General features: G+C 41.0%; 2 protein-coding genes and 1 pseudogene across 2 annotated transcripts; 2 read left to right on the forward strand and 1 right to left on the reverse strand.

Annotated features, from left to right (window-relative positions):
- The first annotated feature begins 54012 nt into the window (after window positions 1–54012).
- LIPA (lipase A, lysosomal acid type) lies at window positions 54013–94528 on the forward strand. The gene is made up of 10 exons (XM_064269597.1): window positions 54013–54202; window positions 58235–58346; window positions 64723–64840; window positions 75531–75729; window positions 77140–77249; window positions 78937–79073; window positions 82744–82890; window positions 84015–84086; window positions 91731–91802; window positions 92642–94528. The coding sequence occupies exons 2-10, from the start codon at window positions 58236–58238 to the stop codon at window positions 92873–92875; spliced, it is 1200 nt and encodes a 399-aa protein (XP_064125667.1). The 5' UTR covers window positions 54013–54202; window position 58235; the 3' UTR covers window positions 92876–94528.
- A 7477-nt stretch (window positions 94529–102005) lies between these two features.
- CH25H (cholesterol 25-hydroxylase) lies at window positions 102006–104313 on the forward strand. The gene has a single exon (XM_064269598.1). It carries the CDS (start codon window positions 102794–102796, stop codon window positions 103604–103606), a length of 813 nt encoding a protein of 270 aa, XP_064125668.1. The 5' UTR covers window positions 102006–102793; the 3' UTR covers window positions 103607–104313.
- Window positions 104314–126414: 22101 nt separating this feature from the next.
- On the reverse strand, window positions 126415–128967 carry LOC104845829 (ciliogenesis and planar polarity effector 1-like; annotated as a pseudogene).
- Between the last annotated feature and the right edge of the window lie 15212 nt (window positions 128968–144179).

Genomic DNA, 144179 nt, shown 5'->3' on the forward strand with positions numbered 1-144179 from the left:
AAACTGCCAACCTTTTGGTTAGCAGCCAAGCTCTTAACCACTCCACCACTGGGACTCCATTTTGGATATAGCGTTCCATATTTTTTATGTTTAGAGCAGCCTTATTTTTTTTTAAATAACTGAATGCTATTCCATACATGAAATATTAAAATTGCTTTAATGAGCCCCCTAAGAATGGACATTTGAGTTTTTTCAGTCTTTTGTTATTGTGAGGCAACCCTGGTGGCGTAGTGGTTAAGAGCTACAGCTGCTAGCCAAAAGATTGGCAGTTCGAATCCACCAGGCACTCCTTGGAAACCACATGCAGCAGTTCTACTCTGTCCTATAGGGTCGCTATGAGTCAGAATCTACTCGGGTTTGGGCTTCAAGGATATCATTATATGTGTCTTTGCATATATGTACAAATATAGGATAAATTATTAGGAGTGGAATTGCTGGGGGCAAAGATTTATGTACATTTAATGACCATCATACAATTTATAATCTGATTTACAATGCATGGTAGAGCCTGTTTACCCACATACTTATTAGCATGCTTTTAGGAAAGGTATTTTCTTTACTGACCTGAAATGGTCTCTCCTGTAGCATTGGCTTGCATTGCTGTTCACATGAGTGAGGTTGACTGTCATTTCGTAAGTTTAAATTAAATTTAAACCTTACATTTCCTATCTGTTCCAGACCCTTGTCCATTTTTCAATTGGGTTGATTTTTCCTTATTTACAGTAACTATTTCAGCATTAAAAATTAATCATTTTCCTAGTAATGTGTTGAAATATTGTCATTATTTTATTGTGATCTAGGTGAAAGTTTACGTTAACAAATTCATTTCTCATTAAATGTCAATACATAAATTATTTTGTGACATTGGTTGCCAACCCCACAATGTGTCAACACTCTCTTCTTCTCCACCCCAGTTTCCCTGTTTCCATTCCTACCTGTCTCTTTCTGCCTTCTCTTCTTTGCTTTTGGGCTGGTGTGCCTATTAGTCTCGTAGACATGATTGAAGTATGAAGTACGTCCATTATGTGTGTTAGACCTGTCTAATCTTTGGCTGAGGGGCGAATCTCAGGAATGACTTCGGTACTGCGTTAAAAGGGTGTCCAGGGGCCATATTCTCAGGGATTCTCCAGTCTCTGTAAGACCAGAAAGTCTTGTCTTTTTTTTTTTTTTTTGTGGATTTGAATTTTGTTCTACATTTTTCTCCCATTCTGTCTGGGGCCCTCTGTTGTGATCCCTAGCAGCACAGTTCGTGGTGGTAACCAGGCACCAACTAGTTGTTCTTGGCTTAGTCTAATGGAGGTTTCGGTAGTTGTAGCCCATCAGTCCTTTGGACTAATCTTTTCCTTGTGTCTTTGTTCCTCTTCATTCTCCTTTGCTCCAGCTGGGATGGGACCAGGAGATGTATCTTAGATGCCACTTGCAGGCTTTTAAGACTCCAGTCGCTACTTACCACAGTCAGATGTAGAACACTTTCTTTAGAGACTATGTTATGCCAATTGAGCTAAATGTCCCCTGAGACCAGACCTCAGCTCTCAGCCCAGTAGCTCAGTCTCTCAGGGAGTCTTCTATGACTTCCCCAGTACTGTGTACTGTCTTACCCTTTACCAAAGTTGCCATCGTTCTACCATCTAGTTAGTGTTTTTGCCTCTCCACCCATTCCCTCCCTCATAACCATCAAAGATTGTTTCTTTTTGTGTGGAAACATTTTCACGTGTTTTTATAATAGTGGTCTCAGACAACATTTGCCCTTTTATGATTGACTTCTTTTACTCAGCATAACGCCCTCTAGATTTGCCCATGTTATTAGACACTTGACAGATTCATCATTGTTCTTTATCCTTAAGTAGTATTCCATAGTGTGTATGTACCATAGTTTGTTTATCCATTCAGCTGTTGATGGGCACTTAGGTTGTTTCCATCTTTTTTCTAATGGGAATTATGCTGTAATGAATATGGGCGTGCATATGTCTATTTGTGTGACGGCTCTTATTTCTCTAAGATAAATTCCTAAAAGTGGGATTGCTGGATCGTATGTTATCTCTATTTCTAGCTTTTTAAGAAAGTGCCATATTGTTTTCCAAAATGGTTATACCATTTTGCATTCCCACTGGCAGTGCATGAGTTCTAATCTCCCTGCAACCTCTCCAACGTTTATTTTCCTTTTTTTTTGATTCGTGCCAGTAATGTTGGGGCGAGATGGTATCTTATCGTAGTTTTTATTTTCATTTCTGTAATGGTCAGTGATCGCGAGCATTTCCTCATGCGTCTTTTAGCCACTTGAACGTCTTCTTTGGTGAGGTGTCTGCTCATATCCTTTGCCCATTTTTAAATTGGATTATTTGTCTTTTTATTGTAGAGGTGTTGGATTTTCCTATAGATTTTAGAGATTAGACCTTTTTTGGCTATGTCATAGCCAAAAAATTTTTCCCAGTCTGTAGGTTCTCTCTTTATTCTTTTGGTGAAGCCTTTTGATGAGTATGTGTTTAATTTTGAAATATTATTTTCCAGTTCGTTATTTATCTTTTGACTTTGTTTAAGGAACCTCTTCCGTGCAATACATTTTTTTTTTTTTTATTGTGATTTAGGTTAAAGTTTACAGAGCAGATTAGTTTCTCATTCAAAAATTTATACACAAATTATTTCATGGCATTGGCTACAATCCCACTTTGTGTCAGCACTCTCCCCCTTTCCCTTTCCACCCCAGGTTTACCATGTCGATTTGTCCAGTTTTCCTGTCCCCTCCTGCATTCTCATCTTTGTTCCTGAGCAGGTGTTGCCCATTTGATCTCATATACTTGGTTGATCTAAAAAGCACTTTCCTCGCGCGGATTATTTTTTGTCTTATAGGCCAACCTAATCTTTGGCTGAAAGGTGAACTTCGGAAGTGGCTTTAATTCTGAGTTAGAAGGGTGTCTGGGGCCATAGTCTAAGGGATTCCTCTTGTCTCTTTCAGACCAGTGAGTCTCGTCTTTTTTGTAAATTTGATCATTTATTCTACATTTTTCTGTCACTCTGTCCAGGACCCTCTGTTGTAATCCTAGTCAGAGCAGTCAGTAGGGGTGCTGCACACCATCTAGTTCTTCTGGTCTCAGGGTCATGTAGAGCGTGGTTCATTAGTCCTTTGTACTATTGCTCCCTTTGCCTTCAAGCCTGGGAACTTCATCCCATGAGGTGTTTAGTTATGTCTTAAAGGTTTCCCCGACTGTGCCACTTGTGTGCTCTATTGTCTGTATTAGTATATGAGGAGCATCTACAGTCACGTATTTGGAAATATCCACCTCTGAACCTGTATTTGCCAGTGAGCATGTTCCTTTATCTCCTCCCTCACCTCCTAGCATATCTATCTGTCTATCAATTCATAGGTTATAGTTTGCTGATTCTATTATTGCAGGATTGTCTATGGTATCATAGTTGCTTAAGTAGAGAAAATACATTTTGTCTAGTGTTTTAACATTAGAGGGAATATATTTTTAGTTTGTTTTAATATATCTGTATAAAAAAAAATATGTATAAGCTGTGATTAATCGCTAGTCTTTGAAAAGTGGCGCAGGTTCTGTTCAAGATATGGCTGAGCAGCCTGTTCCACTCTTAACATAACAAGCATGACTGAGCTTTGTTTTGCAAATGGCCTTTAGCTTGCAAGATAGCAGCTAGGAAGGCTGCCTGGTGTTTTTGATCTGCAACTTTCTTTCTTGCTCTTTATCTCAGCCAGAGTGGACTTGGCAGAGCAGTTCCACTAGCCAAGAGATTCTTATAAGTTTTTTTCAGCCTGTTGCAAACATACAGATTAGAGTCCAGAGGTCTGTACATGCGTATCTTTAGTTTAATGAAGAGTTTCTTGTAGTTGTTTTGTGATGTATAAGACCATCTGTGGACTAAGTGCTTAAAAACATTAGGTAACCCTGACCTTCCTCCTATAAAACCATCCCGTTAGCTCTTTAGAGTTAGACCGAATTGGGGAGAAAGTTAACCCCCTCTGTCTCTTGAACACCGGTGTTCAATAAAGCCCTCTTGCTTCTTACCTCCTCCTGTCTCCGTATTGGCTTTGTGGCAGGTGGCTCAAATCCGCTATTTGTGGTAACATTATGTCTTTTATTCTTGTGTTCCTCTCAGTGTCCTCTCTTGCCTTGATCATATTGTGCTGACTTCTCCCATATTGTATATTGCCTTTCCCTTCACAAATAATAACTCGTGCCTACTATCTCTTTGGTAATTTTCCCTCATTTCACCCTCCCATCCCTGGTAACCATCAAAGAGTCTTTAACTTTTTTTTTCTTTCCTGTGTGTAAACCTTCTGTTGTTACTTTATAAAAGCAGTCTCATATGATACTTGTCTTTTTGTGACTGACTTATTTCACTCAGCATAATGCCCTTCAGATGTATCAATGTTGTGAGATGTTTTGCAGATTTGTCATTGTTCTTTATCATTGCATAGTATTCTACTGTGTGTAGGTACCACAGTTTGTTAATCCATTCAGCTCTTGATGGGCACTTAGGTTGCTTCTACCTTTTTGCTCTTGTGAATAATGCTGCAATGAACATGGATATGCACATGTCACATTCTACTCACAGCTCTTATTTCTTTAGGGTATATACCTAGGAATGGGATTGCTGGATCATATGGTATTTCTATTTCTAGCTTTTTGAGGAAACACCATACCATTTTCCATTTGTACCATTTTCTATTTCCACAAGCAGTGTATAAGAGTTCTAATCTCCCCACATCCTTACCAACATTTGTTATTTTCTGTTTTTTGATTAGTGCTAGTAATGTCGGGGTGAGATGGTATCTCATTGCTGTTTTGATTTGCATCTCTAATTGCTAATGATTGTGAGCATTTCTTCGTATGTTTGTTGGCAGCCTGAATGTCTTCTTTGGTGAAGTGTCTGTTCATTTCCTTTGCCTATTTTTTAAATCGGATTATTTGTCTTTTTTGTTGTTGTTGTCGAGGTGTTGAAGTTTTCTATAAATTTTAGAGATTAGATCTTTGTCAGATATGTCGTAGCCAAAATTTTTTTCCCCAATCCATAGGTTCTCTTTTTACTCTTTTGGAGAAGTCTTTTGTTGGGCATAGCGATATATGTTTTTAATGTAGTTGAATTTATTAATATTTTATGTCTTCTTTGTTTTGTTTCATACTTAGAACTTCCAGACCCCCAAGACTAAAAGAAAATTCTCTCAAGAGTTCCTGTAGTCATCTTAAGATTTTCTTTTGTTTTTTGAACATTTAAATTCCTGATTTATATGGAATTTATTTTGGAGTTTAAAGAGCAAGGAGATAGAATCAGCCGGTGGTGAAGTTCCATTCACTTACTCACTCAGCAAATGTCGCGTGTCTGCTGTGTGCCAAGCAATGGGCAAGATATTGGGCGGGAGCTTCAGAGGAAACTGAATGATGTAGGCTGAGAATAAACCAGAATCATAGAGTCCCAAAGGAAGTGATTTCCCTCAAAGGAGCTTTTGCCTAAGATGTCTATATGACAGAAGACAAGAGATTCTGAATTTCTAGATTTAGTTGGATAATTTTCAGGCTCTTTTTTTTTTTTTTTAAAGCAAAAGATAGCAAAGGGAAAAGCCTGGCTACTTGGCCCAGCTCCTTTGAGTTGGGGCTTCTCTGCCTCCCTGTTTCTTTTCCTCTCACAATCACCAAACCAAGCCTCATATCCCTCTTTCTTACTCTCCCCCTTCTCCATCTGAAGCTAAGAGGTCTGGTTGGGACCTTTTCTAGGGCCTTCTTTTCTTCTGCGTGGTAGGCTCCACCTACACCCTCTCTCTTTACCCTACGGCCCTTCTCATCCAGAGATGCAGATCTGCCAGGGTCTGAGGCTGCGTTGGCCAATAGGCATCGCTGTCCTCTCTCAGAGCTGACAGCTGTTGGGTGTCCTTTTCTATTCAGTTCACAAATGAATCTGGAGAGTTGTCAACCCACAACATCTGAGGCATTTTCAGGGAGTCATTTATTGGCAATTCTTCTTCATAGGTTCATGATCAGCTTTTTCTTCTCAGTCAACATCCCATTTATGTTCAAGCCCTTCAGGTAATGGTGGACAGCCGCATCATCGCACAGCCTCTGGTACTGCTGAAAGTTGTCGTACTGCAAGTGGAGCACTTGTCTCTCTGCTGGCATGAGGTCCTTACTGAATTCTTTCTGCAAGTAATACTCTGCCTCATCATACCTGTGATGGCATAGAGGCAGCAAGGTCTGAGCAGGTACTAAGAAGATTAATATTCAACTCAACAACTTTATTAAAATGATTCACATCATTTCCTGTAGTTTTTCTTCATCCTTATTACCAGTGCGCTTTCTTTACCTCTGAGTTTGTCTGATTTTTGCTCTGTAGGAGTATACAATCTGGACATGTTGGTAGATGTTGTTTGGCACCAATTTTAAAGCCTTGTAAAGTAATTCTTAGCAGTATCCAGAGTACTTTTATTTCAGTATTATTGCAGAGTACATCTGTTGGGCATGGTGTTTTCTTCAAGGCTTTTTCAACTAGTTTGGTCATTCTGCTTCTTTATCTTTTGAAGAGTCAGAGTCAGGAGAACATTAATGTACTGGCTCTCAGGATTCAGCTCAATGGCCTGCCTCAGAAGGCAAAGGATGCTCTCTGTTGGTGCTTTGTCACCCAGAAGACAGAGTGCGATTGCCAATCCAAGTAAGAATTCTGGGTTAGTGGGTTTCTCTTCCACATAAAAACCAAACCCGTTGCCGTCGAGTCGATTCCAACTCATAGCAACCCCACAGGACAGAGTAGAACCGCCTCATAGGGCTTCCAAGGAGTGGCTGGCGGACTTGAGCTGCCAACCTCCTGGTTAGCAGCCAAGCGCTTAACTACTGTGTTACCAGGACCTTCTCAAAACACTTCTTAGCCCATTTATAGTACTTTTCTTCCCATTTTAAAAACACCTATCCTTCTTCACAGTTAATCTCAGGGCATTTGATTCTATAGGAGCCTGCAAACTTCTTGCAAAGATTCCCCACCTTGTCAATCTAAGCCTGTGAGAGTGGAAGTCTGCACAAGTGATAATAGACACAGGCATAATTTCCCCAGGTGACCAGACTTCTGATTTTGCCTTGGTGGTCCCGCCCCTGCAGGATAAACTGCTCTGCTTACCTAGGTATTCCTGAGCCACCTCATTCTGGCCCCTGAAGTGTTTGACATAGGCAAACAAGTTGTACGTGATTGCTTTGAATTCTATGTTTAAAAACTCAACCTGTTTGCGCACTTCTCTCTTCTAAATCATCTAAGGTGCTTTCTTCATCATATAAATTCCAGTTACAATGTCATTTCAATTGTGGTAAGAGGTTTTCCAAGGAATGTTGGTGATTTGGTAGGGGGAGAAAAGTGAATATTTTGGAATGTGAGTGAACAGATGCACAAAGCAACAGGTTTGGGGCTTGGCCACTTGATCACTTCTGAGACGGCATTAAGCAAAATTTCCAGGCCTTTAGCCATCTTCAAATTCTAGTGAACCTCATGGCTTCTTTCACATGCTGTTTCAAGCTGCCTCAGAGAAGGAGGTGTGAATATGTTAACTCTTGGACTGATCATGGGGGAAGGAGAAATTCTTGCCACACTAACATGGGAAGCCAGCACTCATCCTGAAGAACACTGGCTAGAGATTAGCTCAGCAGTCCTGGCCAGGCCAACACATATGCAGGGAATCATTTCTTTTCTCCCAGGTTAGATTCATTTCTAGATTTGATTGAACAGACAGTTCTTCCTGCCAACCTATCTAAATGCATACATATCAGTCAGGGGGCAAAGGAGGGAGACAGAGTGAGAGAGAGGAGGACAAACGCGCATCCACACAGAGTCAGAAACGGGAGGAAAAGAGATAGAAAGAGAAATATTTCTTTTGGCAAGTAGCCACACCAAGGGAGATAAGTACATTTATCAGCAAAGAGGAATAAGCTCACAAATTCACCCTACACCTGAATTAATGATTCTGATTTTTTAAAGTTATATTGATGTTGTGTCAGAATGATTTTGAATTCTTTCACTTCCTAAAGGTACACAGCATGCTCCCTCCTCACCAGTAATGGGTGTGCAGTTCGAGGATGTTCATTAAACACATAGAAAGAAGCAAGTTAATTGGTGTGAGGAGATGATCACGTTCTATAACTTAGATAAAGCAGGCTGTCATGTGTTCTATCATATTTAAAATACAATAGAACTTTGGGAAAGAAGATAGATAATGATAATAAAAACAAGGACTAGCATCTAATGAACACTAATTTCATGCCAGGCACTGTTCTAGAGGCTTTACATGTATTAATTCACGAAACCTTCACAGCAACCCTATGGGGTAGGGGCTATCCCAATTTGCAGATGAGGATACTAGAGCATAGGAGGTGATACGTAACTTGCTGAAGGTCACATAGTTTACTAAGTGGCTGAGGTAGAATTTGAACCCAGATAGTACAGCTTTGAAGCCTACACTCTCAACCACTAATGTAAAGCTATAGATAACACCTATGCAAATATTTTTCACTTGTTCAGCAAATATTTGGAATTATAAGGAGCCCCGGTAGTGCAGTGGTTAATCTGTCAGCAGATAACTGAGAGGTTGGAGGTTCAAAACCACCAGCAGCTCCATGGGAGAAAAAACCTGGCTATCTACTTCCGTAAAGATTACAGCCAGCCTGGGAAACCTTATGGGGCCTGTTCTACTCTGTCATATAGGGTTGCTATGAGTCAGAATTGACTTGATGGCACACCACCACAACACACAAACATATATATTTTGTTGTTGAGATGTTTTATTTCTGATTTGTGATGTAATGGATATGAATTTTTTTCCCTTATAATTGCTGGTATTTTCCCAAAATTTCTTTAATGTGCTTATATTATTTTTATCCTCACAAAAGCCTCTCATGATTCCTAGTTATTTTACAAAGAAAGATCACTCAGGATTAAAGACAGAACAGAATGGGGAGAAAGTGGTAGCAGGACCAATCAAGTCCAACTTCTCTGAAGGCTGTGGGGAAGCTCAGAAATGTGGATCTAGTTTAGTGCCTGATGGTGGTTCCTTAGACAGGAATTAGCTAAATCTAGACCATCTTTTACTAGGCATTCTGGTTGTACTTCTTCCAAGACAGATTGGTTCATTCATCTGGCAGCCCATGGTATATTCAATATTCTTCATCAACACCATAATTCAAAGGCATCAATTCTTCTGTGGTCTTACTTATTCATTGATTATAACAAATTATGAAAAACATTGCAAAGAATGGGAATTCCAGGATACTTAATTGTGCTCATGTGGAAACGGTATATAGACCAAGAAGCAGTTGTTCGAACAGAACAAGGGGATATTGCATGATTTAAAATCAAGAAAGGTGAACATCAGGGTTATATCTTTCACTATACTTATTCAATCTGTGTGCTGAGTAAATAACTTGAGAAGGTGGACTATATGAAGAAGAACGGGGCATCAGAATTGGAGGAAGTCTCACTAATAACCTGCGCTATGCAGATGACACAACCTTGCTTGCTGAAAGTGAAGGGGACTTGAAACACTTATTGATGAAGATCAAAGACCACAGCCTTCAGTATGGATTACATCTCAACATAAAAACCGAAACCAAACCAAACCCATTGCCATCAAGTCGATTCTGACTCATAACACCCTGTAGGACAGAATAGAACTTCCCCATAGAGTTTCCAACGAGTAGCTGGTGGATTCGAGCTGCCAACCTTTTGGTTAGCAGCCAAATGCTTAACCACTGTGCCACCAGGGCTCCTATTAACATAAAGAAAACAAAAATCCTCACAACTGGACCAATAAGCAACATCATGATAAATGGAGAAAATATTGAAGTTGTCAAAGATTTGATTTTACTTGGATCCACAATCAACACCCTTGGAAGCAGCAGTCAAGAAATCAAATGACATATTGTACTGGGTGAATCTGCTGCAAAAGACCTCTTAAAAGTGTTAAAAAGCAAAGATGTCACTATGAGGACTAAGGTGCACCTGACCCAAGCCATGGTATTTTCAATTACCTCATATGCGTGCTAAATGAATTATTTCTTTTATAGGGATCAGCACAAAGCTAATTTCTATGAGGCAGAGGTTAAAGAGTTCCAAATGTCCAGCTTTTACAAACTGCTGTACCACTCCATCGTCTCTAATATCAACTACTCCCCCTCCCCTCAACACTCTCCCTCCTGTCTTTGGGTTTAATAATTCTCTACAATGTCTCACAGAACTCAAGAACTTACTTGCAGTTAAATGGTTTATTAGGGAAGTAAGGCTACAACTCGGAGTTGGCATCAACTTGGAAATAACAGGAACAGCTCAGGACACAGTTCTTCTATCAGGCCAGCTTCTTCTTGCCCTTTGTCACCAGGCTCCACTGGAGCTTTGCTGCCCCTGGTGCATTGGGTTTTTGCTGCCACTGGTCCCTGCCTGGTGTAAAAGTGTTACAATTCTTAACTCCTTGGATTGCCAAGCCCCACCGCAGTCATCTTGCACCAGTCTCCTCATTCCTGCCGTCTAGCTCTGCTATTGCACTTGCTATGCTACTGCTGAGCTGACGTCTTTCACTGTCTTCCATGTTATGTCTCCCTTTAAGCCAGCGGAATGGCAAAACTGACCAATCCCCTTATTAGGTTTCTGTCTTGGTTATCTAGCGCTGCTGTAACAGAAATACTGCAAGTGGATGGCTTTAACAAATAGAAGTTTATTTTCTCACAGTCTAGTAGGCTAGAAGTCAAAATTCAGGTTGCCAGCTCCAGGCAAAGGCTTTCTCTCGCTGTTGGCTCTGTGGGAAGGTCCTTATCATCAATCTTCCCCTGGTCTAGGAGCTTCCATGCCCAGGAACCCCAGGTCCAAAGGACACACTCTGCTCCTGGTGATACTTTCTTGGTATTTTGAGGTCCCCATGTCTCTCTGCTTGCTTCTCTCTTTTATTTTTCAAGAGAGATTGACTTAAGACACAATCTAATCTTGTAGATGTCATCAACATAACTGCTGCTAATCTATCTCATTAGCATCACAGTGAGAGGATTTATAACACGTAGGAAAAATAGTGGACAATCATATAATACTGGGAATCATAGCCCAGCCAAATTGATACACATATTTTTTGGGGACACGATTCAATCCATAACAGTTTCCATATACTTTATTTGTATGGTCCCACTCCCCATAAGGGTGCCATGCACCTCATTTACATTCTTAGAAGACTTTCCAATCCTTTTGGTAGGCCACGAGCATCTCATCTGCAGAGTCCCACCCAGTCATTTGGTGGGTGTCTTAGGCTGGGTTCTCTAGAGAAGCAAAACCAGTAAAGTGTGTAAATATATATATAGAGAGAGATTTATATCAAGGAAATGGCTCATGCAATTGTAGAGGCTGAAATATCCCAAGTCTGTGTATCAGGATAGAGGCTTCTCTCAATTCACATAGCTGCAGGTGCTGGCGAACTCAAGATTGGCAGGTAGGAGAGTGGGGCTCCGGCTCTCAGGCTGCGAAGATCGGGAATTCCAAGATCTGCAGATAAGTTGATAGCTCAAGTCCCAAGAGCCAGTTGTCAGACAAACAGGAGGCAGCGCAGGATTCAGAATGAGCAAAGAAGCTGGAGCATCTGCTTATATATGGATACAGGCCACATGCCCAAGGGAACCCACCCCCAAGGAACTCCCTTTCAACTGATTGGCTACTCACAGCAGATTCAATCATGGGAGTGAGCACTTATAAACACTAAGAATCATGGCCCAGCCAAGCTGACACACGATCTTAACCATCACAGTGGGAGTTACAAAGACTAGAAGGGCCATATTAAGTAATTCACTGCAGTGGCTTTTCTAGCCCTTGACTCTTTCATACTTGTAGGATTACCTTCCTCCTCCCAATCATTTTACCAGTCCAAAATAGTTGTTAACAATTTGTCCTTCAGTAGGGCAAGGAATTCTCAGGGTGAGGTTACTCAGGTACCAGACATTCAGATCTGCTGCAGGTATCCATCTGATCTGGCCTGGTTCTCCAAAAGTCATCTTATCTTCACTCTTTCTGGCCTCCGATAAAATTTAACTGAGAGATTATTCCCTTGCTCTGAGTTTCTCTCGAGGTGTCAGCATAATGCTAGATCCCCCCCACTGCAAAACCCATTTATTCATTCCTTTACCTTTAGCTGAAGCCCTGGTGGTTAAGAGCTTGGCTGCTAACCAAAATCTCAGCAGTTTGAATTCACCAGCCACTCCTTGGAAACCCTATGGGGCAGTTCTACCCTGTCCTATAGGGTTGTTCTGAGTCAGAATCGACTCAATGGCAATGGGTTTTACCTTCAGCTATTATTTCTCTTTCCTTCCTTTTGTCATTTATTTTTACCCAAACTTTTCCACCTTGGGAAGGAACATCAGGATCAGATGCTGTGCCAGTCTAGATTGCTGGTAGCAAGACTAGTCTAGCAAGTGCTTTCCCCTCAGTCCATTCCCATTCATCTTAGGTAAGAGTATATAAGTACAACACTAGTGGGCTATCTCAACCACTAGGCAATATGGCAGTATTCACTGTCAACCTCGATTTTGCCACCTGGGGGGAAGGTACAATCCATCCCATCATGCCCTTGGAAATGCTGGCATACAGGCTCAGGGGTACATTTACAGTCTCTTGCTTAGGGATCACCCCTGCTTCTACTACCTGCAACTGCATCTAGCAGGAAAAGAGCAATATTAGGTGATGTGGGGAAGAAATGTACAGTGGCACCAATGTGCTCCCCCACCCTCTCTTCCCCAGATCCCCCAGAGAAGCATAGGAATCTGTCCAGTGATGACCCTCCCTTTCCTCCCCCTCATGTCAAGTATGAGCACACACTCATGCAGGCATGTGAGCCAGCCCTTCATGCCTTTATCTCTCTCTGTTTTAGGTAACAAATATTTCAGTTGTCCATTCCAATTCTCCATCAAACCATTACTGTGAGGATGTAATAGGGCATGTCCATTTAGTATGATATTCCATGGCTGCACCCTGTGGGCTGTAAAGTATGTTCCTTGGTCTGATGAAGTAAAACTCAGTGACCCAAACTGGTCTTTTGTTCCAGTCCCTTAATGGTGTTTTTGGCATTTGCATCTGTCATGGGATATGAAAAGCCCAGTCCAGAGTAAGTATTTATTCTTTGTGGACCTATTTTAGCCACCTGGTACCACCAGTGTCATTGGTCCAATATAATCGACTTGCCAGCTATGTGTAGGACCTTCCCTCTGGGGAATCTACAACCTCTGTCTTTCTTGCTGGCAGACAGAGCAGTCCTTACTGGCATTTTGTGTCTCAAAGAGTACAAGAGGGATGTGTCTAGATTCACCCCATCTCTGCATTGCTGAAACACCCACCCCCATGTCAGCTTATTTCATGGTCCCAATTAGCCACTTCAAGTGAATGTGCCAACAGGTCCACTTGCTAATTACAATCGCCTTCTGATCCAGGAAGGGCATTCTTCTGATGAGCATTGACATGTCTTACTCTAATGTGCCCTCTAATTTCCCAGAGTGCTTTCCATAGGTCCATGCCCCACACAGCTGTCATTTTAATAGTTTAATTTTCCATCACCCATTTGCCTGACCTTATAGCCAGGCCATTGGTCACTGCCCATGAATTGGTAAAAATCTAAACATATGGGCTCTCACCATTGCCCAATTCTTCCATCACGGCTAGGAAGACAGCATGAAGTTCAGCCCATTGAGCTGACCTGTTATTACCTTCTTCAGTCAGGGTCTTTCCATCTGCTGGTCTTAATGCAGCAGTTTTCCACATCAGATGTTGTCCATGTACCCTGGAACTGTCATCTGCGAAGCAAGCAGCCTTCTGCTGGTCAGCAAAAAGTTGTTCATAGCGCACTGTCCATGTAGCAGTGGGATATAGCAGCTTCTCAGGTGATTCCAGGGTAGGACCTTTGGATAAAGAGGCTACCTGCTCATGGATATGGTGGGTGCCTCCCTGCATTCCCCAGCAGCTTGCTCTTGTATGAACCATTTCCATTTTATTATGGAACTATTTTGGGCACCGCCTTTCTTGTTAGAGTGTTGCTCTGACATCACCCAAGACATTATGGGTATTTCAGGTCTCACCATGATATTATGTCCTTCTGTCATCGAGGCAGTCTCAATCAATGTCCAGTAGCAGCAAGTAATTGCCTTTCAAATGGTGTATCTTGCTGCAGCATCTGGAAGCTTTTCACTCCAGAATCCCAATGGTCGCTGTAGAGTGGCATTCTCAGGTTTTTGCCATAAACTCCAGTTTGCATAATTACGTCTGGCAGACACCTCCAAAATTGTGTCTGAATGTGGATCATAAGGGTCTAAAGACAGGAAGAGTGAGACCACTTTCTGTAATTTAGACATAGCCTGTTGTTGCTTTGGCCCCCAATTAAACACAGTTTTCTTCCAAGTGGTTTTATGGATGGGAGTCAGCAATATTCCCAGATATGGAATATGTATTCTCCAAAATCCAAATAGACCAACCAAACATTGAACCTCCAGCATAGTCTTGAGGGTAGGTATTCTTGGTTGCCTGTGGAATATCATGGGTGGCTCCGTCCAAGTTATTCCCAAGAATTTCACCATTTAGGCAGGGCCCTATATTTTTTAACCAGTGTCTGTTGGTCGTGTGGGCCATCACTGTATTCAAATCAGCCCTAGGCTGTTTTTCAGGGTTTGATATTTACATAATATCATCAACATAATGTATCATTACACTTGAGATCTGCACCAAACCTAAGTCTTTTCTAACCAAACTCTGACAGTAATCCAGTGTATTCAAGTAACCCAATGGCAATACAATGAAAGTAAACTAGAGTCCTTCCCACATGAAAGCAAATTGTAATTGGTTCTTTTCTGAGAATAGGATCAAGAAAAAGGCATTTGCCAGATAAATCACTGAGTACCAGTCTCTTTTAGCCTGCCGTATTTTATGCACCATTGATACCATGTCTGGAATAGCTGAAGCCAAAGGTGGCACCGCTTTATTTAGGCTTCAGTAGACTACTGTCAGCCTCCATGGGCCATCTGCCTTTTTCACAGGCCATACAGAGCTGTTACACAGAGAATTTGTTGGCACCAACATGCCAGCCTTTAGAATGTCTTTAATCAAAGCAGTAATCTTCTTTTGTCCAAGAGGTATTCTATGCTGTTTCAAATTAACAACCTGAGTGGGTTTGGGCGATTCTAATGGTTCCCATTTAGCATGTCCTATCAATACTGGCCTAAGGGCAGACTTACATACCTTTAGTTTTACAATATCAGATAACAAGAGTGTTCCCCAATTAGAAATAATATCTATGCCAATAATACATTCAGGTGAGGGAGATGCCAAGGCTTCATACAAGATCTGTTTAAATCTTCCAGTTCTCATCCAAACTTTCGCCTTAGTCCCATCAACTCTTGCATCCTTATACCTCCCCAGTCTAATCTTAGGCCCCTTCAATATTTTATGGACAGGTTTTATGATTATAATACGGTGGGCTCCTGTGTCCAGGAACCACACAAATTTGTCTTCCCTACCCCCAGACCATTTCAGCCACACAAGTACTTATGGCCTTGGGTCCCCTGCTGGGGCTGGACCAGAAGACACTGGCCCCCTTGTCAATTATCTTGTTTAACTGACCTGGAGTTTGGCCCCAAGCCACTCCAGATGTGGCTCTTTTCTCCTCAGCAGCAGCATAACATCTCTTACTTTCCTTTTAGCCATTACAGGTAAAAACAACCAAAGTAACCACCCAAGAATTAAAAGCTTCACGTTTGCCTGCCCTTCATTCTTTCTCTTACAAAGTTCCATACTTCCATGAGTCTGGAGCCATTGCAGTACATCCCATTCCTGATGTTAACTAGAAAAATGGCATGGGGGCGGCATTGTCTGACCTCCTCGAACTTCACAAGGGGGAAGGAGGATTGAGATCGGTAGCCCAAGACTGATTCCTATTCCTATGAGGCAGAGGTCAGACATACCTCCTCTCTCCAGCCTTTTTACCGGTTTTGACACCAATAGACTCCCTACTCCTCTGCTGGGCTCAATAATTCACTGCAATGTCTCACAGAACTCACAAACTGTACTTACAGTTAAATGGTTTATTAGGGAAGTAACAGGGTACAACTCAGGGTCAGGATCAAATTGGAAATAACAGGAACAACTCAGAACACAGTTCTGCAATAGGACAACTTCTTCTCACCCTCTGTCACCGGGCCCTGCCAGGGCTTTGCTGCTGCCAGGGTCTGGTGGTGTTTTACTGTTGCCAGGCCCTGCTGGGGGCCTTCTGCCGCCAGACCCTGCTGGAAGTTTTCAGGTAAGTGTTACAACTCTTAGCTCTGTGAGTTGGCAAACCCCACCACAGTTGTCTTGGGCTGGTCTCCTGGTTCCTGATGTCTCACACTACTATTGCTCTTGCTACTGTTGCGCAGTCGTCTCTTGCAATCTTACCTGTTACAGGCCCTCTCTTTCTCTCTCCATGTATCCCTTTAAGCCTGGTGGGATAGCGAAACTGACCAATCTCCTCATTAGGGTTCCATACACCTTATTTGCATGGTCCTACTCTCACAAGGGTGCCATGCATATTACTTACATTATTAGCAAGCTATCCAATCCTCTTGGTGGGCCACGAGCACCTAATTTGCATAGTCTTACCCAGTCATTTGGAGGGAATTACAAAGACTATGGAGCCCTGATGGTGTAGTGGTTAAGAGCTTGGCTGCTAACCAAAAGGTTGGCAGTTCGAATTCCTCATCCACCCTTGAAAACCCTATAGGGCAGTTCTACTCTGTCCTATAGGGCCACTATGAGTTAGAACTGTTCAACGGCACCTAACAACAACAATATGGCTAGAAGGGCCATATTAAGTAATTCAGCGCACTGCGCATGTGAAAGCTGGTTAACTGTCTTCTCTGCCCGTGCCCTTTGCTGAAGAGTTAATTCGACTCATAGTGAACTGCCTTAAATTTTTCCTCTCCTGCTCCAGACTCTGGTACTTCCTGATTAGAATTTCTAAAAGCTTCCATTAGGGAAAGCCTGTGTGAGTCTAGAAGTGCTACGGAATTTTAAATGCCTGAATTAAAAACAACTACACCCTTTCCATACTTATCAACATGGTTAGGGTCCAAAGACCAGATCATTATGCAAAATTGGTGTTACCTGAAAATGGAGGACGACCACATCAGATCACAAAAGGGAAGATGACAACATCATTACATAGCTGTCAAATTACATCATTATATAACTGCCAAGTTACAACATTATGTAACAGCAAAACCACTGAGAACCATGGCCCAGCTTTACTCTTGCCTTACACCTCAGCATTTATTACTGCCAGACGTACTTTGTTAATGCACGAAATAGCCAGATAGTAGACTTTTTGCTATTGTCATAAATGTGAAATGTCAGATGAGATAATCAATAAGTGAGGAGAAGGTGTATTATCTAGATTAAGATAGGTTAAATATTTAAGCAGACACCAATATCTAACACTTAAGAAAATCTACCTTGAGATTTTTTAATAGGCACAATTTCAAGGGATCAACGCAAGAAAAAATCTTTTACCTCATGGTTGCAGGCCCAGTGCTGCTCAGCTGCCCTGCAGTGTTCTGGTGAAGACTGTTTTGCTGTTAAGAACTCTGCCTGAGCTGACTGCAGATTCCTGAGGTCTTTTAAAAGAAGCACAGTTCTTTTGATGAAAGGTACCTCTATGTGTAATTACAAATATGAAATGGAAATTTATCCCTGCAAGGATGATTATCTTTCAACTACGCTGGTTTCCTACTGAAGGAAAGGGGGACTTTAGCAGAGGGAGCTTTCAACTTTCTGTTTGGAAACTCAATTTGGATGGAATGTTTCAGAAGAAGTGTGTTTAAGGAAGTTCAAAATAGAGGTAAATTTACTAGAGTGGGAAAAAAAGAAGTGTAGCAGTAAGAGAACTAGAAATCTGAAGAGATGTACTGGTATGACAACCTGACTTGAGTGGTTTCAGGAAAGCTGGCCTTACCTCTAATACCACTAGCTACTATTGAGAACCTAGGCTCAGGGCTTTATAGGACTCATCCAGTTTACTCCTTTGACACTCATATGTGATATGGGCATTTACCAGATAAATAAGATTCATAGAGCTTAAGCAACATGGCCCATGTGAAAGAGCACTCTAAAACTGAGGCACTTGACATAACTAAAATGGCCAACACAGGTCTGAATCAGACTCCATTTTGTCCTAGGCCCCTGCTTCTGCTTTTTAGTGTATGTGACCCATGACCACACTCTTGACCAAGATAACTTGTTCTACAACATTCTGAGATGGCCCATCTAGATTGTTGCAGGAACCAATTCCAGAACACAGGAAGCTGAGGCTAAGGCTGAGTATTCCAGCCAATAGAAATTCTTGGTAAATGAGATCATGTTAAATGTCAACCCATCAAATGTACACCATATTCTTTCTGAACTCTGTACAGAGTTATGCAAAATTGAGTGAAAAGGATGTGTGCTTATGCTCCCTCTTTAGAATGCCATTTTGAACTTTCATTTTGGCACTTCTTGATTTGCAAATCTTTGAACCTGAATAAAACTTTTATTTTACAGAAACTCTGTTTCGTTTTTAACATCCGAAATGTAAGTCTAGGTCTGTCTGATTCTAGAATCTCACTTGTTTAATGTGATGCTTAAGAGCAAAATTCTCTAGAGCTAAACTATACGGGTTCCAATTTCAGTTCTGCCATTCGCTAACATATGAACTTGGGTCAGTTCTTCATCTGTAAGAAAAGAAGAGAAAAATACTAGCGCCTATTCCACGGAATTGTTGCGATGCTCTTAGAATAGTGCCTGGCACATAGAAGATGCCTGCTGTTATTATTCTATGTTCAGAGTGAGTTTTAGCATCAGTTCTAGTACCCAGCCCTGTTACCAACTGTCTGTGATATTAGGCAAATCACAAAACGGGCCTCAGTTTTATCCTCAGAGAAATAAAAGTATTGGCCTGAATGATTCCCCAAGGACCTTTTTTGGCATAAAATTCTATGAATCTAAAATGTCTTGAATCCATGTCCTGGAATCTAGTCCCACATGAGAGCAACCTGAATCTGAGGTTCTGGGAAAGTCACTTAATAGTTGTGTCTTGGTTCCTGTCTCCGTGGAAAGGGAAGAGTGAAGTCTGGTAGCCCTTGTTTCATTAACACCTACAATACAGAGACTGCATGTGAAAGTTGTTGAATGGAAAAAAGACATCTTACTTTGATTTTAAGGTTTTTCTTTTGCATGAAACCAAATATTAACCATAAAAAGCCTGACCCAAACTGCAGGAGCCTGTCAGAAACTGCTCTACAGCAATGTGAATTTGTCTTTTATTGCTAGAAAAGGATAGTTGTCAAGACATTACCTCCTAATTTAAATCTCAAAAAGTCTTATGGCTGTAGGTAGATGGAGGGCCAAATTATCAGGAGCCAGGCCCAAAGTAACCTGATATCAGTTGATCTCTGTAAAAGTTTGTGATGGTTAAGGTTGTGTGTCAACTTGCCTGGACCGTGATTCTCAGTGGTTTGGCAGTTACGTAGTGATGTAGTTTGGCAGTTATATAATGATGTAGTTATCCTCCATTTTGTGATATAATGTAATTACTTCCATGATGTGACCAGCCAATCAGTTGTAAGGGACGTTTCCTCTGGGGTGTGGTCTGCACCCAACATATATGGGCATTCTGGTAAAGCCTACTGGCTTTTACTCACTCTGGATCCTGTATATGGCTCATTATCATCTGACCTCTGGTTTTTGGGACTTGAGCCAGCGTTGTGCCATACTGCCTGCCAATCTTGAGTTTTGTTGGCCTCCGCAGCCTGTGAACAAGAAGCCTGCTGTCTTACCACTGATCTTGGATTTGTCAACCTCTTCAGCCTGTGAGTTATCGGCCTGCCGTCTGACCTGCCAATCTGGGTTCATTAGCCCCTGCAGCTACGTGAGTCAGAAGAAGCCTTCAGCCTTCAGCCTGACATATGGACTTGGGGCTTGCCAGCCTCTACAGCTGCGTGAGACATTTCCTTGAGATCTCTCTTTATCTCTGTATGTACACACTCCTATACACACACACACATATTTCACTGATTTTGTTTCTCTATGGAACCCAGCCTAAGACATTTGGTACCAAGAGTTGTTCTAGAGAAACAGAATTGTAAGAATGAGTTTTCTAAATTGATTCTCAAGTCTGGTTAGTCTTAAAGATGTTGATGACTCTGATTCCAGTAGTAAAGAGGGCACTGTTAATCCATGGCATGAGGTGGCAATAAAAATGCGCAAAATTTGTTTTGCTTCTATAGAGAACCCAGCCTAAGACAAGGGGGGAAGGCAGAGTTTAATCGATGACATTAAGATTAGCCAATGGTTAATCTTCTGTATTTCTCCCTCCTTTTTATAAGTCCCATTGTACCTAGCTTTTTTGAGCTGCTTTGCTTTTTCTGGAATCAAAACGGTCTCCCTAAATGCATATTCATTTTACTTAGATACACAATCGGCACTCATGGAAGCAGTGGTCAAGAAGTCAAACAATGTGTTGCATTGGGCAAATCTGCTACAAAATAGCTCCTTGAAGTGTTAAAAAGCAAAGATATCACTTTGAGCACTAAGGTGTGCCTGACCCAAACCATGGTATTTTCAGTTTCCTCATATGCATGTGAAAGCTGGCCAAGACCAAGGAAAAATTGATGCCTTGAATTATGGTGTTGGTGAAGAATATTGAATATACCATGGGCTGCCAGAAGAATGAACAAATCTATCCTGGAAGAAGCACAGTCAGAAGGCTCCTTAGAAGTGAGGATGACGAGATTTTGTCTCATGTACTTTGGACATGGTGTCAGGAGGGACCGGTCCCTGGAGAAGGACATCATACTTGGTAAAGTAGAGGATCAGTGAAAAAGAGAAAGACCCTTAATGAGATGGATTGACAGAGTGGCTGCAACAATGTGATCAAGCATAACAGTTGTGAGGATGGCACAGGACTGGCCAGTGTTTCGTTCTGTTGTACATAGGGTTGCTATGAGTTGGAACAGACAGGAAGGCACCTAACAACAACAACATAGGTATATAGAATAACTGCTCAGAATAAACCTTATGTTCAAATTTCAGTGATTTTTGAATATTTTAACAAAGTAAGTGTATCTCTAAAGAGAAAAATCTAATGGTACCCTAAGAGTTTATTCTGATAGAAGACCAAGGGCCAATGTTGAGTACTGATCAGCCACAAACATTAAGTACCCACAATATCTACAGTCCTCAGTAACTTTGTTATTTGTGTTGGGGAAAAAGTACTAAAAATAAAATCTACTCCCAACCCAGAAAACCTCTCCACAAAAATAGAAGAGAAAGAAATGGTTCATCATTGAATAAGCATTAAACCAGTATGGAATGCATCAGAGGCAATCTGCTAGAGAGATTACAAAAGCAGAGAGGAATCTGACCCTTTATATGGCTGAGTGAATATAACCTATTATATTCATGTTTACAAGGTGCAATTGACAGTTTTCTGATTTCTTTATGGCAGGATTCCTGAAGTTATGTTAATCTCCTTCTGGGAAACTGGGAGGGAGGGGTGTGTTCTTCCTTGATGGTTAGATTTCAAAAAAGATGGTTTTCAGTCATTGAAGAAACATTCTTGATTTACATTCTTTTCAAAGAGACGGAGAAAGACCTCACCATTAAAGTTATCTAAAGGGAATTCTGAAAGAACAGGGGAGGAGGGGAGCCACTTCCCTTTTTTTCAACAGGGAGAATTAAAACCTCTTATTTTCAATTTGTATTTGTCCTTGTATTTGTGCCCAGTGATTGTTCTTCATGTCCCAGTGTTGTGGCTTATCTCCACATACCATCATCCTGCCTGTCTTATTCATCTAGTGCTGCTGTAACAGAAATAGCACAAGTGGATGGCTTTAACAAAGAAAAATTCATTATCTCACAGTCCAGTAGGCTAAAAGCCCAAATTCAGGGTGCTGGCTCCAGAGAAAGGCTTTCTCTCTCTCTGTCGGCTCTGGAGGAATGTCCTTGTCGTCAGTCTTCCCTCTGTCTGAGAGTATCTCAGCATAGGAACCTCAGATTCAAAGGAGGTACCCTGTTCCAGGCACTGTTTTCTTGGTGGTCTGAGGTCCCCACTTCTCTGCTTGCTTCCCTTTCCTTTTGTATCTTGTAAGATAAAAGGTGGTACAGGCCACACCACAGGGAAACTCCCTTTACACTGGATCAGGGATGTGGCCTGAGCAAGGGTGTTACATCCCACCCTAATCCTCTTTAACCACAGGCAGAGATTATGATTTATAACACGGAGGAAAATCACAAAATGGAGGACAACCACATAATACTGGGAATCATGGCCTAACCAAGTTGACACATATTTTGGGAGGCACAGTTTACTCCATGACACTCCCTGAATCTCAGGCCTCTTCTAACACATTTATGGCCTAAACCAGCTCCAAACTGAGATGTCTTCACAAGCTGTTGAGTTGAAAGAGGCAGCCAAAGTGAAGTGGTAAAATGTCTGGGTTCGGGAATCAAGCTGCCTTAGTTCAAATTTAAGCCTCATTTTCCAAATTCGTAGAATGTCGGCATTAATACCAACATTATAGGCTATAATGAGTACTTAAAAAAAAAAAAAAACGCTGCCATTGAGTTGATTCTGACTCAGAGCGACCATATAGGACAGAATACAACTGCCCCATAGAGTTTCCAAGGAATGGCTGATGAATTCGAACTGCCAGCCTTTTTGTTAGCAGCCAAGCTCTTAACCACTATGCCACCAGGGCTCCATAATCAGTACTTAGCAGTTACACGTTTAGCTTTTTATCATTAATCACCTCCCTTAAAAAAAAAAAAAAAAAAAGAAGTAATTTATGATTTCCTCTTTAGCAAGATAATAAAAATTTTTTTTTTTTTTAATTAGCAAGATAATAGTTTGAAATATATTAATGTGGTTTTCCTTTTTGTATTTCTTTGTTCAAGACCTTGGGGTCCAAAAAGTTAGATCTCAGAGCTAAAAAGTAGGAGAGCTAGGATTCTAAACTATGTTCACACGGCTCATAAAAAAGGACATTTTTTATTGCACAGTTTAGCTTCCTAAACTGGTAACAATCAAAGCAGATGGAGATCATTGTTTGCTTTCAAATGATCTGTTGTTCAGAATTAAAACACTGTGAAAAAAATAGTAATTGATTTCTTTACCCTCCACCCTACTCCCACTCCTACCCCCTTACATGTTTCCATGGAATTCCCATTGTGAGCTACTGAAATACATTCTGAAGTGTTTAACCTGGTGAGGCCTGTCAAGTAGGGTCTTACTCAGTGTCCACAAAGGAGATCTCACCTGCCTACTGAGGGCAGCCATTGCCTTCATTATCTGGTGATTAGACAGACCCTCAGGAAGATAACCGCCAAGTGAGGAGAGATTCAGTCAGGCCAGAGATGTTAATAGGGAGAGTTTGAATCAATTCTCAATCCCTCACTAGGAAGTTCAGACTGTGCTTAGCCTACGAAGGGCTCTGCAACGTCCCACAGCTCAAATTAATTTAGTCCCACTCATCTTTTCCCAAACTTGTTTGATCGTTAAGGAGCCCTGGTGGTGCGAACACTGTAAGGTAGGAGGCTTGAGCCCACCAGCCACTGCTCAGGAGATAGATGTGGCCATCTTCTTCTGTAAAGATTAAAAAAAACAGCCTTGAAAATCCTCTGAGGCAGTTCTACTTTGTCCTATAGGGTCACTGTATGTGGGAATCACTCGACAGCAACAGGTTTGGTTTTGGTTTTATTTGACCATGGAAATTCCTTTTGAGAGACACCTGTCTTAGTTATCTAGTGCTCCTATAACAGAAATACCACAAGCGTTGGCTTTAACAAACAGAGGTTTATTTTCTCACCGTTTAGGAGGCTAGAAGTCCAAAATTAGGATACGGCTCTAGGGGAAGGCTGTCTGTATCAGCTCTGGGGGAAGGTCCTGTCTCATTTTCCGTTCCTTGACTTCTTGGTGACCTTTATGAGACATGGCATATATTGCCTCCCGTTTCCACTTCTTTGTCCATTGCTCAATATGCTGTTTTTATATCTCAAAAGAGATTAATACTGCCTCATTAACATAACAAAGAAAACCCATTCCCAAATGGAATTATAACCACAGGTATAGGGATTAAATCTTTACTCGGAGGCCTGGTGACATAGTGGTTGGGAGCTCAGCTGGTAACCAAAAGGTCAGAAGTTTGAATCCACTAGCCTTTCCTTGAAAACTCTATGGGGCAGTTCTACTCTGTCCTATATGGTCTCTATGAGTCAGAATTGAGTCAAAAGCAATGGATTATCGTTTACTCAGACCTAAATAATTCTAGCTGGTTACTGCACATCTTCACCTGCTATTGTAATAAGTAAGAAGTTGACAAATTATAGCCTGCAGGCCAGGTCCACTCTCTGCCTGTTTTTGTATGGTCCTCAAGCTAAGAATGTTTTTTATATTTTTAAAGAATTGTAAATACACAGAGAGAGAGAGAAAAAACAAACATGTGATAGAGGCCTTATGTGCCCTGCAAAACCTAAAATATTTACCTTTTACAGAAAAGGTTTACTGTCCCTTATCATAAGTGAATTAAAGAAGTCTAAAATGGAACTTACCTTTCCCCACAAAACTCTTCTTTTTCTTCTAGCTCTATATTTATGAAAGGTCCCACAATCTACCCAGTCATCTAAGCCACCTCATAAATTAGTAAAATTTGGAAGAACATTTTATGTTTACTACCCGCCATGACCAGATTTGCTTAGGGAAAAGTTGCCCCTGTTAGAATATGTTTTCTCCATAGGATGCCCTGTTCCCACTTCTCCATGCTGCTTCTAAATGAACCCTGGTCTGCGGCAGATAGCATTGTCTTCATAGTTTATCTGACAGGGCTGAAAGCTGCAGTACTGCTGATGTTGCCATTGTTTCCCTCAAGGAGTTTAATCCTTTCTGAATTCCCCCTGAAAGTAATGTCCTGCTGCTTCATATTCGTCATACACTGCTGTCTGTGTGCGCACATGGGCCAGGTGTGAGCAGGCAGCAGAAATGTTCTCATTGGACTCAAAAACAACCAAAAGAACCAAACCCGTTGCCATTGAGTCACTTCAGACTCATAGCAACCCTATAGGACAGAGTGGAACTGCCCCATAAGGTTTCCAAGGAGCTCCTGGTGGATTTGAACTGCTGACCTTTTGGTTAGCAGCTGTAGCTCTTAACCACTACACCACCAGGGTTTCCCATTGGACTCAATAGCTGCCTTTAAAGAATTTATAGCAGACTTCTTTAGGATCTGCATTCCCATTTGCTTCATGCACTTTTGTATTTTCAATTTGTTCAGCTTTTTCCTCAGAGTAGCCTTAGATCTGGTGAAGCAGGTAGGTAGGTGAGAGTTCATAAACTTTATGAGTAATTTAGAGCTTTTCCCAGATTTCTTGTTCTGTATTAATATTTGCTGGCACTACAGCGTATGTCTCTTGGTTGTGGGTTTCAGTTTAAGGACTCTACTAATCACCTCTCCACTTGTGTTTCTTCATGCTTCTTCTGAAGTTTCAAGGTCAAAAGAAAATTTAAAGTATTGGTTGTCAGGATTCAGTTTAAAGACTTTTCTCTGTTAGCTGTTCTTTGTCACCCATTTTGGCTTGGTTGGAAGTCCTGGTCTCCAGCCGAGGGTCGAGGGTCTCCAACCTTGGCTCCTAACAGTGCATCTGGAAATCTGAAATCCTTCCAAAAGATGGGAGCCTTCTCCATTCCCTCACTGCCCTCTTTTTCACTTCCTGCCACTAAAGTAGAGAGCTAAGCCCTGATTATTTCTCTAAATCTCTTCCCCCACCCCAAGGCTGCACTGGGCCTCCCTCAGTCTCTTTATCCATCTGCTGATTAATTCTCCCTCCTTTTCTAGAGAATAGTCCCATTTAACTAAACTGATGGGGGATTAAACTCTCAATAAGCTAACAGAGAGGAAAGAAGTTGGGTGTACCGTAAAAATGGACAGAAAGAGTCAGGTTTCGGTTCATCCTTACAGCATTGTGGCCTCAAATAAACACATTAAAAAAAAAAAGAACACATCATACGAAATAGCAACTCATAACCAGTACAGCTTCTATCACTTTTTAACCTCCCCCTCTTTTTTCGGGGGGGGGGCGGTCTATTTTACTTCTGTTAATGCCATCTCTTGTGCCTCACATTTTTATAGCATTCTGTACTTTCAAGTTACCTTTTGTGAGACTAGATGGCTTAAAGTAAAACAATGGTAGCAGCGACCATTTTATCCCCAGCTGCTCTCACATGGAGAGAGGGGATGGGATGGTTATTTGTGCAAAAATAACCATAGAGTAAAGCTACTTGGGAAGTTGAAACTGCAAGTTGTGCTTTGCTTACTTGGAAGAATGAATGAATGAATGAAGGCACCCTGCTTCTCCAAATGAGTCATGTCCCTAAACTGAATTATGACCAGCAGAGGGTTTTTAAAAAATAATAATATTTTATTGTGTTTTTGGTGAAGGCTTACACAGTCGTTCAGGTTCTAATTCAACAATTTCTACACAAAGTTTTCAGTGACATTGGGTACATTCTTCACAATGTATGAACATTCTCATTGTTTCTACTCTGGTTGTTGCATTTCCATTAATCTAGTTTCTCTGCCCCTTGCCTTCTCATCTTTGCTTTAAAGTAATTGTTAACCATTTGGTCTCATATACATGATTTTTTAAAGAAACACAACACTCACAGGTGATAGTCTTCATTTTGTGAGCCAACCTGTTATTTAGCTAAGAGAAGACCATGGGGGCTAGTTTCAGTTCAAGGTTTAAAGAGTATCTACCTCAGGACAATAGGCTCAGAGAGTCCTCAGTCTCAACCAGTCCAGTGAGTCTGGATATTTTAAGAATTTGAGGCTCTGTTCCACATTTTCTCCCATTCTATCAGGATCAGTCTGGTGTGGGCCTGATTCAGCAGAGGTTATTTTTAAATAGTTTTTTCCATTTAAAAAGAAATGTCAATAATTTGAATAATTGTAGCCTCTGCTTTTTCTGTATTTTTCTGAACAGCTGAAGAGAAATTTAGGGAAGCTGTACTTAGAGTATTTATTTTTTCCTCCCATCTATCCATCTCTATGCATTTATTACTTCACTCAGTTAATATTTATTTAATTTTAATCACGTGGCAGACACTGGCCTATGCCTCTAAGTTTCTGAGAATAGAACAAATAAAAATAAAAATAGCTAACATTTATTGACCCCTAACTATGTACCAGGAACTGTTTTAGGTATTCTACATATACTGTCATGTTTAATCTCTGAAATGGTTTATGATACGTACTGTGATTATCCCTCTTTTAGAGATGAGGAAACAGACACAAAGGGGTTAAATAACTTGGATGGAGTTGCATTGGCAAGTGTTGGATCTTTGCTTCAACCCAAGGTAGTCTGGCTTCAGAACTAGGGCCAGCACTGGCGTGAGATGAGTGAGTGCAAAATGTAAACAGTTACTCACTCCCAGGATGCTGTAAGCTCTTACCTCGCACTTCCATGACCCTGAGAGTGCTTGTCCCCTTGAATTTTATGTTCTAGGTACCTCACTGGAAACCCTCGTGGCATAGTAGTTAAAAGCTACAGCTGCTAACCAACGGGTCAGCAGTTCAAATTCACCAGCTGCTCCTCGGAAACCCTATGGGGCAGTTCTACTCGGTCCTTTAGGGTCACTGTGAGCTGGAAGTACACTCAACGGCAATGGGTTTGGTTTTTTTTGGTTTAGGTTCCTCACTTGCCTTACCCTACCTACTCTCAGTCCTGTCCAGAACCTGTGTTCTTAACCACTGCTCTTTACAGCTTTTTCTACAAAATTATACAATTGAGTAAAAAAGTCATTTTCTGACCTGAGCTGGCATTACTGTCACACAAGCTATGTACTTGAAGGTCAAAAATAATGTAAAAAGAGATGATGCCATACATAATCTCAATACATTGCACTTAGAGAGCTATTTATGAAGTATCTGGCATACCCACACAAGGAGTCATTAAGTCACTTGAGAGCTCTAGAGCTGGAATGGGATGTAAAAGGATCATGTGGTAAAATTCCCGTATTTTAAAGAAACTGAGATCTAGAAAGATAAAGTAATTTTCATAAAGCCACATAACCAGAATTGGAAGTAATAAAACTAGACGACTAATCTTCTAATTCCTGGTTTCACTGAGTATCTCTAATTCTGAATTAGTCACTGTCCAGGGAGAGAAGCAGAACCTCCAGAAGGTATGTGTGTGTGTGTATGTATAGGTACATGTATATACAATAAATAATGGTGTGTGTGTATGTGTATCTATATCTATATATATAGATAGCTATAGATACACATACATATATATTTCTTATAAGAATTTGACCTTATACAACTGTGGGAGCTGGTTAAGCAGTGTCTGCCAGGCTCTCGTCTTTGCATCTGATGATGGAGTTTTAAGTCTGTAGGTGGAAAATTCGGAAGGGAAGATGGATGTGAAGTGAGGGAGAGCAAGGTCAAGCTGGAACACACAAGCACAAGCTGCAGCCCCACAGGTGACTGAAACCCAAGTCACCTCTCACTACCTCCAACCTTGATGGTGTGAGTATCCTGCAGGAGATGCTAGTGCCCTTTGCGAGGGAGCTAAACACACATCTTGCCTGAGATTCAGAGAGCCCACCCAACGAGAAGCTGAAGGGGAGGTAAAACAGTTGCAGGCCAGGCATACCAAGGTGTTTAATCAGGGGATAGGGAACAATGTGCCTGTCTTAGGCTGAGTTCTCTAGAGAAGCAATACCAGTGAAGCATAGATAGATAGATGGATGGGTGGATGGATGGATGGATAGATACACAGATACATAGGTAGATACATAGAGAGATTGATAGAGAGAGCGAGAGAGAGATTTATCTCAAGGAAATGACTCAAGCTGTTGTGGAAACTGGAAAATTTCCAAAGTCCATGGGTCAGGCATCAGCTGGAATGGGATGTAAAAGGATCACATGGTAAAATTCCTGTACTTTAAAGAAACCGAGACCTAAAAAGATAAAGTGGTTTTCACAAAGTGACGTAACAGAACTGGCAGTAATAAAACTATATTACTAATCTTCTAATTTCTAGTTTCACTAATTATCTGTAATTCTGAACTAGTTCCAGTTCAACAACAGAAGCAGAATCTCCAGACAGGGTGTATGTGTGTGTGTGTATACGTACCGTCTGGAGGTTTTGACTCACATGGCTGCAGAGGCTGATGAGCCCAGAACAGGCAGGTCAGACTGCAGGTTGCTGGCTCACAGGGCTTTGGAGCTGGCGAATCCCGAAGCTGGCAGGTCAGGCAACAAGCTGCTGGCTCAAGTCCCAAAAACTGGAGTTTAGATGATGACAAGCTGAAAACAGAATCGAGAGCAAGCACACAAACTTCACCAAATGTCCCTAGATATATATTGGGTGCAGGCCACACGCTGGGGAAGGGCATAGCTTGAGAAAGGGTGAGACTTGAATCACGCCGTCCTGCAAAGCTCTGACTCAAGATACATGCCATACCAGTCCTGCCTCACTAACATGTAGAGGTTGGGATTTACAACACATGAAATGGAGGACAACTATACAATACTGAGAATCATGGCCTAGCCAAGTTGACACATAACCTCAACCAACACAGGTTCTGTATAGCTTATTTACATAGTTCCACTCAAGCATTGTGTGTGAGTCACAAAGACCATGGCTAGAAGGGCCATATTAAGTAATTCATTGCACTGCACGTACCTGACTGGAAACATTCAGAGAAGGAATTCTGGGAAACACAGTTCAGCTTATCCAGGTTGACACATTACAAAGCTTCCGGCTTCTGCTCTGCCTCATTTTTGCTGATGTCACTTGCTATTATATAATAATTGGGTTGTGCCTTCCAAGATTGAATGCGTTTTCATCTTAAAAAAAAAAAAAGTTGAAGAATAAAATGCATTCTTGATTTCTGAGATGATAGCAGAAGAGGTCATAGCACTAGTAGCCTCCAATAACAGCAGCAGCACCAACAAATTGAGTCATCCTGCATCTTTTGTGTTCTGGAAGGAAGAAAACTCCAGGAAAGCCTACCCCTACTAAGATCGCCTTCTTCCCATCAGACATGGAGATTCCAGTTACTGCTGGGAGCCCTGGTCCCTGTCTTTATCCTCAGTCCTCCTGTCACAGTCCAGGGAATAGGGAAAATGCCTTTCTCCCTGGCGAGTTTTCCTGCCAATAACAACAAATAGAATTGTTTCATGAGTCGGTGACTTAGGAAACTGAAACATTTCAAATAATGGAAAAAAGGCCCCAGCAGGCTTCTGCATGTTTGTCCAGGGGTCCCTGGCACACCATCTCCAGCAGTTCCTACAATCTGGTGAGTTTCAAACATCCTAGGAATGTGAATCCTCATCATGATAATGTTCTATAGTAGGAGGTACAAACTTTTTCTGTTAACGGCCAGATAGTAAGTATTTTTGGCTTCGTGGACAACGTGGTCTGTGTCACAACCACTCAACTCCGCTGTTGTACCACAAAAGCAGCCACAGCAGGCTAAAAAAGCAGGGACATAGTAATACAAGTTCCCATACAACTTTACTTATAAAAGCAGGTGGCACACCGTATTTGGCCACTAGTCATGGTTGGTTAACCCTTGCTCTATGGGTTAATAAATTCTTCATACCCACAGAATACCTTGAGGAAATGAGCCCCTAGTGCTATTCACTCTACCTCCCTTTATTTCAAACACACATTACTACTATAAATGAATATCTCACTAAATATCCCAGACAATCCGTATCTTATTGAATACCCCAAATAATATCTCATTGAATACCCCAATCTCATTGACTACCTCTCTGTCTATACATTGACTAAGTCCTTTAACTAGATTATTAATAAAGTCCTGCAACTCTGGTTTCTTCTCTCCTTAGAAGGCTCCTCAAATCTCCCCCTTTATAATATTTTTCCTAGCAAACTTCTTTCCTGGATAACAAAATGTTATTAATCATCAGCTCTGCTTTCTTAGGGTCTTTATTCATACTTTAAAGAAGCACAGGTAAATAGAGGTAGACATGGTTTCTAAAACAGGACATAAAAAACACTAACCATATAAGAATAAAATATAAATTGAGCTTAATTAGAATTAAGAATTTCTCTTTATCAAAAGACATCATTAAAAGGGTAAATAGGCAAACCACATACTGGGAGAAGACATTTGCAATACATTTATCCAATGAAGGACTCATATCCAGAATATATCCAGAATTCCCGTGCACCAATAAGGAAAATACAAATAATCAAATAAAAAATGAGTGAAAGACTTACCAGATATTTCATGAAAGAGGATAACAGAATGGCCAATAAGCATTAAAAAGGCTTATCACATTTCTGATTAGAGAACTTCAAATTAAAACACAGTAAGATAGACACTCCTATAAAGGCTGACAACATCAAGTGTTGGAGAGCATATGGAGCAACTGGAATTTACATACATTGCTGATAGGAGTATAAATCTGTCAATATCTACTAAAACAATATCTGTTTGACCATATCTACTAAAGCTAAGCATTTGCGTACCCTGTGTCCCAGCAGTTCTACCAAATGGCATGGACTTTATTGAAATAACAAAAAAAACTGGAAAAATTTTTTAGGAGCATGAATAAACTGTTACATATTCATTCAAAGAAATACTAAATAGCTAGCTAGATAGCTGCCCTTGAGTCGACTCCAGCTGATGGTGACGTTATGTACAACAGAACCTAACGTTGCCCAGTGCTGTGTTATCCTTACTCCCTGGCATACTGAAGTCCATAGTTGTGGCTATTGTGCCAATCTATCTCACCTGTCTCCCTTACCCTCCTTGGCCTTCTGGAAGGGCAAATGAATGAACTGCATTAACAGGTTCCTACATCATCAGGAGGGATCAATCACTAGAGAAGGACATCACGTTTGGTGGAGTAGAGGACCAACGAGGGCCACAGCTTTGTAAATCAACTCTCCTTGAATTACCCTGTTTGGTGTGTGTCATATGTTTCTGTTAGGATCCTGACTGATTCAGATTGGGATTCCTGTTTTCATAAAACTGACATTGAACATTTGGGATATACCCCACATGAACAGGAGGATCGAAGATAATATAAACTCTGGACGAGGAAGATTGCTGGCTGTCAACTAAGAAATCTTAAGTTTCATACTCATACTTACCAACACCTTAATTCCTTTCCTTTTCTTTCCTAAATGAACTAGATAAGCTATAGGGATGTTTGTAAAGCAGCCTGCGCGGTTATCAGAATGCTTTCTGAACTTTTGCAGTCTCACTACCTAAAGTAATTATAAAGCAATTATGTAGAAGTTATTCTGACTGCAGTTTTTGGAGTGATTTATAGAGCTTCTGGCGTTGAGTCACAGAGCATTTTATAGACAGGTCTGGAACAGGTTTATAAGGTCACTTGGTAGAACCTCTTTATTTAATAGAAACAAGATAGACAGTCAAAATTTTTCACAGAATTTACTACTCAAGATAAGTAAAGTAATAATAGATTAGCATCTACCCTGGTTTCTCAGCCTTCTAATATGGAGATCTCTCTTGTTAACTGTCTAAGCAGAACAGAGATTTGAGAATTTGTATCTTAGGAGAAGCCAACAAAATGCTTTGTCTACAGTCAAGCAATATGTACAAAATCTGGTCACTGCTCCACTCCCTCCAGGTGTCTGCCTCCTTCTTTTGTATCCAACACGATTAATGTGATGATACCCAAAAGTAATCTTTTTTTTTTTTCATTTGGCACAGGGAGAGATGGCCTCCCCTGTGTCAGAGTAGACTCTATGGCGCACAACAACAACAATCTCTAGCAGGGATATTACAAAATAGCATGGTGTCATGGACTGAACTGTGTCCCCAAAAAATATCTGTCAATTTGGCTAGGCCGTGATTCCCAGTATCCTGTGATTGTCCACCATTTTGTCGTCTGATGTGATTTTCCTGTGTGCTGTAAATCCTACTTCTATGATGCTAATAAGGCAGGATTATAGGCAGTTGTATTAATAAGGCAGAACTCAACCCACAAGATTAGGTTGTGTCTTAAAACAATCTCTTTTGATACATGAAAGAGAGAATTGAGCAGAGAGACATGGGGAGCTCATATCACCAAGAAACAAGAGCCAGGAGAATAGCTCTTCCTTTGGACCTGGGGTCCCTGCACTGAGAAGCCCTTCCACTAGGGAAGATTGATGACAAGGACCTTCCCCCCGAGCCAACAGAGAGAGAAAGCCTTCACCCAGAGCTGGCACCCTGAATTCGGACTTCTAGTCTCCGAGACTATTACAGAATAAATTCCTCTTTGTTAAGGCTATCCACTTGTGGTATTTCTGTTACAGCAGCACAAGATAACGAAGACACGTGGGTACAAAAATTATTATGGAATAATGCAGAACCAGGGACAATCTTTTTCTCTGTTCTATAGGCTTATTATTTATTTGAATTATCATATAAATGGATACACCTGCAGATGAAAGAAGCATGATAACATTCTAAATGGCCAAGAAAGTATCTAATTGTCTCCCATAGGATTGTCCGGGCACTCCTAACACATGGCATCTAGCAGCCAGAGGTGGATTAACCATTAAGCAAGGTATACATGGGCTTACATGTGTTTACTTACCAATCTGTAGTGGACAATTTCACGTGGGTTGTGGTGAAACCCATGTGAAATTGTGCACTACAGATTAGTAAGTAAGAACAAGTAAGCCTGTGCATACCTTGCTTATGGGGTAAACTGTCCCTGCTAGCAGCGTCATGGCAAGAAATGCCTGAGATTTGTATGATGTTGAAAGTGAGGCACCCTGGCCCTGCTTGTTTTTCACACTCATTAAGAGCATCTTGGAGGAACAAGCTCCTCAAGTTTATTCTCCCTCAATCCAATGTTAATATTGAAATGTCATTCAACAACTCATTCCTACCACTTTTTGTTGCACATTGACTAAATTCTTTCACTCATTCATAATATAGCCCCACCAATTTCATCTCCATCATCTCTTAACTGGGTCTTTTCTTTGTAGTATATTCCTACTGGACTTCTTTTCCAGTAATTAGCACTGTTACCCACTATCCTGTTGTACTAGTTCTGTATTGTTCCGTGTTTCCTTCTAGTCTTTTTCCTGGTTTCCAAAGACAGGTATAATCATGATGTTGTTGAGGAATGCTATGGGTCAGGCTTAGGATGCTGGGACTTGCTGAACTGTCTGCCACTGTAAGGTGTAACAATTCATGGAATGGGGGTGGGGAATATGTTTTAAGGGGAGTTAGTCTGAGAAACCACTGCACCACCCGGGTGAAAACATCAGCAGTTCGATTCCACCAGCCGCTCCTTGGAAACCCTATGGGGCAGTTCTATTCTGTCCTGTAGGATCGCTATGAGTCAGAATAGACTCCATAGCAATGGCTTGTTTGCTTGGTTTTTTTTTTTGGAGGGGGAGCTGGATAGTCTGAGTAAGAGGAGCCCGGGTGGTGCAGTGGCTACGGTGCTAGACTACTAACTGTAAGGTCGGCGGTTTGAACCCATCAGCTGCTCCATGGAAGAAAGATGTGGCATTCTGCTTCCGTGAAGATTTACAGCCTGGGAGATTCTACGGGGGAGTTTTACTCAGTCTGATAGGGTCGCTATGGGTTTTGTTTGTTTGTTTGTTTTGGTTTTTTGGTTTAGTCCTGAGTAAAACCAAAAAGGAAAAAAACAAAAAACGAACCATTGGGTGGAGTCTATTCTGACCTATAGCGACCCTACAGGACAGAGTAGAACTACCCCATAGGGTTTCCAAGGAGCAGCTGATGGATTTGAACTGCTGATCTTTTAGTTAGCAGCTTTATCACTTAACCACTGCGCCACCAGGGCTCCAGTCTGAGTTAAAAAAAAAAAAAAAACCACTGCCTTTGAGTCATTTCCGACTCATAGCAACCTTATAGGACAGAAAAGAACTGCCCCGTAGAGTTTCCAAGGAGCAGTTGGTGGATTTGAACTGCTGACCTTTTGGTTAGCAGCCGTAGCATTTAACCACTACACCACCAGGGTTTCCAGTAAAGGAAGATAGAATTGAGAGATGCAGAAAGCTAGTAGATATTTAGGACAAATGCAGCAGAAGTGGCATATAAGAATACAGGTCAGTAGGAACTATCTGGAGTAAAGGATGAAGACACCAAAAAAAGGGGGGTGGGTGGGAGGGGGTGTACAGAAAAAAAAAAAAGCATGAATTTGCGGATTATAATGAGATGGGAAATAGAAGGCAATATAGACAAATTATTTCAAGGTATAACTAAAATTTCATTCTGTTTTTGAAAATTGTATATGGTAGAACAACAACAAACTCCTCAATAATAACCAATATTAAAATAAAATAACACCAACATTTTCGAATAAGTAAAACCAAAGTCCTCACAAAGGTTTGTGAGGCCATATGGGGCCATCTCCCTCCATCCCCACCTCCTCACATTGGCCTCTTGGTTGCTGCTCAACAGGCCAAGTGCAATCAGGGCTTCTGCACTTATGCCTCTGCCTTGAATGCTTCCGTACCAATACCTACAGGACTAGCTCCCTCATGGGTCCCTGGGTAGTGCAAACAGGTAAGCACTCAGCTTCTAACAGAAAGGCTGGCAATTTGAACCCACCCAGAGGTGCCTTGAAAGAAAATCCTGGCAGTTGGCTTCAGAAAGGTCACAACCATGAAAACCCTATGGAGCAGTTCTTGGGATTGCCAAGAGCCAGAATCAACTTGACAGCAACTGGTTAGCTCCCTTAATTCCTTCAGGGCTTAACAACAAAAATGTCCTCTTCTCTGTGATAAAGTAAAAAATGGCCTGTCAGCTAAATTATTGAGAAGGAACTGAAGCAGAAAACACAACTGTAAAATGTGCCCTGACTCAGAAAACCAATAAAATGTGCAGACCACACCCTGGCGTGCGTCATTTTTACTTTAAGTGAAACTTTACACATCAAGTCAGTTTCTCATACAAAAATTTACATACACTTTGCTGTTGTTGTTGTTAGGTGCCGTTGAGTCAGTTCCGACTCATAACGACCCTACGCACAACAGAAGGAAACACTGCCCGGTCCTGAGCCACCCTTACGATTGTTGTTATGCTTGAGCTCATTGTTGCAGCCACTGTGTCAATCCACCTTGTTGAGGTCTTCCTCTTTTCTGCTGACCCCGTACTCTGCCAAGCATGATGTCCTTCTCCAGGGACTGATCCCTCCTGACATGTCCAAAGTATGTAAGACGCACTCTCGCCATCCTTGCTTCTAAGGAGCATTCTGGTTACACTTCTTCTAAGGTAGATTTGTTTGTTCTTTTGGCAGTCCATGGTATATTCAATATTCTTTGCCAACACCACAATTCAAAGCCATCAATTCTTCTTCGGTCTTCCTTATTCATTGTCCAGCTTTCACATGCATATGATGCAATTGAAAATACCATGGCTTGGGTCAGGTGCACCTTAGTTTTCAAGGTGACATCTTTGCTCTTCAACACTTTAAGGAAGTCCTTTCCAGCAGATTTACCCAATGCAATGCATCCTTTGGTTCCTTAACTGCTGCTTCCATGGGTGTTGATTGTGGATCCAAGTCAAATGAAATCCTTGACAACTTCAATCTTTTCTCCATTTATCACGATGTTGCTCATTGGTCCAGTTGTGAGGATTTTTGTTTTCTTTATGTTGAGGTGCAATCCCTACTGAAGGCTGTGGTCTTTGATCCTCATTAGTAAGTGCTTCAATTCCTCTTCACTTTTAGCAAGCAAGGTTGTGTCATCTGCATAATGCGGGTTGTTAATGAGTCTTCCTCCAATCCTGATATCCTGTTCTTCTTCATATAGTCCAGCTTCTTGGATTATTTCCTCAACATACAGATTGAATAGGTATGGTGAAAGAATACAACCCTGACACACACCTTTCCTGACTTTAAACCAGTCAGTATCCCCTTGTTCTGTCCAAACAACTGCCTCTTGATCTATGTAAAGGTTCCTCATGAGCACAGTTAAGTGTCCCGGAATTCCCATTCTTTGCAATGTTATCCATAATTTGTTATGATCCACACACTTGAATGCCTTTGTCAATAAAACACAGGTAAACATCCTTCTGGTATTCTCTGTTTTCAGCCAGGATCCATTTGACATCAGCAATGATATCGTTGCTTCCATGTCCTCTTCTGAATTTCTGGCAGTTCCCTGCCAATAAACTGCTGCAGCTGTTTTTGAATGATCTTCAGCAAAATTTTGCTTTCTTGTGATATTAATGATATTGTTCTATAATTTCCACATTCGGTTGGATCACCTTTCTTGGGAATAGGCATAAATATGGATCTCTTCCAGTCAGTTGGCCAGGAAGCTGTCTTCCATATTTCTTGGCATAGACGAGCGAGCACCTCCAGTGCTACCTCTGTTTGTTGAAACATCTCAATTGATATTCCATCAATTCCTGGAGCCTTGTTTATCGCCAATTCCTTCAGAGCAGCTATGACTTCTTCCTTCAGTACCATTGGTTCCTGATCATATGCCACCTCTTGAAATGACTGAACATCGACTACTTCTTTTTGGTATAATAACTCTGTGTATTCCTTCCATCTTCTTTTGAAGCTTCCTGCGTCGTTTAATATTTTCCCCATAGAATCCTTCACTATTGCGACTCGAGGCTTGAATTTTTTCTTCAATGCTTTCAGCTTGAGAAACGCTGTGCATGTTCTTCCTTTTTGGTTTTCCATCTCCAGCTCTTTGCACATATCATTATAATACTTTACTTTGTCTTCTCGAGATGCCCTTTGAAATCTTCTGTTCAGTTCTTTTACTTCATCAATTCCTCCTTTTGCTTTAGCTGCTCGATGTTTGAAAGCAAGTTTCAGAGTCTCCTCTGACATCCATCTTGGTCTTTTCTTTCTTTCCTGTCATTTCAATGACCTCTTGCTTTCTTCATGGATGATGTCCTTGATGTCATTCCACAACTCGTCTGGTCTTCGGTCACTAGTGTCCAATGGGTCAAATCTATTCTTGAGATGGTCTCGAAATTCAGGTGAGATATACTCAAGGTCATATTTTGGCTCTTGTGGACTTGCTCTGATTTTGTTCAGTTTCAGCTTGAACTTGCATATGAGCAACTGATGGTCTGTCCCACGGTCGGCCCCTGGCCTTGTTCTGACAGATGATATTGAGCTTTTCCATCGTCTCTTTCCACAGATGTAGTCAATTTGATTTCTGTGGGTTCCATATGGCGAGGTCCATGTGTATAGTCGTCATTTATGTTGGTGAAAGAAGGTATTTGCAATGAAGAAGTCATTGGTCTTGCAAAATCCTATCATTCGATCTCTGGCAATGTTTCTATCACCAAGGCCATATTTTCCAACTACTGATCCCTCTTCTTTGTTTCCAACTTTCACATTCCAATTGCCAGTAATTATCAATGCATCTTGATTGCATGTTTGATGAGTTTCAGACTGCAGCAACTGATAAAAATCTTCTGTTTCTTAATTTTTGGACCTAGTGGTTGGTGTGTAAATTTGAATAATAGTCATATTAACTGTTCTTCCTAGTAGGTGTATGGATATTATCCTATCACTGACAGTGTTGTACTTCAGGACAGATCTTGAAACATTCTTTTTGATGAAGAATGCAACACCATTCCTCTTCAAGTTGTCATTCCCAGCATAGTAGACTGTATGATTGTCCCATTCAAAACGGCCAATACCAGTCCACCTCAGCTCACAACTGCCTAGGATATCAATTTTTTTGTGTTCCATTTCATTTTTGACAATTTCCAGTTTTCCTAGATTCATACTTCGTACATTCCAGGTTCCAATTATTAACAGATGTTTGCAGCTGTTTCTTGTCATTTTGAGTTGTGGCACATCAGCGAATGAAGGTCCTGAAAGCTTTACTCCATCCACGTCATTAAGGTTGACTCTACTCTGAGGAGGCAGCTCTCCCCCAGTCATCTTTTGAGTGCCTTCCAACCTGGGGGGCTCATCTTTCAGCACTATATCAGACAATGTTCCACTGCTATTCATAAGGTTTTCACTGGCTAATACTTTTCAGAAGTAGGCTGCCGGGTCCTTCTTCCTAGTCTGTCTTAGTCTGGAAGCTCAGCTGAAACCTGTCCATGGGTGACCCTGCTGGTATCTGAATACCGGTGGCGTAGCTTCCAGCATCACAGCAACACGCAAGCCCCCACAGTACGACAAACTGACAGACACGTGGGGGATACACTTTGCTATATACTCCTAATTGCTCTCCCCCTAATAAGACAGCACACTCATTCCTTCCACTCTCTTTTTTAGTGTCCATTCAACTAGCTTCTGACCCCCTCTGGCCTCTCATCTCCCCTCCAGACAGGAGATGCCAACATAGTCTCATGTGTCTACTTGATCCAAGAAGCTCATTCTTCACCAGCATCTTTTTCTATCCCATTGTCCAGTCCAATCCCTGTCTGAAAAGTTGGCTTTGGGAATGGTTCATGTCTTGGGCTAACAGAAGGTCTGGGGACCATGACCAACGTGGTGATTCTAGTCTCAGTCAGACTGTTAAGTCTGGTCTTTTTACAAGAATTTGGGGCCTGCATCCCACTGCTCTTTTGCTCCCTCAGGGGCTCTCTGTTGTGTTCCTTGTCAGGGCAGTCATCTGTTGTAGCTGGGCACCATCTACTTCTTCTGCTCTCAGGCTGATGTAGTCTCTGGTTTATGTGGCCCTTTCTGTCTTTTGGGCTCATAATTACCTTGTGTCTTTGGTGTTCTTCATTCTCTTTGTTCCAGGTGGGTTGAGACCAAATGATGCATCTTACATGGCTGCTTGCTAGCATTTAAGACCCCAGACACCACTCTCCAAAGTGGGATGCAGAATGTTTTCTTAATAGATTTTATTATGCCAATTGACTTAGATGTCCCCTGAAACCCTGGTCCCCAAACCCCTGTCCCTGCTACGCTGGGCTTCAAAGCGTTCAGTTTATTCAGGAAACTTCTTTGCTTTTAGTTTAGTCCAGTTGTGCTGACCTCTTCTGTACTGTGTGTTGTCTTTCCCTTCACCTGAAATAGTTCTTATCTACATCTAATTAGTGAACACCCCTCTCCCATCCACTCTCCCTTCCCCCTCTCGTAACCATCAAAGAATATTTTCTTCTCTGTTTGCTTCTTAAGTTCTTATAATAGTGGTCTTGTACAATATTTGTCCTTTTGCAACTAATTTCGCTCAGCATAATGCCTTCCAGATTCCTCCTTGTTACCAAATGTTTCACTGATTCATCACTGTTCTTTATCAATGCATAGTATTCCATTGTGTGAATATACCGTAATTTATTTACCCATTCATCCACTGATGGGCACCTTGGTTCCTTCCATCTTTTTGCTATTGTAAACAGTGCTGCGATGAACATGGATGTGCATATATCTGTTCGTATAAAGGCTCTTATTTCTCTAGGACCTATTCCAAGGAGTGGGATTGCTGGATCGTATGGGAGTTCTAGCTTTTTAAGGAAGCACCAAATCGATTTCCAAAGTGGTTGTACCGTTTGACATTCCCACCAGCAGTGTAGAAGTGTTAGTCTCGCCACAACCTCTCCAACATTTTTTATTTTGTGTTTTTTAGATTAATGCCGGCCTTTTTGGAGTGAGCTGGAATCTCATTGTAGTTTTGATTTGCATTTCCCTAATGGCTAATGATCGTGAGCATTTCCTTATGTATCTGTTAGCTACCTGAAGATCTTCTTTAGTGAAGTGTCTGTTCATATCTTTTGCCCATTTTTTAATGGGGTTATTTGTCTTTTTGTGGTTGAGCTTTTGCAGTATCATGTAGATTTTAGAGATCAGGCGCTGATTGGAAATGTCATAGCTAAAAACTTGATCCCAGACTGTAGGTAATCTTTTTACTTTTTGGTTTGGATGAGCATAGGTGTTTGATTTTTAGGAGCTCACAGTTACCTGGTTTCTCTTCTTCATTAGTTCTGTTTTCTATACTGTTTATGCCATGTATTAGGGCTCCTAGCATTGTCCCTATTTTTTCTTCCATGATCTTTATCATTTTAGATTTTATATTTAGGTCTTTGATCCATTTTGAATTCTTTTTTGTGCATGGTTTGAGGAATGGGTCTTGTTTTACTTTTTTTGCAGATGAATATCTAGTTATGCCAGCGCCATTTGTTAAAAAGACTGTCTTTTCCGCATTTAACTGACTTTGTAACTTTGTCAAATATCAAGTGCTCATATGTGGATGGATTTATGTCTGGATTCTCTATTCTGTTCCATTGGTCTATGTATCTGTTGTTGTACCAGTACCAGCCTGTTTTGACTACTGTGGCAGTATAATAGGTGCTAAAATCAGGTAGAGTGAGGCCTCCCACTTTTTTCTTCTTGTTCAGTAATGCTTTACTTTTCCGGGGCTTCTTTCCCTTCCATATGAAGTTGGTGATTTGATTCTCCATCTCATTAAAAAATGCTGTGGGAGTTTGGATCATAAATGCATTGTATCTATAGATTGCTTTTGGTAAAATAGACATTTTTGCAATGTTAAGTCTTCCCATCCATGAGCAACACATACTTTTCCACTTACGTAACTTTTGGTTTCTTGCAGTAGTGTTTTGTAATTTTCATTGTATAAGTCTTTTACGTCTCTGGTAAAATTTATTCCTACGTGTTTTATCTTTTTGGGGGCTACTCTAAATGGTATTGATTTGGTGATTTCCTCTTCGATGTTCTTTTTGTTGGTGTAGAGGAATCCAACCGATTTTTGTATGTTTATCTGGTATCCTAAAACTCTGCTGAACTCTTCTATTAGTTTCAGTAGTTTTCCTGAGGATTCTTTAGTGTTTTCTGTGTATAACATGATGTCATGTGCAAATAGAGATACTTTTACTTCTTCCTTGCCAATCTGGATGCCCTTTTTTCTTTATCTTGCCTAATTGCTCTGGCTAGGACCTCCAGCACAATGTTGAATAAGAGTGGTGATAAAGGGTATCCTTGTCTGGTTCTCAATCTCAGGGGGAATGCTTTCAGACTCTCCCCATTTAGGATGATGTTGGCTATTGGCTTTGTATAAACACCCTTTATTATGTTGAGGAATTTTCCTTCTATTCCTATTTTGCTGAGCATTTTTATCATGAATGGGTGTCGAACTTTGTCAAATGCCTTTTCTTCATCAATTGATAAAATCATGTGATTCTTTCCTTTTGGTTTCTTTATATGATGGATTACATTAATTATTTTTCTAATGTTGAACCATCCCTGCATAACTAGTATGAATCCCACTTGGTCATTGTGAATTATTTTTTTTTATGTGTTGTTGAATTCTATTGGCTAGAATTTTGTTGAGGATTTTTGCATCTACGTTCATGAAGGATATAGGTCTATAATTTTCTTTTTTTGTGGTGTCTTTTTTTTTACCTGTCTTTACAGGGATATACTGGCTTTATAGAATGAGTTTGAGAGTATTCCGTCCTTTTCTATGCTCTGAAATACTCTTAGTAGTAGTGGTGTTACCTTTCTCTGGGTAGAACTTTGCAGTGAAGCTGTCTGGGCCAGGGCTTTTTTTTTGTTGGGAGTTTTTTGATTACCTTTTCAACCTCTTCTTTTGTTCTGGGTCTATTTAGTTGTTCTACCTCTGTTTGTGTTAGTTTAGGTAGGTAGTGTGTTTCTAGGAATTCATCCGTTTCTTCTAAGTTTTCAAGTTTGTTAGAGTACAATTTTTCATAGTAATCTGATGTGATTCTTTTAATTTTGGTTGAGTCTGTTGAAATATTGCCCATCTCATTTCTTATTCGGGTTATTTGCTTTCTCTGTTGTTTTTCTTTTGTCACTTTGGCCAGTGGTTTATCAATTTTGTTAATTTTTTCAAATAACCAGCTTTTGGTCTTGTTAATTCTTTCAATTGTTTTTCCATTTTCTATTTCGTTGAATTCTGCTGTAATTTTTATTATTTGCTTTCTTTTCATGCCTGAGGGTTTCTTTTGTTGCTCTCTTTCTATTTGTTCAAGTTGTAGGGATAATTCTTTGATTTTGGCCCTTTCTTCTTTTTGTATGTGTGCATTCATTGATATAAATTGACCTCTGAGTACCACTTTCTCTATGCCCCAAAGGTTTTGATAGGAAGTGTTTTCATTCTCATCGGATTCTATGAGTTTCTTTATTTCCCCCCTTAATGTCTCCTATAACCCAGTCTTTTTTGAGCAGGGTATTCTTGAGCTTCCAAGTGTTTGATTTTTTTTCATTGCTTTTTCTGTTATTGATTTCTACTTTTATGGCCTTATGGTCAGAGAAGATGCTTTGTAATATTTCAATGTTTTGGATTCTGCTAAGGCTTGCTTTGTGACCTAATTTGTGGTCTATTCTAGAGAATGTTCCATGTGCACTAGAAAAGAAAGCATACTTAGCTGCTGTTGGGTGGCATGTTCTGTATGTGTCTATAATGTGAGGGTGGTTTATTTTAGCATTCAGATCTTCCATGTCTTTATCGAGCTTCTTTCTGGATGTCCTGTCCTTCATCGAAAGTGGTGAGTTGAAGTCTCTTACTGTAATTGTGGAATTGTCTATCTCATTTTTCAATGCTGTTAGAGTTTATGTATCTTGCAGGCCTGTCATTTGGTGCATGAATATTTAATGTGGTTATATCCCCCTGGTGTATTGTCCTTTTAATCATTATATAGTGTCCTTCCTTATGCCTTCTGATGGATTTAACATTAAAGTCTATTTTGTTAGAAATTAATATTGCCACTCCTGCTCTTTTATGATTGTTGTTTGCTTGACATATTTTTTCCATCCTTTCAGTTTTAGTTTGTTTGTGTCTCTAAGTCTAAGGTGTGTCTCTTGTAGGCAGCATATAGATGGATCATGTTTTTTGATCCATTCTGCCACTCTCTGTCTCTTTATTGGTGCATTTAGTCCATTTACATTCAGGGTAATTATTTTATTTATTTATTTATTTATTTATGAATTTAGTGCTATCATTTTGATGTCTTTTTTTGTGTGTTGTTGACAGTTTCTTTTTCCCACTTAATTTTTTGTGCTGAGTAGTTTATCTTTATATATTGTCTTTTCCTCTTATTCGTTGTCATTGATTTCATTTCTGCTGAGTCTCTATTTTTTTCTTATACTTTATTTTGATGTGTAGGATAGCTTGTCTCCTTTGTGGTTACCTTAATATTTACCCCTATTTTTCTAAATGTAAACCTATCTTTTATTTCTTTGTTTCGCCTTGTCTTCCTCTCCGTATGAAAGATCTGTGACTACATTTCTTAGTCCTTCTCCATTTTTTTAGTGTTGTCTTCTTTTACGTAATAACATTGCTGTTTCCCTGTTTTGAGCGTTTTTTATCTTGATTTATTTTTGTGATTTCCCCATCTGGGGTGACATCTGGTTGCTCTGTCCAGTGTTCTAGGCTTGGGTTGATACCTGATATTATCGATTTTCTAACCAAAGAACTCTCTTTAGTATTTCTTGTAGTTTTGGTTTGGTTTTTACAAATTCCCTAAACTTTGGCTTATCTGGAAGTGTCCTAATTTCACCTTCATATTTGAGAGACAGTTTTGCTGGATATATGATTCTTGGCTGGCAATTTTTTTCCTTCAATTCTTTATATAAGTCATCCCATTGTCTTCTTACCTGCATAGGTTTTGCTGAGTAGCCCGAGCTTATTCTTATTGACTCTCTTTTGTAGGTGACTTTTTGTTTATCCCTAGCTGCTCTTAAAATTCTCTCTTTATCTTTGGTTTTGACAAGTTTGATTATAATATGTCTTGGTGACTTTCTTTTAAGATCTACCTTATGTGGAGTTCAATGAGCATCTTGGATAGATATCTTCTCCTTTTTCATTATATCAGGAAATCTTTCTGGCAACAAATCTTCAACAATTCTGTCTGTATTTTCTGTTATCCCTCCCTATTCTGGTACTCCAATCACTCGTAGGTTATTTCTCTTGAGAGAGTCTAACATGATTCTTAAGATTTCTTCATTTTTTAAAATTCTTTTGTCTGATTTTTCTTCAAATATATTGGTGCCAAGTGCTTTATCTTCACGTCCACAAGTTCTGCCTTCCACTTGCTCAAGTCTTCTCCTCTGACGTTCTATTGAATTGCCTAATTCTGTAATTTTATTGTTAATCTTCTAAATTTCTGATTGCTGTCTGTCTATGGATTTTTCCAGCTTATTAAATTTTTCATTATATTCTCAAATAACCTTTTTAATTTCTTCAACTTCTTTATCTGTGTCTTTCTTGGCTTATTCTGCGTATTGCCTCATTTCCTTCCTGATATCTTGAAGGGTTCTGTATATTAATCTTTTGTATTCTGCATCTGGTAATTACAGGAAGGCACTTTCATCTTGAAGATCCCTTGATTCTTTGTTTTGAGAGCTTGGTGAAGTTATCATGATCTGTTTCTTTATGTGATTTGATAGTGACTTTTGTCTCTGGACCATCTATAAGTTATTGTATTAGTTTATTTTATGTTTGCTAACTGTGTCCTAGGTTCTTGCTTTGTTTTGTTTTGCCATACCCAAATGGGTTGGTTGAGGGAGCTACCTTGATCATTTTCAACTTTGAAGCTCTGACGTCCTGTCTCCAGATGGTTAGAGCTGTTATCAGGTATATCAGTCTAGGAGTCCATTCTCTTTTCTTGTATGGATTCAGCTCAGATGTCCAGGTAGCTGGCCATCAAGTGTGTGGTACAGGCTCTGTCCTACAGTCTTAGCAGGGCAGGGTTGATTGGTGTAGGTACTGGTATCTGGTTGCAGCAGGGGGTCACGCTCTGAACAAGGTGTGGGCTGAGAATCGTCCCCCAAGTGTCTCTGAGGGAAGCACATCCCTTTTCTCTAGAGTGTACAGGTGGGTCAGTTCCGCAGACAGACCATGGGCACCCAAAGTTTTTAGTTGTAAATCTTGGGAGGTACCAGTTATACTTTGATCACTATAATGGGTGGCTGGGTGACCTGAGTGGAGCCACTAGTCCATAGGCCCCTGATGTGGGTAGGTAAGGACCTTGTTTAATAAGCAAAGTGGTGCCAAACATCAAACACCCACCTCTCCACCGCATAGCTGAAACAGTTGTAGTCTGCCACCAAAGGCCTATTCTCCTGAAATAGGCCCACACAGGTCCATGCAGGGGGGAAAGGTACTCAAAGTCCATGGACCATTTATGTGTGGACAGAAGCCGCTTCTTTCCTTAGAGCCACCAGTTAGTGGAGCTGGCAAATTATCTTTTCCCCCAGTTGCCAATTTATTCTTTCTCCAAGGCTGGGAGGATGGCTCTAGGTGGTCAACAGAGCCTCTCTCAGGCCCAGGGAAATCAGCCACTGAGCCAGCTTAGGAGCCGGGGGTGGGGGGGGTGCAGTAAAATATACTCAAGTACTTAGCTTTTGCCGAGAGTGCCATTCTTCTCTGGTCCCGGAGATGTGAGTAGGCTGTGTGGCTGGCTGCTTCTCCCTGTGGAAACCGTGGCCGAACGTGAATACCAGCCCGCTGCTGCTCCCAGAAATGGTGCCTGAGGGCTCCCCATGATTCAGGTCTGGTAACTCCTCTTCTCTTCTGAACCATCTCTTCCTCCCCCTGCTGCTCAGTTCATTTTCTAAGTTTGCCTTTGATGTTCAGGGCTCCTAGCTTGTCATAAATATACTCATTTCACTTGTTTTTTGGGGTCTTTGCTGTAAAAGGGCTCACTGGACACGTCTATTTTGCCATCTTTGCCCCACCTCCTGAAATTCTTTTAACACCAGTCTTTTCAGATATATATTTTTTAAACAGTTTTTTGAGATACAATGCACAAGCCATAAAATTCACCCTTTAAGTGTACAATTCAGAATTTTTTAAGATATTCACTAGTGTTGTGCAACTATCCCGCTATCTACTTTTATCTAATTTTAGAATATCTTCATTACTCCTAAAAGAAACTCCATACCCATCAACCATCACTTCCTACCCTCTACTCACTTCCTGCAGCCACTAAATTAAAATAAAGTAAAATAAAAATAAAACAAACATGTTGCCATCGAGTCATTCCAACTCATAGTGACCCTTATAGGACAGAGTATAACTGCCACATAGGGTTTCCAAGGAGCACCTGGTAGATTCAAACTGCTGACCTTTTGGTTAGCAGCCATACCTCTTAACCAGTGCACCACCAGCAACCAATAATTTCTTTTCTGTCACTATAGATTTGCCTATTCTGGACATTTCATATACATGGAATTATGCAATGGCCTTTGGTGACTGGCTTCTTTCACTTAGCATAATGTTTTCAAAGTTCACCCATAATATAGCATGTATCAATATTTCATTCCTTTTCGCTCCCAAATCATATTTTAAGGCTATACCACATTTTGTTTACCCATGCCTCAGTTGAAGGACATTGGGGTTGTTTCCACTTTTTGGTATTATGAATAATGCTGCTATAAACATTTGTGTACAATTTTTTATATGGACATACCATTTCATTTCTCTTGGATAGATACATAGGAGTAGAATTGTTGAGTCATATGGTAACTCTGCGATTAATTCACGAAGAACTACCAGACTGGTTTTCAATACAGCATTTCTTAAAAGTGAGATTATCTCATCTTAATGAGAATCAAACAGTACCATTTACTGAGTGTTTTCCATGAGTCCAATTGAACACTTTACATGGATATTCCTCTTGTAATCTTCCCAATAATGTTATGAGTGAGGAGGTACTAGTCACCGCCTCTTTTATAGGTGAGAAGTTGAGGGATAACAAAGTTATGTACTTTGCCTCAGGTTGCGTATTAGTCAGTATCACTTTGTGAGCTGGGAAACAAATACTTCCCACCTAAAACCAAACCAGTTGCTGTTGAGTCAGTTCTGACTCATAGTGACCTTATGAGACAGAGTAGAACTTCTCCATAGGGTTTCCAAGGAGCAACCAGTGGATTCGAACTGCTGAGCTTTTCGTTAGTAGCAGAACTGTTAACCACCGCAATCCCAGGGCTCCCACTTCGCACTTAACAACCACTAATGTCTCCAGATGATAAGTATCTGGTATTTTTCTTACATTCAGTATGTATTTCTAAAGGAAACTTTAGCATAAAAAACGCCACTAGCATCCATTTGTCCTGCAGAACACTTATTATCAATTGATAGAACTCCAGTATTTTCTGAAACGTAGTCTCGTAACTATTGTTTTAATATAACACCCTAAAAACTATCTTCCCAATTAATTATAAATGTTCAACATCAAACTAACTTAGAAAAGGACAAAGCTGCTTTAAATTTAAAAGGGATAAGAGTTTGAAAATGATATCAGAGTCCATACCTTAATCAATGGTTGTAAATTTCTATGTTCAGTAAACTTGCTTTTGGACAACATAAGCAAAGCTGAACATAAATTGTTTTTAAATCTCAGAAATATGTTCAAATAATCTGATGACCTAACTAGTCAAAATAAATTAGAAACATACACATAATCCTAAAAAAGAGGGTGCAAAACTTTATATATAAAATGCTTTAATTGTTGTAAAAATTAAATAATTATTTGTGTGCAAATGTGATACACAGCAAGTATTTCCAAAGGTTTTTTCTGGCTGATGAGAAATCATGGTAGGTTTTTGTTTGTTTTAGTTATTCTCATTTTCTATTTTTTCTTTAAAATACTTGGATTATTATGGGATAACAGAAATATTACTTATGTAATTTAAAAAAACAGATAACAACTGGGTATTTAGTATTTGCCAAGCATTGTTTAAACACTTTCCATGTATTAACTCACTTAATATTCTTTTTTTATTATTATTGTGCTTTAGGTGAAAGTTTACAGCTCAAGTTAATTTCTCGTACAAAAATTTATACACATATTGTTTTGTGACATCAGTTGCAATCCCCACAATGTGACAGCACACTTCCCCTTTCCACCCCGGGTTCCCTGTGTCCATTCAACCTGTTTGCGTCCCTTCCCACCTTCTCATCCTGCCTCTGGACAGGAGTCTGATAACATGTCCAAAATATGTGAGATGAAGTCTCGCCATTCTTGCTTCTAAGGAGCATTCTGTCTGTACTTCTTCCAAGACAGTATTACTAATACATAAAAAATCAATACTGGAAATATTGTTTTTGAACAGTACTTTGTTTTAACAATTTGTTTTTGATCAACTGATTCAGAATAAATATATCTGGGGTGAGGTAAGGGGCATGTGAAGTGGAGAAGTAGGTTTCAAGGACAAGGTATTTTTTGAGCCAAATCCTAGAAGATGAATAACTGTTCTGGCAGGTCGGGGGTGGGGCTTCGTGGCAGAGAATGGGGTGGTGAAGGCATTCCAAGTAGAATACATTACCCATAAAAAGAATGAGCTCTTGGGAATTGCAAGTTTTTACACGAGTGGAATTTAGGGTCTGAGGGAGTATGTGACCAAAAATGGGACAGGAGACATAGGCAGGAGCAGATCACAGAGGTCTGTTGTATGCCATGCTAAGTTCAGACATATGCTGTGCTAAGTTCAGGCATCGCAAACTGTTTTTCCCAAAACTATTTTACCTGGTGGTTTCAACTGCATGCCAATATACCTTTTGCCAGAGTTTCCAATGGAAACAAAACAAAGCAAGACACATTTAATTTACCTTCCTCTGGGAGGCGAGGCAGTCACTGGAATTTGCTGAGCACTGAGAGATGGAATAGCTAGAACTCCTAAACGATGAAATGGGGTGGGGTGGGGTGGGGTAGGGAAACAGGGTCAAAGGCAGATTGTGACACTGAGGCCTTAAGTATCAGTGCTAGTAGGGATGGACTTTCCTCTTAAGGCCCAAATGTAGAAACAGAGATATACTCTTCCTGGGGGGTTGCTGTCACCTACTGGCAATGAAGGGTGAGACAACAGTGTATGTTTTAATGGCTGAAAAATCTGTTCAGCCTAGATTTTTCCACACCTACACTAAAAAAAAAAAAATTTTTTTCATACTGCCTGGAGAACTCTGCCTTCCTGTTCTGAGGCTCAGGTTCCCTAACTCCCTTCCTCATGCCCTACACTCTGGAGGTAGGAGCCAGGTATTGTTTAGGTCTGAATTCCCAACAGCCAGCAGAGTGCCTAGCCCTCAAAAACAAAACAAAACAAACTAAAAATGAGTGGGAATGGAATATAATTCTCAGGTAGTAAGTAAGAGCTAGATCTATTTTTCTCCATCTTCGCTGCCATCATCACCCTGGTCCAAGGCATCATTAACTGTTCCTTGGTTTACTGCAGCAGCCTTCTAGTCTCCCTGCTTCCATACTTGACCCCAGCAGCCAGAATGATCCTCCTAAACTGCAAGCCAAATCAAGTTGTCATACTGAAAACCCTCCATTGGCTTCTCAGTGTGGTCAGAGGAAAAGGCAGAATCTTTACCATGAACTACACAAGGATTCTAAGGCACCCAAGTACCTTTAGGACTTCAACTTCTACCACTCCATCTTGTACATTCTGTTCCAGCCATGCTGGCCTAATTGCTCTTGCTAGAACACACTAGGAATATTCCTGCCTCAGGCCTTTGCATTTGCTATTGCCCACCCTAGAATGCCCTTTCCTCAGTATCCACATGGCTCTCAACCACTTCCTGTCTGTGCTCATGTGTCACTTCATCAGTGAGTCCTTCTCTCTTCACCATAAATTTAAATATAGCAACATTCTTCATTGATGCTGTTGCTTTGCTTTATTGTTCTTCACAGCACTTACCACCAACTTATATATAATTATTTGTTCATGGTGTCTCTTCTCATTAGAATGTATGCCCCAGGAATATGTGGACCTTTTTTGGTTGGCTCCTATACCCCCAGCGTCTTTGCTGAAGCCATCCAGTTGTGGTATTTCTGTTATAGCAGCACTAGATGACTAAGATAGGTGCTCAATAAAATTGAGCACATGGTAGGTGCTGTCATGGATTGAACTGTGTCCCCCCAAAATGTGTCAACTTGGTTAGACCATGATTCGCAGTATTGTGTGTTTGTCCTCCATTTTGTGATCTTCCTATGTATTAGAAATCATAAGCTCTGTCTGTGGCTAAAGAGGATTAGGGTGGGATGTAACACCTTTGCTCAGGTCACATCCCTGATCCAATGTAAAGGGAGTTTCCCTGGGGTGCAGCCTGGACCACCTTTTATCTTACAAGAGATAAAAGGAAGGGTAGGCATGCAAAGGGTTGGGGACCTCATACAACCAAGAAAGCAGTGCCGGGAGCAGAGTGCATCCTTTAGACGTGGGGTTCTTGTGTGGAGAAGCTCCTAGTCCAGGGAAAGACCGATGCCAAGGACTTTCCCCTAGAGCCAACAGAGAGAGAAAGCCTTCCCCTGGAGTTGAGGCCCTGAATTTAGACTTGGATCCTACTAGACTGTGAGAAAATAAATTTCTCTTTGCTGAAGCCATCCAGTTGTGGTATTTCTGTTATAGCAGCACTAGATGACTAAGATAGGTGCTCAATAAAATTTTTGTTGAATGAAATGATTAATAATCTTTTTATACTAATATTATATTTCTTCCTTTTTTTTTTTTTTTTTACCAAATCTTTGATAATAATGAAAATAGTATGTATTACAGGCTTACTTCATGCCAGGCATAATGCTAAGCACTTTACATGGAGTATAAAATTTATTTTCATTTATGTTGTTGTTGTTGTTAGGTGCTGTAGATTCAGTTCCGACTCAGCGGCCCTACGTACCACAGAACGAAACACTGCCCCGTCCTGTGCTGTGCTCACAATCATTGTTATGTTTGAGCCCATTGTTCTAACCATCGTGTCAGTCCATCTCATTGAAGGTTTTCCTCTTTTCTGCTGACCCTGTACTCTACCAAGCATGATGTCCTTCTCCAGGGACTGATCCCTCCTGACAACATGCCCAAAGTATGTAAAACACAGTCTTCCCATCCTTGCTTCTAAGGAGCATTCTGGTTGTACTTCTTCCAAGGCAGATTTGTTCATTCTTTTGGCAGCCCATGGTATATTCAATATTCTTCACCAACACCACAATTCAAAGGCGTTGATTCTTCTTTGGTCTTCCTTATTCATTGTCCAGCTTCCACATGCATATGATACGATTGAAAATACCATGGCTTGGGTCAGGTGCACTTTAGTCTTCAAGGTGACATCTTTGCTTTTCAACACTTTAAAGAGGTCCTTTGCAGCAGATTTGTTCAATGAATGGGTCTTTTGATTTCTTGACTGCTGCTTCCATGGCTGTTGTTTGTGGATCCAAGTAAAATGAAATCCTTGAGAAACTCAAACTTTTCTCCATTTTTCATAATGTTGCTTATTGGTCCAGTTGTGAGGATTTTTGTTTTCTTTATATTGAGGTGTAATCCATACTGAAGGCTGTGGTCTTTGATCTTTGTCAATAAATGCTTCAAGTCCTCTTCACTTTCGGCAAGCGAGGTTGTGTCATCTGCATAATGCAGGTTGTTAATGAGTCTTCCTCCAATTCTTATGCCCTGTTCTTCTTCATATAGTCCAGCTTCTTGGATTATTTGCTCAGCATACAGATTGAATAGGTATGGTGAAAGGACACAACCCTGTCACACACCTTTCCTGACTTTAAACCCCACAGGATCCCCTTGTTCTGTCCAAACAACTGCCTCTTGATCTACGAAGAGGTTCCTCGTGAGCACAATAAAGTGTTCTGGAATTCCCATTCTTCACAATGTTATCCATAATTTGTTAGGATCCACACGGTGAAATGCCTTTGTGTAGTCAATAAAACACAGGTAAACATCCTTCTGGCATTCTCTGCTTTCAGCCAGGATCCATCTGACGTCAGCAATGATATCCCTGGTTCCACATCCTCTTCTGAATCCGGCCTGAATTTCTGGCAGTTCCCTGTTGATATATTGCTACAGCTGCTTTTGAATGATCTTCAACAAAATTTTGCTTGCATGTGATATTAATGGTATTGTTCGATAATTTCCACATTTGGATGGATCACCTTTCTTGGGAATAGGCATAAATATGGATCCCTTCCAGTTGGTTGGCCAGGTAGCTGTCTTCCAAATTTCTTGGCCTAGACAAGTGAACACTTCTAGCGTTGCATCCATTTGTTGAAACATCTCAATTGATATTCCATCAATTCCTGGAGCGTTGTTTTTCACCAGTGCCGTCAGAGCAGCTTGGCCTTCTTCCTTCAGCACCATTGGTTCCTGATCATATGCTACCTTTGAAATGGTTGAATGTCTACCGTCTGTGCAAAGAGACAATGGAAAAGCTCAAAATCATCAGTAAGAACAAGGCAGGGGCCGACTGTGGAACAGACCATCAATCGCTCATATGCAAGTTCAAGTTAAAACTGAAGAAAAAGAGAACAAGTGGATGAGAGCCAAAGTAGGACCTTGAGTATATCCCACCTGAATTTAGAGGCCATCTCAAGAATAGATTTGATGTGTTGAATACTAATGGCTGAACACCAGATGAATTGTGGAGTGACATCAAGGACCTCATACATAAAGAAAGCAAGAGGTCATTAAAAAGAAAGAAAAGACCAAAATGGATGTCAGAGGAGATTCTGAAACTTGCTCTTGGACATAGAGTAGCTAAAGGAAAAGGAAGAAACAATGAAGTAAAAGAACTGAGCAGAAGATTTCAAAGGGCATCTCGAGAAGACAAAGTAAAGTATTATAATGACAGGCGCAAAGAGGTGGAGATAGAAAACCAAACGCATTTCTAAAGCTGAAAGAACTGAAGAAAAACTTCAAGTTGCAGTAGTGAAGGATTCTACCGGGAAAATATTAAACGATGCAGGAAGCATGAAAAGAAGATGGAAGGAATACACAGAGTCATTATTATTTTCACTCATAGAGCCCGCATACTCTGTGCCAAGCGCTCGGGCTGCCAGCCGCGCAGGAACTCCTCGGGCAGAGACATAGGCACATAGGCCGCCCCTAAGAGACTAGGCTAGCGCGGCCCTCCCGGGGAATGGTGCAGTTTCCCGTTCTTCCCAGCGGGGGCGCAGTGGACCCGGAGACCAGCCCGGCTGGGAGGCGGAGGCGAGGGCACCGCCTGGCTCAGACCCTCTTCGGCCGACTTAGGGCGCATGCTCCACCCTGGCCCCTTGACTCCTCGCCCCGGCGGCGCTCGGCGGGGGCGGAGTCTTCGTGGTACTTCCAGGTCGTTGGCAGCTGTGATGGGCGGCGCGGGTAGCCCAGGGACCCGCCTCCCGGGGGAGCCGCCTCTGGTCCCTACAAATCCACTCATAGCGCCCCGGCCACAGTGAGTGGACACAGGGACCCCGGACAGCTGCCACGTACAGCAGCTCCAGGTGAGTGCAGGTCCTGGCCGCGCCACCAGTTGCGGATGCGGCGTAGGAGCCCACGCCCGGCCTCTCTGCACGGACTCTGCGGGGAGGCCGCGCGCTGTCCCCAGATGCTCAGTCCCTGCGACCCTGAGCCTGTGCAGGGCCCTCTGCTCCTGGAGCCGGGTGGGTCTTGCATGGGGTAGCTATTGGTGCCTTTTCTGCGGCAGGTGGCCCAAGGCACCTCCCAAGGACCCAGGAAGACAGAGCTCTCAGGTTTCCTGGGTACTAGCAGTCGCCAGTCAGCGAAACTGCCCAGGTCCCCGAATTGCGGGGCCACCTGGGATTTCTGATTCCCAGCTCTCCTCCTTTTTGATCCTCTCCTCTCGTTAGCTACCGCAGCCAGCCTGTCTTGCCTGTCTTAACTCATTAGCCAAGGGCGTGCCTGAGAGCTTACTTTGGCAACAGTCCTGAATAAAATCCCGCAATACAGCTATTTAACCTGATGAGATTTTGCTTTGGGTACTTAACTTGGGTGAACCTCAGATTCCAAATAAGATTGGGTTTAACAGTACTGCTGGAGGAGGAATTTACATAGTAAATGAGAAGCGCTGCTTGCGGTGTCTGGCACAAAGCAAGAGCTTAAGTAGGAGCAGCCGCCACCGTTGTTGTTACTACAAAGCTAAATGGTAAGCTGCTTTGGTGTCTTTCTTCAGCCACGAACTGGTGGACCTCCCCTACCCTATTTTTCAAGGTCTGTAGGCTCTTAGCTAAGTCTTGGAGGTACAAAGTTGAATCAACACGGCCTCTGTCCTCCTGAGCTGGGATAAAATGAGAGCAGACAGGCACAACGTAGAAAGACCTGGGATGAAGGTGCTAAAACCCGAAACGGTGGAGTCAATTCTGACTCATAGTGACCCTATAGGACAGGGTAGAACTGCCCCATAGAGTTTCCAAGGAGCACCTGGTGGATTCAAACTGCCAACCTTTTGGTTAGCAGTGGTAGCACTTAACCACTACACCACCAGGGTTTCCAAAGGTACTTTTAAGAGAGCCCAGAAAAGGACACCAGGCCCAGCCTGGGGTAAGAGGACCAGAGAACATCCCTGGAGGGAGCTTTTTCTCCTTTGAATTTCTCACTTATCAGCGTTATAAGACCTGCTTGAGGAATATGTTGAGAAATGTGGCCAGTGTTGTGTTGGGAGGAGAATTAATTCAGTGACCCATTTGCCTTTGAGTAACATCAGCTGTTAACTCTCATGAAAATTCCTCTGGCCAGCTGGTCCAAGTTCTGTAGGCTAGGTGCTACGTCGAAAGCAGCTACTGCCAAATGTTATTCTAAATTGTCATAACCTTTAATTTTTCCATTTCAATCTACTCCTTATTCCCTAATAATAATGAAGTTTTGGGAGGTGGTATTTATGGTAACAGGTAACCTGGGGCTGTGCAACTCTTCCCAACTACCATAAAGAAATAAAAACTTGTGAGTAAAAGCTGTGGGCTTCCCTGCCAACACAGACTCAAGACCACATTCCTTCTGTCAAGAAGTTCGAGGGTCACAACTGCTCAGAGAAATAACTTTAGGAGAGAATCAATTCCCTTTTTTATAGATTTAATTTTTAGAGCAGCTTTAGGTTTATAGAAAAGTTGTACAGAAAGTACAGGGTTCCCAAATATCCCCTGACCCATTGGCCACTGTTTCTGTTACTGTTTTTGTTGTTGTTAATTGCCGTTGAGCCGATCCTGACTCACGGTGACCCTGTGTGTTATAGAGTGTAACTGCTCCATGGGGTTTTCTTGCATAGGATTTTATTGGCTATAATCTTAATGAAAGGCAGAGCATCAGGCCTTTTCTTCCAAGGTGCCACTGGGTGGGTTCAACCTTTGGCTAGCAGTTGAGTGCAAACAGTTTGTGCTAGGTGGAGTCCTTCTCCTATTATAACATCTTGCATCCATGTAGTACATTTGTTACAATTGATGAACCAATATTGACGTGTTATTATTAACTAAAGTCCGTAGTTTATATTAGGGTTCATGGTTTGTGTTATACAGTCCTATGGATTTTGACAAATGGGTAATATACAGAATAGTTTCACTGCCCTAGAAGTGCCCTGTGCTCCACCTATAGTCAATTCACTTTTAACATCTGAAAACCAATTTATTTACATGCAGACCTAATTAAAGACATGGAATATCAGTTTAAATACAAGTCACAGAGCCCTGGTGGCACAGCGGTTAAGAGTTTGGCTGCTGACCAAAAGGTTGGCAGTTCAGATCCACCAGCCGCTTTTTGGTAACCCAATGGGGCAGTTCTGCTGTGTCCTATAGGGTCTCTATGCTTTGGAATCCACTTGATGGATACGGTTTGGTTATTGAGGTATAATTAACATATAATTTAAAAACAAAAGTTGCCTTCTAGTTAACTCGGATTCATCGTGACCCCGTGTATGTCACAGTAGAACTGTGCTCCGTAGGATTTTCAGTGGCTGATTTTTTCGGGAGTAGATCACCAGGCCTTCCTTTCAAGTCTACCTCTGGGTGGACTCGAACCTCCAACCTTTCAGCTAGCAGCTGAGCACATTAACTGGGATCTTTGACATACAATAGCAAGTCATATTTTAAGTGTATAATTTTGTCAGTTTGGGCATACTTATACACCTACGGGTACATCAGCACAATCAAGATAATGAACATACCCATCACCCCCAAAAGGCTTGTAATCTTTTCCTCCCTTCTTCTCCTTTCCTCATTGATTTGCTTTCTGACAATATAGAATAAGTTGCATTTTATATAGTTTTATATAAATGGCATCATGCAGTATGCTTTTTTTGTTTGGTTCTTTCACTCAGCATAATTATTTTGAGATTTATCTATGTTGTTGTGTGGTCATTCCATTTTATTGCTGAGTAGTATTCCATTTTATGTATACACTAGGGTTTCTTTATCCATTTACCCATGTGGATTTCTCGATTTTTGGGTATTACACACAAAGCTGCCATGAACATTGTTGTACAAGTCTTTCTATGGGCATACATACATGCATCTTTCTAAGTGAGTAGATTTACTTAAAATAAGTAAGTAAAGTAAAGTAAGTAAGTAAGTATGAGGCCTGGGCTCTAGTGCCAGCTTTGCCTCTAACCATTTAGGTGTCTGTGGGAAAGTCAGCTCACTTCGCATTTAGCTGGAGGTTGTTGGGGTATTCACCCCCAAGGTCCTTTCTACACTGATAAATCTGGTGTTTCTGACCATCGCTGCCAGAAACTGTTTTTTGTTAATGGTTGGGAGGTTTCAGAAGAAAAAACGGACGTTCTTCTTCCCTCAGTTTATCTTGCAGGCTCCGTTTTATGTCTGTTTTTTTCCTTGGGTGACATATTTGAATCCTGATGTGTAATTTGGGGGCAAGAACAGAACGGAGTAGACAGTACAAGGCAAGAGCTAATATTGGCCAGACTTAATGATTACATTGAAGCCCGTGGGTGGTACAAATCTCCAGGCCCACGCAGAGTTGCTTTCGAAAGAAAGGCCTGGCAATTTACTCCTGAAAAATCAGCTATTGAAAACCCTGTGGGGCATAATTCTACTCTGACACACTCGGTGTCCCTGTAAGTTCAAATTGACTCAATGGCAATTTTTTATTTTTATTTTTTTTTTTAACGTTTAAATCACAAGTAGAGGGGAAGAAGTGGGAGCTTAACAGACTGGAATTTTGTGGATCTTCCCGTTTGCTCACTTGTGTCTTCTTCTGAGTCTTCCTGAAATTCTGTTACTTCTCTGGGAACTCGTTTTTTTTTTTAACCTTGTGGTGGGGAAGTGAGTGGGTGTGTTGTGTTGCAAAGGTCACATGTTAACCGAGGGGAGGGGAGGGCTGGTTCCTAGTAAAAAGGAATTATTCATTTTCTTGCTTCTAGATAATAGAGTCGTTTGTTGCATACTTGCCCTTCACCTAACTTTTACTTGGCCTAAACATGTTCAGAACTTTTCATGGGAGCATTAATCTGCCAACATATTTTTGAGTAGTGAAACTGGGGCAATTAACAATAGACCAACCGTTTTACACAGAATGAAAATGCGGCTCTTGGGGTTGGTGGTCTGTTTGGCCCTTGGGACTGTGCATTCGGACGGGCCCAGAGGGAAGTGGACACCTGTGGACCCTGAAGTCAACATGAATGTGGTAAGTTTCTCAGAGTCACTTGTTTTTAAAATGTACCTGGTTTATGGCAATATATGGAAACCCTGGTGTCATAGTGGTTAAGTGCTATGGCTGCTAACCCAAAGGTTGGCAGTTCAAATCCACCAGGCGCTCCTTGGGAACTATGAGGCAGTTATACTCTATCCTTTAGGGTCACTATGAGTCAGAATCGACTCGATGGCAATAGATTTGGTTTTTGGCTTTGTGACAATGTTAATTATTATTTTCTTAAATCCAGTTATATGTCCCAAAAGAAGTCACAAACTCTGGTGTCTTTCTATCCCATATACTTTTCACTTTCCCTGAATCTTAGATTGAGTTCGCTAGACTTTTCCTACCAGGTAATGTGTATTTTAGGAGTTCCCGGTTGGTGCAACTGGTTAACATTTTGACAGCTAACCAAAAGGTTGGAGGTTGGAGTCTACCATGTGGCACCTAGGAAGAAAGGCCTGGCGATTTGCTTGTGAAAAATCACCCATCAAAACCCTATAGAGCACAGTTCTACTCTGACACACATGTGGTCACCATGGGTTAGAACTGACTCGATGGCAACTGGTTTAAATGTGTATTTCACAAATCCTATTTTACTGTTAAAACTATATACTCCTTAATAAAATAAATAATAATTTTTATTAATTGGTTTCATTTTTAAGTCGCACTGAATTTGTTTTGAAGAGCAGTAAAGAAGTGTCAAAACATTGCATGAATGTACCGAGTCCTCGTTTTAGATCACATTAAACGTCGATAGTGACTATCAGGGAAACACAGGTCAAAACAAAATTCAAAGCATCTGAAAAAAATGTCTTTAGAACAAATAAGCAAAAATAACATCTTGATTAATTAAGACATTTCAAAATTAGTAATTTTAAGTAAACAATAAAAATTGGAAACGCCTTACGTTGGCATACATGGTGGGAAAATACAGATTATATTTTAAAAATAGCAGCTTTGAAGATGTCATGACCAATTGAAGAGTCGATATCAGGATCTTAAGGTTAAGTTATTTTTCTTGTCCCAAATCTTTTATCTTCCTCTTCCTCCCTTTTTTTTTTTTTTTTACTCCTTCCAGTAGGAATTTTTTAAAAAATTAAACCTTTCAAGTATTTGTGGCAGGGAGGACAGTGAGCACTTCTTTAAATTTCCTGAATACTTAAATTATCCATATCCCACTGAATTATTTATTAAGAATTGCCTGGAATCTTTCCTTATGGAGAAGTAAATTTGATCATAATTCACTATTTTTATCATCTTTTTCTTCAACTCCACCTTGACATTCTAGTGTAATTTTGTCAGTCCACTGATAAAAACCCATTAATGTTTTTTATGCTTTATTTACCAATACCAAAAAACCAATACCAAACCCATTGCTGTCAAGTCGATTTCAACTCATGGTGACCCCATGTGTTTCAGAGTAGAACTGTGCCTCAAGAGGGTTTTCAGTGGCTGTAATCTTTTGGAAACCAAAGGTGGTACAAATGGTTTATGCTCGACTATCAGCCTACAGACCCACCCAGTAGCACCACAGAAGAAGGTCCTGGAGATCTTCTGCCATAAAGTTTTACAGCCAAGAAAACCCTATGGAACAGTTCTACTCTGTAACACATGGGATCACCATGCATTGGAATCGACTCAGTAAGGGTTTGGTTTTAATCTTATGGAAGTAGATCATTAGGCCTTTCTTCTGCATCTCTGTTGGGAGGAATCAAATTGTCAGCCTTCTGGTTAGTAGCTGATTGTGTCACTGAGTGTGACGGTTAAGGTTGTGTATCAACTTGGCTGGGCTGTGATTCTCAGTGGTTTGGCAGTGGTATGATGTTGTGATCACTTCCATGATGAGATTTGATATAATGTGATCGCCTCCATGAAGGAATCTGCTGTGAGTAGCCAATCAGTTGAAAGGGATTTTCCTTGGGTTTTTTTTTTTTTTTTATGTGGCCTGCATCGAATATAAGTGGACATTCTGGCAAGGCTCCTGGGCTTTTGCTTATTCTGGATCCTGCAGCTGGCTCCTGTTCATCTGACCTCCTGTTTTGGGGACTGGACAATCTTTGCAGCTGTGAACAAGAGCCCTGCTCTTTGACTTGCTGATCTTGGGTTCATCAGCCCCTGTGGCTATGTGAATCTGGAGAAGCCTCTATGCTGACCCACTGACTTGGGGTGTTCCAGCCTCTACAACCACCTGAGCCATTTCCTTGATATAAATCTTTCTATATGTATGTACTTATATGCTTCACTGGTTTTGCTACTCTAGAGAACTCAGCCTAAGACATTTGGTATTGAGAGTGGTTCTAGACAAACAGAATTGTAAAGATGAGTTTTCTAAATTGATTCTCAAGTCTGGTTAGTCTTAAAGATGTTGATGACTTTGTCTCCAGTAGTAAAGAAAACCAAAAAAAAAAAAAAAAAACCTGTTGCCGTTGAATTGATTCTGACTCATGGTGACCGAGTGGGACAGAGTAGAGCTGCCCCTGTAGGATTTACAAGGAACGGCTGGTGGATTCAAAGTGCCAACCTTTTGGTTAGCAGCCAGGCTCTAAACCACTGTGCCACCAGGGCTCCCAGTAGTAAAGAGGCTACTCCTAATCCACAGTGTGAGGTGGCAATACAGATATGCACAATATCACCACCAATAGATCAGGTATTGGTGAAAGGTGAGGCTCTGGGTGATTGCATGTGTGATACCTTTCTACAATTTTGTCATAATAAGAAGTATAAGGAAGCTGGCTGTGTGGTCCTACTTTCGCTAGACAAAGTGGTGAAAGAAAAAGATGAGCTCAGGACTTCAGAGTCAAAGCTCAAGTGCCACAGAAATGACCTCAGAGTTTCCATTTGTGCCTTGAAAGAAATCCTTATTGTAGTAACAGAGCTGATATTGCCAAAAATCAAACCCAGAGTCTTATCATAAAAGTGGCTGAATTACAATGCCAACTCAACTGCCAACCTCGAGAGGTGTCTGAAGTTAAAGGAGGGCATTGACTGGGAAGAAATGGGATCTTGAAACTTGGGATGGGGACGTATGGGCAGATAATCAGCAAACTGGAGACACTGAGCCAGTAAATTCCATTGAAAGACTCCTGCCAACGGAACCAGCCCTCTCACTCCCATCTGAAGAGATTACTTCATTTTTGTCTGCTAAACCACGGTCCCCAGTAAAATCATTAGCCCCTTCAACCCCATCTAATGAGATTAACACAGCTGCATCTGAAGAGCCTTTTTCTGAGTCATTGCCTGGGACAGATGCTTTATGAAATGATGCTCATTGTTCTCAAAACATTTCCCCACAACTGATTTTGGCTTCTAGACCTATAACTAGACTTAAATCCCAGTGAGCCCCAAAAGGTGAAGTATAAAGTGTGACCCAGGAAGAGGTATGCTACACTCCGAAAGAACTGTTTGACTTTTCTAATATGTACAACCAGAAACCTGGGGAATATGTGTGGGAATGGCTATTAAGGGTGTGGGATAATGGTGCAAAGAACATAAAGATAGATCATTCTGAGTTTATTGATATGGGCCCACTAAGCACATATTCTTTATTCAACGTTTCAGCTCGAAGTTAGGAAAGGATCTAATAGTTTCTTTGGTTGGGTTGCTGAAGCATGGATTATGCAGTGGCCTACACGAAATCAAGTTGAAGTATACTGTAGAAAAAGTATCTAAAGGCTTAGGGAAATTAGCATGCTAGAGTGGATTTATCAGGTTAGACCCACAGACCCACACATGGAGTGCCCAGAAGACACACCTTTTACCACAATGGTGAGGAAAAATATGTGAAGGGAGTCCCAGCATCCGTGAAGACTGCTCTTTTATGTAAATGAGATTTGACAGTGGGAACTGCCCGAGCTGAATTAAGACACTTAACTACAATGGGACTGGTTAGACGCCATGGTGGTAGGGGCCAAGTGGCAGCACTCAACTGACAAAGACAAAATGGGCATGGTTACTGTAATGGACAGCACAGTCAAAGCAGTAATCAGAATAGTCTGACTCGTATGGATGTATGACGTTGGCTACTGAGTCATAAGAAATCTACAAAATATTTACTTGATTTGTGCAAGCAGATGAATTCTAGGTCAAATAAACAGCGGTCTAACTCAAATCGTCAGAATAGAGGGTCATGGCCCCTCAGTCAGTTCCCAGACTTGAGCGAGTTTAAAGACTCACAACCCCTTGAATGAAGGGGAGACTGGGTCCCCTTGAGGAAGGACACCAGTACACTGCCAAAAACTTATACTGTTAATCTTTCTCTCAGCCTTCCTCAAAGGGATCTATGAACTTTTAGAGAGTGACTGTTCACTGGGGAAAAGAAAATAATCAGACTTTTTGGGAATTACTGGATACTGGTTCTGAACTGACACTAATTGCAGGAGACCCAAAATGTCACTGTGGCCTACCAGTCAGAGTGGAGCGTATAGAAGTCAGGTTATTAATGGAGTTTTAGCTCATGTCTGTCTTATGGTATTTCCAGTGGGTCCCTGAACCCATCCTGTAGTGATTTCTCCAGTTCAGTAAAGCATAATTGGAATAGATATACTCAGCAATTGGCAGAACTCCCACATTGGATCTCTGACAAGTGGAGTAAGGGCTATTATGGTAGGAAAAGCCAAGTGGAAGCCATTAGAACTGCCCCGACTTAGGAAAATATTAAACCAAAAACAATACCATATTCCTGGAGAGATTGCACACATTATTGCCACCATCAAGGACTTGAAGGATACAGGGGTGGTGATTCCCACCACATCTGCATTCAACTCGCCTATGTGGCCTGTGCAAAAAACAGATGGATCTTGGAGAATTATAGTGGATTATTGAAAACTTAACCACATGGTGATTCCACTTCCAGCTGCTGTTCCAGATGTGCTTTCATTGCCTGAACAAATAATACATCTCCTGGCACCTGCTATGCAGCTATTGATCTAGCCTAATGTATTTTTCTCCATTGCTGCCTCAAAGGACCACCAGAAGCCCTTTGCCTTTCGCTGTCGAGGCTGGCAATACACCTTCAGTTGCCTACCTCAGTGGTAAATCAACTCTCCAGTCCTATGTCATAATTTAGTCTGCAGGGACCTTGATTACCTTTGCCTCTTAGGAAACGTCACACTGGTCCATTACTCTGATGCATTGATGACATTATGCTGGCTGGAACTAGTAAGGAAGAAGTGTCAGTGACTCTGGACTTACTGGTAAAACGTTTGCATGCTAGAGGCTGGGAAATTAATCTCACAAAAAGTCGGGCGCCTTCCACCTCAGTGAAATTTCTAGGGGTCCAGTGGTGTGGGGCTTGTCACAGTATTCCTTCTAAAATGAAGAATAAGTTATTGCATCCGGCCCCTCCCACAACTAAAAAGGAGGTACAACACCTAGTGGGCCTCTTTGGATTTTGGAGACAATGGGTCTCTTATTTGGGTGTGCTACTTTGGCCTATTTATCAAGTGACTCGAAAAGCTGCTGATTTTGGAGGCGCCCAGAACAAGAGAAGGCTCTGCAACAGGTTCAGGCTGCCGTGCAACCTGCTCTGCCCCTTGGGCAATATGATCTGGCTGATGTAATGGTGCTTGAAGTGTCAGTGGCAGACAGAAATGCTGTTTGGAGTCTTTGGCAGGCCTCTATTGGTGAACCACAGTGCAGACCCCTAGGATTTTGGAGCAAAGCTCTACCGTCCTTTGCAGATAACTACTCTCCTTTTGAGAAACAGCTTTGGCTTGTTACTGGGCCTTAGTAGAGACTGAACACTTAACCATGGGACACCAAGCCACTATGCAGCATGACCTGCCCATCATGAACTGGGTGTTGTTTGACCCACAGAGTTATAAAGTTGGATGTGCACAGCAGCACTCCATCATTTAAAAAAAAAAAAAAAAAAATGGAGGTAATATACAGGATCAGGCTTGAGCAGGACCTGAAGGCACAAGTAAGTTGCATGAGGACGTGGTCCAAATGCCCGTGGTCTCCACTTCTATCACTTTACCTTCCATCTCCCAGTCTGCACCAAAAGGTCAGCAGTTTGAATCCACTAGCCATTCTGTGGAAACCCTATGAGGCAGTTCTGCTGTGTTCTCTACGGTCTCTAGGAGTCAGAATCTACTTGACGGCAATGGGTTGGGTTGGGTTTAGGTTGGTATAACACATGCTAGAATGATAAAACACCAGTGGGTAACATCTGGGTAAAACAAGTAGAGGATTTACCTTTGTAATGGGTGTTGTCTACTAGATTTAGCAGACTAAAATTTCAGTAACACGATTGATTTCTTAAAGTTTGGAGAATGTCATTGACATTTTGTTTTCTCCTTTGCTCGTTAATGTGGGAGATCTTGTCAGATTCTGTTCACACAATTTCCACTGTTCTTTATTTCCACAGAGTGAAATTATCTCTCACTGGGGATTCCCTAGTGAGGAGCACCTAGTTGAGACTGAAGATGGCTACATTCTTTGCCTTCAGCGAATCCCTCACGGGAGGCAGAACCACTCTGATAAAGGTATGGTGTTTTCTGTGGGGAGCCAGGAAAGGTCTTAAAAATTACCGCATTCCTGGAATTCAGCTGGCTTTTATGGCCATTACCAAGTTCACATTTAACTTGAAGACATTGAAATGGGATTATTTATAGACCAAAGTACTATAAGTTTTGTTTTCATGCAAGGCATATAATAATACTTTTTCTTTAAAGAAGTAAGGACAAGAGTCATCTAATTTCATGTTTTGCTTAAAGATTCTAAGGTCAGATTGTTTGAAGTTATGCTAAAACCTCTGCTTTCTTTGTTACAAGGAAGCATCTTATTTAATGGAATGTTTTGAACATTTAGTTAGATAGCTTTTGCTATTTGAAAATATGTTCAGTTTTATAAATAGGTAATGTACTTGTTTAGTTTAGAAATCAAAGAGAATAAAAAGACACAGTAAAATACCTCTCTCCTGTCTCATTCTCAGTCTCCTCAATTTCTTATATTTCCTTCCAGCATCTCCTTATGTATGTAAAAGCAAATACAAACATAAATTCTTATTTTCCCGTCCCTCCCTGTTTATACAAAATGTGGCCTATAATGCACCCTGTTTTATTCCTTGATTTTTTTCCACGTTGTCTTGTAGATCCTTCCATATAATACATCGAGTGCTTTAACATTGATTTCTAGAGATACACAGTATTCCACTATATAGCTATATCTTGGTTTATTTAGAAAGTGCCCTATTAATGGACAGCCTTCTCGCAAATATAGTTCAGTACTTAACCTTAGATGTGTTCAAATTTATTTATAAGGTGTATTTCCAGCAATAGAATTTTTGGGACAGATCATTTGTGATTTTCATAGATATTGTTAAATTGCTTTCTATATGAGCTTGTCCTGATAATACTCTCACTAGGAATAGATGAAAGTTCTTGTAGCTTTGACTTTAAAAAAAAAATACACATACATGCACAGTAAAACCTGCTAAAGCCAAAACTTGTGTAAGGCAGAAGCCTGTCAGAGAAGGAAAATGAAATATTTTTCACTAAATAGTAAGCTATAGAAAAGTGATTGTACCGTCAAAGGTGAAAACTTGCAAGACCCAGAAAAGCAAGGCAGTTCCACGGAGTTCTGGCCCTCACAGTTTTCACTGTATACATTTTTTTTTTTTTTTTTCTCCCTTATGTTGGAATTCAAACAAAACTGGTTTCCAGTGCAGATTCAGCAATTTCTAGACAGGCTACTTGAAATTGTTAAAGAGGTATCAGAGTAAAGATCTGATCCTTATTCAGTCATCTCTCCAGATGTAGCTTATTTTTAAACACTTTGTTTCTAGAAACTTTCCTTGGAAAATTGAGATTTAAGGTAATTGGCTAAATATTTATTCTTCAGTTAAAATTTTATAAGGGCCTTTTAAGGGTCTTCTTTTGCCCCATTTTCTTCCCAAAGTATTGAAACCCAAACCCACTGCCATCGATTTGAAAGCAAACTTAAAAACCTGTGTTAATGTGAGCTCCGTATCACTCTCTGATTTGCTTTTCCTTAATCTGATATACCTATTTTCTCTTATCACATAAATTCTAGCTTTGATAGGGTTTTTAATAATCCTTAAGTGGCTAAGAGAGCCAATGGACTTCTTGAAATTTAATTTCCAACTCTTGCACATAGACATGCTATTAAGTTCCTTCTTATAACGTGTTACAAAATGAGTGGTGAGTTGCATAAGGGCTTCTAGTTTTTCTTCTGTGTAAAACATGCAAAACATTTAATGCCAGAGTGAGCATACCGTCTTGGTTCCCTTCCTTTTTTTTTTTTTTTAAGAGTAATCCGTGTGTACCAATTTCATATACACCTGCTATGAGCTAAGCTCGGAGGGGAGTTTTGAAGGAAACTTCTTATATGAGTGACTCAGTTAGCTAAAGGAATTTGTGATTTTTCCTAAAGTCTGCCTTAGTGCTTCTTCGATGGCTTGTTTCCATGGTCTGGGGCAGAGCTTGGGAATGAGGATCTTTATTGTGTTGCTGGTAGTGGTACTTTGGCCCATTTAATGACAAATGAAAACAACCCACAACCCAATGTGGAACTCATCTTCTTGTCCTACCCACACCCTCCCTAACTTTTCCCTCTATTAATAGTGCAGTTAGCCTCCTAATGACCTAAACTGGAAACTGCAGAATCATCCTTGACTCTTATCCCCAAGTAGCTTTGTGAAGTCCTTTCCTTGCTGCTCAGACCATGCAGCTTCTGTCCCTCTCTTCCTTGCTTTCCCAGGCCGTCCCCCTAGCTTAGGCTCTTGTTAACCTTTAACTGGGCTCTTGAAATAAACTCAGAACTGAGAGAGGCTTAAGCCATTTCCGTTTTTGAGGAGCCCCGTATATTAGAAAAAGAGAATTTCGAAACAGGAGTATGAGAAATCAATCTGCCTATAATTTCTGAAATCAATGCTTTTAACACACACGAAAATGCCGTACATCTCTACTATTTACAGGACAGTTACAAGATGCATGAAAACATTACTCATTTTTCTGTATCGTATTGAACATGGAACTCCAATTTAAAGCCATGTGATGAACATTTTTTAGTCCTGTTGCAGAAGGCTTCTCTGACAGTATTCATAACCTCACTTGGAGGCTTTTTATGAACAGAGGAATGGGCCGTCTAACTCCCCTGCCTGTGTTCTGTTAGAAGCTCTACCACCTGTTTTTCTCTCTGCCAGCCTCCCTGTTCTCATTCATCCTATATGGTTTTGCCTGATTAAGCTTCTCCAAGCCCAGACGTAATCATGTGATTCTGCCATTCAACAAGCTTCAGGGGCCTGATGAATGAAGATACACATCTTTATTTAATATTCTGTCATTCAGGCTGTTCCGTATACCATTCTCCCCCATTCCGTACAATAGCAGACCTTTGAAGTTCACCACGGATATGTGCAAAGACCATCATGATTCCCCAGATGTCTGATTACAGTTACAGGCTATAAAGTCTCTGTTGACCCCATCTGTAAAATGGGGTAAGAATACCCTCTCACCAGATTTTGGAGGAGTGGTTACCAGCTGTGTTTACCCATTATCTAAGAAACATTTATCACCTGCATTGGGTGCCATAGCCAAATTACAAATGGTATAGGTGAAATTGGGCCTGTTAAATGAGTAAGTATTGAGGGGCTACTCTCTGGCATTCCTGAATCCAAATGAATCATTTCCTCTTTGCTAAACTCTCCTGGGACCTCAGCTGGTGACACATCTCTGGAATGATGCTCACCCTGCCCACCATCCTCACTTGTCTATCCTTTTTTGAAATACAATTCTTTCTAGCCTTCCCAGGCCCAGCTTACATCAGGCCGTCTCCCCCTCATTACTTGAGCGAGAAGGAACCACACCCTTCCTCTGAACTCCCAAATGCCTTGGTTGCTAACACCCCTCTTGAGTTGTTTCTCTTATTCTGCCTTGGGGTTGACTCATTTGTATACTTCTCCCTCCTACCACCCCTCCCTGCAGCAATTCTTTGAAGGCAGAGGCTATGTCTTGTCACTTTTGGAACCCTTGGAGCAACCACCAGCACTCTGCCCTGTGCTTGGTTTTGTCAGGGCACTTTTCAGAATCAGGGGTTCTCAACCTGACAAAGGCAGTGGACCAGAATTCTCCCCAGCAAAATAAAATAGATACATGCATGCACACACATTTTATACATAGTTTTAGAGTTTCTGGACCCAGAGGTGAGCCGTGTGATTTAGACAGTGAGTTGCCTATCTGTGGTCAAACTTCTGCTAACTAGATGGCTCACAAGGCATGTTTAAGAAGCACGTGGCAAGCTATGGCGTCCAAGCGTTTCCTCAATGTTAAGTAGTCTTTTCTATCAGCTGTTGAGGTACCTCTGCTTTGCCCTAGCTCCTCAAGGGCAAAAGGAATTAAAAAATCAATCATTTATAGGGAAGTGGTTTTGTTTTCATCTGCTCAGCCTTATTTCAGAGTCATGGGATGTTAGTGCTAGAAGGATCTCAGATCCCTGTCTGGCCAGCCATTTGGAGAACTTGTATTTTTAACACATTCCCTCGGTGATTCCAAGATAAAATCCTTGGGTTTGGAAACCTGTGTTCTAGACCAGCACCCTCATTTTACTGAGTGAGACAGCCAGGCTCAAAGAGGGAAAGGGATTTGCCTGAGGTCCAAGGATAGTGGCCCGGCCACTTTGACTCCAGATGGGTTGTTTCAATTGGAGCTGCAGCGTTATGTGATGCCTGTTGGACAAGTTGGTCTCATGAAAGTCAATATTTGATGTGACTAAGATGAGAAAATACACATTAGCCTTGGGTTTACTTGCCTAAAATATATAAAACAGCAGCATCCACCAGGCAGATTTACTCCTTGCCCAACTAGAAATTGTCCAGTCATTAAATCAAGCACCAGGCGTGACACATTTGTGTCTGAGAAATGATACGAAAGACAGTCTGATGGCCTTAGGGGTCAAGGGGGTATTTTGGGGTATGAAGACCTGGAATAACTGCCTCTGACATGCAGAAATGGACTTTTGAGCTATAGCCTTAGTAAAGATTCCCCAGGGGCTGCCCATTGAACTTTTTGGGCAATAATTGAAAATTCAAAAGATGGTTTGTGAGCTAAGTCTTTGGAAGGAAAAGTCATTGGCCTGTCTTGTGTTTTGCTTTGTTTGTTTTAGGATTCTGACTGGCTTCCGTTCTTCTCTTTCATGTCATTTTTCTAAAGAAACCGCTTCTTGTCTAAATAACAGTGTTCTCACAAGCCACACATTGGCCTTGGTAAGCTGGGATGTAATTCCTTGCCTCCCAGGTGGCACTGGGCAGATGTGAGTTCATTAATCAGTGCCTGAGTTTGGTGACTAAGTTAACTGAGCTTACGTCCAGGCTCCCTTGGTGCTCTGATGGTGGGCTTTGTAGGGGATTGCATTGAGACCCTTTGCCTAGACTAGCAACATAAGTCAGTGTCAACTGTACAATTTATCTTCTCTTTTTAAAGGTTGGGGCTGGAGCAGAGACAGGGTGGGAAGGAAGAGATGCTTGCCCTGCACACCCCCCTCTCCCCAGCCTCCAGTGTAGCTTCCCTTCCTTCTGGTTAACCACTCTTACTCCTCCTCTGTCCTCAGCTTAAACACCACTTCTTCAGGGAGCGTTTCCCTGGCCACTCACACTAACGAGTGCAAGCCCCTGGCTACGTATTCTCATAGTTCCTGTGAGCTTCCTTCATAGCAGTTAAGACAATAAACAATAGCTTATTATGTAGATGATGATGTGTGTAACCTCTGTCTTTCCCGTGAGACCACGAGCTCTGCGAGGATAGAAGCCTTTTCTGACTCATTTATTTGATAATCCCTCAAGCTCTGTGTTTGATTTTATCTGAGAATGCACCTATAGCCCTGGAGCCTCCTGAGACTGGGTTGAGCAAAGCATTGACAGTTTATTGTGTTCCTTGCTCAAGGCCACATTGGGTAAGATTTCCCTACTCCTGGGCCAAGAGGTACCCACAAACCCAACTTGAGGGTTTCCAGTGGTGGGTAAGATTAGAGGCGGTTTGGCCTGTGGTGAAGTGTGAGCATGCTGACAGTGCCAGCCTTGGGTGTAAGTTTCAGCTCTACTGCTTTAACCAGCCATGTGACCTTGGAAATTTATTAACCTAAGTGTTATTTTTCCCATCTGTTAAATGAGAAGAATAAAACTTTCTACTTCATAGGTTGTCGTGAGGATTAGATGAAATAAGGCCTGTGCAGCCCAGTATAAATGGAAGCTGTTGTTGCTATTCTTTTTTTTTAAATATCAGAATGGATTTGCCCATGGTCTCTGATGTCTGCTTCCTCAGCATCCAGTCCCCCATGACGGGAATGTGTTCTAAACTCTAAGGAAAGGAGGAAGGTGCTTATGTCAGGGTTTGTTTACGGAGGGCAGAAGTGCTAAAGTCAGAAATGTAGAAAGAGCCATGTGTGGGGGACAGGTCATGAGGATGTCATCTGTGGCTGGGCGTCTGCCTCCAGGCACCTCCCTTCTGTGGACTGCTCTGTTCCCTCCTATAAAGTGAGCGTTTTGGACCAGAGCTAGATAATTTCCCAATATTTTGCCCACTGTATAGTTCTGTGAACTCAAGATGCCATAGTGCAAGCTAAGGAGAGGCTTGTGGTGGCCAAGAAGGGGAGGGAGAGCAGAAAGGCAGTGGCTGTTATTTCTTGGGGAGCCCTGGTGGTACAGTGGTTAAGAGCTTGGCTGCTAACCAAAAGGTCAGCAGTTCAGATCCACACGCTGATCTTTGGAAACCTTATGGGCCAGTTCTGCTCTGTCTGGTAGGATCTCTATCAGTCGGAATCAACTTGACGACAACGGGTGTTCTTTCTTGGAGGGCATTGGTGGTTCACTGGTAGAGTTATCTCCTTCCATGTGGGAGACTTGGGCTTGATTTCCAGCCAGTGCACCTCATGCACAGTCACCACCTGTCTGTCAGTGGAAGCTTGCATGTTGATGCTGAACAGGTTTCAGTGGAGCTTCCAAACTGAGACAGGCTAGGAAGGGAGGCCTGGTGATCTACTTCCCAAAACACCTGCCAGTGAAAACTCTGTTGATCACAATGGTCTGATCTGCAACAGATCATGGGCATGGTGCAGGACCAGATAGTGTTTTGTTCCCTTGTACATGGAGTTACCATGAGTAAGGGTCGACTTGATGGCAGCTAACAACAATAACAATATTATTTCTTGAGCTTTTACTGTGTATCAGGCACTATACTGTTATCATCTCCACTTTAGGAAAAGACATCTGTACTTTAGAGAGGCTGTGTAACTCCTACAAGGCTTTATAGCAGGTGTCTTGGTAAGAGCCAAGGTCTGTCTGTTGCTAACACCATTCTTTTTGTCTTGACTCTTGACCCACTGCTTGCTATTCTTTGGGGTTTTCCCCTGGACCTCAGCTGGTTTCTCACCGCCCTTTAGAGTGTAGTGGAAGCCAGTTCAGACACAATGAGCTGGCCAAGAAGGCCAAGATTCTGGGAAGCAGGAGGAACTTCCCTACCCTCCCAGTCTTCTTCCTTCCGTGGGACTGTGAGCTCAGGAGTTTCAGTTTCAGAGCTTGAGTAATGCCTACCTCGCTTCTACCCACATTTGGGCCTTATCAAGTGGGGTAGCATTGTGACAGGACATCACTGAGATCTTTACCGGTTCTGTGTTACTACCTGATCTTGATGAGGCTACTTCCCTCCTTTGGGCCAAGAAATGGACCTTTTAGGCCTTGCCCTCAGTCCCCAACCCCCCTAGAGCCAGTTTGGGATAAACAAGCCAGCTCTAGGGCATGAGCTGGGAAGGCAGCCCTCGTCCCCGTCTTGTTGGTTTGTTGCTCAGACAAATCAGACCTCAAGGTGCTGAAGATACTGAATGGGCTGGTCCTGAGAACTGCCTTAGTGGGCAAGGTTGAGTTTGGTATCCTTGCCTCCTAGCCTTATCTCTTCCATCTACTAGGTATTACTTGATTTCAAGTTCCTGGTCCAAATCCCTCCAAAATAGCTTGCCCCTTTGGCTTATCGTTCTCTGAGGAACTTCTGTATGTTCCAGAATGACTTCTCTCTTGTTCACCTTTCCCCATAACAGAGTGGTTAAGGGCATGATCTTGGGTTCAGACATACCTGAGTTCAAATCCCAATTCCCTCACTTACTAGTTCTAGTTCAACCAACTTCATAGGATTTGCGGCACTGTAGAGCACTTTCAGCATCTAGAGAGCTTATAAAAAAAAAAATCCCAATTCCCTCACTTACTAGTTCTAGTTCAACCAACTTCGTAGGATTTCCGGCACTGTAGAGCACTTTCAGCATCTAGAGAGCTTATAGGTGCCCGATAATAGCTAGCAATCATTTCAGTCAACTTCTTTCAGCAGCGAGTTGGAAAGAAATCTGATGAAAACAATTCACTGTAAGATGTGAATGGCAGTAGGTTTAACCATCCCAAAGAGCAACTTCTTTTTCCAGCAAATCCTTAAATCCTCACTTGGTGGTGGGATGTGAAAGAACTACGATGTACCTTTCTTTTTTCCACTTGGTGGTAGCCACAGACGGGGGGTTGGTCTCTTTCCAGTGCCCTTATCTATTCTGGCACTCTCTCATATGCACTCTATGCAGAGGAAAGGAGCAGGCACTTTAGCACCCACTTTTTAAAGGTTTTCCACCCCAAGATTTGTTAATATTTTGTTTGTTGGTGACCCATCGTGCTTAATGGAGTCACTGGTCCCGGAAGCCCAGTGGGTGATATCTACTTCATCTCCTTCGTCTGAGGGACCCTTTTGTTCATAAAATTAGCCCAGCCTGGAAGGATAAACCCTCCACAAAGTCTTTCATATTCCTCCACCCCCAGGTTAGATAAGGCAATGAACTTCTTACCTGCGGTTCCCCAACCTGGCTGAGCATCACATTCATGCAGGGACCTTTTTAATGTGTGCTCTGGGGTCCAACCCCGTGGAGGCCTGGGGCGTAGCCTCAGGTCTGTGGGCTCCTGTTTCTTCCCTAGGATTCTTTTTGGGAAAAGCCTGTCTCTTACCTACTAAATACCCAGATATATTTCTCCCTTTGGCGGAATGACTTTCTCTTTCCTCTGGGCTTTCCTAGGTGGTGGTCTGGCATTTTCCGTGCTGGGCTAGAAGGTAAATATGTGTCTGCACTTCCACTAGAACGGAGTTCTTTGGGGTGTGGAGTGTGGGTTACTCATCTTTGTGTCCCCAGCACCTAGTGGAGTGGCTAATAACAAAGTAGACAGCAATAAAGGTTTACACAAAACGTAACGTGTTTTGAATCCCTTGATTGATTTTTTTTTTTCTCTAGTACACCGCTTAGAGGGAGTGCTGGTGGTGCAATGATTAAGCGCCTGGCTGCTAACCTAAAGGTCAGCTGTTGAAACCCACCAGCAGCTCTGTAGGAGAAAGGTATGCCAGCCTGCTTCAGTAAAGACTACAGCCTACGAAACCCTGTGGGGCAGCTCCACTCTGTCCCATAGGGTCGCTTCAAGTCAGAATCGGCTCGACGGCACGCAACAACAACAACACTGTTTAAAATACACCAGGTTTTTAGAAAAAGTCTTCAAAGAATGGATGTTGTGATAGGACAGAGCTGACTGGCCTCGGGATGATTAATTAAGGCCATGCCATTTGTCAGGCCCTAGCATTTACCTTTCTCAGTGAACCTCTTCCCTCACCCGCTGGCATTTGCCATGAGAAAACAATGTTGTCTGCAATACTCCCTGAGGTTCTTAGCTCCAAATCCTCCAAATTTTAGCTTTTTGAAGCATACAGATTCACTCTGTCTTCCCCATCTGCCCATCCCACCGGTGCCATCTTTTATATATGTTATTCACTGAGCTTTTATATTCAGCTTGAAGTGAGGAGTTGGGGAACCCAAGCAAATAAGAAGGATTAGAGAAAAAGTGCCTTTGGTTTCCACTCCCCTATTAAAGATGTCCTAACAAATGGTTGGAGCCCTGGTAGTGCAGTGATTAAGAACTCAGCTACCAACTAAAAGATCAGCAGTTCGAATGTACCAGCCGCTCCTTGGAAACCCTATGGGGCAGTTCTACTGTGTCCTGTAAGGTAGCAATGAATTGGTTTGTTTGGTTTTTGGTTTGTTCACCCCAGTCCCGCCCCTTCTTCTTCCACAGACACTGGACTGCTTTGCTCTCTCCCTGTGATCTACGCACTCAGGTTTGTCTGACTCTAAAGCTCATGGTTGTATAACATCAGCTTCATGAGGGCGGAATTTTTTCCCTCCTGCTTTTATTCTCTGGTGTATCCTCAGTGCTGAGAAGAATCCTGGCACATAGTTGGTGCTCAATAAATGCTTATTTAATGAATGACTGAAGATTTCAGCCCTATGTAAACCACCTGAGGACAGGTTTCTTTGGCTCCTAACAACAACAACAACAAAAAACATTGCCATCGAATCAAGTCTGACTCATAATGACCCTGTAGGACAGAGAGGTACTTCCCTATAGGATTTCCAAGGCTGTAAATCTTTACAGGGGCAGACTGCCACATCTTTCACTCATGGAACGGCTGATGGGTTCAAATCACCAACCTATCTGTTAGCAGCCAAATGCTTAACCACTGTGCCACCAGGGCTCCTACAGGGTAGAACTATCCTATAGGGTTTCCAAGGCTGTAATATTTATGGAAGCAGACTGCCACATCTTTTTCCTGCGGAGCGCTGGTGGGTTCAAACCACTGACCTTTCTGTTAGCAGCAGAGCACTTAACCACTGCACCATCAGGGCTCCTTCTTTGGCTCCTAAGTATATGTTATTTCCGCCACATCACAGTGTCCCAGGTACAGATGAAGAAAAAACAGATTCATGTTTTTGTTTATGAATTTGTGTGTGTGTGATCTTTTCTTTCTTTTGGTTTGTTTTGTTAGGGTACTTTGTGAGAAATGAAATTACTAGAGCAAATTGCAGAAACATTTTGAAAGTTATTGTGAAAATATATTAATTTTTTTTCTTTGATGCCTAAGCCAGTGTGTCTTGTTACTAGACATGAAAAAATAGTCTAATTTCAATACTACCCTGCCAGCAGTGTTTAAAGAAATTCTTTACTGATGTTTTATAGGAGTACATTGGCCAGTGTTTTAAATTGTTTCTGTTTCATTATATGTGGTGGAATCTTATATGAATTATCAGTGTAGTAACGTATCATGTTTTGTTGAAGCGTGGTGCTGCTGACTCCTAAACGTGTATGTTTTACAGGCCCCAAACAAGTTGTGTATCTACAGCATGGCTTGCTTACAGATGCCAGTAACTGGATCACAAACCTTGCCAACAACAGCCTGGGCTTCATCCTTGCAGATGCCGGTTTTGATGTCTGGATGGGGAACAGCAGGGGAAATACCTGGTCTCGGAAACACAAAACCCTCTCGGTGTCTCAGGATGAATTCTGGGCCTTCAGGTATATTTGAATTGGTAACAGCTTGGTTCTATTTCCTTAATCCTTTTATTGCAGACACATGAGAATTCCAGCTGTGGCGGCAGGTAGATGAGTAACTCTGAGATCATAGGAGAGGGAAAATGATATTTCTTGAAGGGTTTTAAACCTCATTAGGAATTGAATTGAATGAATAGTGGTAGGGGAAATTTTAAGTAAGTGGTTACATTATGAGAACTAGATTCTATTGGGAATTGAGTAATTTTTGAGTTACTTTGGCATTTGTGGAGGTTTGGGAGCTGCTGGGCAGGTTTTGTCCCATAACCTTCCCCCCCTCCTACATATACATGTACTTCAAATTTTCACTTTTCTTCTTTCAGAAATTCTCAACTCTGAAATTCTCCTCTCCTGTCTCTTACTTCTGGCCCTGCCAGTTAAGAACTGTGTGACATTGAACATGTGACATAATGTTCATTTGTGCCTCAGTTCCTTATTTGTAAAATGGGGATAATAAACACCTACATCATCAGGTTATTGGGGGTATTAAGGGAGAGGATACATGGAAAGAGCCTTGTACATAGTGCCTGAGACATGGTGAATGCCCAGTAACAGTTGACTTATCCAATCCCCTGATGACAAACACATACACATGCACACTCATACATCTGCATGGGTTCCAAGCTCTGTGTCCGGTACCAAATATTAGAGCAGGTACACACTATGGATTCTTCCAGACTTGCTTCCCATTTGTCAAGGCAGTGTCTGACTAAAGACATGAAACACAAGAGTGAAAGCTTTTGCCAAAAGACACGTACAAGAATGTTTATTGTAACACTATTTGTGATAGTGAAGAATTGGAAATTACCCTAATGCCCGTCAGCAATGGAAAGGATAAATAAAGTGTGATTTATCCAACATGGATGAAGCCAGATACAGAAGAATATATACCATGTGTGTATGTGTGTGTGTGTGTGTATACACATACATATGATGCAGTGGCTGCAACACTGGGCTCAAACATAGTAATGATTGTGAGGATGTCGTAGGACCAGGCAGCGTTCATTCTGTTGAATATAGTAGGGTTGCTGTGAGTCAGAACCGACTCGACGGTACCTAAAAACAACAACAAATGTATATATATACACACACACATATGTATATACTGTACAATTGCATTTATAGAAGAGCTCAAAAACTGATAAAACTAATTTGTGATGTGAAAAACCAAAGGGTAATAGTTCTCTTTGGGAACATGACAGGAAGGGAATCAAGGGGGCTTCTGGAATTTCAGTAATGTTCTGTTTCCTGAGCTCAGGGTTGCTTCACCCACATGTGTTCAATTTGTCATAATTCATCAGACTGCACACTTCTTATTTGTTTACTGTTCTATTTGTATGTAATAATCCAATGAAAGATTCCTTGTTTTGATTACAGTTTTGATGAGATGGCAAATTATGACCTACCAGCTTCAATTAACTTCATTCTGAATAAAACTGGCCAAGAACAGTTGTATTATGTGGGTCATTCTCAAGGCACCACTATAGGTATGTAATAAAGATTGAAAGTTGATCTGATATCTTTATTGCCAAGTTTGCATTTGCTCATAAAAAGTGAAGTTAAAAGAAACGTTAATTCAAATTTCTTTTTTTAATGTCAAGCAGAAATAATGAATAGGACAAGGAATTCTGGTGTAATAGTTGGTTTTCTCTGGAAATTTAGACTTTAATATTAATGAATAAACATGGTGGATGATTCTCTTGAAATTGAAGGAATGAATGTAAACCACATTCTATTATATATTTTCCTAGTTAAGCAATATGGGGATGTGAGATGATGGAAAACAAGACGTTTTAACTTTAGAGACTTTAAACAAGAAAATACATTGACTTTTAAAGTTAAGTGGAATAAAACTATTTACAAGGATGCCAGTTTTTAAAAAATATATCCATATTTACGTTTATGCTGATTATAAAAGTAATGTGTGTTCATTGTAAAGAAATCTAGAAAATTTAGCAAAGTTTCAAAGAAAATAAAAATTGCTCACAGTTTTACCAAATAAGGGTTTCTGATAAGGGGTTAGGGTCCTGTCCCATCGTTTAGTTAATTCTCCCTTTTAGTGTTTGCTATAACTAATGCCTTTATGCTCGTGTCGTAAGGTCTCCTTAGAATAAATTACTGGAAGGAGAATTGCTATATCAAATGCATGAATGTTTGGGTCTTTTAAGTGTCTGAATATATATGGTGTGTGTGTATATAGATAAATTACCTCACCCTTACTACCATTGGAAACCCTGGTGGTGTAGTGGTTAAGTGCTATGGCTACTAACCAAAAGGTCAGCAGTTCAAATCCACCAGGTGCTCTTTGGAACCTCTATAGGGCGGTTCTACTCTGTTGTATAGGGTCACTGTGAGTCGGAATCAACTCAACAGCAGTGGGTTTTGAGGTTTTACTACCATCAAACACTCTGCTGATTTGAGAGGCTAAACCAAAAGCAGCTTGGACACACGTTCATTTCTCCTGAACAAAATTAAGTATTCTTCTTCATTGATATTCCTTCCATGACTTGTCCACCTGTGTGGGGCCAAGTTTAAGGCAGGAAGTGACCTGAAAGGAAGATAAAATATATTTTAAAGCTACTGCTACACGTTGCCGTAGAGTCGATTGCGACTCATAGCAACCCTACAGGAAAGAGTAGAACTGTCGCGTAGGGTTTCCAGGGAGCACCTGGTGATTTGAACTGTTGACCTTTTGGTTAACAGCATACCTCTTACCGCTATGCCACCAGCGTTTCCTAAAACTAGGAGATCCTAAATGTTCCTTTTGAGCCATTGATGATTAATTGAATGCATGTGTAAGTGGGTCTTAGGGAGGAGGAGAGGGGTAGTAGACGTGAGTGGAGCTGTTGGGAATGCAGTCTTACCTTTGCACAATTCACATTGCTAAAGGAACAGAGAAGGTCTGGTTCTCACAGCCTGGATTTCTTCCAGTGCACAACTAGGTTGAGGTTTGAAACAAGCCCTTAACAAATACTTGATTCAGTAGTTTAATCAAATTCAGTGTTTTCGTACATAGAAGTTCAGAAGGTACCATTTCAAGTGTTTTGCCTCTTTACCTCAGCGTGACTTGCATGGTTTTCAGACTATGGGGTAACAAGAAGGACCACCCTTGCTTTTTCCAAGAAAGAAATCTCAGGAGATGGGATTCCTATTATCTTCTTTTTGTTTCCACAGGTTTTATAGCATTTTCACGGATCCCTGAGCTGGCCAAAAGGATTAAAATGTTTTTTGCCCTGGCTCCTGTGGTTTCACTCCAGTTTGCTACTAGCCCTCTAATCAAATTAGCAAAAATTCCAGACTTGATCTTTAAGGTATTTGGATCCCCCTTCCACCCTTCTCCCCACAAATTTCCTTTTCAAACCTGAAAAACTGGCCAGTGAGAGGAGAACCTGTGCCTTCCTCTCCTGTGTTTTGCTGTCAGTGGAACAATGGGGTTTCACCTCTCTCTAGATTTTCCTTTCCCCCTTCACTCCTGCTTCCAAGTCTTGGGGAGGTGGGAAGGTGTGTCGTCCACGTACACAGGAGCCACATCGCAGTCAAATGCCAGTTAACTTTCCACCCATCACACAAAGAGAGCACAAGGAAGTCTGGGAGAAAATAATTTAAGTTCTCAAAGTTGCCCTTTTTCCACATAGTGAGCATGTGCACTGAGTAGGCAGGAGATGAGAGACTGGAAATCTGATCTTCCTACATGCCCATCCCTAGCCACATGGAGGATGTACAGACACTGCTATTATTAAACACAGCCAGTAACTTCTGCAGGGCATGGCTCTAAAGCTGTGAGACCCCCAAGCTGTATTCAAGGAAGGAACAGCTTTCATGAGGGGGAATTTAGAGCCAGCTGATGCCACACGGTTCATTATGCATATGTTGTATATGTTTTACACATTATGCATTTATTTATATACGTAATATACACGCACGCATGTGTACGTGTGTTTGTGTATGTATGTGTGTATATGTATATATGTATATAAATAAATGTGTAGTGTATAAAACACATGTATATAACTTTATATATGTAATTGTGTATGGGGATATATACACACAAAATCAGGTATAACATATCACATGGGCTATTTAAAAGGCTTTCAGGGGGAATATGGACTATACTGTGACCTCAGAACCTGACTCTCACACAAGGTGGGACGCTGTGTACCAGTGACCAGAACATGCAGATAAGATGTAGCCACCTCTAACCAAATTTATTTTCGATAACTTGGGTAATAGATGTATCAATTTTCATTATAAACAATTCAAAGATTACAAATAAAGTACCCCTCAACTATCAAACCTTCTCCTAGTCTCCCCCCCACCCCAGATTAAGCATAGTGTTCATTTTGGGGTGTTTTTCTATAGTCCTCGTGAATTTACACACATACGTATGTACCCAAATTCTACCCACTGCTGTCAGTTGATTCCAACTCATATCGACCCAGTAGGGTTTCCAAGGCAGTAAATCTCTACAGGAGCAGACTACCACATCTTTCTCTTGTGGAGCTGCTGGTGGTTTTGAAGCGCTGACCTTGCAGTTAGCAAATATATTGTTTTGTTTTGTTTTAATGTAAACAGTACCCTACTATGTATATCGCCCTGCAGATTATATTTTTCACTCTTGGAGAGCTATCGTGTTAATACGGAATCTTCTAACACGTTCTTTTTAACTGCTTCATAGTAAGTTTCCCATTAACAGGAACTACTGTTTATTTCAGCAGCCTCCTATGGTGGGCACTGAGGCTGTTGCTAATTTGCTGTTGCTGTGTCACTGTCAATATAGCCTCCTTGTGCCCTTTTTTTATTTCCCTAGAGTGGATATGGGAAAGTGAAAGTGGTGCATCATAGGGAACGTGCATTTTTAGTTTCATACATACTGCCTTTCAATGTGGCTTTACCAGTTTAAACTCGTACCAGCAGTTTCTGAACAATCTGCTCCCCCACTCTGGAGGACCTCCATAACAGTCAGAATTCTGATGTGCCCCAGTCCTTGGAGATTCTGATTTAATGGCTTTGTAAAAACATAAAATCCTACCCCCTGCCCTTGGAGATGGCGTTTTGTTAAATCTGGAGTAGGGCCCAAGGGTCTGTGTTTTTACAGAGCACCCTACGTGAGTCTGATGTAGGCTAAACGGATTGGTACTGGGGACCCGCTGTTCCAGATAACTGTTCTGTAGCATCCGGGAGAGTGACAAAGTGAATGTGCAAATGTTCATAAAACCTTTGATCAGTTGCTCTGACATGTTACTGCCATGAAAGTTGAGTATGCCCTCTAATCCTTTCTCAAAGTACAAATGTGTAAATTATAAAGAACCCAAAGCTGACATGGTGGGCCTGTATATGTGTGAGATGAATTTTTCTTTATCTGTATACGTGGCCCTGCCTTGATGTGGTTCTCAGGGGCATTTACCGCGTTAGTATTTCCGTAGCAGTGCCTCAGTACAGAGTCAATTGTGTGTCCTTTGGCAGTCAAAAGGAAAGTCTGATTTATTGTGATTTAGGTCACTGATGCATCATCCTATTAACTTGATTTTAGTAAAGAAAAAAATTTTTTTTTTTTTTTATTTTAGTAGACAGCCTCAAATACATGTGCAACTATCCCGTGTGACCTTATGTAAACTCAAAGCCAGGACTTCTAAAAATGATGCCTTTTTATGTTGCATGACCTTTTCTACCTACTGTGTTGACTTCCTTGTTCTCCCCAACTAGTCCAGAGAAGAGGAAAATTAGACCTGCTGTCTGTCTTTAGATCATAATGGATTGTCTTATGAAAGACTGATTTGACAGGTAACACAGGCTGTCTATAGGGGGGGCCACAGTTGCCTAGTAGAGTGCTGAATACAGCCCATACAATGTTTAAAATTTAAATTTGCACCATTAGAAAAGTGGGATATTTATCATTAAAATTTGATGACTAATAATTTTAGGAAAAAAAGAAAGAAGAAGCTGTGCACTGCAATCCTACAGGATAGCGATAGGCCAGAGCAAACAGCTGCTGCACACGTTAGGCTAAGCATAAGCTTTCCAGTTCCTCCACACTGCTCAACACTCCCTAATCACAGGCCTGGGTAGTGTGACATGTTCCGTTGACAGCTTTACTCATGTATACTGACATGCCTGCCTTTGTAGGCGTTTAAACTTTTCACTCTTGCTTGATCCTTCAGAGGCTAGGCGTGAGAAAAGTAAATTATAAGGGAGCACATTTGGTTGGGTTCAACGTAAAGAAGATATTTTTCCTATTTCCTATTGCAAAAGTTTGGAAAGAAACTATTGGGGATGTAGTAATTGCCCCGGAAATATTTGAGCACAAGCTCAGGGACCATTGGTCAGGAATGATATAGACTAAAGTTTTTCTGTAAAGCACCAGATAGTAAATATACCGAGCTTTGTGGACCATAGGGTCTCTGTTGAAACCACTCAACTCTGTCGTTGCATGGTAAAAGCAGCCAGCGATAATATGTGAGGAAATGAGTGTGACTGTGTACCAACGAAACTTTATTCTGAAAACAGGGAGGGGATCACAGTTGATCCACGGGCTGTAGTTTGCCAACTCACTTCTCACATAGATAATACATAGAATTGGATTAGATGGATCCCTTTGGTAGACATTGCTAATCAACTGAGCCTCCATTACTTTTCAGAAGTTCCTAATCCATTAGAGTCAGTATTTAGGGGTGGTCTTGGGTTGATTGATAACTAAGGCCCTTTCCCACTGTAAAAGTCCACAGTAAAATACTTTGGTCATGTGTCCTTTTCTTCATTTGGGGATTTTAAATACATATCTGTAACATTGGGGGAAAATAATCTGATTTTTGCCTTCGTAAATCATTCAAATATGTGTCGTAGTTTGAATCCTAGTTTTGCCATTTCACTCTTAGAGTTATTAGTGGAGATACTGGCCACCTGTCTCTGCTTCTAAGGTGGGTCATGGAAACCTTTGCACCTGAAAGAGATACTGAGAGTATTCTTGGGCTTTTTCTTTTTTAGGACGTATTTGGAGTCAAAAATTTTTTACCTCAGAGTGCAGTTCTGAAGTGGCTGAGTACCCATGTTTGTACCCATGTCATTCTGAAGGAGTTGTGTGGAAATGCCATGTTTATTCTGTGTGGATTTAATGAGAGAAATTTGAATATGGTATGTATGTTTGTAGTAAAACTTGCTTTAAACCTTCAGTGATTTTATCTGTGAATGTATTTGTATTGGATGATGTGGGAGAGATGGGAACAACCTCACTGGTGTTCTAAAGGGTCACTTAAGGGTCATCATTGTTGTTCTTAGACACCATCTAGTCCATTCTGACTCATAGCAGACCCCCTATGTACAACAGAACAAAACACTGCCTAGTCCTACACCATCCTCACAATCGTTATGTTTGAGCCCTTTGTTATAGCCACTGTGTCAGTCCATCTCATTGAAGGTCTTGCTCTTTTTCACTGACCCTCTACTTTACCAAGCATGATGTCCTTCTCCAGGGACTGGTCCTTCCTGATAACATGTCCAAAGTACATGAGATGAAGTCTCACCATCCTCTCTTCTTAAGTGTCATCAACTTTGGCAAATTCGTAGAATACCATTAGCTGCTATTGTAAGGCACGCGGTTGTCAATTTCCTACATAGTGCCTATGTGGGAATTACTGAAAGAGGAGCTCTGTCACAATTTAATTCGCAATATTTATATACTAGTGACTTCTTTTTAAAAATTACTGTGTTTTTTAATTTGGAATTCCTATATATTTTTAAATATATATACATATGTATTCATACATGTAAATATACATACGCGTGTGTATTTTTTTGTGTGTGTGTATATATGTATATATGTATTAAATGTATTTCTTTTTTTGAAATATAAACCGTGGGCCAGCAATATGCTGATATTTCTAAAGATATTTATAGTTTTTAGTGTTACATTTTGAAAATAGGTTTTAAAATTCTGGAATGAAGGCTCTAGGGAATTTTTTAAAATTATATGATAAAAGTAAGGTGTGATGGTTATGTAAGATTTTGGAAATTCAGAAAAGCATGAAGAAGGAAGTAAAAGTACCTGTTCTCTGAACCCGTGCAGCTCTGTGGTCTTCCATATATACTCTGCGTGGCTGCATGTGTTTTTATAGAACATATCTGTGGTTAAGAAATTTTGCCGCTGGTCCTGATCTCATGTATTTGAGATTATGGCTCTGTGGTTTGCAGTGCTTTGAAGGAAAGTACACGTTTATTGCTGATGCTGCTTTAACCCCATTTTCGTCTTTATTTTGTAGTCTAGAGTGGATGTGTATTTGACACACTCTCCTGCTGGAACTTCTGTGCAAAACATGATCCACTGGAGCCAGGTAGGTACTCCAGGAGCATAGTCGGGGGTTGTGTAAGTCACTGTTAGGAAGGTCTGTGCATTCTATGAAGCTTCCCTGTGCAAACCCTTCCTAAACAGAAAGACAGTCTGCTTACACATCCAGGCTGGTTTCTTTTCCAGAGTTCTGGGTTCCTGTCAATGTGCTCATGTTGCTTTTGTGATCCTTCACAGGGCATACTACACCATGCCACATGGTCACCAGACAGCTGTTGGGATTGACTTTTCTTCCCTTCTGTTCTCTTCCCCTTTCACTATTTGAGTCCTAAATTTATTTATTTATTTCCTTCCTTCCTTCTTTGCTTCTTCTGTTATTCATTAAATCCCAAGTTTATTTTATTTCTGTGTTGCTTCATAAAGCATGGTTTTAGAGCACCTTTGGAGATACAATCTGCTATTTCAATATTAAGGAGCCTGGTGGTGTAATTGTTCAGCAGTCAACTACTGTCCGAAAGGTCTGCAGTTCAAACTCACCAGCTGCTCCATGCAGAAAAGACCTGGCCATCTGCTCCCGTAAAGATTACAGCCTAGGAATCCTTATGGGGAAGTTCTACCCTATTATACAGGGTCACAGTGATTCGGAGTCAACTCAATAGCACACAATAACTGCATTTCAGCATTAACCCATAGACCCAATATGCGTAGAATATCAGTGGATAATTGAGAGCTAAACCAGTCTTAGATGTAAATGGACACCACTAACTTTTTTTTGCTTTAAATTTTATTTATTTTGTTGTTGTTTTTGAGAATATACACAGCAAAACATATACCCATTCAAGTTTCTACGTGTACAATTTAGTGACATTGATTACATTCTTCAAGTTGTGCAACCATTCTCAACCTCCTTTACTCAGTTGTTCCTCTGTCGTTAATATAAACTCACTGCCCCCTAAGGTTCCTATCTAATCTTCTGAGTTGCTGTTGTCAGTTTGATTCTATATAGATAGTTCTTAAAAGAGCATAATGCTCAAGGCAGACCTTTTTTACTAGTTAAGCTAAACTATTGTTCAGTTTTAAGATGACTTCAGGGGATATTTTTGGCTTAAGGTTTAAAGATTCTCTCTCGGGCAGTATTTTCAGGGGTTCATCCACCCTCCACGAGGAGCCACTAACTTTCAAACTGTTGTTTTTATTGTTTGATCAGATACTACAGAAGTAATTCATGTTCATTCTAGAAAATTTAGAAAGTGTATATGGGCAAAAATAAAAATTACCCTATAACCTTACACAGACAAGGAATGTGCATCCAAAGACGTGGAATGTCTCGTCAGTCTCCACTGTATGTCTTGCTGCACATCATTTCAGAAAGATGCAGCTAAAGATACATATAGAAATTGTGGATGTAGAAATAGATGAATCTGTGTTCTTACTGTTTTGTGACCTGCTTTTTTTTTTTTTTTTTTTGTTAAACATCTGACAGTATGTCATGGTCTTATTTCTGCTTCAGAAAATATTTTTTGACAGTTACTATTATTGTTTTTTTTGCAGCTGACTTCTTTTAAACTATGAAATAACTCACTGTTTAAGTTCCAAACCAAGATGCTGTGGGTGTCTTAGATTGCAGTTTCCTAATACCAGGCAGTTGCTGCCTGTGTCACATCCACCTGGGTTGCCTTTAGAATTAAACATTTTGATAAAAAAGTTACTTAAAAATGAGGGGAAGTTGGGTTTGCAGTTGAGTTATTGGCTACAATCCCAACAGAACATTCTAATCAGGGCTTCAAATTGGTTCTGCCTGGTTCATTCATGGCTGATGAGCTGAAACCGGAGTGGACCCAAATTTTTTAGATGTGGGTGAAGTAGAATGGGAAAAATTATGGGTTGAAGCCCTAGCTAGAAACTTAACCTGCCTCTTAGAAAACAAGGGCAGCATGCATATTGCATAGCAACCAAATCTCTTGACTGGCAGAGTCGGAAACAGCAGTGCCCCGCTCAAAGATGGTGGCCTCCCACATCACTTTGCATGTGTGTCACTCTCCACAGTCCTGGCAATAATCCAGTCTCCTGAAAGGTGCATCAGGCACCTGAAAGGGCCCACTGCACCTCTTCCGAGTCTCCCATTCCAGGGCTTTGACCCATAATTTTTCCTGTTCCACTTATTGTGCTTTTTAAAATGTGGGTCTGTTCCAATTTTACTTCTTTGGCCATGACTCAATTAGATCGAGCTGGTTCAAAACTCTGGTTCTAATAGACTGATTGTTAAATGTCAGTGACTCAGTGATACAGTTTGCTGTTGCTTAGAATAGGGCACCTGGGAAAGTAGTCCATTACGAGGTGAACAGCTCACCCTCCCTACTTAAGGAATGTCCTGAAACCTTCAAAGCCCTCAAACTCATGAATGACCATTCAGGCCCCTGCCTTTCTTCTCAGTCACATTTGTTATAGTCACTCGTTTCTTTGTGCACCTTATCACCAAAATTACCCTTCTTCTTTTAAAAATATTTTATCATGGTTTTGGAGAAAGTTTACATGGCAAATTAGGTTCCCATTTGACAATTTCTACACAAATTGTTTAGTGACACTAGTTTCATTTTTCACAATGTGTCAACATTTTGTTTAATCGTGTACTAGTTGTTCATTTCTAGTACTCTTGTTTCTCTGCTTCCTTATCTTCTCATCTTTGTTTTAGAGTAATTGTTGACCTTTTAGTCTCATATAGACAGTTTTTTAACAAAGCACCATACTCACAGGTAATATTCTTTATTTTACCCTACCTTTTTGAGCAGTTTTTTCCTCTAACCTAATGGACATATTTCAAATAAGGCAGAATTTGTCACCTCAGGAGTTAGTGCACTCCTAGAGGTACATGGAGAGTAACTGAGCCAGGCCGAAAGCAGCTGCAGAGCTACCCACCAGCTAGTGACCCTTACAGCCTGCACCTGGTTCGATACCCGCTTCAACAAAGTACAAATGTCCCTGACCCAGACTTGCAGGGGCCTTGGGGATGTTGAATCCGAGGTTGTAAGACCACTGTATTTAACATTACACATTGGTGCTACTTCACCCTTCTGTGTCCCAGGCTTCCACTGGGTGTGGGTTTGCTGTTGAGCTATTGGCTCAACTGCAATCTAGGCTTCTGCTCTTGCTCCAGCCCCACTATCTGGCACCTGGCTGAGATCAAAGGCTACAGGCTGAGGCCAGAGCACAGCTGCCTGGCCCACCCCTGACCTTGTGGCTTCAGGGTCTAACCACATTGGAATTTGCCTCATGAGCATTTCCAAAGCTCAGTTTCACTGCAGAGAGCAGCCTTGCCCTTTGCCCTGCTGCTCACTCTGTCACCCCTTTATCAGTAAAATAATAGCTTCTTGCAGCTGTTTCATAAGATCTTCTCTTTGGTTCTTCCTCCTCGGGGCTGTTGGTGGGGGCTGCCACTCTACCTGTCAAGGACACACTGGGGCAGGCTATACTGCTGCAGGGGGCTGGGGCCTGGACGCTGGCAGGTATGCTACAATTGGCATAAAGCTTGGAGGTTCCTGTGGTGTGAGTTTGGGGGAGCCTGTAAAGGCATTTTATTTACAGTAAGTTCAGAAGTTTGTTTTTTTTTTTTTTCCCAGAAGTTTACTTTCTGTTTAAACTATTAACAGTTGTTAGCAATTCCAAAACCTAGTTCTTTATTGGGCTTTAATATTCTCTTTGTAAACCTGACAAATTTCAGAGACTCACCCATAGACAAGACTCTTGTGACTATCTCTAACCCTCTCGTTAGCACTGCCCAAAGGCTGATCCTAACATATCTTTGACAGCGTTGGTCAGAATTAAGGAGCCCTGGTGGCACAATGGTTAAGAGCTCAGCTCCTAACCAAAAGGTGGGTGCTTCAAATCCACCAGCTGCTCCTTGGAAACCCAGTGGGGCAGTTCTACTCCATCCTATCTGGTTGCTATGAGTTGGAATCGACTCAACAGCAAAGGGTTTGCTGTTTTTGGTTTTGTTGGTACAGTGGCTAAGCACTTGGGTCGGTGGTTCGAACTCACCAGTGGCTCCGCAGGAGAAAGATGTGACAGTTCACTTCTGTAAAGATTGAAACTCCATTGCCATCAGGTGGATTGCAACTCATAGCAACCCTATAGAACAGAGTAGAGCTGGCCCATAGAGTTTCCAAGTCTGTAATCTTTACGGAAGCTGATTGCCACATCTTTCTCCTGCAGAGCGGCTGGTGGGTTTGAACTACTGACCTTTTGGTCAGCAGCTGACCCCTTAACTACTGTACCACCAGGGCTCCTTTCCCTTGAAAACCCTATGGAATAGTTCTGTTCTGTCCTGTAGGATCACTGTGAGTCTGAATCCACTCGATGGCAACAGGCTTGTTTTTTTTTTTAGGCCTGTTGAAAATCAGAATTCCTGGAAGGGTATCCTCGGAATCTGTGTTTTAATGAGCACCCTCGCCTGCAATGATGCTGACGTACTCTATTGTTTGAAACTTAGCCAAGCCAAGCATATTGCTGTGGAGTCAATTCCAACTGATGGAGAACCTACGAGTGTCAGAGTAGAACTGCACGCCATGGGTTTTTCAATGGCTGTGATCTTTTGGAAGCAGATCGACAAAGTTTTCTTCTTAGGGTCCTCTGGGTGGATTTGAACCAGTAGTCTTTTGGTTAGTAGCCGAGTGCTTAACCATTATCACCAAGGGACTCCATATTTAAAACTTACTGCTTAAAAAAAAAAAAAAAAAGCCAAAAGTATGGTAAGAAATTCTCTTTAAAACACTGTAAAAAGAATATTTAGTAAAATTTTTATTACGCATGTAATATGTATTCATTATGAAACTGTAGAATGTATATGAACATACTGCTAACCAAAAGTTAAGTGGTTCGAAACCACCAGCCGCTCCTTGGGAGAAAGATGTGGCAGTCTGCTTCCATCAAGATTTCTAGCCTGGGACACCCTATAGGGCAGTTCTCCTCTGTCCTGTTGGTACGCTGAGTCAGAATTGACTCAACTGCAGTAGGTTTGGTTCTTTTGTTACATGAGTACAAAGAAGAAAATAAATCACCCATATGTCTACCACCTAGGAGTCGCCACAGTAGTATTTTGGTATACCCTTCCATTTTTTGATACAATCATTTCCATTATGAAGAGGATCATACTACATGTTCTTTTTGATAACTTTATTTAATTAAATAGCATTGTATTTGTTAGATACAGGCTAAGTTGCTCTATCAGAGACCCAGAAATACAGTTGCTAAAATACATAGTCTGTTTTTTACTCATAATACACTCCAGAGAGCAGTGGCTTAGGCTGGTGGTAGAGAGGGGTATGGCTGTGCTCCATGAGGTCGCCCAGGGACCCAGTTCCCCTGTTACCATAGCTCTGCCATCTCTAGGGTGCTGTCCTCTACTGCCTGGTTGAAGCCAAATTGCTTCCATATCTACTTCAGCCCACAGGAAGTGGGGAGACAAGAAGACCATGGCAAGTGGCTTCACATTAAGGAGTTAGCTCAGAAGTGAGTGGTATATTTCATATCTCACAGCCTAGCTGGAGAGGGGTAGACGATGGGGTTTCTGCCTGATGACCATGTTCTCAAAGAACATTGGAGGGGCTCCTTACTGAAATTAAGACAGGGAGAATGGGCACTGTGGAGTGATTAGGAGGCCCTGGGTGGGGACTTCTAATAGTTAACACACTTGGCTGCTAACCAAAAGGTTGACAGTTCAAGTCCATCCAGAGGTGCCTTGAAAGAAAGGCCTTCCAAAAAATCTGTGGAAAACCCTGTGGAGCACAGTTCTACTCTGACACACATGGAGTGGCCATGAGTCTGAATCAACTTGGTGGCCAAAAAAAAAAAAAAAAAAAGTCATAATCAAAAATACCTTTCCAGGTCAATAATTAAAATTTTAAAATATTTCTAATCAAGAGACATTTTTCCATTGTTTGAATTTTAATTTTTCTTTTTTCCTGTCACGGTTTTTTTTTTTTTTTTTGGCAATGGTAAACTATCCTGTGATAAACATCTGTGTATTATAGTTAAGTGTTTACACATTAGGCAAATTATTTTCTTAGAATATATTTGTAGAGGTAGGTTACTGACCAGAGAGTAAGCATATTTCTAAGACTTCTGATACATACTGTACAGTAGGAAAGTTGAACCTATTTATATTTTTTGTTAACATTTGAGACTTAAAATTAATTTTTAAAATGTCACTTTAGAACATTACAAGCATTTTCCTCTCATCTTTATCCACATATGATTATTACATGATTGTAACCGTAGTGCATATTCAGTTTTATGTTCTGACTTTTTTCCCACTTAATATTATTTGTAAACATCATTAATAGTTTTCTGTTTCTATCTTATTATTTATGACAGTGGCGTACTGTTGATGCATAACTAAGGTAGCATAATTTATTTAACCAAATACCTATTTTTGGACTTTAGCTTCTTTCCATATTTTTTTTTCCTTTAAATAACTTTCACATTTTGCTCTTTCTGAGATGCCTTTTCAAGTGGATAGTTTTTGAATTCCTAATGCAACGCTCGGTACAAAATTCAGGTTTGGAGGTTCAGTCTGAGACATAGGCAAGTTATTCCTTTACATTCCATACTCCCTCTAGGGGCTTTATATAAATGCTAAAAGAGATAGATGACAAAGTGATGTCTGTGTACAGCAGGAAAACAGCTCGTATTGTTATATTTCCACTGACAATTAGAGATAGGGAACAGGTGCACTAACAGGTGCTGTAAATTTATATTTTGTTCTGCTTGTTAGATACACTGCCATATTTAACCAAAAAAAAAAAAAATCCACTGCCGTCCAGTCGATTCCGACTCATAGCGACCCTATATTTAGCAACTGTCATTTGCACTGACAAAAGCTGATGCTGAACATTTCTCCTGTAGCAGCCTTCTGTGGTATCTAATCTCACTCTGTCGTTATTACATCAAACAGAATTTTATGCAGTTGATAAGAACTGACATTTCACAGAAGTCAGAAGCAGTTCTGACAAAGAATGTCAGGGTCCTTCTCTTTTATCTGTTACTGTTGCGCCACCATGTGGCCAAAGCTTAAACACAGTTCCCAAGTCATTTGGCCCACCATTTTAAGATTAATTCTTGACGTATTTAGAACCTGGAGGTCTGGGGGAAGTATGAGTTGGTATTATTTCAAATCTCACATATGAGTGACTTTAAAAATATTTTTATGTCATACTCTTCAATATGTATAAATTTCAATTTTATATAAAATACCATTCATGGTTATAGTCTTCCCAACTAGGTAGAAATTGTACTGGTACGCAGTAGATACTTCGTGATTACGCCTCAAGAAATATGTATTCCTTCTGAAGCAAAACAGTTACTTTTTGCAAAAATTTAAGATTCAAATTTCCCTGGAAAACACCAGCATAAAGTTCATTCAGTGAGAGCAACCATTGATCCAGTATAATTCAAAGTATATGTGTGTAGCTATTTTATTGTGTGATATGATAGCTCTTGTCCAATTATACACTGAGAAATGGAGTTGTTTAGTAAAAGAGAACAGAGCAATGCCATTTCATTTTAAATTACGGTTTGGAAATGAAGTGTAAATCTGGCTGATTTCTGAAGCCATCGTTAACTCCAGCAAACTATGATGCTATTTCAAACTTCTGTGTCAGATAACTTTTTTTTTTTCAAACTACCTTCTTTTTAGGCTGTTAGATCCCCAAACTTCCAAGCCTTTGACTGGGGAAGCATTGTCAAGAATTATTTTCATTACCACCAGGTAAAGTCTTTAGAATTAAAATGGTTCCTGAAAACCCATCAAGGAAGCCAGCCTGGGTTATTGGGGTTCTGGTAGGGTGGTGGAAAGGATGTGGGAGAGTTGACTGGGTAGGGTTTGTTTCCTTCAGTCAATTCCAGAACAACCCAAGCTTTGTGGTTGGTGGTGTAGTCTAGGTCTCTCCTCCTTGTCCTCTAGCTGGCTCCAAATAAGAGTGGTCACTGTCATACATTATTCATAATGACTGTGAACACAGACTCTAGAGTCAGAGAATCCTAAGTCAGTCCTGAAGCTGTGGGACCTTGGCCAAATTACGTTGCCTAAACCTCTTTCATATTAAAAAAAAAAAAAAAAATTTTTTTTTGAATGCAAAGTGTGAGGCACTTTGCTCATTTTTTGTTTTTAATTCAATTCTCACAGCATCCTTGTGGCATAGATATGATTATCACTAATTTAAAGATGAGGAAACAAAGGCTTAGAGAATTTCTATAGCTTGCCTTAACATCCCAGAGGGAGAAAATGGCTCCAGAGCACCTTTCCAACCACGTGGTTCTGTAGCCTCCCATCTGTGACATGAAGAGAGCAGGAATTCAGACACTTGTGACAGTGCCCAGCATGTGGTGACAGCTCAATAACTAGCAGTTCTCGTAGTGATTATTCTTTCATGTGGTTTAGGGTTTTTTGTTGTTGTTCTGGTAATGGTAACCTGAAAAGTAAACCGATAGTCAATGCTTTTTAGAATTTAGTCCCTTATTCTCCCATCTAACTTACTAAACAGTATTTAATAGAGAGTGTGTTTATTGTGACTTTGGAAAAAAAATAACTGTGGATTTTTATTGTAGACTTACCCTCCCACTTACAATGTGAGAGACATGCCTGTGCCGACTGCAGTCTGGAGTGGGGGCCGGGACTGGCTCGCGGACGTCCTTGACGTCAGTATCTTACTGACCCAGATCACCAACTTGGTGTACCACAAGCAGCTTCCTGAATGGCAGCATCTCGACTTTATCTGGGGCTTGGATGCCCCTTGGCGGATGTATAATGAAATTATTAATCTAATGAGGAAATACCAGTGAAAGCCAGGCTTGAGAAATTTACAGCCAAGTCGTTGGTCAAGATGTGTTAAGATGTGTTTGCTTATTTCCTATAAAATACTTGTTTCTCTTTCCCAGGCCTTTTATATTTTTATACCCAATGAAATTGATTTTGAAGATACCAAATTCTCACTAGTTAGGATTAGAAACATATTAGCTGCTTCTTTTTTTTTTTTTTTTTTTTTCCTACTTTGTGATCCTTGTCAGAGTAATTGGTTGTGGTAGCCAGGCACTATCTGGTTCTTCTGGGCTCAGGCTGGTGGAGGCTCTGGTTCATGTGGTCCATTTGCCCTTTGGACTTATATTTTCTTGTGTCTTTGGTTTTCTTCCTTCCCCTTTGCTCTAGATGAGATGGAACAAATAAATGTATCTTAGAGGGCCACTTACAAGCTTTTAGGATCGCAGATGCTGCTCACCAAAGTAGGATGTAGAATATTTTCTTTATGCACTGTTTTATGCCAGTTGGCCTAGATGTTCCCTGAGACCATGGTCCCAGCCCTCAGCCCCAGTAGCTTTTTTTTTTCATTTGTTTAATGATGATCATCAGCTGAATATGAAGCTAATGACTCAACCGTGCGTTGTTTAAGTCTTGAAAAAATATGACTGATTTGTGAAAAGATCATTTGAACCATTCTGTTTGTTCTTAAAATTTAAAATATACTGTATTGCCTTTTTACTCCCACAAAGGGCGAATTCACACGTGTTAGAATTTTTAAACAGCGTTGTTCATTGGTAAATAATCTGGTAAAAACACTTGAGCAAAATTCAGTGTAGAAGTGCCCAGTTCTCACCTCCTTGCCTTAAAAGGCTCCCCAGTCTAATGGCCTTGTATTTAGGGGTCTAAATGACAGTTTCTCATGTGTTTTATTCAGTGGGTGCAGAGTCAAAGCCAGTGACATCCAGCTATTCCAGTTATAAAGGTTCCGTAACGAATTTTACTTACCAAACCTGTGATAGCTATTATTCAGCCAGCGTTGAAACTGCTCAGGCCAAGCAAAATTATTTGTTGGAGCCTTCCAAAACAATGTACTGACTTTAAAAAAGTGAGACAAAAACTGGTATGTTTTCAGTAGATGGAAGACTGGTACACTCAACTGTCTGTATTCATACATTGTAAATTCTGTGGCAGACTATAATTCCACTTGTTTTTTAAGAAGAAGAAAAATCCTGTGGAACAAGTATACCACTGTCTTTTCCTGAAGTTTCTGTGTTCTGTTAAACAGTGTCTCAGCAATGAGGTCTGTGTGAAGCAGACATCCCAGCCTATCCACAGGAAGAGTGTCCTAATCTGGTTTCACACAGAGACATATGAATGTAAATGTTTCCAGATTACAACTCAGGGGTTCCTTGAGTGTTTGTAGCTTTATGTGTATCCATGGTGTTACTGTTCCTGATTTTCATCCCCGTGTCAGGAAACCCATATTCCCACAATCTTGCGACATTGTTTCTTTACAATACTGTCAGCTGGACAAAATGACCACTCCAAGTTGTTTTTTGTTTTCTTTGTTTACATAATTTGATATAATTAGCTACAATAACAATACTTAATATTGGCTACTATGTGAAGGCAGACTAATAGTGCTTTGTAATATTGAAAGAGTCTTTCAACTTTTTAATAAAACTCGTAGAATTGCATTTGTGTGTTCTCCTTTATTTAATAGCCTTTCTATTCTCCCCTTTCTCTTTTTTGGCAGAACTTACGCTTTTCTTTCTCATCTCTGTCCGCGTTACTCCTTGTAAACCTCCCTGATGCTGCCCATGAGCATTTGTTCCTCCCATGAGAGAGAGTGGTCTCAAGGCTAAGAAAAATCAGGAGATGGTTTGGAAATATCGGCGTTGAAAGTTATCTAGCAGGATCCATGTGAGCAAAGTTGTGAGTGGAGACTAGACAGCGATTAAGCCCATCTTCAGGTAGTTGTTGGGCTCAGCCAGGTCCATGGATTAACAGATTGTCCAATCAACCCCCTCATTGTACGAATGAGACAACCAAGACTGACAGAGGCAGGGCATGTCATAACAGTTACTGCTTGCCTGTGAGTTGCTTCCAACTTACGGTGACTCCACGTGTGTCAGAGTTGAACTAGGCTTCATAGGGTTTTCAGTAGCTTTTTTTGGAAGTACATTGCCAGGCCTTTCTTCTGAGGTGCCTCTGGGTGGACTTAAACTGCCAACCTTTCGGCTAGCAGCCGAGTGTATTAACCATTTGCACCACCCAGGGATTTCGGTCATGCCGTCGGGCTCCCAAAACATCGGCTTGGGGCTCAGTGTGGTCTCTCCCACTACTCTGTAAGCTTGAGGGCATACTCATCTCTGTATGCCCAGAATCTAACACAGGGTCTGGAATATAGTGAGTCTCAGTAAATAGATGTAGACTGATTAAATGTGTGAAAAGCAATGGAAATTTTCATGTGGCTAAATGAAATTAAGCACAAGTAACACCTGGGAGAGTCTGAGGACTGAATCTGTGTGATTTTCATGGCACCTAGAGAAAAGACGAAAAGTGCACTAGATGTAAAGGGTGTGTCTACAGAAAGGTGCCACCCTCCACAGGTCATATGTCCCCCCAGAGTCGTTTTTTTCCCTTTGACCTAGGTCTGGCCAAGCAAGTACAAGGTTCTTGGGCAGGGCTGGAAAGAAAGGGACAGTGAAGGGTGTTTCTGTTGGTTGTTTTCCACTAGTAGGGGAGAAAACTTGCCACTGTAAGGTTTCTCTGGCTTTGGCTACACCGTGGGGATCCCACAGATGCCTGTGAGAACTTGTGGCCAGTAGAGCTTCCACACGCCAGACAGTAGACAGGAATGAGCAGTTGCTGCATTCCATAGATCCATCTTCTACAGAACTGTTTTTCTCTTTGTGTCCTTTGCAACTTCTTTCTGGGGACTTTTATGCACCGTGTTGTTATATAGGCTCCTGTCAAGTCAGCCCCTGACTCATGGCGACCCCATGCACAAGGGAACAAAATGCTGCCTGGTCCTGGGCCATCCCCATGAGCACATTGAACCATTGTGATCCATAGGGTTTTCACTGGCTGATTTTCAGAAGTACGACTTCAGGCCTTTTTTTTTTTCTAAAAAAAAAAAAAAATTTTATTGTGCTTTAAGTGAAAGTTTACAAATCAAGTCAGTCTCATACAAAAATCTATGCACACCTTGCTATATACTCCTAGTTGCTCTCCCCCTAATGGGAAAGCACACTCCTTCCTTCCACTCTGTCTTTTCATGGCCATTGGGTCCAGGCCCTTCTTCCTAGTCCATCTCAGTCTGGAAGCTCCTCTGAAACCTGTTCAGCATTACACTAACACACAAACGCCCACTGACAAATGCACGGTGACTATGCTGAGGTGTATGGGCCAGAAGCAAACCCAGGTCCCCTGCATGGAAGGGAAGAGTTCCACAACCCAAAAAACAAACCTGTTGCTGGCGATTCCGACTCATAACCACCCTACAGGACAGAGTAGAATGGCCCCACAGGATTTTCAAGGAGGGGCTGGTGGATTCAAACTGCTAACCTTTCAGTTAGCCAGCCGGGCTGTTAACCACGGTGCCACCAGGACACCACTAAACCACCAACGCTCTCTATTTAGTCTGCAGACCACTCTAAAGGTGATGTTGCACGCTGGTTCCTGCTACAGTGGAGTTATATTCCACATTTGCCTTTTTTGGTTTCCTCTTCCCCTTGATATAGCTGCATAGCCCTGTTACACCCTCATAACCCTGGTTTTATTAAAGTTTTATTCTATCCTTGGCTGAGAGTGTAAAGCAAGATTGGAACTTGTGCTGCCCAAAGTCCTGGGAAGAATTGGAGGGGCTCTTTCTTATTTTTTATGGGCTCCAATGTATATTCTGTTGAGCAGAACACAAAGATCTCTGTAGATCTCTAGGGCAAGGAAAAGAATATTTAATATTCTGCCAACTTGGAACTTTCACGTCTTTACGTGCGGCAATGAAGTCACAATTCAGAATGAAAATAATTTTTTCCATTGCCACAAGGGGGCACGCTTGGCTTTGCTTTCAGTCTTCCCAAGCCACCTACCACTTTGCTTTTTATAGGAAGGCTTTCTGTAGTTCCTTCCTCTTGGAAAGGTAGTGAGCTTTGTTGCTTTAGGAGCCAGTTGGTAGTTTGAGGGCTGGTTAGTTCTGGGTTTTAGGGTAGATGTGGCTGTGGTCAGGTCTACCTTGAATTGTGACTGATTCTTGCCTAATAAGTAATATCTGAAAAGTTTTCCCAAGGAATAGCTGTCCCAAATATGACTTATGAAAATAAAAATTTGCCTGAATAGATAAATGAATGGTCAGTACCACAGACATGGGGGAAGGGCAGGATAAGAGACTGGAGAAGCCTTTAACCCAGACCTCAATTTATTAAGGAGGAAAATTTAGACTATTGACATTATCTCCAAGAAATGAAGATTATTTGGTTTGTGGGCATGAAAGGTGCTAATTTGTTGGGGGGAGAGGGGAGAGCCCCAGTGGTGCAATGTATAAGCCCTTAGCTGCTAACCGAAAGGTCAGCAGTTTGAATCCACCAGCTGTTCCATGGGAGAAAAGACCTGGTGATCTGCTGTCATAATGATTAAAGCCTAGAAAACCCTGTGGGGAAGTTCTACTCTGTCCTTTAGAGTCAGGGGTGCTATGAGTCAAAATTGACTCAGCACACAACAACAACAATTTGTTGAATGTAAATATTTAAAATACATTATATTTTTAACTCTTGGCATTTGTTTATTTTTCGATACAGGTAGTCGCTGACTTAGAAGATATTCACGTTATGATGAATCACACAACCGTCTGTGTTTTGTTTTTGTTTTATACATCTTATAGTCAGCAATATGTACCTATGTATGTTTGTATCAAAATATATCTGTAAGTTTATATGTCATGTTTCCAGACCCCAAAGACAAATAAAGATGGGATTTATAAAGATACTGATAATAAAAGGCAATAATAATGAAAAATTTAATGAGGTCTACTTACATCAGAAGGAACAGAACCCTGTCGTAAGGCTGGGAGTCTCTGTATATGGAAAATTTTTCAAAATGGAAGTAGCTCTGGTCTCTTGTGACCCCTGAAAGGCATCATCAAGTAATATTCTGATTTTTAAAACAGTTTATCAGCCATTAATTCACTGGAAGAGTATTTACTGAGTATTTATGTATTATGCTAAGTGCAGATTTCAAGTTCAATTCCACACTAAGTAAGCAAAACCCTTTTCTTTGCCAAATTGTTTTAGTTGTACCAAAAATAGCCCTTTGCATTCTACATTGTGCCTTCTGGAGTTTAAGCTTTTTCACAAGGCTTTGATCTTTGCAACAGTCCCTTTGACAGGTGAAGCGAATACTATTTTCTCTGCTTTCCAGGCAATAGTATGCCTTTTAATGGGGATGATTTTATATGTTATCAATGTTTTAAAGAGGTTGATGAGCGTTCCAGCAACTTCAGTAGAAGCAAGACATAGATGGATCAAAAATATAAAGTGCTGAAATCCAAATACACATCAGTGATCTGGGTCAATGGGGGTGTCAAGGAGTCTCTTGGGGAAAACTAACATACCACGCAGGTATTCTCCATCAGCATCCTCTACTGTTTTTGTTATGTAAAATTAATGTTTGCTGAGTTTGTAAAGTACCATGTAAATGCAGCTGCAATGACCTCCTTCCAATCCCAAACTCCTCCTATAGACATACTGTGGAACTGATACTGACCAGGCTCCATTCTCAATTTGGCCATTAATCTTGACTTTCCTTAAACTCCATCTTTATCTTTAAAACAAAGTATTAGATTTTGATCTTTGCAGTTACCCCGCCCTCTATGAGTCTTTCATGTTACACAACACTACAAGCGTGCATCTTTGATATCCAGGAATTGTTTTTGGTTTGATGGATGTCAAAAGAGTTCCATCCAAATTTCGAAAGAAAAAAAAAAAAAGCACAAAGGTCATTAAAAAAGAGAGAGAGATTGCATCTTTGGTAATGGGTTTTTCCAATTATATGCTTTATTTATTTATTTATTTATTGTGTGGGGGGGGTAGTACCAAAGCCTTTTGATGAGTTGGTACCAAATAACTTTGAGATTGTAATAAATATGCACAGTCTTGATTGTTGTACTCTCAGAAAGGTGATTTGACTCCTGGAATAGCTAGAAAAGAAAGGATTCCTGTCCTCCAACTCTGTCAGGAAGAGCATGTCAAGATAAAACAGGAAATCATGATCAACTGGAGAAGTGTAGAACAGTGTAGGAAACAGTGTGGTCAATCCTGTCTGAAATGAGTGAACACCTTTTGTGAAAAACCATCCCTGTAGGCAAGGAGCCCTGAACTACATTGATAAATGCTCAAAAAAAATTTTTTTTCAATTTTTCAGCCTTGATTTTGAGCCATTATCTTTTAAAATGATCGTCTAATCCACAAATCTCTTTTGAACTCATTTTGTGCAAGGCATAAAGCTTGGCACTGTGAAAAAAGAAGATACACCCTGTGTCCTAAAAAGACCTAATCATCTACGAAGCTATTACATAAATTTTGTGTGAATAAAAAGTGTTTAAAGCTTGCCAATTCAAAAAATGACACCACTTTAGTCAATACAGATAGGATATGGTTTTTTTTGGAGGGGGGGGGATTCAATTAAGTAATGCTGTTTTTGGTTGCCTGACATATTTTGTCTACTTTTCAGCATCCTCCATGACATACAGTGGACAACTGACAAGATTTTAACTGATTGGTTTCCCTGAGATGGTTGCATTTGTATGTTGGATACAGCCTTCTACCCAGGTGAGCCGTGTACAAGGAAGGCAATGAAGTCTGTTATTCTTTACAGTGCCTTGAGGTAGGAATCGTAAGCTTGGACAAAGGCTGAAGCCATGGCTTCCAGGTCTTGCTGCACAGGGCTTTATTAATTGGCCTCTGGTGACTATTCTGTGGTGACCTCTTCAAAGTGTTGAAAAGCAAAGATGTCACTTTGAGGACTAAGGTGCACCCGACCCAAGCCATTGTATTTTCACTCATCTCATACACATGAAAAAGCTGGGCAATGAATAAGAAAGACCAAAGAAGAATTGATGCATTTGAATTAAGGACATCATGCTTGGTAAAGTAGAGGGTTAATGAAAAAGAGGAAGACCCTCAATGAGACGAATTGACACAGTAGCTGCAAGAATGTGCTCAAGCATAGCAATGATTGTGAGGACGGTACAGAATTGGGTAGTGTTTTATTCGTTGTACATAGGGCCGCTATGAGTCAGAACCTACTTGATGTCACCTAACAACAACAGTGATTATTCTAACAGGTTTAGTGTCAGAGGATGAAAACCAAAGAAGGAAAAGAACGGGCTGGTTGGGCTGGGGGCTCAAGGGAGTCAGTCCTGACAGCTAAATCTAATAGCTAGGCTCCAATTAAGCAAACCCACCAATGTTACCCACTTAAAAACCTGTGAAAGCATCAAAGACACCCACGCATGATAGCTGAAACCACAAGAACATGACAGTGCGGGCTGAAACAGAATTTGAGGATTGACTTAACTTCTTGAGGGTTTGACCAATACTTTCCTTATGAGCAGAATTCATTTGTAAGTCTGAGAAAGTAAGCTCTGGTGATCCCTTTGGAGCCTTGAGGGGTCCGAGACTGAAGGAGAAAAAGCTCTTTCTCTTCTAGGATACTGCTTGAGACACACACAGTTCAAGGGGCCAGAGGTTTGAACTGTGCATGTCTCTTTGTTACTATCTAAAATAAGAGGAGCATGAGAAAATCCACCTGCTTTCCCTTTTTACACTGCCTGTTAAGAAGCTCAGAGTTGCTTATGAACTTATTCTCATCAAGAGACAGACAGAACATAACATTCTTATCACATACAACCCATTGCTCTTAACCACTATGCTACCAGCATTTCCGTGACATACTAGGGTTAAAAAAAAAAAATTGCTCTAGGCTCAGAGGGAATGGGCATCTAAGAAATATCTATAATCCATCAGTGGCAGTGAGGGGCCAAACACCAGTTGATATTATCACAAATTACGAGTGACCTATTTATTATATATTATATTAAAATAATAGGCTACGTACATATCCTATTTTTATTTCTAGTCCTATATATTGGTCTATATTTTCGTTTACTTATTCTTTCCTCACAATATATGGCTTTCTATGGTTCATTTCTCTTTATGCAATATTACTTGATTTTTATTGCAAGTTTCCTCTATTATGCATTAGATAAAATGTGGAGTACAAATTTAAAATAATATGTATCTTTTCATATGTTTACTATGTGTCCGGCACTATGGTTTTACTTCTATAAAATCACAACAACAATAATAATGTCCACTGCTAATCAGGGTGGGGGACCAAGTTCTTCTGAGGATAAAACGAGGGTTATGAAATAAATCACTGCATTTCATAATAAAAGGAAGCTTCATAAGTACGACACAGCCAGTAGGGCAGACGTTACACGGTAGCCTTGTTGTTATTATTCAATGTAATGCTTACAACAGCCTCTTGAGATGGCTACTATTATTATTCTCATTTAGGGGCATAAGGAAAAGGAAGCTTCGCAGAGTGAAGCGCTTGTCCCAGTCGCGAAACTATAAAAAAGAGGCAAAGTTAGGATTGGGAGTGGTCCCTGGCTCCAAAGTTTTTGTCCAAAACTTCTCATTTAGGAGTCCCGTGAGTCGCGTGTCAGCCACTCGGGTCAAATGCAGAGGTAGTTTTTTCATGCTGGCCCTGGGGTCTCCCCAGAGCTCTCCCAGTACCGATGCCCTTGCGCTCAGTCTGGCCCGACTTTGCGGGCGGAGAAACTCAGGGGACAGGAACAGCTCCACAGTCGGGCTCTCTGGGCCCGGATGGTTTGGGGGAAGGAGGTGGCGGGTGAGGGGCAAGTTGGCGCAGCGAAGCCCGCCCAGGGAAGAGCAGGGTAGGAGCGTTATCACCAGCGCGTTTAGCAGCCTCTTGGTAGGCACAAATCACTCCCTGGAACAAGAGGCTGGTTTTCTGATTTCATCGCTTCCAATCTTCAACTTGAAATGCAGCGTCTTTTTAGCTAGATCTGCGTAGGTTCTTGGGTGTTACATCAGCATTTTTTTTTTTTTTAAAGGGAAGTCCAGTAGCCATGGCCCCCTCCCTTGGCGGCTGTGCGTCGGTGTCCCTGTCGCAGGTCTGGGTGCCCTAGGCGCTCTGCGGAGGGTCGACCTCGCAGGTTCCCGCGGGCCACTCCTGGCGACGCTGTGAACCGGTGAGAAAAGCGCCTCTCGGGAGATACTGGAACTGGCCGAGGTTCCTATTCAACCACCCGCCGGATGTCATTTCCTGCCCTGACCTCCGCCGCGGGCGGCCGGGGGACCCGCGGTCACCTCTGCGGAAGGCTAGCTGGCCCTCCATTAGGTCGCGTGGATAGCAAAGATCTAATATACAAAATGTACGTCGCTTTTAAAAATTCAGTTATCCTTGCGTCATTAGAAAACACATAAATCAATTCTACGTATGCGTTTAAAAATACAAGTCATTCTGCGCTGATTGCAAACGGGATACTTTCTGGGGGTAATGGACATATTTATCTTGTTGGGGTGGTGATGATAGATGAATTGAGTTGCCAAAACTTGTAAACTCCACTAAAAATCTGTGCATTGTGTTGTATGTGAATTACACATCAATTAAAAAAAAAGAGAAAGTAATTCTGCATGCATATGAAAAGTTCCTAAATGCCATTACTTATACATGCGTCTGTAAAAGCCAATTGAATGAGGCTGTAGATGTAGGCATTTATAGCAACTAAGCGCAACCCTGTGGGGTTAATAATTCAAGTTCAGCGCAGTTGGAAACGGAGCGAAAACAAGGCTGACATAACTCGGGGCGGAGCCACACGCCTTAAGAGCAGTCGGCGCGACACGAGCAGGAGCAGCGCCTGACTTAGCCTCACCATGAACGGCGGCAACGGCTCAGAGCTCCAGGCCTTCTGCGACTCAAGCCGGCGGTTTCTGCAGCCCTTCTGGGACTGCGTGAGGAACCAGGAGGCCCTCACCGAGTCGCCCTTCTTCCTGGTCATCTTTGGGATTACCACTTACGTGGTCTTCTGCCTGCCATTCGTGGTGCTGGACGTGCTGTACCCCTGGGTGCCTGCCCTGCGGCGCTACAAGATCCACCCTAACTTCTCGCCGACGGTGGGACAGCTGCTGCCTTGCCTTTGGCAGACTCTCTACCAGCACGTGCTATTCGTGTTCCCGGTGACCCTGCTGCACTGGGCTAGTAGCCCGGACCCCCTGCCCACTGAAGCTCCGGAGCTGCTGGAGCTGGTGTGCCACGTCGTGGTTTGTCTGTTGCTTTTCGACGCCGAGTTCTTTGTGTGGCACGTGCTGCACCACAAGGTGCCCTGGCTGTACCAGAACTTCCACAAGGTGCACCACCGGAACTCAGCCTCGTTCGCTTTGGCCACGCAGTACATGAGTGTCTGGGAGCTGTTTTCCTTGGGCTTCTTCGACATGCTAAACGTCAAGCTGCTCGGGTGCCACCCACTCACCGTGCTGGTGTTCCATGTGGTCAACATCTGGCTGTCAGTGGAGGACCACTCAGGCTACGACTTCCCCTGGTCCACTCACAGACTGGTGCCTTTCGGGTGGTACGGGGGCGTGGCGCATCACGACCTGCATCACTCCCACTTTACCTGCAACTTTGCACCTTACTTCACACACTGGGATAAACTTCTGGGAACGCTGCGGCCTGCGCTTGCCAAGTAACTTGCACGCCTCCCAGCTTGGTGGTGTGGCTGTCAGACCTGGGACTGCTGTGCACTTCACGCTTGAATCAGGAGAAACACACCTGAGCTATTTTGTTTTTAAGCAAATAACTTATTAACTGATGGAAACTGTTGTAGATAAAATCTGATGTATTTCTGCAAGCTGACAAAGTAATTTATATAATGCTTGTATACGGGTGGCTCAGTGGTTAAGACTTCAGCTGCTAACCAAAACGTCCGCATTTCAAATTCAGCAGCTGCTCTTTGGAAACAGTATGGGGCAGTTCTACTCTGTCCCATAGGATCGCTGTGTGTGGAATTGACTCAACCGGTTCCTTTGTGCATGTATGTTTTCTTCTTTTTTTTGGTTTATATGGATGCAAATGTATTCTTCATGTTTAGCTCACTTCAATAGCCTTAATTCCTGGATATAATTAGACATTCGCCACTGGCATATTTAAATCATCTCTAAAAGGATTTGTTTGTAGATCAAGGAATTTCCTATGTGAAAGTGTCCTAGAACAAGGCTGAGAGAACAAAACCTGTTAATAGAGGCTCTGACCTCAGACTCTGTAAACTATGAAACATGTTCCTGCTGGACAGTGACCAAGACTATAGCACTCTTTTTACTACTTTTTCACAGAATTATATATTTATATTGAAAGAAATGTTATTTGTGCTTAAAAAAAAAAACATGAACAAAACAAATACTGGCTCCTGTTTTGCTGGCATTTGGACAATATCTGAAGAGGGAAGGGGAAGCTGGGAGGGCAGGTACCTTTCAGAGCTGATATCAGCTGGACCATGGAAAGAGGAATATTCCAAGGGTTGAGTGTTTTGCTGGGGGCTGTTGGAGAGAAGGAGGCTGGAGAAGGGGTCTGTTTGTTTTCGTTTAGAGATTTCACAGAGGGAAACTCAGTAAGGATTACTGAGGAGACATGACTGTTTCGAATGCATTTCGGCTGATTTCTGGGTAATGGGCGACCGAAAGAATTACTCTGTAAAGTTTTACAGAGAGATTAACCCTGGGCAATCGTTTGATAATTCAGGGTGTGGGGATGAATAGAATTAGAGCAGTACCTTGCTTTGCAAAACCAGTGTGTAGAAAGTGTGCCCAAGAGCAGCTGATGGATACAACAAAGGTTTCCGAATTAAGGCTCTCTTTTCACCAAACTTTTTTTTTTTTTTCACCAAACCAGCATCCTTAGCTAATGCAAATGATTACCAGATACAGTGGCTCTGCTATCTGGGAGTTTTGTGTATTTAATTTTCTTAATTAAGACATGCGTGCAAAATACACTTCCCTTCCTCAAGAAAGATAAGAAGAGAGGTAGTGAAGTAGTGGAATTTGGTCTTGGATCCCTGGTTTCTGATCTGTAAAGGGAAATAGTGGCCAAGATGTTCTCTTAGATGACTTGTGACTGCAAATATTTCTCTTACCGCATACTCGTCGCCCCTCTTGCAGCCTGTCTGGCTGCTGCCTAATTGTTTTAATTTTAACTTTTAACTAGTAATATTGCGTGAAGTTAGAAATCCGGACAATTTAGACAGAAAAGGATGAGGAAAGGCTGCTTTGCAGGTAGTTCTACACTCCTTATATATGATCCATACATATATATATTTAAAGGTGAAGAATCCATCTAAACATCTGGTATCCACAGCCTGCCAAACGAGACCTCATAGACATATGTCTAAGTCCTCCAAACGTTTAGCAGCATGCCTGGCTGCTAGGCAGATTTTCTCATGTTCCCTCCCCCAAGTATATGCTCCCTTGGCTTCTGTGCTGAGGTTACCTCCTCACCTGTCCACAGCAGGACCATTCTGGGATTTAAAGATTATATTGATTCATGATGAGAAAGTGAAATACACGAAGACAGGATATGAGATGTTGGAGCTGGTCATGATCAGCGTGCCAAGTAGAGGAAAAAGTGGTGTGGACTATTTGGAAAGAACAGCTATTAGTCGTTTTGAGCAGCTCTAGAATTCTACTCCGTCCTATAGGGTCGCTATGAGTTGGAATCTGACTTGACGGCACTGGTTTTTTTGGGTTTTAGAATCAACCAGAAACGACCATAACCAGTTTAGACCAGCCCTGGGTGCTTTCACCTATAAACCTTCCTTAACTGGTATTTTCCAAAACTTTCATTCTTTTGAGACTTCATCTTAGTGAAGCCAGGCACCCTTGCACCTATTACGAACAAGAAAAAAGGACACGTAGCGCAATCAGAATTTTGCCCCCGTTTCAAAAGGACCCACCTTTGCTTAAGTGACAACTTCCCAGAACCTAATTCTTTTTTGCCAACTAAATTCCTCAAAGGTTCCGGTAAAAAAAGATTGCCATCTTCCTCAAACTGAAGGTCTTGATAGCTTCTCTTGAGTACCAGGATTCCTGGCAACAGGAATTTGCTTTACTCCCCAGTAAAATCTTTCTTAATGTTTTTTATAACTTGACTCCAGAATCTGTCATTTAATACCAGGCACCCAACAGCTACCCTGGAAATCATCAGTAATGACAATTTATCAAAGCTCTCCCTCAGAGAATTTTTAAAAACTGCCTCATACCATATAAGGGAATTTTGGGTTAGGAGCAAATTGAATATACAGACAGTATTTGTTTGGATTTAGAAAAACTTTCTCAAAATCAGATGTCTTATTAATGTTTACGGCTTTGGAGGGTAAGGATGGGGGAGAAGAGGGGATGGGCATTTTTTCCAGGGAGGTTGGAACCCTAATAAGAGTAATAAGAATAACAACAACAATAATAGTAACAATAAGGAAATAGTTCCCATTTGCATGCACTTTCACACATTTCACTTGCTCCTTACAACACCCTGAGGGATGTAGGGCAGTTAGTATTAGTATTATCATCTCCATGTTATAGGTGGAGAATTCATATAGGTTATTTGTTTTAGGTTATAAAAAACTAGATATTGGAAACAGTTCGCAAACTTATAAAAAACTAGGTGGTGGAAACAGTTCGCAAACTTACGTCTTGCAGCGTCCGCTCAACCTGCCTTATGATAATGTTTACAATCATCTTCACAACTTCCAGAGAGATGCAAATCCTGCAACACCAATGAATGGTCTTTCCTTGCTGTTTGCCCTCAGCCACTGCCGCCCTGCGCCCCCATCACAGCAACCCTCTGGCACATTACTTTGACCTGGATGTACCTGGATTGGAAACCCTGGTGGCGCAGTGGTTAAGTGCTATGTCTGCTAACCAAAGGGCCGGCAGTTTAAATCCACCAGGCACTCCTTGGAAACTCTTATGGGGCAGTTCTACTCTGTCCTATAGGGTCACTATGAGTCGGAATCGACTTGACGGCACTGGGTTTGGTTTTTTGGTTTGGTACCTGGATTCAAGACCTGTGCCTGGGCATTGAAGAAAGCCAAGGCAATTGGCCTTAGGCCAGTCTAGGCAGGACCTGGGCAAGTGGGAGGCAGGTCACAGATTCCATTTTCTGCATCCTTCATGGTACATCCATTAAGAGCACAAATGCTAGAGGCAGCCTGCCTGAGTGAGAGACATGACTTTGGAACTTAAAAGCTGAGTAACTTTGGGCAAGTTACTTAATCTCTCTGTGCCGCAGTTTCCTCATTTGTAAACTGCGGATACTCCTAGAACCGATTCGGTAAGGGATTTATGAGTTACTAATGGAGGCCTGGTGGTTAAATGGTTAAGAGCTTGCCTGCTAACCAAAAGGTCAGAAGTTCAGATCCACCAGCTGCTCCTTGGAAACCCTATGGGAAAGTTCTCCTCTGTCCTACAGTGTTGCTGTGAGTTGGAATCCACTAAATGGCAATGGGTTTTGGTATACGTAAGATGCTCTTTGGAGGTCTTGGCCGTATTCTTATTTGCTGTGACTGATGTGACTTGACCTAAGCATTAGAGCTGCAGTTCAGGCTGTAATCTTTTGTCCACAGCTATGTTTGCATTCATTGGTCTTAACAGAGAACCAAGTAAAGCCGAGTTTTTTATCTTGTTGCCACCACAAGCTGCTTTTCTCTCTTGTCATCCTTTCAAGGCCAAAATTTTGGAGACAGAAATCTGTGTATGTCTGATTCTACTTCCTAGCCTCTGAGTCATCCTGCCCCCTGCCTCTTCCTGAAACTTTTCTTTCCCGGTTCACCACTATCTTCCTAATTATCAAATCCAGTGATTTCTTTTTTCCTTTGATTTCCCATTTCCTGGGCTTTTTTTTTTTTTTTAATTATTTGTTTTTGCTAAGGCTCTTCTTAGAATGTGGTTTTTGCTTGACTTTGGTGAGGTTTCTCTAAACTGTTTTTCTTCCTAATTCTCCAGCTGTTTTTTCTCTCTTCAAGGACTCGTCTTTCTCCACAGCAGGGAGGCAAGCTGCAAGGCACTTGTTTTTATTAAAAAAAAATCTACATCGTGTGTAACGAATGCCTTCCTATTATCTGCTAATGTGTCCTGTAAATCTCCTATTGCCTTGCATTGTAATACACGTATACACACATACAAACAATATACACACATATATGTACACACACCATGTATATGAGCATATGTACACTATATATGTATAATATATTATGTATACACATTATGTGTGCACTATATGTGTATATATATACAGATACACACACTATATGCACACACAAACTGTATACGTGTAGGTACACAGACTATTTACACATGCATGTATATTTATACTATGTGTATACATACACCATACATGTATATACACTATATATGCACAACTATAAATGCACACCCTGTGTATATATGCACACACTATACATATGTACAAGAATGCCATATATACAGACATCACGTATGTACACAAGAAGCCCTGGTGGTGCAGCAGTTAAGCACTCAGCTGCTAACTGAAAGGTAGTGGCTCTTTGAAAGAAAGACCTTACTAACAGCTCTTGTAAAAATTACAGCCTAGAAAACCCCATGGGGCAGTTTTACTACGTCACATGGGGTCTCCATGAGTCGGAATCAACTTGGCAGCACACTACAGCAACAACAGACAGTATATATATACGCATATATATACACACACACATATATATACATGAATATGTGTGTATATATTCATTTAATATATATATATATCTATTAAAAAAAAAAACAAACCCATTGCTGTCGAGCCTATTCTCACTCATAGCGACCCTATAGGACAGAGTAGAACTGCCCCATAGAGTTTCCAAGGAGCAGCTGGGGGATTTGAACTGCCGACCTTTTGGTTAGCAGCATAGCTCTTAAGCAGTATGCCATCAGGGTTTCCATATATATGTATACATACATATATATATATATAAAATATATATATACATACATATATATATACCTACACAATTCTCTCTTTTTCTACACACACATACACTTACACATTACCATTTCTGTCCTGTTTACAATTTATTTCCACCCCCAGTACCATGCCTACCAAAAACCAAACCAAACCCTTTGCCATCAAGTCGATTCTTACTCTTAGCAACCCTATAGTACTAGGCCTAGTTGTTGACAAATATTGGTTCTGTGTTGCAAGAATCCTAGAAGCACTAGAAACACACTTTTGTCATTAATCATGTCTTGCTTCATCCATTCCTTCTTGTTCTTCTCCCTCCTCCATCACTAGTCAAGCCCAGCTTCCTACCAATGCTGTGCTCACCACCCATGATTTCTCTACCGAGAAACAGAATCAGGCAAGCAAATGCTATTAATCTAATGTGGTCAGTGCTATAACGGGGGCATGAACAGTTTGCTAAGGGATGCCAAAGAAAGATGGTCCGTTTGAGCTAAACCGTGAAGGATTTGTATGTCTTCACCAGGCAGGATAAAGGGCGTACCTGACAGAAGAAACAGCAGCTGTAAAACCAGAGGGGGAGGAACAAGTTGGTATGCTTGGAACATGGTAGGAAGCTCAAAGCACTGGATGAGTAAGGAAGGAACTTCAAGGCATGTGTCTGATAAACCGATTGGGGCTTAGGTTTTGGTCCCCAGCGAACGGACTTGGAAATGGCATGCTAAGAAGTTCGGTTGTATTTGCTTAGTGGGGGGTGGGTGCCTGGGGGAGGCATGGCTTTCCAGATTTTAAGTAGAGAAATGCCGAGATTAGATATAGTTTAAGAAGATAACTGGTGACAGACAATAGTAGTAGCGATTCCAGTTGCAAATTCTGCTGGATTCCAAACCTGACCAACCCTTATTAACTTTGTGACCCTTAACATCTTCAAAATGGGGCATACTCCCTTAGAGTACCTATCCTTAGGTACCTACCTTTAGGACTGTGGTAAGGATTAAGGAGGATAACATTTAGAGAACCCTTAGCACTCTGCCTCTCATATAGCAAGCACTCTGTAAATAGTAGCTCTTTGTTACAAAATGTGTTATGATGAGAGGTGAGAGATAATAAGCCTGTCCCAAACAACTGCAGATGGGATAGAGAGGAGGAAATAGATTTCTCTTTTATTATGAAAGTAACATATGCCCATGGAAAAATGTCAAACAGTATAGAAGAATGTAAAGTAAAAAGTAACCCCCTCACATTCAATTCACGTATTCCCATCCTGCAGATAAAATCAAAGTATATCTTGGACACCAAACCAGAAAGTCAGTTTCTCTCTCTACGTATCAGGGCTTGAACTGGTTGGTTCCGTTTTGAACCCCTGCTGAAAATTTGCATTTCTAACGAGCTCGCAGGTGATGCTAATGCTGCTAATTAGGGACCAATTCTAAGAACGTCTAGTAGAGTAAAAAAAAAATTTTTTTTTTTAGTGCTTCTTAAATTTATTATACATAAGAATCACCTGGGGATCTTGTTGAACTGTAAATTCTGATTCAGTATATCTTTCTGCTGGAATGCATTTAAATTATTTTTAAAAGTAAAACAAAAACAAAAACCCTAAGCCAAATTACTGTGCATAGAAATCCTTTACCAAAAACCAAACCCATTGCTGTCGAGTTGATTCCGACTCACAGCGATCCTAAAGGACAGAGTAGAATGCCCCATAGGGTTTCCAAGGAGTGCCTGGTGGATTCGAACTGCCATTAGCAGCCATAGCTCTTAACCACTATGCCAGCAGGAGGTATACAAAACCCAAAACCCACTGCCGTCGAGTGGATTCCGACTCATAGTGACCCTATAGGACAGAGTAGAACTGCGCTGGAGAGTTTCCAAGGAACGCCTGGTGGATTCCAGCTGCCGACCTCTTGGTTAACAGCCGTAGCACTTAACCACTACGCCACCAGGGTTTCCACCAGGAGGTATAGGAAAAGGAAATAAGCAAAAGATATTTAAAAAAAAAAATTTTTTTTTTTTTTTTTAGATATTTAGAGAGGAAAAATGCACTTTTACCTGTCTGTCTAAAGGATTTCGGGAAACCCTTCTTCCTCTGACTGACACCTATAGCGCTTGGTTGGTGCCTCTTAGAACGCCTTCACTCTTGCCTTCTACTGAAGCAACCTCCTTCTCTAATGGAAAGGTCTCTGAAGGAAGAGACCATGTCCTATAAATCTTTTATTCCTTCGAGGACATTGCGCTTGGAAAGTGCTAAGTAAACTTGTTCTTCTTCATCCTCCGTCACTAGTCAACCCCAGCTTCCTACCAATGCCATGCTCACCACCCATGACCCCTGTTCTAGAGAAGGTCCCAGCCTACTGGGAAAGAGATTCAGGCAAGCCAATGTACATAATCTAATGCGGTCAGTGCTATAATAGGTATATAAGCAGGTTGTAGGCGCTGGGGCTCGGAGCTGGAAGAGGCTGGGTTTGAGCAGCCTGATTATATGTTATTTGGAAGTCACTGAATCACTCTGAAAGTCAGTTTCCCTCTCTGTGAAATGTGTGGGGTTTGGGGGTAATCCTAACTGGCCTTACCTACTTCCTAAGGTTGCTTTAAAGATCAAATGGGATGGAGCAGGTAGGATGCTGAGGGAACCAGTGAAGGCCTGGTATGCCCTGAGACAACGTGGACCTTGGGCATGTGTAAAGGGAGGAAAGTACTATACCTCCTGACTCCCTCCATTCCTGTCACTGCTATGCTGTCTCACAGACACCATTGGTCCAGCTGCTGCCTCTCTGGCTCCACATCTCCTTCCTTTCCTTGTACTCCTCCTGTAAAAGCCCTGGATCTTGCTTCCCTGCTAAATCTCGGGAGCGTCTGGGAGTGGACTTCCACCAATGCAAGGAGAGGCAGGAGGGAGGAAGTCAGGTTTAGAAGAAGCTGGCCTCAGGGCAGCCCAGCTTGCAGAAGTAGCCCAAGCAGTACCAAGTGTGCAAGAGCCAGAGGCAGGGTCAGCCTCAGACCCGCCAGGAGAGGGCGCTTCTCTCTTCCGTCCTAGGGGACCGGCTCCAAGCCCGAGCTGCAGAGTTTGGCAGCGACGGTTTTGAAAAGAGACGCCTCTTGGAGATAAGCACTAACTGGCACCTCGAACCCCTGTTAGGTGGAGAAGGGGAGAGTCACTCATCCTTGGTGCTGGGTTTCATCTATCGCAGATCCAGCATTGCTGAGAGAAGAGGGTGCTGACATTGCCAAATTAGGAAATACTTGGAAAGCAGTTTGTTTTACAAATGAGGAAACTAAGGCTCAGAGATGGGAAGTGACTTTCCCTTGGTCCCTTGATCACACAGCTAGGCTAGAAGTCAACAAAGCCCAGCTGCTTCCTCCCTGCATTCTTGTAGACGCAGGGTTCTCAGCACCCTGGGGGCTGATTGCTGAGTATCAGAAATGCAGTTATGGGACACTGCTTAGAAATTGCTGCAATCCATATTGTTTATTAACCATTTACATTAACTCAACGTAAACAGCTCTGCTGATTTGTAGCAATTGGAGTGAAGTGTTTATTTCAAATTTTGCTAAGACCTATCCGCCCCATACCTTTGTGGGTAATTTGGTGTGAACTTTTATTTTAGCCCTGAAAATCTCTGTTTAAAAAATGTTTATGAGAACATTCTCACAATGCAATAAAACAGCAGTAAATAGGAACAAAATATTGATACATGTCAATGCCTCGACTGACTAGCCAATGCTAGGAATTACTTCAGTATTTGCCAAACACTTTATATTTTTTCTTTAAAACCCTAAATCTCCCTTCATCATAACTTATAGTTTACTTGTCTGAATCCTGCTTTGGGCTGTAATCTCCAAGAGGCCAGCACTGCATCTATCTTGTTCACCATCATACATACTTGCCTACATCAGGCCAGGAGCCTACTATACTGTAGGTATTATGAATGTGAAGCCACCGCCTGTCTGTCAGTTTGTCGTACTGTAGTGGCTTGTGTGTTGCCATGATGCTGGAAGCTATGCCACTGGAAACGATGCTATCAGTATTCCAAACACTAGCAGGGCCATCCATGGTGGACAGGTTTCAGTAGAGCTTCCAGATTAAGATAGACTAGGAAGAAAGGCCTGGCAATATAGTGCTGAAAATTAGACAATGAAAACCCTATGGTTCACAACAGAATATTGTCCTATATAGTGCTCCAAATGAGCCTCCTAGGTTGGAAGGCACTCATAATACACAGTGGTCCCAACAGTGGACTAGAGCATACCAATTACGGTGAAGATGGAGCAGGACTGGGCAACATTTTATTCTGTTGTACATGGGGTCATTATGAGTCCGAGTCGACTAGAGGGCAACTAACAACATGAATGCGAATTGAAAAATAAAAACGAGTCCACCCTTTATTGCAACATTTCCAAGTCTAAGAAGTTCTCCTGAGGTAAGGAGATGGCTTTAAAACATATCTGAAAATTCTTTGAGACTCCTCCCAGAGAGGCGGACCTTATTCCTCTTCCCTTGAAGCCGGGCAATGGGCCTGGAGTGATTTGCCTCAACAAAGGCTGTGGGAGAAGTGTTGCTGAGTGACTTCCAAACAGGGAGGAATTACCCAATAAACCAGGCAGCACGGGCTTACAAGTAACTGTGTTTATCTACTAATCTGTAGTGCACAATTTCACCTGTCTTAAACCACATGTGCTGTGGTGAAACCCCTGTGAAATTGTGCACTACAGATCAGCATTAGTAAGTAAACACAAGGAAACCTGGGGGTACCTTGCTTAGTGGTTAATTTACCCCTGCTTGTGCGGGTGACACAGCTTCTTTCTGCCTTGCTCTTGCTTTGGAGACCTGAGCCACCATGGAAGGAGCTCAGCTACCGTGAAGCTGCCACGTGGGAAAAAGCATGTGGGAAAAACACAGAAATAGAAATGCCTGAGGAGCAGCTCATTTTTCCAGCCGGACGTGAGGGAGCCAGCCTCCCTGTGACTCCAGGCCAAGGCTCAGTCTGACAGTAAATGTAGGGGCAAGAAAGCCGCCTCTGAGACCAGCTAATCCCGGAAGCCATCAGAGGTGATAATATGCTAAAAAATGATGGTTATTGTTTTAAGCGACTAAGTTTTGGGGTTGTTAATTATACAGCAGTAAATAACCACAACAGATAGTAATCACGTAAGTTCAGGCAACTTTATCTACGAGAATATTGAATACAGTTAAGGCCATAAAGGCAAAGGCTTTATCTTGTTCATCGATGTATTCCCTGGCACTTAATAAATACATTGTTGGATAATAATCAAAAAATAACATAATAATAAATCTAAAAGCCCAACATAGGGGATTGGCTTATGGTCCAACTACAATGGAGTATTATGAACTCTTAAATAAGATGTTACAGAAGCCAGGATTCAACCCAGGCAGGCTGGTTCCAAGGCCTATGCTTTTAGCAACTCACTAGGCTGTCTAGGGAACCACAGACATACCAATTCTGTAATATGTAAATACATAAATACATCTTTTAGAAGAAAGAGCTAGAAACATAATTAGTCACAAAAATTTTAAATGTGGCTGTAATTAGATCAAGGAGCCCTGGTGGCACAGTGGTTAAGTGCTGGGCTGCTAACTGAAGGTTAGTGGTTCGAACCCACTAGCTGCTCCGAGGGAGAAAGATGTGGCAATCTGCTTCCCTAAAGAATACAGACTTGGAAACCCTGTAGGGCAGTTCCATTCTGTCCTATATTGCCTGTATTAGGTCACTATGAGTTGGAATCTGCTGGAGGGCAACAAGGTTTTTTTTTTTTTTTTTTTTTTGAGTAAGTAGACCAAGGAGTCCCTGGGTGGTACAAACTGTTAACCTACTTAGCTGCTAACAGAAAGGTTGGAAGTTTTGAGTCCACCAAGAGGCACTTCTGAAGAAAGGCCTGGTGATCTGCTTCCCAAAAACCTGCCATTGAAAGCCCTGTGAGGCACAGTTCTACTCTGACACACATGGGTCACTGTGAGTTGGAACTGACTCAAAGGCAGTTAGTTTTACTGGTTAATCAGTGGTTATGGGTGAGTACTTTTTCTATTCAGTGCCTTTTTATGTTGCTAAATCTTTTAGAATGAACAAATAATATTTTTGAAGTGTGGAAAAAAATGCCATTAAAATTATAAGGCTTGAACTTGATGGTCAAGACTCATATAAGCTGCATCTATTTAAAGTGAACAATTTGGTAAATTTTGAAATATGTATAAATCCAAGAAACCATTACCAAGGTAGATAATCAAGATAATGCAGATGTCACTTCCATAAATTTCATCTTGCCCCTCTGTAATGCCTCCCTCCCACCCCCTTTTGGGCCCTGCCACCCTCCCCCCCACACCAGCACCATTAATCTGCTTTCTATCGTTGTACATTTGTTTCATTTTCTAGGATTTTATATAAATTGAATCATGCCGTGAACATTTGAGTTATTTCCCAGTTTTGGGGTATTACAAATAAAGTTGCTATGGATATTTGTACGTAAGTATTTGTGTGGAATTGCATTCATTTTTTTTTTTGATAAATACCTTGAATGGCTGCGTCATATGGTGGTGTTGTTAGTTGCTGTTGAATTGATTGCAGCTCATGGAGAACCCACGTGTGCAGAGTAGAACTGCTGCATAGAGTTTCCAAGGCTGCAGCCCTTCGGTAGCAGATCCTCAGGCCTGTCTTCTGAGGCCCCTCTGGGTGGGTTCAAACCGCCAACCTTTCAGGTAGTAGTTGAGAACTTAACCACCCGGGGACTCTGGTGTCATATGGTAGATGCATATAGATCTATTTAAGAAACTTATAAAATACTTAGGAGTGGAATGTCTGGGACAGGTGATGGGTGTATATTTAACTTTTAAAGAAACTGCAAAACTGTTTTCCAAAGTGGTTGTAATGTTTAAATTTCCCCCAGCAGTTTGTGAAAGTTCTAGGTTGCTCTACATTTTCTCCAACATGTCAGCCTTTCTAGTTTTAGCTATTATGATTGGTATTTAGTTGGCATCTTGTTGTGGTTTTAGTTTGCATTTCCCTAATGACTAGTTAATCATGTTATTATGTGCTTATTTGCTATCCATCTCCCTTTTTTTTTTTTTTTTTGCTGGTGTAAGATCTGTTGAAACCTTTGGGGTTTTTTTTTTTTTTTACCGTTAGCGTATAAATTTTATTCTTTTTTTATTGTTGTACTTTAGTTGAAGGTTAACAGAACAAACTAGCTTCTCATCAGTTAGTACACGTATTGTTTTGTGACATTGGTTATCAACCCCACGTACAACATGTCAGCATTCTCCCTTCTTGACCTTGGGTTCCCTATTGCCAGCTTTCCTGTCCCCTCTTGCCCTCTAGTCCTTTCCCCTGGCTGGTATGCCCCTTTAGTCTTGTTTTGTTTTATGTACCTGTCTAATATTTGGCTGAAAAGTGTACCTTGGGAGTAGGTTTAGCTTCAATTCTGAGTTAGCAGGGTGTCTGGGGGCCATAGTCTTGAGAGTTCCTCCAGTCTCCGTCAGACCAGTAAGTCTACATTTTTCTCCCAGTCTACCTGGGCCCCTCCACTATGATCCCTGTCAGAGCAGTGGCTGATGGTAACCAGGCACTATCTAGTTCTTTTGGGCTCAGGCTGGTGGTGGCTGTCGCTTTTGTGGCCCATTAGTCTTTTGGATTAATATTTTCCTTGTGTCTTTGTTTTTTTTCACTCTCCTTTGCTCCAAACGTGCTGGGACCAATAGATGTATCTTAGATGACTGTTTGCAAGCTTTTAAGACCCCAGATGCTACTCACCAAGGTAGGATGTAGAACATTTTCTTTATGAACTGTGTTGTGCCAGTTGATGTAGATATCCCTCAAGACCATGATTCCCAGCCCTTAGCCCCGGTAACTTGGTTTCTCAAGGTGTTTAGATGTGTCTAGGAAGCTTCTATGACTTTGCTGTGGACAAGGTGTACTGCTTTTCCCTGTATTGTCTGTTCTCATTCCCTTGACCAAAGTTAACACTTGTTTATTACCTAGTAAGTGATTTCCTCTCCCCTACCCCTCCCCCCATCAAAGACTTTTTTTCTGTGTGGTCTTATACAATATTTGTCCTTTCGTGACTTATTTCACTCAGCAAAATGCCCTCAGATTCATCCATGTTGTGAGATGTTTCATGGATTCATCATTGTTCTTTCTCATTTCTTAGTATTTCATTGTGTGTATGTACTATAATTTATTTACCCGTTTATCTGTTGATGGGCACTTAGGTTGTTTCTATCTTTTTTGCTATCTATTGTGAGTAATTCTGCAGTGAACATGGTTGTGCATATGTCTATTTGTGTGACAGCTCTTATTTTTCTAGAATATAGTCCTAGGAACGGGATTGCTGGATCGTATGGTATTTCTGTTTCTAGCTTTTTAAGGAGGCGCCATGTTATTTTCCATAGTGGTTGTACCTTTTTACATTCCCACCAGCAGTGCATAAGAGTTCCAATCTCCCTGCAACCTCTTCAACATTTGTTATTTTCTGGGTTTTTTTTTATTAGTGCCAGTATGTCAGTATGAGATAGTATCTCATTGTAGTTTCGATTTGCATTTCTCTAATGGCTAGTGATCGCAAGCATTTCCTCATGTGTTTGTTAGCCACCAGAGTGTCTTTGGTGAAGTGTCTGCTCATATCCTTTGCCCATTTTTTAATTGGATTATTTGTCTTTTTGCTGTTCAGGTGTTGAAGTATTCTATAGATTGAGAGATTAGACCCTTGACAGATATGTCATAGCCAAAATTTTTTTCCCAGTCAGTAAGTTCTCTTTTCACTCTTTTGGTGAAGTGTTTTTGATGAGCATAAGCATTTAATTTTTGGGAGCTCCCAGGTATTTAGTTTATCTTCTAGTTTTTGTGCATTTTTAGTTATGGTTTATATTGTATTTATACCATGTATTAGAGCCCCCAGAAATGTCCGTATTTTTAATTCCATGGTCTTTCTTGCGTTAGTTTTTATATTTAGGTGTTTGGTCCATTTTGAGTTAGTTTTTGTGTATGGTATGAGGTATGGGTTCTGTTTCATTTTTTTACAGGTGGACATCCAGTTTTACCAGCACCATTTGTTAAAAGATTGTCTTTTTCCCATTAATGGACTTTGGTCCTTTGTCAAGGATCAGCTGACCGTAGATGGATGGATTTACATCTGCGTTCTCAATTCTGTTTCATTGGTCTATGCGTCTGTTGTTGTACCAGTACCAGGCTGTTTTGAGTACCGTGGCTGTATAGTAGGACCTGAGATCAGGTAGTGTGAGACCTCCTACTTTGTTCTTTTTCTTTAATAATGCTTTGCATATCCGTGGCCTTTTTCCTTTCCAAATAAAGTGATTAGTTTTTCCATCTCATTAAAGAATGCTGTTGGTATTTGGATCTGGATTTAGTATTTTTTGAACTATTGTAAATGGTATTGATACTTTAATTTCAATTTTGAGTTGTTCATTGCTAGCATATAAAAATAGAACTAATTTTTATGTATTGACTTGCTACCTTGCTAAATGCATTTATTAGTTCCAGTAAAACCTTTTATAGATTCCACAGGATTTTCTACATAGATGATCATTTCATAGGCAAATAAAGATTTCATTTTTTCTAATGTGGATGCCCTTTTCTTTTACTTGTCTTATTACACTGATTAGGAATATCTAAATAAACTTTAGTGAGTCTGTGAAATCCATTGCCAAGGAAACTCTGTAGCCAATCCCAGTTTGCCAGAAGAGCCCTTTTCAGTCCCCGCCACCCCCCCCCCCACTTTGTTTTTTGCTAAATCTCTCAGAGACATTGGATTTCTAATCAAAGGACAGGAATTGAGTTCTGGCTTTTCCACTTACAGTGTAACTTTGGGAACGTGATTTAATTAATCTATAAAATGGGTCTACTAAAAGGACCTACCCCAAAAAGATTATTTTGATGGCAATATATAAAGCAATACTTAAAAGTACATTATTTTCTTGTTATGGATAACTAATAACTGCTTCCTTGGGGATATTTGATAGTACTAATAACTATCATTTATTGAATCTCTTCCATTTATTAGACACTTTGATCTCAATTAATCCTCATTTACTCAATAACCTTGTAGGATCATTGTCATAACAGAGCTCCAGAGAGTTTACATGACTTGCCCATGACCACCCAGAGTATATATGGAAAACCAGGGAGCAAATTCAATCTGTAAGTAAATTCCGTACTTTTTCTCCCACACATACCCCTTTACTCCTTTCCTCAAATGATAGAGAGCCTCTCCCAGGTCTGCTAATGACAGCCGTGCAGGTTGTACATTGCACAACTCCAGGGAGTGTCAGTGTCGTATGCATCCATGTGAATGGCACCCCCTGGAGGTATACAATTCACAGCTTGCCCACTTGTACCAGGAGGCCCTGGTGCAGCTCGTGTGTTTTATTCAGAGAGGAGAGAAAACTTTGCTGACAACTGCATCCTCCATTCTTCCTTTCAGTAATTCTTGGAGGTACTTTCCATGCTTTTTATAACCCTGAGTAAATGACCTGCAGGGATGTGACTGTACTATGTCTCACTAGATGCTATGACTTTCTCAACGTAGTGCTGATGGACATGCCTGCATTCCTGTAGTTCTTTGGTTAGTTGCCTTTCACATGCCCCTCTATGCCTGCTGCCTTCTAAAAAAGTTGCTGTGAAAGAAATTGCTCGCTGTACTTGGCAGTAGATGCTAAAACATAGGCAAAAGTGAGCTACTTTCTTTGAGTTCATCTTGGGAAATTCCCTTGTGTACCTGTGTGTGCTTAAGTCACTAAAAGTCTCAGAGGCGGTCTCCCATGAACTAGACCCTTTCATATTTTATTTTAAAAAGATAATATTTTAGTGTTTTAGGTGAAAGTGTGCACAGCAAATTAGGTTCCCCTTTAACAATTTTTATACAAATTGTTCCATCCATTGGTTACAATTTTTATAATGTATCAGCATTCTCATTATTTCCATTCTATTTCATCTGTTTCCATTGATCTAGCTTCCCTTCCCCACCTTGCTTTCAGGTAAATGTTGACCGTTTGGTCTCATATATTTAATTGTTTAAGGGAGCACATGGGTGATATTGTTTATTTTATAAGCCAGTCTATTATTTGGATGAAAGGTGACCTGCAGAAATAGCTTCAATTCCAAGTTCAAAGGGTATCTTAGGGAGGTAGCCTTGCAGGTTCCTCTAGTCTCTATCAGTCCAGTAGATCTGGCCATTTTCAGGAACTTGAGTTTTGTTTTACATTTCTTTCCCATTCTACCTAGAACATTCTTTTGTGTCCCTGGTCAGAGCGATCAGTAATGGTAGTTGGATACTATCTAGCTCTCCTGGTCTCAAGTTAGAGGAAGCTGTGGTTTGTGTGGGCTGTTAGTCACATGGACTAGTTTCTTCTTTGAGCCTTTGATTTCCTTCATTCTCTTTTGCTACATACAAGTAGAGACCAACAGTTGTATCTTAGATGGCTGCTCTAATGCTTTTAAGACCCCACATACTATTCACCCAAACTAGGATATAGAAAATTATCTTTATGAACTATGTTATGCCAGTTGACTAAGTTGTCTGCCAATACTATGATCCCAAGCCTTTTGATCCAATAAAGCAATCCTGTGAGTTGTTTGGATATGTCTAGGAAGCTCTGTAACTGTGCCCCCTATGTGGCTTGTTGTATATGTGGGTATATGCAGCACACACAAATGTGTATATACATATGCCTACAGATACACCTATACATGCAAGTGCATTTACTTGCATATGCCCTCCTGTATATACATATATGCATCCATATCTACCTATGTAACAATACACATATTTTTTGGTTGTTTTTACTGTTGTTGCAAAATTGTATATGTCATACCATTTACTGAAATTGTCCCCTTTTCATGTGATGGTTAATGTTATGTGTCAACTTGGCTAGGATATGATTCTTAGTGATTTGGCAGACACTGCACTAATTGCTCTTCCATTGATATACTGTAATCATCTCCATGATGAGATCTGGTATGAACAGACAATCAGTTGAAAAGGGAGTTTTCTTGGGAATGTGGCCTGCCTCCAGTATATACACAGATATTCCAGCAAGGCTCACTCTCCGTCTGGATCCTGCATCTGACTTGTCATCATCTGACCTCTGGTTCTTGGGATGTGAGCCAGCAACCCACAGCCTGACCTTCAGATTTTGGGATTCACCTGCAACCCAGTGTTCCAGCAGCCTGCCATCTGACCTGCTGATTTTGGATTTGTCAGCCCCTGCAATCATGTGAATTAGGAAAAGCCTCCATTCTGACACCTGACTCATGGACTTTGGGACTTGCCAGTCTCAGCTGCACGAGCCATCTCCTTGAATTAAATCTCCCTGTATGTTTATATACATAGCTTAACTGATTTTGCTCCTTTAGAGAACCCCGTCTAAGACACTCAAGTACTTTTTACTGTCTTTGTTTACCATGGTCAGGTTGTACTGACATCGCCCGTATTTGAGATTGCCTTTACCATCACAAAAAATAACAAGTGTCTACTATCTAGAAACTGATTCCCCCTCCCACTCTCTCCCATCCTTGGTAACCATCAAAGAACTGCCTTCTGTGTGTATATCTATTTTTTGACTTTTTAGAATGGTTGGACCATACAATATTTGCCTTTTTGTGATTGACTTATTTCACTCAGCATAATGTCCTCCAGATTCATCCATGTTATAAGATGTTCTTTATACTTGCATAGTATTACACTGTGTGTATGTACTATAATTTGTTTATCCATTTACCTGCTGTAGGACACTTAGGTTGTTTCTATCTTTTTGCTATTTTGAAAAGTGCTGCAATAGGTACATATATCTATTCATGCCACTGCTCTTATATCTATAGGATATATACGTAGGAGTGGGATTGCTGTATCATAAGGTATTTCTATTTCTAACTTTTTAAGGAAGCACAAACTGTTTTCCATAGTGATTGTACCATTTACAATCCCACCAGCAATGTGTAAGAGTTCCGATGCCCCCACAACCTTGCAAGCATTAGTTGTTTTCTGTTTTTTTGATCATTGCCATTTTTTCAGGGGTGAAAAGTATCTTATTGTAGTTTTGATTTGCATTTCTCTAATGGCTCCTGATCACGAGTATCTTTTCGTGTATTTGTTGGCTGCCTGAATGTCCCCTTTGGTGAAGTGTCTGTTCATGTCCTTTGCCCATTTTTTTAAATTTATTTTTTAATGAAAGTTTACATGAAGTTTACATGAAGTTACATGAAGTTTACATGAAGGTTTACTGAACAAACTAGTTTCTCATTAAATAGTCAGCACTCATATTGTTTTATGATGTTGGTAAACAACCCCATGATATGTCAACATTCTCATTTCTTGACCTTGGGTTCCCTACTACCAGCTCTCCTGTCCCCTCCTGCCTTTTAGTCCCTAACCCCTGGGCTGTTGTGCCCCTTTAGTCTCGTTTTGCTTTATGGGCTTGTCTAATCTTTGGCTGATGGGTGAAGCTTAGGAGGCACCTCATTACTGAGCTAAAAGGGTGTCTGGGGGCCATACTCTCGGGGTTTCTCCAGTCTCTATAAGGCCAGTAAGTCTGGTCTTTTTTTGTGAGTCAGAATTTTGTTCTACATTTCTCTCCAGCTCTGTCCCGGATCCTCTATTGTGATTTCTGCCAGACAAGTCAGTGGTGGTAGCTGGGTACCATCTAGCTAAACTGGACACAGTCTGATGGAGGCTGTGGCAAAGGTGGTCCATTAGTCCTCTGGACTAATCTTTTCCTTGTATGTGTAGTTTTCTTCATTCTGCCTTGCTCCCGAAGGTGTTAGACCAGTGTAGTATCTTAGATGGCTGCTCACAAGCTTTTAAGACCCCAGATGCTACTCACCAACGTAGAACATTTTCTTTATAAACTATGTTATGCCAATTGAGCTAGATGTTCCCCAACACCATGGTCCCCACAGCCCTCAGCCCTTTAATTCGGTCCCTCGGGGAGTTTGTATATGTCTATGGAGCTTCCATGACCTTGCCTTGCACAAGTTGAGCTGGCTTCCCCAGTATTGTGTACTCTCTTACCCTTTACCAAAGTTGCCACTTAAGTATTGTCTACTTAGTGTTTTTCCATCCCCACCCCTCCCTTCCCTCATAACCATTAAAAATTGTTTCTTTTGTGTAAACCTTTTCATGAGTTTTTACAGTAGGGGTCTCATACAGTATTTGTGACTTATTTCGCTCAGCATAATGCCCTCCAGATTCATCCAAGTTACGAGATTCTTCACAGATTCATCATTGTTCTTTATCGTGGCATAATACTCCATTGTGTGTATGTACCATAGTTTGCTTATCCATTCATCTGTTGATGGGCATCTAGGTTGTTGCCATCTTTTTGCTATTGTGAACAATGCTGCAGTGAACATGGGTGTGCATATGTCTATTCGTGTGAAGACTCATATTCCTAGGAGTAGGATTGCTGGATCATATGGTCTTTCTATTTCTAGCTTTCTAAGGAAGCGCCATATCATTTTCCAAAATGCTTGTATCATTTTGCATTCCCACCAGCAGTCCCTAAGAGTTCTGGTCTCCCCACAGCCTCTCCAACATTTGTTATTTCCTGTTTCTTTGATTCGTGCCAGTAATGCTGGGGTGAGATGGTATCTCGTTGTGGTTTTGATTTGCATTTCTGTAATGGCTGGTTTCCTTGGTGGAATAGGGGTTAAGTACAATGGCTGGCAACCAAAAGGTCAGCAGTTTGAATCCACCAGGTGCTCCTTGGGAACTCTATGGGGCAGTTCTACTCTGTGCAATAGGGTCACTGTGAGTCGGATTGACTTGATGGCAATGGGTTTTTTTTAAATGACTAGTGTTCACGAGCATCTCCTCATGTGTCTGTTGGCTGCTTCAATGTCTTCTTTGGTGAAGTGTCTGTTCATTTCCTTTGCCCATTTTTAAATCAAGTTGTTTGTCTTTTTGTTGTAGAGGTGTTGGATTTTCCTGTAGATTGTAGAGATTAGACCTTTGTCTCATTTGTCATAGCCAAAGATTTTTTCCCAGTATGTAGGTTCTCTCTTTCCTCTTTTGATGAAGTGTTTTGATTGCAGTTATCTAGCTTATCTTCTGGAGTCTGTGTGTTGTTGGTTATGGTTTGTATCCTGTTAATGCCGTGTATTAGGGCCTCTAGCATTGAAGCTAGTTTTTCTTCTATGAACTTTATAGTTTTTGGCTTTATATTTAAGTCTTTGTTTCATATTGAATTAGTTTTTGTGTATGGTGTGATGTATGGGTCCGGTTCATTCTTTTGCAGGTGGACATCCAGTTTGGAAAAAACTATCTTTTCCCCATTCGATAGACCATGGGCCCTTGTCTAAGATCAGGTGACCATATTCTTCACCGTATTCTTCTTCTTCATTTGTGGTGTTTGGATCAGGATTGCATTGTATTTGTAAATTGCTTTGGATAGAGTCGTTATTTTCACAATTTTGAGTCTACCTATCCATGAGCATGGTATGTTTTTCTATTTATGCAGCTCTCTTTTGGTTTCTGGCAGTAGTGTTTTGTAGTTTTCTTTGTATAGGTCTTTTACATCCCTGGTTATTCTGAAGTATTTTATTTTTTTAGGGGCTATTATAAATGGTATTGTTTTCCCTATTTCATTGTTTTCTTTATCAGTGTATAGGAATCTGATAGATTTTTGTATGTTTATCTTGTATCCTGCAACTCTGCTGAATCTTTTTATTAGTTCCAGTAGTTTTCTCATGGATTCTTTTGGGTTTTCTAAGTATAGTATCATATCATCCACAAATAGGGACAGTTTAAGTTCATTACCAATCTGAATACCCTTTATTTCCTTTTACTTGCCTTATTGCTCTAGCTAGAACTTCCAGCACAATGTTAAATAGGAGTAGGGATAAAGGGTATCCTTGTCTTGTTCCTGTTCTCAAGGGGAGTGTTCTCAGCCTCTCTCCATTAAGAATGATGTAGGCTAGTACTTTTGTATAGATGCCCTTTAATATGTTGAGAAATTTCCCTTCTATATCTATTTTATTGAGAGTTTTTTTTATCAGGAATGGGTGTTGGACTTCGTTGAATACCTTTTCTGTGTTGATTGAGATGCTCATGTGATTCTTTTCTTTCATTTTATTCATGCAGTGAATTATGTTGATTGATTTTCTAATGTCAAACCATTCTTGTATACCTGATAGGAATCCTACTTGGTTGTTGTCTTAGTCAGCTAGTGCTGCTATAACAGAAATACCACTAGTGGATAGCTTTAACAAAGAGAAATTAATTTTCTTACAGTCTAGTAGACTAGAAGTCCAAATTCAGGGCATCAGCTCCAGGGGAAGGCTTTCTCTCTCTCTCGGCTCTGGAGGAAGGTCTTTGTCCTCAATCTTCCCTTGGTCAAGGAGCTTCTCAGGCACAGGGACCCCAGGTCCAAAGGATCTGCTCTGCTCCCAGTGCTGCTGTCTTGGTGGTATGAGGTCCCCAACTCTCTGCTTGCTTCCCTTTCCTTTTTATCTCTTGAGAGAGAAAAGGTGGTGCAGGCCACGCCCCAGGGAAACTACCTTTACCTTGAATCAGGGAGGTGACTGAGTAAGGGTGGTGTTACAATCCCACCCTCATCCTCTTAACATAAAATTACAATCACAAAATGGAGGACAACCACACAATACTGGGAATCATGGCCTAACCAAACTGACACATTTTTGGGGGAGACAAAATTCAATCCCTGACAGTCATGGTGTATTATTTTTTTGATACGATGCTGAAGTCTATTGGCTAGAATTCTGTTGAGAATTTTTACGTCTATATTTATGAGAGATATTGGTCTGTAATTTTCTCTTTTTGTGGTATCTTTGCCTGGTTTTGGTATCAGGGTTATGCTGGCTTCATAGAGTGAATTGGAAGTATCGCTTTCTTTTCTATGTTCTGAAATAGTTTGAGTGGTACTGGTGTAGTTTTTCTCTGGATGTTTGATAGAATTCTCCAGTGAAGCCATCTGCACCAGGGCTTTTTTCTGTTGGAAGTTTTTTTTTTTTTTAAATTACTAACTTTTCAATCTCTTCTCTTGTTATGGGTTTGTTCAGATTTTCAACATCATTTTGTGATAGTTTGGGTAGATAGTGTCTTTCTAGAAATTTGTCTATTTCCTCTAGGTTTTCAAATTTGTTGGAGTATAGTTTTTCATAATACTCTGTTATGATCCTTTTTATTTCAGTTAGGTGTCTTAACATCCCCCATTTCATTTCTTACTTGGGTTATTTGGATCCTATCCTGTTTTTCTTTTGCCAGTTTGGCCAGTGGTTTGTCAATTTTGTTGATCCTTTCAAAGAACCAACTTTTGGTTTTGTTGATTCTATTGTTTTTCTATTCTCTGTTTCATTTATTTCTGCTCTGATCTTTATTATTTCTTTTCTTCTGGTGGCTGTGGGCTTTTTTTTTTTTTTTTTTTTTGCTGTTCTGTTTAAGTTATGTAGCTAATGTTTTGATTTTGTCCCTTTCTTCTTTTTTGATGTGTGCATCTATTGCTATAAATTGACCTCTGTGACTGCCTCTGCTGTGTTCCAAAGGTTTTGTCATGTTACTGAGGTGCTAGCCTATGCCTGGGAAAAGAATGACACTCAGGTTTTACGGGCCCAGGGCCCAGTGGACAGACAGGTGCTTGTCGTCCACTCTGGCCACCATGTCCTCAATGGCATTCCAGTCGAGCTTGCTCAGGATACTGCCAATGCCCTCAGACCTGCTGTCCATGCCACTCACCCCAGCAGAAGGCTTTTCCTCTTCAGGTGGTGATAAGCTTTGTAGAAGGGAATCATGACTGTCATGAAGAATCTTATGGATTTCTGAAGGTAGTGTCCATGGACTCAACACAGTCTCCTCTCTTTCATATTCTACACACCGCTTGGTTCCATAGTTTTTTGTATGCTGCAGGCTACAATATGGAGCATCAGAGCCCTTTTGGAAGATACCTGGAGACTGCATAGTTTTCCGTATTGCCGCTTGGGCTCTGCCAGCTTTTTCCTGGATGGTAAAAGTGGCAGTTCCGTCTGGCCAAGGTGAATCTTGAGGTTGAACAAAAGGTTTCCCCTTTTGGGTGTAACTTGATTTGGGTATACAGCTGACTTTTCCACGTCGATTTATTGGAAAATTGTTACCATGCTGATTCTCTCTGTTTGGACAAGGGAAGCGTTGCTGTTTGGAAACCTGAGCTGTTCTGCGTTTGTTAGGCAGTTGTTGCATTTGTGTCTGTGCAGTTGTTGGTAACTGCACTGATTCAGATAACAGTTAATTCATCAGACTGTATGCTTGTGAGATTTGACGACTATAGTGATCAGAGAGTAGCAACCTGTCCTTTTCATACTTCACCTTCTGTCTAGGCCCGATTTCCCTTGAAATCGTGTAAAATGGATTGTTCCTGGGACAGAAAGAAGCTTGCTCTTGCCCTCTCTTTTCTGCCAGCTGATGTAAGTACTCTGCCATTCTTTCTTTTTTTTTTTTCATCCAGATGCAAATCTCTCATTTCTCCTTCTCACTTCATTGTGGATGTCTGCCAGAAGTATGCTGAATCCTGGAGATAGTCTTAGCTTGTTCTGTTAAGCCAAGCTCTTCACTGGAAACTCCATCTTTTGTTATAAGGTCATCAATAATGTCTACAATATCAGTCAATGCAGTCATCTGGAGTGGATCTACTGAAACACTCTCAAATAACTCACCACTGTTAACCATTGTCAGTGGAAAGGCTGACAGCTGAGTCGGCAGAAGGAAGCGCGCTGGCTTTCTGACTTGAGTAATTTTATGTTATAGAAAATTCAGGTTCTAAAGTATCCTCTTTGTCACTTTGATCTTCTTTATCCATATGAATCAGGAAATGCACTTCTTCAGAAATGCTTATGGTTTTTGAAGCCAGTGTTTTATCAAATTCATGGCCAGAAGATGATTCAATGTAATCCACTGGCTTAACCACTTTGTGGCTGGGGAAATCCTGCTGTATGTTTTCAGCAATGTTCTGTACTGCCAACAGCTATTCATCAGTCTCCCGAAGCTTAGACGTGAGGTGCTCTAGTCTGAGCGCTGCAGGACTTGGTGCAGGAGAAGCATCAGAGACCTCCTGCAGCAGTTTCCACAACAGGCAATCTTCTGCAACTTCTGACTTTGTGCTCTGATCTTTGAATCAGAACTCAGGCCTCGGCAGATCTTTGTTCTGCTGTACTCCTGATAGTGTAGGTGAGATGACAGTAGGCGTCTTCATTTCTGTAATGCCTGCTCTCCAGTTTTTTACATCCAGACAGGTTGGAGACACTTTTGCAGGTTTAAAAAATAAATCCATAGTGGAATTGGCAGATTCTTGACTCTTAATACCATGCGGGGGACAGCATTAGTAACTGAAGCTGCCATATGATGTAACTCTGCAGAGGATGGAACTTCTAGAATATCACTTTGCTGTTTGCTAACATTATCATCTAAAGGCTCTTCTCTGGCAGGTAATTCCTGTAGATCACAGCTTCAATGTCAATCCCATCTATGTAAGTGTGTCCAGCCAAATTTGCTTCAGTTGAATGTATAAGTCTTTTACTTCCCTTGTTAGGTTTATTCATAGGTGTTTTATCCTTTTGGAGGCTATTGTAAATGGTATTTTTTTTTTATTTCATTTTCAGAGTCTTTCTTGTTAGTGTAGAGGAACTCAACTGATATTTGTGTGTTGAACTTGTACCTTGCCACTTTGCTGAATTCTCCTATTAGTTCCAGTAATATTTTTTTGTGGATTCTCTGGGATTTTCTATGTATAAGATCATGTCATCTGCAAATAAGGATAGTTTTATTTCTTATTTATTTATTTATTTTTACCAATATGGGGGCTGTTTATTTCCCTTTCTTGTCTTATTACTCTAGCTAGGACTTCCAGTACCATATTGAATAAGAGTGGTGATAAAAGCATCCTTGTCTCATTCCCGTTCTCAAGGGGCATGCTCTGTTCTTAAACTGAGAATTGCGAATAATGTTGGCTGTTGGTTTTGCATATATGCCTTTAATTATGTTGAGAAATTTACCTTCTATTCCTATTTTGCTGAGATTTTTTATCAGGAAAAGGTGTTGGTTTTATCAAATGCCTTTTCTGCATGGATTGAGTTGATCATATGATTCTTTTCCTTTGTTTTGTTTGTGTGGTTAATTATGTCGATTATGTTCTGATGTTGAACCATCCTTACATTCCTGGTATGAATCCCACTTGATCATGATATATTATTTTTTTGATAAGCTATTCACTTCTGTTGGCTAGAATTTTGTTGAGAATTTTTTGTGTCTATATTCATGAGGAATATTGGTCTGTAATTTTGTTACTTAGTGGTTTCCTTGCCTGGGTTTGGTATGAGGGTTTTGCTGGCTTTATCAAATGAATTAGGGAGTATGTCTTCCTTTCTATGTTCTGGAATAGTTTGAGTAGAATTGGTGTCAACTGTTCTCTGAATGCTTGGTAGAAGTCTCCAGTGAAACAGGCTGTGCTGGGGCCTTTTTTTTTTTTTTTGGTTGGGAGTTCTTTTTTTTTTTTTTTTTAAATGACATACTCAGTTTCTTCATTTGTTGTGGGTCTGTTCAAATTTTTTACCTCTATTTGTGTTAGTTGAGGTAGGTAGTGTGTTTCTAGAAATTTGTCCATTTCTTCTAGGTTTTCAAATTTGTTGGAGTACAATTTTTCATAATATTCTGTTACGATCCTTTTTATGTTGGTTCTGGTCTAATGTCACTCATCTCATTTATTTTGGCTATTTACATTTTCTCAAGTTTTTCATTTGTCAGTTTGGCCAGTGATGTGTCAGTGTTATTGATCTTCTCAAAGAACCAACTTCTAGTGTTGTCGATTCTTTCTATTGTTTTTTCTGTTTTCTACTTCATATATTTCTGCTCTGATCTTTATTATTTCCTTTCTTCTGTTGACTGTGAGCTTCTTTTGCTGCCCATTTTCTATTTGTTTGAGTTGTAGGGCTAAGATATTGATTTTGGCCCTTTCTCATTTTTTTTTAACGTGCATGTTCATTGTTATGAATTCTCCTCTAAGCACTGCTTTTGCCGTATCCCAAAGGTTTTGGTATATTGTGTTTTCATTCTCATTTGATTCTAGGAATTTTTTAATTTCCTTTTTAATTTCTTCTATTACTTATTGGTTTTTAAGTAGGATGTTATTCAATTTCCATGTATTGAATTTTATTTTTCTTGCTCTTCCTGTTATTGATTTCTAGTTTTATAGCATTGCGATCAGAGAAGATGCTTTGTGTTATTTTAATGTTTTGGAATTTATTGAGGCTTGCTTTGTGGCCTAAAATATGGTCTATTCTGGAGAATGATCCATGTGCATTGGAAAGAATGTGTATTGTGCTGCTTTTGGGTTTAGCGTTTTGTATATGTCTATGAGGTCACGTTGGTTGGTTGTGTTATTTAGATCTTTTGTATCTTTGTTGAGTTTCTTTCTAGTTGTTCTGTCCTTCATTGAAAGTGGTGTTTTAAAATCTCCTACTGTTATTGTGGAACTGTGTATTTCTCTTTTCGGTGCTCTTAGAGTTTGTTTTATGTATTTTGAAGCTCTGTTACTGGGTGCATAAATATTTATTATGGTTACGTCCTCTTGGTGGATTGACCCTTTGATCATTATATAATGCCTTCTTTGTCTCTTATAATGGATTTTGACTTAAAGCCTATTTCATCAGAAATTATTATTGCCATGCTTGCTGAATGTTATTGTTTGTTTTATAGGCCTGTCTCACCGTTGGCCGAAAAGTGGACTTCAGGAGTGGTTTCAGCTCTGTTTTAGCAATGTGTCCGTGGTCCATAGTCTTGGGGGTTCCTCCTATCTTGGTCTGACCAGTAAGTCAGATTTTGTGTGTGTGTGTGAATTTGAAAAATTTTGTTTTACATTTTTCTCCTGCTCTGTCTGGAGCCTTCTATTGTGACCCCTGTCAGAATGGGCAGTGGTGATAACCAGGCACCATCTAGTTCTTTTGGCCTCAGGATGGTGGAGGCTGTGGTTCATGTGATCCATTAGTCCTTTGGACTAATGCTTTCTCTGTGTCTTCGGATTTCTTCATTCTCTTTTGCTCCAAACATGATGGGACCAATAGATGTATCTTAGAGGGCTGCTCTCAAGCTTTTAAAAGCCCAGATGTTACTCACCAATGTAGGCTGTAGAACACTTTCTTTATGAGCTGTTATGCCAACTGACCTAGATATCCCCCAAGACCATGATCTCCAGCCCTCAGCCTCAGTAACTTGGTCCCTCAAGCTGTTTGGGTGTATGTAGGAAGGTTCTATGACTTTGTCTTGGTCAAGTTGTGCTGCCTTTCCCTGTATAGTCTGTTGTTCTTCCCCTCACCAAAGTTAACTTGTCTGCTGTCTAGTTAGTGATTTCCTTCCCTACCTTTCCCTTCCCTTTTAACCAACAAAGATTGTTTTTTTTATATGTGTAAACCTTTTCTTGAGTTTTTGTAATAGTGGTATCATACAATATTTGCCCTTATTTGATTGCCTCATTTCACTCAGCGTAATGGCCTCCACATTTCATCCATGAGATGCTTCACAACTTCATCATTGTTCTTTATCATTGCGTAGTATTCTATTGGGAAACCCTGGTGACATAGTGATTAAGTGCTACGGCTGCTAACCAAAAGGTCAGCAGTTCAAATCCACCTGGCAGTCCTTGGAAAACTCTACAGGGCAGTTCTACTCTGTCCTGTAGGGTCACTATGAGTCAGAATCGACTCGGCGGCAATGGGTTGGTTGGTTGGTAGTATCCCATCGTGTGTATGTACTGTAATTTGTTTATCCATTCATATGTTGATGGGCACTTAGAGTGTTTCCATCTTTTGCTATCATGAGTAGTGTTGGAGTGAACATGAGCATCTGTTTGTGTGATGATTCTTATTTCTGTAGAGTATATTCCTAGGAATGGGATGACTGGGTCATACGGTACTTCTTTTTCTAGCTTTTTAAGGAGGTGCCATGTCATTTTCCATAATGATTGTACCATTTTACATTCCCACCAGAAGTGCGTAAGAGTTCCAGTCTCCCTGCAGCCTCTCTGACATTTGTTATTTTCTCTTTTTTTGATTAGTGCAATTAATGTCGGGGTGAGATGGTGTCTCATTGTAATTTTGATTTGCATTTCCCTAATGACTACTGATCGTGAGCATTTCCTCATGTGTCTCTTAGCTGCCTGCATGTCTTCTTTGGTGGTCTTATGCTCTTTTTGTTGTTGTCATGTTAATGGTTTTTTGCTCTGCTTAATTTTCTGTACTGAATTCTTTTTGTGTATGGATTTTCTTTTCACATCATTTGTTGTTGATTTCATGTTTACTGAGTCTTTTTGGTTTTCTTATTTTGGTGAGTAGATTTAGTAATTTTTTTTGTGTGTGGTTACTCTGAAATTTACCTTTCTCTCCTAAGTTTGAAACAGTCTGTTATATCTTGATACTGTCTTGACTTCCTCTCCATACAGAAGTTCTATAACTACATCATTTATTTCCTGTTTTTGTTTTGAAGTTGTCATCATTTACAGATTGACGTATCTGGTTCGCTGTTTTCAGTTTTGTAGCTTTATTTGACCTTTGAGAAGTCTTTATCCAGGTTGGTGTCTGTGTATCCTGCCCTGTGTCTTAATCTCAGGTTGTTGTCTGATACCATTGGTTTTCTGTTTGAAGGACTCCCTTTAGTATTTCTTGTAAGGATGGTCTGGTCTTTACAAATTTCCTTAATTTCTGTTTTTCTAAGAATGTTCTAGTTTTGCTGTCGTATTTGAAAGTAAATTTTGGTGGATGTGTGATTCTTGCTTGGCAGTTCTTTTCTTCAGGATTTTATATATGTCATCCCATTGCCTTCTTGCCCGTGTGGTTTCTGCTGAGAAGTCAGTACTTAGTCTTGTTGTTGCCCCTTTGTAGGTGATATTTTGTTTTTCACCAACTGCTTTCAAAATTCTTTCTTTGTCTTTGGTTTTGGGAAGTTTGATTATGATATATATTGATGACTTTCTTTTGGGGTCTATCCTGCATGGGGTTCGTGAATTTCTTGGATGGGAACCTTCTTGTCTTTCATGATACAAGGGAAGTCTTCTGCCAATAAGTCTTCAAAAATTCTTTCTGTACTTTATTTTCTTCTCCTCTTCTGGAATTCCTGTTACATATAAATTATTCTTGATAGTGTCCCACCTAAATCTTAGGCTTTCTTCATTTGTCCTCATTCTTTTTTCTGATTTTCTTGAATAGAATTTGTGCTGAGGGATTTGTTCTCTATTTCTCGATTCTTCCGTTTATTATATTCTACTTGTATGCCCTTACATTGTGTTATCTATTTTTGATATTTTATTGTTAATCTTCTGGATTTCTAGTTTTTTTTTTTTTTTTTTAGTATGGCTTCTGATGGTCTGCTTTTCATTTTGTTCTTGTATTATTTTCCTGAATGCTTCTAGGGTTTTGCCTGTGTTTTCCTTGATCTCTTTGAGGATCCTACACATAAGTATTTTGAATTATCAGATTTTTCTATTACTATTTCTTTTGCAGAAAGGTTTTCTTCCTATTTATTTTGCTCGCTTATTTCAGCCATCTTTTATACTGTTTCTTCATGTGATTTTTTTTTTTTTGTCTGCTGTCTCCGAGGCATTAAGGTGTTAATTTATTTATTTATATATTATATTTATGTTCATTTTGTGCTGTTTTTTGTTCTGTTTTGATGTATCCTGAGCTTTGTTCCTTATCTTTCTCTTTAGAATGTCTTTCTTACTTTGCATTATTTTAATTATTGTTGCTTTGTGGTTCTGGTTTATATGTGACTTTGGTGGTGTCTGTTGGCTAGGCTTGATTTCCTCTCACTAGAAGGTATGATGGGTCACACCCAGGTGTGAGTCCTTCGTGATAAGGCTTACATGTCTTCCCTTACCTGATTGAGTGGAGGTGGGAGGGAATATTCTTTCCCTGATTATTGGGTATGAAGTGTTAGGTGATCAAGGTCTCTCCAGAGCCCTGTGGGACCATTGTATCCTTCTAGCTTGGTGCTAGCAATTAGTGCCTTCTCTGGAGGTCAGGGCAGGACATGTCTATATCTGCTGTGAGGGAGTGCTACCGAAATGGACTAGTTAGGCCCTCTGTGCATGCATGAATTGATGTCTCAGTAGGTGGTGGGGTTTCAAGGATGTGTAGGGCAGTGCATGGGTGGGCAGAGTGGGCACAATTCTTTGGTTGCATGTCCGATGGCACGGGATTTACAATACATAGGTTAATCACATCAGATGACAAAATGGCAGACAACCACACAATGCTAGGAATCATGGTCTAGCCATTTTTGGGGGACACAATTCAATCTATAACAAGGGGTATGTTAGAGGACATGAATAGTTTTCAGTTGGGCATGTTTTATCTTCATTTGGGCTAGCTTCCTAATGCTGTGATCCAGAGAAGCTGAGAAGGATCTATGGTCTGGGTTGGGCCCAGTTACTGATTTCATTTAGTTACCTCAGTGTCTTAGCCCGTTTCCTCTAGAGAAACAAAACCAGTGAAGTTCCTCTCTTTCTCTCTCTCTATATGTACACACACATACACACACACACACACAAATATATACACATATATATGTGTATAGAAAGAGAGAGAGAGAGATTTATATCAAGGAAATGGCTCATGCAGTTGTAGAGGCTGGCAAGTCCCAAACCTGTGGGTCAGGCTGGAGGCTTCCCTGACTTAAGTAGCTTTAGCGGCTGGTGAACCCAAGATTGGCAGGTCAGACAACAGGCCTGTGGCTCACAGCCTGTGGAGGCCGACAGATTCCAGGATTTGCAGGTAAGCTGGCAGGCCACTGGCTCACAGAATGCGGAGGCTGATGAATCCCAAGATCAGCAGGTAAGCTGCTAGCTCAATCCCCACGAACTGGAGGTCAGATGAACTGGAGCCAGCTATAGGATCCAGAGTGAGCAAAAGCCTGTGAGCCTTGCCAGAAAGTCCATCTATATTGGATGCAGGCCACACCTCCCAGGAAACTCCCCTTCAAATGATTGTCTACTCACAGCAAATCCCATTATGGAGGTGATCACGTTATATCAGATCTCATTATAGAGGTGATTACATCATTACATAGCTGCCCAACTATTGAGAATCATTTCTCACCAAGTTGATACACAACCTTAACAATCACACTGATTAATAATAAAACAAAACAACAAAAAATATTATAGTTTGCTTATATTTGTGTAGGGTTTTACAGAATTTTTTTCATAGCCAGAATCTTTGATCTATATTATAACCTTCTGAATTTGGGCAGATAAATAATTTTATTTCTTGCAAAAGAGGAATCTGGAATCTGAGCCTAGAGATAGATGTTAAACAAGATGTCCAAGTACACAAAGCAAATAAGAGTCTGAATGCTGTTTGAAATTTTCCTCCCAGATCCAAACACTGAGTCCATTTGGAGATCATAGTATCTTAAATCCTTTGCTTTTCTCTAGTCCAGAACTCAAAGATTTGTGTCAACATTTAAAACCTCTCTAAATTATTATAGTTATCTTAGACTAATTGGATATTAGTGAGTATTCCACTAGAATAAACCCATGTCTTGGTAGGAAGCCTCATAACAAAAATAGCCCTTTCTGTAACCTTTTGTCTTGGCTTAGGTGCCAGCATTAACAGCAATTTGGCAGAATTTCCTTTGCTGTCTACTGAGAACTGCTTCACCAAGAACTAACCTAAGAATAAGCAGGTATTCATATCCAAAAGTAAACATGTGCCGCTGTGGGCTTACAAAGTTATAGGTAGTTAGAGTACCAATGGAAGGAGCCCTGGTGGTGCAGTGGTTAAGTGCTTGGCTGCTAACTGAAAGGTCGGTGGTTCAAACCCACCAGCTGTTCTGTGGGAGAAAGATGTGGCAGTCTGCTTCCATAAAGATTATAGCCTTGGAAATGCTATGGGGGCAGTTCTATTCTGTCCTATAGGGTCACTATGAGTTGAAATCGACTTGACAGTACACAACAACAACAACAGAGTGCCAATATCCCAGCCTGATGATGGTCACTCAGCCAGATTATGATCAGTTAAGCTTTCCACTACTAACCAAAAGGTTGGTGGTTTGAACCCACCCAGAGGTGCTCAGAAGAAAGGCCTGGCAATTGACTTCTGAAAGGCCACAAGCATGAAAACCCTATAGAGCACAGCTCTACTCTGCAATATGGAATCACCAAGAGTTGAAATTGATTCGGTAGCTTTTTTTTTTAATCCTCAGGAACTTGGGGAATGACTCTGTGCTCTCAAAGATATCTGAGCTCACTTTCCCACCTGCAGTGGTTCCCTCCATTACATCTGTCTTATAATGTATCTTCCAGGAAAGTACAGGTCAATTGTATCTAAATGTGTATGTTGATAAAAGCATGTACATTAATGCACATGATTACTTGATGACAAATTAAGAGGCTGTTCTTTTTTTTTTTTTTCACACCTGTGTTCTTGTGAACAATAGATCAAACTTGAAGCTAGGCCCTTGGTGTAAGAGGCAAATATTGTTTTAGAAAATGGAAAGTTTTTTTTTTTTTTTTTTTAATACAGTAGCAGCTGGAACTGATTCACAGGTCTGTGAGGAGTTTAGCAAAGAGATCATCCTGAACCAAGAATGGAGCAGGCTGGAACTAGAGAGTGAATTTAGCAAATGGGAGAGTAAAGGTTCATGATTTCCTTGTGGTGCTTGATGTGCTTCCAAAACCTTCTTCCTCCAAGTGAAATGCTGGTGAGGTAGTTTCACTGAAAGTTAGTGTTTCCGCTGCTTCTAGAGCCCTTGAGTGCAAACACCTTTGTTAAAGCTGAACTGGTGGGGAAAGTTACATGGAGTTTATGCCATGTAAGCACCTCTTTCAGCATTTTCTCTGATTAATCAGAAGCATCAAAAGAAGTCAAGAAGGGGAGAGTTGAACTCTTTAATGGAGCAAATACTTGAAAATGTGTCTATTCTAGGGTGATGTTTTACAAACTTTTCCCCATGTTTTACTGAAATCTCATATGGACGCGTAATACAAAAGTAAGTAGATAAAACTGGAACTGTTGTAGTTGGATGGGAGGTAGTTGTACAGAGCCTAATTGATTTGTTGCCCACTCATCTGCTGGGCAACATCTGAGGTGTCTCAGAGCTCTAAGGAACACAGAGAAAAGCCACTGGACTAAGGAATTTCTAAACTTTGTTGTATGGAATGAGGTAGTTGTTCTGGCAGAAACTGCTAAGGGAGGCTAGGAAGAAAAGATTAGACTGTGAATTTTTTGATAGGAAGGAGTCTATCTTACTCATTTCTGGCTCATTGTGGGTGCTCATTAATATTGACATATGAGTACATTTTTTATAAGTATGTATTTGAGTCACTCAAAGTACCCAGAACCAAGGAAAGTAAAAATATTAAGGACAATGAATCTGGATCTGATGTTGACTTCACATCCTCATAATTGCCTGCCTAGAGAGTAATCGCTCATTCTTTGGCCCTCTCAGGGAAAGAAATATGTAAATATTAATGAATCTTCCAGCAAAATGAAGTTTGACCTTGATATACTATCAGGTCTAGTTCATAGTCCACCGTAGAAGTCTGGCCTCAAGACCATATACAACCATGGCTCTCAAATTTTAGAATGGGTAAGAATCACCAGGGGGAAATTGTTAAAAGAAGAAAAGAAAAGGTACATTCCTGGGATGTAGTCTAATCTAGAGATTTTGGTTCACTAGGTCTAGGGTAGGGACCAGGAGTCCTCATAGGAATGGTTCATGAACTACAATTTAAGAAACCTGACTGCTCTCCATGAAAGGTGCAGGAGATGAAAGGTGACTAGTTGTTCTGTGAAGTGACAACTACACTGAAAGCTTAGAGAGGGATTTTGTGAATTCTAGGCAAACTACGAATCCCCACCCCAATCCCAAAAGCAGCCCTGGAAGGTCCCCTGTTCCTCCGAGGATGTCCCAAAATGATAGCTTCCACCTGGCCAACTTTCCAGCTCACACTCTGACATGGGGATTGCAAGGGGGGAGGCCTGGGAAAATGACCCCTACCAAAGCTGAAGCCTGGGTTTACTCTTTTGACACATTCTGTTCAAAGCCTGGAAAAAAATTTCAGGGAATAGTTGGAATGTGGTCAAAATAATGTGGAAAGAATGATAGAACAAACAACACAGTGAAAACCACAGAAATCACATTCTTACAGAGAAAACCGTCTTATGAGCAGAGTCTGTTCAAATCCACCGGCAGGACAGAGTGGGGAAACCAAATTCCTTTGTGGTGATAGTATGGTCCTTGTTGCTAAATATTATGATTATAAAGACGTGACCTGTGGGATGGTAATAACAACTTACATTTGCGTACAATAAGTGTCTACAAAGGGCTCTTTTATCCAGTTAGCCCACAAAGCAGCATCGATAGGCAGGTAAGGCAGGTTTGCCTTGAGAATATTAAGTCATTTTTAAACAAAGAAACATCATCTTAAGTGGTGTTGGTGCAATCATCAGTTCAAATGTCAAAAATTTTAGTAGCTTGGAGGATGGTTGAAATAATATGTAGCAGACAAAAGCCTCTGAAGGGAGTTTAGAAACGGAGATTCTTCTCTCCTCCAGAATGTTCTGAGCAATGGTGGTATCATTGTAGGTGTAAATTAGTTCCATCGGGTCTCATTGGAATGGAGCAATTGTGGTATCCTTGTTTCAACAAAATAGTGAATAATCAGTTGTTCACAGTGAAAATGTTTCCAGATTATTGCTGATGTCTGTCACCCCACTTATTGCTCAATCCTGTCTTACTGAGAAATAGCTGAACGGGAAACTCCACAATGAAATTCATAAAATCTATAAACACAGTTTACACACAATTCAGAGGGAGTTAGTTTGTCTTCAGAATGCCTGCCAGGAAGCCTTTTGCTACTTAATTAAGGCTGTCTTACCAGAATAATGTTTTTCAAACTTTTGGGAACATATGCCCCCGTTTTAAATAACATTACCAAAAGAACCTGTTACTGCTGAATCAATCCCAAGTCACAGCAACCCTATAGGACAGAGTAGAACTGCCCCATGGGGTTTCCAAGGAGCGACTGATGGATTTGAACTGCTGACTTTCTGGTTAGCAGCCCAGCTCTTAACTACTGCACCACCAGGGCCCTAAATAACATTAAACCCAATGCCGTCGAGTCGATTCCAATTCCTCCTTGCCTTCAATTCTAATGCATTCTCCCTTCTTTGAGAATCACTCTTTTACATAGATGGAGTCTTCTGTTAACAAGAATCCTTAAAAATAATCTGCAGATAGGATATAGAATAAAGCTGTGTGATATAGGACTCTGGAGCAGAAGTTAAAAAGGAAAAGAAAATATGGATTCTATTCACCCTCACCTCCCTACCCCCACCATATATAAAACCCAGAACAAACCAAACCCATTGCTGTCAAGTCAGTTCCAAATTATAGGGACCCAGGGTAGAACTGCCCTATGGGATTTCCAAGGCTGTAATTTTTACTGGAGCAGACTGCCACATCTTTCTCCTGTGGGAGGTTTGAACTGACAACCTTTAGGTTAGTAACTGAGCACTTAACCATTGTGCAGCCAGGACTCTTTGGAACCATGTATAGCCTTGTACAATTCACCTCCCTTTCTTTTGCTTCCCTTTTATTCACTTATGAAAGGAAAGTGTTAAACTCAATTTCTAATTTCCCATCCACCTCTGATGTGCTATAATACACCAATGGAAATATGACAAGACTATAAATTATGATCATGACCGGTGAGAAATGTAAAGTAGCTGACTTGTTTCCCAGCCAGATAATTTTCTCAAGTGGGATTCTGGAGAGCAGCAACAGAACATGGGAAGGAGGGGAGAAACATTTCAAGAGTCTTGATTAATGCTAGTCAATTTGGGGGGCAGTGAATTAACTAATATGGCCCTTCTAACCATAGTCTCTGTAACTCCCATCAAGTGACTGGGTAGGACTATGCAGATGAGGTGCCTGTGGCCCACCAAGAGGATTGAATAGCTATCTAATAACGTAAATAAGGTGCATGGTACCTTTTGGGGGGTGGGCCCATGCAAATAAGGTATATGGAACCCTTACAGGGGTATTAGTCAGTTTTGCCGTCCTGCTAGGCTGAAGCGGAGACACCAAGAGAGAGGAGCTATAACACAGAAGAAAGCAAGAGATGGTGGCAAGAACCACAGCTTTGAGAGACAGCTGCAGTGCGGCTTGCTGACCCATGGAGCTAAGAGTTGTAATGCTTGTCTGAGAATGCCAGTAGCAGAGGCCTGCACAGCAAGGTATCAGCAGGGCCCTGCGTCAGCAAAACCTTTGTGGAGCCCAGTGGCATAGGGTGAGAAGAAGCTGTCCTGATCCAGGAACCGCATCCTGAGTTGTTCTGTTACTTCCAAGTTGATTCTAATCGCCAGTTGTGCCCCCATTACTTCCCTAATAAACCACTTAATTGTAAGTACAGTTCATGAGTTCTGTGAGAAGTTGCAGTGAATTACTGAACCCAAAAAGGAGAGGAGGGGTAGTTGATGTTAGAGATGATGGAGTGATACCGCAGTTCGGAAAAGTTGGACATTTGAGACATCTTTAACCTCTACCTCATAAGAACTAGCTTTGTGCTGATCCTTATAAAAGAAATTATTTATTTACAATTATATAAATAGGATCTGGTACAGAAGGAAGAGGTCCAAACTGCAGTGAAGGCACCGGCAAAAAACAAGTCTCCAGGAATTGATTGAATACCAGTTGAGATGTTTCAACAAACAGATGCAGCGCTGGAAGTACTCACTCGTCTATGCCAAGAAATTTGGAAGACAGCTACCTGGCCAACTGACTAGAAGAGGATCCATATTTATGCCTATACCAAAGAAAGCCGATCCAATAGAATGTGAAAATTATGAAACAATATTAATATCACACACAAGTACAATTTTGCTGAAGATCATTCAAAAGTGGCTACAACAGTTCATCAGCAGAGAACTGCCAGCAAGTCAAGTTCAATTCAGAAGAGGAGGTGGAACGAGGGATATCATTGCTGATGTCAGATGGATCCTGGCTGAAAGCAGAGAATACCAGAAGGTTGTTTACCTGTGTTTCATTGACTATGCAAAGGCATTCAACTGTGTGAATCATAACAAATTATGGATAACATTGCGAAGAATGGGAATTCCAGAACATTTACTTGTGCTCCTGAGGAATCTGTATATAGATCAAGAGGCAGTCATTCGAACAGAACAAGGGCATACTGTGTGGTTTAAAGTCAGGAAAGGTGTATGAAGAAGAACGGGGCATCAGGATTGGAGAAAGAATCATTAACAACCTGCGTTATGCAGATGACACAACCTTGCTTGCTGAAAGTGAATAGGACTTGAAGCACTTACTGATGAAGATCAAAGACTACAGCCTTCGATATGGATTACGCCTCAACATAAAGAAAACAAAAATCCTCATAATTGGACCAGTAAGCAACATCATGAAAGACAGTGAAAAGATTGAAATTTTCAAGGATTTCATTTTGCTTGGATCCACAATCAATAGCCATGGAAGCAGCAGTCAAGAAATCAGACGATGCATTGCATTGGGCAAATATGCTACAAAACACCTCTCTGAAGTGTTAAAAAGCAAAGATGTCACCTTGAAGACTAAGGTGCACCTCACCGAAGCCCTGGTTTTTTCAATCACCTCATATGCATGCGAAAGCTGGGCAATAAATAAGGAAGATCGAAGAAGAATTGATGCGTTTGAATTAGTGTTGGCAAAGAATATTGAATATACCATGGACTGCCAAAAGAATGAACAAATCTGTCTTGGAAAAAGTACAGCCAGAATGCTCCTTAGCAAGGATGGTGAGACTTTGTCTCACATACTTTGGAGGTGTTATCAGGAGGGATCAGTCCCTGGAGAAGGACATCATGCTTGGTAAAGTAGAGGGTCAGCAAGAAAGAGGAAGACCCCCAGCGAGATGGATTGACACAGGGGCTGCAACAATGGGCTCAAGCATAATGATTGTGAAGATGGCACAGGACTGAGCAATGTTTTGTTCTGTTGTACATAGGGTCGCTATGAGTCAGAACCTACTCAACAGCACCTAACAACAACAGCAACAACAACAACAACAAAAAGTGTATAGTCACATCTGGGTGAATATAAGACAAATTAACCCAAGACGATAACTACTATTCCCGTGCCATGAAGACTTGAGCTCTGCTCACATCATTACTTGGAATAAATTCGTCTGTGATAAAAGAGCTACTGTCCTGGGAAAGGCTTGAAAGAGTATTTTCTTTACCTGGAACATAGATTGTGACAGTTTGCCACAGTACTCTTGGCAGAAAATGTGTGTGTATATATTCTGACAAGGATTCAGTGGTTCTTGCCTTATTGAGAATGCCAGCTAGATGTCATCTTGCAAAAGAATACAAGCTGTCTGATATGATAAAAATAGTGTTAAGCAATTGCAAATAGACTGAATAATCTGTGGGAACAAGAAAATGGCAAAGAAGAGGCATAGGGCAATTGCTTTCTAGATAATTCTTGACATTTGTATGAAATTTGGCCTGACAGACACCTGCCTTTCAATTTTTATAATAACTACTCTACAGATGAACAGCACAACTTGAAAAAAAAAGTTTACATTAGGAAATCACTGGGAAACCAATTATTTTCCTTATCAAGAATTATAAACTTTTTAATATTAAAATGATATGCACATGTTTACAACATTTGTAGATACTTTAAAAAAAGGATACAGTTCATGATATGTATTCAGTCTAAAAAATATATACCAATTTTATTAAACAGGTACTCTCTAGATGATAAGATTACAGTTGCTTTTTTTCTTTTTTCCATGAGCTTGTATTTCTAATTTTTCAGAATACTAGCATGTATTCTTTATTTATTAAGAGAAATATATATGTTATTTAACAACTATTTAATGACAGCTGCTGACAGTTATGGAGAGCTTGCTTTGTGCCAGGCCCTGTGTTCAGTTCTATGTGTTTGTGCTCTGTTTTAATGGTTAAAGTCATGACAAAGAATTGAAATTTTTTGAGAATGTTTCGTGCATGCAAAAAAATGTATCATGGGTTGCAGACTAAGCTAAGGCAAAGTGGACTTCTGTAAGAGTCGTATAAAAGCAGATAAGATTGGCCTAACTCCAAATCTTCTGCTATTTGTTGTGAAAAGTGACAAATGTTTTTAAAAAATTTTCCCAAGAGCATAGGCTAGATTGTGAGAATGGATTGGAAATAGCTCCAGAGGACTACTGAATAGGCCAATCTGGAATGATTAAGGGAGTGTTGCTAGCAACCATCACTGCTCCCTAGTTTCTCACAGTGTCCCCACTTTCTTCTAGCATGGCCAAGGGCCTGGAGCAGACAATGTTGGTATTTAGGTCTCTCCATTCACCCTCATCCCTCTGCCCTCTCCTTTCATCTGCCCACCACATAAGTTCTCTCCTTTGGATGTTTTCTTAGAGTCCTTACGTGGACACTTGACTCTCAAAACAACGTAGTTGGACTCAGGTTACCTGAGCCAGGTTCTTTGCCCATCTCCACCCATCAACAGCACCCTCTATTGAAGCATTTAGATACATTCTCAGCGGAGGCAAGTTAGGGAAGACACCGTGGATCACAGTTCTCACTGCCCTCAGCAACCTTTTCTGTGCTTTGATCTGAGGTTCCCTTCCTGAGATCTGAGGTTACATCTTCTGGCTCTTTGTTCAGAGTGACATCCTTGTTTACATGGCCACTGGATGACTTTCCCTCCAACTGATCTTGGGATCTTGGAATGTGTGTATGTGTCACTCCGTCTGACCTAAATGTTGGGGGTAAAGTGCTCTCAGCTTCCCTTCATGGCCTCTTAATATTCTTCCCTGCTGAGGAAATAAATGCAACAAATATGTAAATGAAGCCCAATTTGGGATCCTCCTGTACCTTTCTGAACTGGCAGTATTTGACCTAAATCTTACTGGAAGGATATTCTGTTTGTAGATCTGAGGTTGTGGCGGAGACTAAATTCCCAGTCTTTCTCCACATCTCTCACTCCACAAGATGAAGCCTTCTTTGATCCTAGTTAAAAATGAACTTGAAATTTAATGGTGGTGATGATGATTTACTCATTTTGTGTGGCTTCTCCCATATAACTACTGTTCAAGGCAGGGAATTTACCTTGACAGTTCCCTCTGCTAATGGACGAAATGGTGAAGGCCATGGTGAGGTTTAATAAATATGTTGTTAGGTGCCGTCGAGTTGGTTCTGACTCATAGTGACCCTATGCACAACAGAAGGAAACACTGCCTGGTCCTGAGCCATCCTTGCAATCATTGTTATGCTTGAGCTCTTTGTTGTAGCC

Source organism: Loxodonta africana, chromosome 16 (assembly GCF_030014295.1).
Source record: "Loxodonta africana isolate mLoxAfr1 chromosome 16, mLoxAfr1.hap2, whole genome shotgun sequence".
NCBI lineage: Eukaryota > Metazoa > Chordata > Mammalia > Proboscidea > Elephantidae > Loxodonta > Loxodonta africana.

What these genes read in the sequence shown, in the direction of transcription:
- LIPA (XM_064269597.1), top strand. Translation starts at nt 58,236, where the DNA reads ATGAAAATGCGGCTCTTGGGGTTGGTGGTCTGTTTGGCCCTTGGGACT. An exon ending in TTCCAGACTTGATCTTTAAG is followed by an intron (nt 79,074 to 82,743) that starts GTATTTGGATCC and finishes TTTCTTTTTTAG; the next exon opens with GACGTATTTGGAGTCAAAAA. An exon ending in ATGAGAGAAATTTGAATATG is followed by an intron (nt 82,891 to 84,014) that starts GTATGTATGTTT and finishes TTTATTTTGTAG; the next exon opens with TCTAGAGTGGATGTGTATTT.
- CH25H (XM_064269598.1), top strand. Translation starts at nt 102,794, where the DNA reads ATGAACGGCGGCAACGGCTCAGAGCTCCAGGCCTTCTGCGACTCAAGC.